This window comes from Mchenga conophoros, linkage group LG4, assembly GCF_057382185.1.
Source record: "Mchenga conophoros isolate Kocher_MC1m ecotype Shallow Benthic linkage group LG4, M_conophoros_male_GT1.1, whole genome shotgun sequence".
Classification (NCBI taxonomy): Eukaryota; Metazoa; Chordata; class Actinopteri; order Cichliformes; family Cichlidae; genus Mchenga; species Mchenga conophoros.
The window spans coordinates 16256631-16378526 of NC_140529.1; the positions used below are offsets into that span (position 1 = coordinate 16256631).

Below are 121896 nucleotides of genomic sequence, written 5' to 3' on the forward strand. Positions count from 1 at the left end.
GGGCAGCGTTAACCCCGCCCCCTGAGTTTGATGGGTGAGGCTGACAGATAAAATTATTTCATGACCAGAGCCAGGCGTCAGGACTGCCAAAATGAAATAAATAAATATATCATTAAATAATTAATTAAATGTGTCAATAATTAATTAAATGTGTCAATAATTAATTAAAATGTGAAATACATAAATAATTAATTAAATGTGTCAATAATTAATTAATTAAATGTGTCAATAATTAATTAAAATGTGAAATACATAAATAATTAATTAAATGTGTCAATAATTAATTAATTACATGTGTCATAACTATTTATTTAATTAATTAATTCCAATTTTAATTAATTATTGACACATTTAATTAATTATTTAATGGTGTATTTAATTAATTCATTATGGCAGTCCTGGCGTTCCATAGTTGTGATGTAGATTACATGAAATCATATGAAGGTTAAATGAATCTATTGTAAAGATTCATAAGGAAGAAAAACAAAATTTGCTAATTGGATTTCTGCGGGGAGTCTTTGGAGAGCCTACAATCAACTTCCTAAGTGGCTGACGTGTTTGTCTTCATTTATGTTCATGTGTGGTGCATTACTTGTTAATTATTGTGCGGTTGTCAGGTTTTTCTACTTTGTACCTTCCTTCATGCGCATTCTGGATCTTTCAGCAATCTCCCTCCAGGAATCTGATATTTGTGAGTCCTTTTATCAATGCTATGATTGTTCTTCATACTGCAGCAAATTACAAGCTGGAAATGCTCAGGAGAAGTCAACAATGCTGAACAGGCCAATCACAGTAGTTCTGGGCTGCATTAACTGGAACTGTAGTTACATTTTTCAGGAGGTGCACGTTAGGTTAGATTTTACATTACAATATATATTTCCCGCTGAAGCATAAGCATAAGTTTTGTCCATAGGATGAGGAACTCAAGAGCTTGTGCACTGAAAGGTGCCAGCTTTCCCTGGGACATTTCCTGGGCATGTAAAGATTTATGAAGACCAGCAGGTAGAGACACAAATAGCAGGTTTCACCTGTCCTGGAAGGATCTTCGGATCACACAAGATAAAACTGGGAGAGGTGCATCTGCAATACCCTGCTTATCATGCATCAGACAAGCAGATATTTTGCACATGTCTCAACTCTGTATATTTTTATATATTTTATTTATTGTTGACTCTATTTAATTTGTAAAATATGTGTACACACACACACGTAGAAAAATATTTAGTATACACATCCAGAAATGCATATACTATTATATATTGTACATATATTTATTAGTTTCAGATGTAGCCATTCTTGTATTTTGCTTGTTTACATTATTGTATTTTGCACAACTCTGTTGCTTGTGAAGCTCACACACAAGAATTTCACTCACATGTGCTGTACCAATGTACCTGCACATGTGATGTGACAATAAAAGTGATTTGATTTGAATGATGGGATGGTGCACAATAAAACGATCACTGATAGTAACGATGCTATCCAGGTGATATGAATATCAGTCAGACAAAGGTGGGTTTTTATTAAGGTAAATATAAAATTGTGACGTGACTGGTGATACATTTTGGGTTTGGACGTGACTCAAAAGGATTAAATCACTAGACGGCTGTGAACTACGCATCACGTCATCTCTGATGGGTGTCACTAGGCTGCCCGTTACGCTGCCTGAAGGTCCTAACGAGATAAACAAATTGGGGTCCTTCCTCGCGATAGGCTAGCAAGTCGAAACGGTTTTCAGACTCACGTTGTTTTACAAAACTGTGGGAAAAATTCCTTCAGTGTAATCTGAGTAAAGTGTTTTTAGTAATGTTGATAAAAGAAACTGTTCTTCCGGTTTGGTCATTAGTAGCCTAGCTAGCCCGGTTGTATTTGTTTTTTTCTTTTTTACCGTCGAAGGGTGTGTTTTTTTTTTTCGGTCGCCGTCGTAACGGGGGCAACGTTAGCATTAGCGAAGCAAACGAGCCACCTTTGAGACTTATATAACTTCACTTTTGGTATTTAGTCAAATAAAACACGAGGTGAGTTTACGAGAAGTGATGTTATTAGACAGTGGACCCACAGTAATGCGAGGTGATTCATGTGTAGCGTTTGTTAGCATTGTGGGAGCTCACCTGTACTTACCGTTGCGTTACAGCAGGACTCATAAACAAGTCATACTTGTGGTAATAACAAGCTAAACATGTGTCGCCGTTTTAGTAGAAACAAGGACATTACCCGCCTGTTAACGATTCGCATTTAATCAATTTGTTTTGGGGTTGTTTTTCCACAGGGGGGCGTTGATGAGCAGCAATGTCTGGCATCGCTCTTAGCAGACTGTCCCAGGAGCGCAAAGCCTGGAGAAAAGACCACCCTTTTGTAAGCATCTGTCATCTGCAGCAACTTCATGTCCAGTGTTTTTTGAAACTAACTGTTGTGAGTGTTTCTAACACAAACCAGACTCGGGTTGGCAGCTGATGTTTTGCGTGTCATGTAAACCACAGGGATTTGTTGCTGTTCCCACTAAGAATCCAGATGGGACCATGAACCTGATGAATTGGGAGTGTGCCATCCCAGGGAAGAAAGGAGTAAGTTACCTGGAGCTGGATGTAGAGTAGGAAATAACCAGCAGGAGGCCTTCTAAGATGCTGGATTTTAAGCACAAACTTTGTTCGCACACACATAAAATGCATACCCCATTTCCTTCAGCAACTTTATTACCCAACCTGTCTGCACATTAGTACCAAACCGGATCACACTGAGCCGTTTGCACGTGCCCATGCATGTAAGCACCAGGAATCCTACTTCAGTGAGAGCAATTACAGTCTCCTCTTTTATTTGTCTGAAATCTCTACATGTTCTTGTGTTTTTGATAAGTAGAAATCTGTGCTATGCTTTAGTATAACTACAGTTTTGTATGCAGGACAGAAACCTGCTAAATTACAGGATGTCTTCATTGCTGATCAGATACATTTGACACAAAAACTGAGTAATGTGCTTCTATTCGAGGTTCTCTTTGGAAGTACTACACATAGGCTAAATCATCAAAACAACTTCAAGCCACTCTTTTCTCAAATAAAAAGTAACATTGCTTTTCTTCACAAGCTTTAATAGCAAAACTTTACAGTCAAGAGTATTATAAGTAGTGGCGACAATTACTGTGATGGTAAAGTTAGTGTTAACATCTATGAAATTATGCTTTTAAAACATTGTATGTATTTTTCTTGTACTCCCAAAGAATGGGGATAAAAAGATGAGCTGAACGAAAACGGCAGTTTAGAAATTTGTTTATGCAGTTACTTTTGTAACGCTGCTTTGCTGTTGTTAAATAACCTTGGTATGTTGTTAGTTACTTTGCTTACACAGTTGTTTTCATTCTTCTTCGTTAGACGTTGTGGGAAGGAGGACTGTATAAACTCAGAATGCTGTTCAAGGATGACTACCCTTCATCTCCCCCCAAATGTGAGTACCTCTTATCTCTTCTCCACTCTCGGTATGTAATAATAATAACAATTTAACTCAAACAGCACCTTTAAAAACAGGGTTTACAGAAGCGAGTGAAAAAAGCAGAACATTAAATTCATACAGAAAGTCACACATTAGAGACAAAAAGAGAACAGGATTAAAGGAAAGTTTATAGCGATGGCACGAAACACTGCAAACAAATAAAATAACTTGTAGTTTTCCTTTATTTGAAAATATAAAAGCTTTTGTAGCAGAAATAATCCATTAGGACAATGAAAAAGATACATGGTTAGAAAAAGGACGGGCTCGGTGTAATGTTTGATGTTGGAAAGTTACAGACAGCAGAAACGTTAAAAACAGCGTCGGGCTACGAAGCCGGTGTGGTCAGTGAACTGCTTTGGTCAAAGCATGACTCTAAGATAAATAACTATCATCTCTACATATAGAAGACAGCGTCATGTTTTTAGTCACAACATAAGATTTGAAAGTGTATAACCAAAGCTCAATCCCAGAATTCCCTGGTGTCATTGTACTGTTAACTTCTGAATCACATGTTGTATATTATATGCCTGAATTTCCCTCTCTGATGTTAGGAAACAGTGCTACGATAGCGCTACAATCCCATGATTTACTCAAAGGCCTGTTTTTGATCTCTGAGACAAAATTAAAGGAAAATAACACTATTGTGTAAATTCACTTTCACACAGCCTCTTGTGATTTTAGTTCCAACTAATGATGGTTTCTTATAGTGATTCTAATGTATTTTGTGGTCAGTGTTCCCGTGCTTGATTGTACGACTTTGTCTTCAATAATTTGTCCTCAGGCAAGTTTGAGCCACCGATATTCCACCCAAATGTCTACCCATCAGGCACTGTGTGTCTGTCCATCCTGGAGGAGGACAAAGACTGGAGACCTGCTATCACCATCAAACAGGTTTGAAGGCTCCTGTGTTCATAGTCCCGTCCTCCATACTTCACCGCGAATGCAGCTTTGTTTTTGTGACTACTCCAATTACTTTCACAGTGTTGGAGCATAAAAGGAGGGCATCTGTAATTTCTCTATACAGCCCTCTGTTCCTTAGTAATGATTCAATTCAATGGCATTGGAGTTGGCTGCTTTGTTTTTAAGTTATATGTATTTATGGTTGTATTGCTGTGTTTTTTAGATTCTTCTGGGAATCCAGGAGCTGCTGAATGAGCCCAACATTCAAGATCCAGCACAAGCGGAAGCTTACACAATTTACTGGTAAGTGTGGTTGTTTGATTTACTCAGTGGATCCTACAAAAAAAGAATCAAGAAAGAAATTATTTATTTTTATTAAGCAATGTTGTGATATTATTAAGTAATGTCATGTGATTTGATAGCAACATGATAACTACTAACAACCGCATCTGCTTTTTACGTGATTGCGGTTTGCAAATTAGCCTAACAAGTGACTGATCCCCAGAGATATACATTCTTTTGGGGTTGCATCAGGAGGGGCATCCGGCGTAAAAATATCTGCTAAATCAAGCACAGAGAGCTACCCGCTGTGGCGACCCTTTGTAAAGCCAAAAGTCACCTGAAGTTGAAATGCTAGCTCTCTACATTATCAGGTGTGCATGTTGAACTGCACCATCCTCTTTACAGGAAGAACAGGCCTCTATTTGCCAAAGGTCACTTATGTATTCAAGTTAAAATTAATATATTAACACTGTTATAAGCTTTAAGGGGAAATCACACCTGTTTTTTAAACAGTGATGTGTTATTAGTGTGGTTGCAAGGCTGTTGTATCACTTTCTTTTCGTTTGATCATTCAGTCAGAACAGGATGGACTACGAGAAGAGGGTAAGGGCGCAGGCCAAGAAGTTTGCCCCCACATAGAGCGGAGAGGTGGCCTCGACCTGGCCTGAGCAGCCTGAACCGAGAGCTCACAAACAGGTGGCAGGCAGCACCTGAAGGACCACTCCAATAAGAATCCACTTTTAAGTATTCTAAATATATTCTAAATATATTTTTTGATACAGGCTACAAGTGAGCCTGTTTTTCTTTTCCCTTCTTTTGACAATTCAGTAATATCATACATTTTACCTGTCCTCAAAAAAAATCCAGTTTTTATGCATTTTCAGTGCATAACTGATAATCCTGCTGTCAGTATGACATTTGTAATATGTGTACTATCCATATCCAGTTTTGGTCATGCCTCGAATAAAACTGCGTGTGACTAATGTGCTGACAGAGCTGTAAAAGTAAGACATCATGCCCAACCCACTCAGTGTGATGTTCAGCAGAGATTTGCCCTTTTGGTAACCTTACACGCTTTATCAAACCATCAGAGGCCAGGAGTACTGTAGATAGTGTTTCATGAATGTGGGCTCTCACTGTGACAAAGCAGAAGCACAACAGGAGTCTGTCTGTTCTTCCTTTGTTCTCTCTGCCCGCTGTTTCATTATCATGACAAATACACAGGCATACCATCTGGCACAAAGCACTTAAAGAAAACTGGCAGTGACCCATCAAAAACCATCTAAAGGTAAATGCACCTAAAAGACAATCCTGGCATTTCTTATGTGCTCAGCTAAGCCGTGCACTTAGGAGAGTAACAAGAAGCAACAGGAAGGGAGAGAGTGCAGACTTCCACCAAGGCCACTAAAAGTATTTGGAGAGTTTTCCCAAAACAAGTTTGATAGGGATCAAATACCCCCTGTTGAACACTGAAAACATAACCTCCATGGCTTGACTTTGGAGTAATAAGGCACTTGAGTCAGGCCTTTGGTTCTTCCCTTGAGCCTTGATAATCTTTTATTGCAGTGAAACCACATGGTGTTAAAAAAAACAAACACCTGAAATAGAAACTGTCACCATACCAAACTTTACGCCCATCTGACGTCAGTGTGTCATCACCTTCCAAACATGCTGTGTAGAAAAGTTGCATCGTAAAGGTTATAAACTACTGCTGTGTGTTTGTTTTTGGCCCCGTCCACCCAGTTATTTTATGCCACAGTGCTCACAAAAAAAGTCCAAACTCAAGTCCACGTGGAAAAACTGAAGCATCCTCATTGGAATGGCCTCTCAGCCAGCAAAGAAGATAAATGAAAGTGCACTTGAGAGTGAGAGATGGCCTGAGATATTTTTCTTTCTTTGCCTCTAAATATATGAGTGCATGTACATAATATAAATAACGGAAAATTGTGGAAGTTATGTTTTATATTGTTTTAGCCAGTTGACATTTGTGTGTGGTATTATAACAAAGGACACATTAAATGCATCAAATTGTGAAATAAAATCAAAGAAAAACATTTCTTTTGCAGATCTCTTGTTTTTCTTTTTCGGGGAACGGGGGGTGTCTGGCCATTTATTGTCTCCGTATTTATGAAATTTGTTATTTACTAGTATTTTAATTTGTATTCATCTGGCTTTATATAAAGGGAAAATCCAGCATGAGGTTGATCTTTGAGCCCTTGCACACCTTTGCAGCCATTTCCCAGACATGGATTAGCTTGTAACCATCACAGGCTGAAAGAAAAATGCAGTCTACTGAAAAATGATCAGGAAAAACTGAGCTGTGGTGCTTTAGTTGCCAGTCAAAGTTGTTCTTTGGAGATTTGAAAATAAGTGCCTAAAGGGATTATACAGATTCCAGCCCGTCTCATTGGTTCTCCGGGCTCATTGCTGCTTGCAAGGATCGGTACCACTACAGTTCAAAGTGAATCTGGAGCACAATTCCTTTGCAGACCAATATGTTTTTCTTATTATCATCAGAAGATGAAAGGGTGTAATGTCCTCGGATGTCTTGCATGATATTCTTAAGAAATCTAACACCTTTTGTTTTGCTTCCCCTCTGCTGTGGGTTTTTTTTTTTTTTTTTTTAATTTATCTCTGAATGATCTCATCTGACCAAAAAAGGAATCAAAATGTTGCGAAGCGGTTTTTTTTGTTTTCTTGTTTGTTTCTTCTGACCACACTGCTACAGGTTTAGGGCAGTTAAAAGTTGAAAGCTCTTATCACATCGCCAAGTTTGTCCTGGATCAACCTTGTGTCACCTCACCTGTGGCAGCTTGGACCACTTTGCGCCTTTCTTTCCTGCTTTGAAATGCATTCTCAACTACCAGAGGTCTTTTCACATCTGAGCTAAATTTATGTTAAGCACATTGCTGCCAGTTACGTGGTTAACTTCTAAGCATTGCACAACCTGACCTTGGACTGAATTTGCTGTGATGTCCATTGCTGGGAAATTGGTAACTGTCAAGTGTTTTCCACTTGTGAATAATCTTTCTCACTACAGTATGACCGACTTCACATTGTTTGGAAACGTCCGTATAACCTTTCCCGCGATGATGGGCAGTAACAGTTGCTTCTCTATAATCATGGCCGATGTCTTTCCTCCTAGCCATTGTGTCAACACAGTTGGATATCCCCGTGATGGTGATGGTGTTGTTTCCACATCATAACAATGTTGGTCCAGGAGAAACTGACCAAGGACATTGTGTAATCTGTTAACATTAGCCAAGACATTAGCTAATTAGCAGACTCCACCACACACACATTGCAAAGCCAACATGATTGGTCAGTTGCAATGTTGATCCTGGATCAGCATTATTATGATGACCAACACGGGGGCATGACATTCACCCTGTTAACACACCTGAATGCTCCAGAACAGCAAACTGTCGAAACCTCTGCTTTTATAGAGGCGCTCCGCTTGCTGATGATTGCTGCTAATCAAGTATGTTTGATTAGCAGCATCTGGCTGCTACTCACCCTCTTAATTCCCGTGTAAGCAGTAAGGTGGTACTTTTTCACACCACTGTATGAGTATCAGAATAGACATGTCCACTGCAATGTGCAACAAACCGAACTGCCTGACACACTTGCTTATGACTCATTTGTTTTCCTGTATCCATGTTAATGTTTGACCAGCATTTAGAAAAAAACCCCAACACATTAGCAAAAGAGTGCGGTCTTTCTCAACTGAGGTTTAACTCCAAGGTTTGTTTAGTGTTAGCAGTTTGTGCTGACCATAGTGGTGGTGGTGGGGGGGAGTCCTTTGAATTTCAGTGACTTTGATCCGTTCACCACTCCTAGACGATCAGAAGATGGTGAAATAACATTATTTCTCTTTTTCTTGCTAATGTTTGCTAGCAGAAATTAATTTAAGGATTTAATTCACATAAGAAAATTATCCAAACACTTCTTCCATCTTCTTCAGTTCGGCTTTCTGTATTTTTGTCAGAGCCACACCATACATCACAGAAGGGCTCCATCTTTTAAACCTTTGCTTTCACTCTTGCTGCTATCCTCATGTTAACACTCATCTCCACCCACACCCACTGTTGCTTTGCATAGTTGACCCCAGGCTTTTAAACTGATCTACCTTCACTAACTCTACTCCTTGGCTCTCCACTTTTCACACAAATGTATTGCTTCTGCTTCTCTCCAGGTTCTCTTCCAAATACCGTTACCTTAATATGCCAAAATCCAACATTTCAATGGAATGAACTAAATCTCTTTAGGTGTAGGATATATATACGTCCATCAATCCATCCATTCACTTCTGCTTATCCTTTTCAGGGTCGCGGGGGGCGCTGGAGCCTATCCCAGCTGGGCGAGAGACAGGGTACACCCTGGACAGGTCGCCAGTCTGTCGCAGGGCCAACACACAGGGACAGACAACCATTCGCACTCACATTCATTCGCACATTCACACCTAGTGACAATTTGGGTTATCCAATTAACCTATCCCCACAAGCTGCATGTTTTTGGACGGTGGGAGGAAGCCGGAGTACCCGGAGGGAACCCACACAAACACGGGGAGAACATGCAAACTCCTCACAGAAAGACCCCGGCCTGGTGTTAGAATTGAACTCAGGACCTTCTTGCTGTGCGGCAACAGTGCTAACCACCATGCCAGGATATATATACATGAATTTCCAAATTCAACAACCTACCAGTTGATATTTTTTCAGTCCTCAAGCTTTAGATACACGTTGATGGAACACAAATATTTTTTAAGTTAGTTAATATCCTTAATGGCTTTCTGCTTGTAAGGCTGCTAAACTACGATTTTACCTTCAATCATTTCAGAGTTTCGACCACAAATTATATCCATGTCATAAGATTCCACATGACTAGTTTTTAGTGGTGTTACACAGGGCTCTGCCTTGGTCCCCCTTATATTTATCATTTCTTTTACCTTTAGTTCACAGTTGTAGGTAATTTGTCATACTTTTTCATTCTTATGCTGATGACACACAGCTCTGTCTCTCCACTAAGTCTAGTTCCACTTTCCTGCCTTATTCTCTTACTGAATGTTTACGGAAGATAAAATTGAATAAACACACACACACACACACACACACACACACACACACGTAGAAAAATATTTAGTATACACATCCAGAAATGCATATACTATTATATATTGTACATATATTTATTAGTTTCAGATGTAGCCATTCTTGTATTTTGCTTGTTTACATTATTGTATTTTGCACAACTCTGTTGCTTGTGAAGCTCGCACACAAGAATTTCACTCACATATGCTGTACCAATGTACCTGCACATGTGATGTGACAATAAAAGTGATTTGATTTGATTTGAATTGTGGTTGTCAAATTAAACAGTGACGAAATAGAGGTTCTTCTGGTAGGAACTGTTTGGGATATATGTGATAAATTCTGTCTGTGCATGACTTTTCAGTTTGCTTACTGTGCACGCAGAGGTGTCCATGATGCAAAAATCTTCATCTTGGACTCCATCCACAAACATCTGGAGTTCCCTGACTCCTCCACCAGACTTCTATTTGCTGATCAGCGTTCAACACTCTGCAGCCTCATATCCTGGCCACTAAACTTTCCTCCCGATTTCACCTGGATGATCAGCTAATCCTGTGGATATTGGACTTTTTGACCAACAGGACTCAGAAAGTTTGGGTCAACAACTCTCTTTCCGGTCTCCGTTCCACCTCCACTGGCTCCCCCCAGGGCTGTGTGCTCTCCCCCTTGCTCTTCATCCTCTACACCGATGACTGCAGATCCACACAGCCCAACTGTCACCTGGTGAAAATGCTGACAAGACAGTTCTCCTGTCACTGCTGACAGGCCCCTCACAACACCACGGGCCCGCTCTGCAGGAGTTTGTAGAGTGGTGTAACAGCTCTAAACTTGAACTGAACGTGAGCAAAACCAAAGTGGTGGTGACCTTCTTCAGTAGGCAGAGGGATCTGGCTGCTTCAGTCACCACCACCATCCATGGGAAGCCAGTGAAGGTAGTTGAGGAGTACAAATACCTGGGAACCATCTTTGACAACCTCCTGAAATTCTCCAACAACACTGAGGAGATTCTCAGGAGGTGCCACCAACGGCTATACCTCCTTAGAAAACTCAACTCCTTTGGAGTCAGCACACCCATCATGATGACTTTTTACTATGCCTTCCTGGAAAGCATCATGACCTTCTCCATCGCCTTCTGGTTCCACTCCCTCAGCCTTCAGAAGAGGAACAGACTGAAGAAACATAAACTACTCTACACTCTTTTTATACTGTCGACACTTTACTCACTTTTACTCACTTTTACTCACTTATTCACCTTTCAGTCACTTTAATTTTAATACTGTGTAATTTTAAAACTGTGTATGTACTCTATATTGTGTGTATTTATTATCTCACCCCTACTGCCTGTTTATGCCCTGTCCTTATCTTCAACGTCATGCTGCTCTGTTGTATGTTAATTGCCCCTTAGGGATAAATAAAGTCTTCCTGATTCTGATTCTGATTTTCTAATCTCTCCTTCTTCTTTCCTCCTTTAATGAAGCACGCATCAATATCTCCACTTACATAATATTAATTCACCCATTCATGACAGTGCCTCTATTCTCACTCATGCTCTGCATTACTTGATTAATATAATTCTGTCCTCTCTGGGTTACCGCACAAAAAACTGGTTCAAAGTATGTGGCTGCTTGTGTTACCAGCCCCTCTTCCATAAACCATATGTGTGATAAATGTCACATTAATTTTAAGTGTCTGCTTCTTATTTAGTCTCTCTGTAACCTCACACCTTCATATCTCTCTGATCTTCTGCACAGTGGCACTCGTACGTCCCGTATGCTGAGATTATACTGCCCTCTTACCAGACCACTGTGGGCTTCACAGCTGAGTGGCATGTCCTGCACCACATTTACAATATTGGCTTTAAAGGCAAGCCTTTAACCTCCTAGGACCTGGCGTCCACATATGTGGACATCACATTTTAGGTTATTTAGACCAAAATACTCAATTTTGCTCTACAGGGGCCTGATATCCACTTACGAGGACATTATACTGCTACTGTTCTATCAAAATTTTAAACAAATATTTTCATATGTGGTGCTTATTTTTCTTAAAAACAAAAATAAGGTAAAAAAAAATCTGGTAATTCTTTGTTTTTACATTCATCGGGCCCCAATATGCCCAAATATCAAAGAGAGTTTAAAGCCCGCTTATTCTGTTTGATTCTGCATTGTTGTTAATTTATGAATACTGTGAGTTTGGTATTTAATTAATGTAAGATGTCCTTGAGTGTGTTCAAAGGTGCCTATAACTATCATTTATATGATAATAATACATTATTATTGAAAATATTTTTATACTATCACCTGCATCCTTAGATTTAAGTCACCATTTACTCATACACTTAAAATTCTAAATGGTAAATGGCCTGCATTTGTATAGCGCTTTTCTAGTCCATAGGACCCCAAAGCGCTTTACACTACATTCAGTCATCCACCCATTCACACACACATTCACACACTGGCGATAGCAAGCTACATTGTAGCCACAGCTGCCCTGGGGCGCACTGACAGAGGCGAGGCTGCCGGACACAGGCGCCACCGGGCCCTCTGACCACCACCAGTAGGCAAACACGGGGTTAGTATCTTGCCCAAGGTCCAAATGACTGTCTTAGTCAGATTTTCTCTTAATTATGTTACACAAAATATTCTGTCCTTAGACTCCCCTGTATCATAGTAACTCCTCGCTGCTGCCCTGTGATTGGCAGACCACATCTGTGGTAGCGTCACAAGACAGATGAAGTCGGTAGAGACATTCTCTTCCTGTTCTACTTTGTCGCTTAACATATATTTATTTGACCTTAATTTTCAAATTTTTTTGGTCTACTATTACACTATTTTCTATTTTTAATATATCGTTTGTTTTGTCTGTATAACAGAAAGAAACAGCAGCTCACCAAGCATGTGATGAAAATGGTGAAAAGAAAAAAAAGGGCACTGCAAAACGAGGTCCTGTTTCCTACTCTGATACCACAACACACACACCAGTCTTATGACTCACTGTAGGTTATTTTGGAGATGGTGCTGCTTGCACTTTTAGCATGCACAAAACAGAGATAAATATTGCGCTCGAAATAAAAGCTTAGTCAGGGGAAGTTCTGTAATATCCCGCTCAATTAACACAAGTTTTTTTAGTTTGCAGAACAAAAGCAATATGATTCATGTGCATATAAAGTAAACAAAAATGAATGAATAAAATAACCGCTTTTATAAAATGCAATCCCAATTCATATTATAACTTGGAGAACTGGGTCTGTAAATGGCAGTAGTAGCTAAAGCGGTTATTTGGCTCTTTGTGTGATGTGTAAAGGCAGTAGAATGGAGGTGGTTTCAACACAAACCACTGAAACTTGTGTTTTTGTCACAACCTCCTGCCTCTCCTGTCAACCCAGACCTATATAATAAGTATCTGTAGTAGCAATCTGATCCTTTACTACACAAAGATAGGAGGTGGAGGGGTCTCTTTGAAGTTGCATATGCTGACTAGACAATGCATAAACTGTCAAATTCAGCTCTAGCTGAATGTGTTAAGTGTGAACTGATCAGCAGATAGTACAGCTTTCATGTCTGAGCTCATCTGTTATGAAGCCTGTGTGAAGCTAATTTGACATTTTTGCAGAAGTTTAATGTAGATACAAAATGTCATCGTTCACTATGATGAATTAAAAGTCCAGTGGTTCATGCTTTCAGTGTGTAGTTCCGCGTTGTGGTGCCATGTTCCCTTTTACAGAGAATCCAGCATTGCTAGCTGCTAGCTCTGGTTTATCACAGCAAGCTAACATGTTTTACGTTTTTTTTTTCTCTGTTTATTTTAAGTTGCATATAAATTTTGTGTATACACACACACACATATATATACTTATATATGTGGAAACTACACATATATACACCATATACATATGTAGTGCATGAATTCTGACAGGATTGTGCTATCTTTGGCCCAACACATTGGGTTGTTCACTTGATGGAACTACAGATAAGAGGGCACTTATGCTATCTACCACATTTGTTTTGAACATTTGCAACTTATCTAGTCTTTGGCCCCACACGCTGTTGTTCATCAGTGAAGTCGATAGTCCAAAGCTTGAATAACACTGCAGCACATTTACCATCAATGTCTGGAAACATCTGATAGTTGGGGATGTTTTGCACGGACCCTGCATTTTTTCCCTGTCCCAACAATATCAAATATTTCTCCCGCAGCCCACCAGTTAGGTTAACTGGTGAGTTTAGCTCTGTTAAAGCATGTACAATAATGCTGTATATGAATGTATGCATCTGCATAACTTTGTGCTGAACATTGGGGGGGGGGGGGGGGGGGGGGGGTGTCACAATCGCTGTCTAAATAAATAAATACATCTGGGTAAATTCCAAGATGATCAAACATGCAACTATTTTGCTGGTAATACCTGAAATGAGTAAAGAAAATCAACAGCCTATTTATGCAAGATAATTCATAATTTTATTGGGGGGGTTATATTAGTTGAGTCTGATTGTTGGGGGGGATGAGTCAATAAATGATGTATTTCTGTCAGTTAGGAGAACTAATCTTGAAACAGTGTTAACCCAGTAGTTTTCAAGAGCAGCACTGTGCTTTGTTTTATAGAGCTGTAGGGTTCGTATTATGAGTATACCCTCCCTTGTTATTCTTCTCACCTTCTCGCCACTGAACATTTCCCCACTATGGTTGTGGTATGATGATTTTGTTGCCTTCCGAGCACAAACATCTCTATGGTCTTTTCGACGACTTCCTGCCACAGGCACAGCGGACTTTGACCTTTCAGTGAGTGTCATATACGCTCACCAACCCCCCCGCTCCTTTGCACATTTAAACCCTCCCCTGCTCTCGTCTCGCTGGTTCTCACTGATGCTGACACCTAAGTAACTGCAGGAACCCGTGGCGGCTGCATCACGCCATCACCCTCTGGCCTACTACTGCAGGCCTAAGCCCACTCAGGCAGACAAAGTATAGCTGAGTTCAAAAACACTGTGTCGCAACAGTTGTAATGTTCTGCATGAAAGTTTTTTTTGTGCGTGTGGTTTGTAGGCCTATATGATTAGTATAAAGGCAAGTTACACAATGGCCTCCGATGACCTTTAAGACAAAGATGAACAAAAACGTTCTGAAAACTTAAATTGATCTCACTGATTTGGTTTGCACAATCACTGTGCTCGCAACCTACAAACCTACAAAAGTTTGTGTGTCTTGTTAAACAGGAGATTCTCTGTTTCTTTTCTTTTTTTCAACTTTACCTATCACGTTTAGCTTGTTTGGTATTGTTTTTATATATTTCGGATTTTACTGGCAATATGCACAAAGACAAATTCTGGTTTCTTACGGTCACTTTTCTTGTGACAACCTTTTGAGGTGCAAATTAACCAGATTGTGCTGTATAACAAGTGATGCCCTTCCAGCTCGTCATTTTGTATTTCTAGAAACTCGCTTGCTTACCGTTTTGCCCCATATCACCATTAACAACTGCCACATAGCCCTCGTCGCTGTAAGGGTTAACGTTTGACACAGTGAGACGGAATAACAGGTGGCCTTTGACTACAGAAATGCCTGGTGGCCACTGACTGAAGAGCTGTCTGCTGCTTTAACTTTCAACCTCCTTTACTCTCTGTCTCTTTGGAAGTACTTCAGTATGTGTCTGCAGCGGTTGCGGCTGTAACAGCAGCGGTTTTCATGCACAGCTTCTCGCGTTTGCATTTTTAAATAACCCCACGATTCTAAATCGGGTAGCTTTAGCCTATATAATCCTTTGAATGTCCTTTTTAAGATGAGTTTCATTGACATAAACCACTTCATAGAGCAATTCGCGAGTTTCTCTTTATACAACCCACTTTACAATTGTGATTGAAACAGGATGTGGTTGGATTTCTTGTTTTCGGTACAATTATTATTACCTTAAACAAGGCAACGGGGCCTCAGGTAGCAGTTGCAGCTGGTGGTGAACAGAAGGAGGTGTTGTACAACAAGCCAAGCCCCCACCGCCCCCACCACCACCATCATCATCTCACTCTCCACCCCGGCCCATCGTCTCTCATTATCACTCACCGCTGCACGAAGCTTCCTGTAAGCCCCTGTAAGCTGTGGTTTCAAGTGGAAAATATCACTGGGCACTTAAGAGAAGAGGGAGGGGTGAGGAGGAGGAGGCAGGGGGATGACTGTGAGTGACAGAACGACAGCACCAGAAAAGACGGCGATGTTCAAATAGAAAGGAACAGAAGGAAATCTTCTCGTCAGTCCAAAAGAGGAAGCAACAATGTGTTTCCTGACCACCTGCTACCAAGACTCATGAGGTAATTTATTACTTCTTCAAACATTTTTTATTAGTCCTGTTTAAGGGGAGGGGGGGGGGGGGGGGGGGGGGGGGAATTACTATGTTAATTAATAAAAACAATCATTTGCTGATGTAATAATTTTAAAGTACATACACACAAACACAAGTGTGTCTTTCAGCTTGGAGTTGATGATTTTTTACTGTACTGGATAGTTTTAGTGAGTTTTTGGAGTCAAAATAGCGTGATGGGAAGATTCATCTCTTTCAGGTCACATAATGTTCCCCGAGGTTTTTTTTAGACTGGTTTGTTCATCTTCTCTCATTTGTTTCATTAGCATAAAGCCACACACACTGCAAAGTATGAAGTCAGCTACTGTAAACTAAATAAGGTGTTGCTTGCATTAACAGTATGGCTTAGAGGAGGTCCTTACTGTAAAACACAGTTGATATATTGCCACAGCTTTTCAAGCTGTGAATATTGCCCTTCCTAGAAGCTTTGTGGTGATTGTATTTAGCTGACTTCCAGGTCTAAGCTGGTGTATTTACAACTTTTTATTCCTCTCGCCCTTCTAACGCTCAGTGTATGACCGCTCTTCTCTGCCTACAGTCATACCACATTCGCAGCGATGGAGGTGCTGCTGTGCTCACACCTCCTGATAATTATCATTTCAGTGCATGCGGCCCACTCCCACAGACTCTCACATGGTATGAGTGTATATATTTGAGTGCACACAGAGTTCAGTCTAATCTGAACGTAAAGTCTCGTGATACTGATAAAGCAACACTATCCCAACTCCTGTTTTCTGTTGTGTCTCTGTTACTCAAGGACTTTCCTGTGCAAATGACTTTTACAACAATGTCAGCTGCACGCTGAACAGCTCTGCCGTGGGTCCCGGTGCAGACTGTTGGCTTTCGGGTGTGATGACAATCTGGACACATGGCAGTCCTGCCCTGTATATGTAAGATATTTCTGACATACTGAAAACTGTGTGTATTAGTTGGGGGACAAAGGTTTTAATTTTACAAAAAGGAACATCATGGGTCACAGTTTGGCTACAAAACGTCAGTGCTAAGTGAAGATTTTGCCCTTTTTGTGTCCTTTTCTCATCTAGCCAAAAATGCAAGCTTGAACAACATGAGAACTCTCTGTTTGGCTGCAGTATTGTCTTTGAAAACAAAGTAAGTATCGGACACATGCAAACATGGCAAACTGGATTACTCACACAAGTTCTATCCTCATTGTTTAATGGTTTATTGCTTTCTTCCAGACTTTAAATCCTTTTAAAAGACTGAACTTTAGTGTGAATTGTAATGGAGTGTTAGTGGAGGCCCTAATAAACTATCGCCCAGTAGATTGCAGTGAGTAGCTCTGACTTCTATTCAAATTGTTGTTGATACACCGCACAGTTGGAATAAGTTACAACGATGGATTAATAACTGCAACAATTACCAACATTTAATAATCTGCCTTGTTTGTGCATCTGTGTATGCAGTTATAATGAATCCTCCAAGTGCTCCCAATGTCAGCATCAACGGCACAGACCTCTACATAACGTGGAGCCCAGGCGAAAAAATCTTACCGTACTTGTCAGCCCTTTACTTCCATATCCAGACCAAAACCAGTGACCAAAATTGGACGGTGAGCATCTACATACATGCAGTAACAGAGTTTTTAGACAAATTACTGAGTAAATCAATAAAGTCATTTGTATCATATTTGCCACATGTTCATCAATTTCTGAGACCTCATCTTATCAACATTAGCAATACTTGCCATGATTTCAAAACGTTATGGACAAAACTCTTTTTTTTGGTCTAAAATTAACATTGTTCTTAACGAAATGTTGCTGAAAATGCCCAATGTATGAAATGCGATAGAAAAAATATATAATAAATAAATTATAAAAATATATCATAAACAACATGATACAGCAAAACATGTTTTGTAGATTTTGTTATAAGGATTATTAAACATCTCAGTTCCAAAAGAATCAGAATTTTCTGGGTATTTTTTGATGGGTTGGGTCTTAAAGAGGACTTGAGCAAAGTTTCCCAGGCTTTCTCAAGATTTTTCAGGCTTTTGCTTTGGACATCTTCTGCTTCTTCATTCATTTTTAGTCCAGTCCTTGTATTTGATCATGTTCAGATGAATTTGGCACAAAAAAATGTTTTAAATGGTGTATTTTAGGCACGTTGTTGCCAGAACCCTGTTACAAAAACACATCAGATAATACGGTAGGACAAGAATAAAACCAAAGACTCCAAAAAGCCATAAGCTTAAAAAACTGATAAACGTGTAAAAGCAAAGGACAAAAGAGGAAGTTGGCAGGCCTAAATACTATCTGCAGTAGATGAAGACATTCTTAACAAAAGGAAAAAGGGAGAAAATTTGAAATTTTTAGATTCAAAAAGGATGTATGGAGGAGGTGATCTCTAAAACACAGCGGAGGCTCTGTCGTGGATTAGGGCTGCTTTTCAGCCCATGGTGTTGGAGATCTTGTCAAACTGAATTATCAACAAAGAAAACCACCATCAGGGTTTGATTCACCATCAAACACCACCTGGAAAGTGTCTGATTGATTTGTCAGCATGACAACGATCCCAAACACACTGCCAATGCAGTAAAAGCATACCTGATAGAAAAAACACACACAATGCAGGATCAGTCATGGATTGGCCTCCCCTGAGCTCGGACCTCATCCTGACAGAGAACAGAATAAAAGGCAGCAAACATCCAAAGAAGAGCTTTGATTGTCCTTTAAGAAGCCTGGAGAAGTATTTCTGTATTTTATTCCTTTATTTTGACCCTGTCTTGAATTTTCAATTTTTCAGGAGGCCAGAGATTTCAAAACACCAGACAAAGAGCTGAGATTAGCTCTGTCTGAACTAAAGGGGCATGGGGACGTCAGAGTGAGAGTTAAAACTGAAAAATCTGGATATAACGGCCACTGGAGCCACTGGAGTCCAGCGTCATCCTGGAAAGTGAATTCATCGGACAACCTTGGTAACAACACAAACAGTGTAAACGGTGAGCTTGGTGAACACTCTGCTTATCTCTTGTCAGTCTTAAAAGCATCACAGTTCAACCTTTTCATTGGGAATAAGTGCAGCTGGAAAAAAGGATGCATCCAGTCTGCTTCGTTGTCTAGGCAACAAAGTAAAGGTCAACTGAATATGTACATTTGTGCATGTTCAGTCTGTCTGCTCTCTGTTTCAGAGGGATTTAGTCTGTCTTCACTGGTGAAGATGGGACTGTTCGGCACCATGTGTTTCATTATTGTTGTTGTGCTGGTCGTTTACAAAAGATGCAACACCAGGGGGTGAGTAAACTGTGACTTTGGCTGTTATCAGAGTGCGCATATGTTTGCATGTATGTGTGTATATCTACACACTCTGTATATCTGATATACACGCTCGACCCCATGTTGTTTCAGGCTGCTCGAAGGGAAGGCAGTACCGAACCCTTCAAAGTATTTCCAGTCGCTGCACTCTGTCCACGAAGGAAATCTAAAGGTAAAAATAATAAATGTTCTCGACTAACAATCCATTTATCAAAATATCCAGCCGCAGGCAACACAGACCGCTTCACTGCAGAGGTGTCAACACACAGCAAGTAGTATATTATGTGGTATTCATGGGACCTTTAACTGTTTAAGTGTGAGTGTGTGCGCTGTTCGCTGGCTAAATTTGTTCACTTTAGACGTGGATCAAAATAACATATAAGTATATAATGCAAAGGCCACGGTGTTAGTTTATGACCTGCTTCTCCTTCTCAGTAATGTTTATTAAATGAAGACAATGAAGTTTGATTAAAATGATAAAATGTCATAAAGTTAGCTCTTCATCAAAGGCGCTGATTCCCACAGCCCACAACAAAGGGAGAAAGACCTGAACCGCACTCCCGTCAGTTGTCTGTGGCGATGGGTTTGGATTCCCGCCACACCTGAAATAGTTTGTAAAGTTCTAGTTTTCTGCTTTCTGGCACATTCGCCAAGATTCAACCAGTTAAACTGTCACTGCGCATGTTCACTCTACATCATACAAACTGTAAGGCTGGTATCCCAAAAGAGAACTGCTGACATCCTTTTATGGGAAAAAACGAGTAATACCATCACAGAAACATACGCACAACTTCAATTCTGCATTCAAAATCTCACACAAACTTCTACTGAGCAAAGTAACTTCATAAATACATATAGCATTTAAATAAATGTGAGTCTGAGCATCCAAAAAGCACCATATTTCATAAAATAATCATTGATGCATACGGATCATTAAGAATGAGACATTTTTAACAGTTGTCCTCAAACTGAACAAAACGAGAACAGCATTTTTATTATTAGAGCAGTTTTTCCCATGGTGCTGTAACTGTCTGTCTGTCCTACACATATGCTTAAACAGCGAGTGCAGGTACCAAGAATCTTGGATTGCAATTGGTTTGAAGCCTTTTTGTTAAGTGGACAGCCTAATTTCTGCAATGAAAATGTGAAATTCAAACAATTTGAGGGGGAAATTAGAACAGATGTTAATGGCTGCATCAGTGGGAGCAAAAGATAAGTTTTCCTAATCCCTCCTGCTCCGTGATTTTGACCCTTGTTCAAGCAAAATATTCTAAAAATGCACTTAAGCTCACTCGTGAAACCTGTCCTTACTATGCAAAGTGCTAATTCACCTTTCAGTTTGTTCAGTTTCAGAGTGTGACGCACATACACACATTCTGATACTGTTGTGTGATTCTTTGGGTGAATATTATAGTCTGAGTGTTTTCCCCCCCACAGAAATGGCTGAATCCGCTCTCAGTTTCAGAGTCGTTCTTCACAGCACAGCCCATCGACCAAATCTCCCCCGTGGAGGTGTGTGAGGACTTTGATGTAGTCCCATCCACCTCTCCCTCCTCCAGCTCCAGCAGCGCCCTGCTTCACTTCCAGAACTCAGACACCAGCGGCATCGTCAACAATTCCGCCTCTTCATCCATCTTCTCCAACCGGAGCTATTTCACCTCCAGCTCCTCCGGTGGCTTCGCGTGCATTGACCCCACCCCGGCCTACTTTACCTACCACGATGATTTTCACCCGTCCTTCTGCCCTTCGCTCTGCGGTTTTCCAACCTACGAGAGTTTGAAGAGGGAGCCGCAGAGCCCAGACTCGGGCTTCGGAATCGAACTTGAAGCTGACAATGAGGAAGAAAGGTACATGGAAGGAGGAGAGCAATTTCTCTTGGATGATCACAACATTCCTTTCCTCATCCTTCCTGTACGCTTTCCTCCACACACATGCCCCGCCTTCTCTCCTCCAACACCTCCCAGCCTCCTTGTTGAACCACAGATGTCCTCTGACAGCCATCAGGAGGATACACCCATGACAGCTGCTAGCGATGATAGCTCTTCAGCCTGGCTCGTGCCTGGCGCCATGTGCAGATCTTCCTCCATGCCCATGGAGCCCGGTAAAACCGGCTACCTGACACTGAAAGAGCTGCAGGCAACATTCAGCAACAAATCCATCTGAAAAGTTGCAATTAGAGTTTCTGTGCAGTCAATTAAAACTTCTTCTGTTTACACAACAAACAAAGTGTAACTTCTAGTCTGACAAAGAAACGAATTCCACGATCGCCTACATGATTTATTCGTGTACGAGTTATTTTGCAGACATTAGAGCACAAAAGAAAATGCAAAATTGACATATCAACAAAGATGTTGAGCACGAGCGGGATACACGGCAAATCGCCGTGCAGTTTTGATTACAAGTGCCTAAATAAGTGCCTGAATGTGTTTCAGCATGGCTGCTGAGTGCTTAGACTTGCTTCCAGAAGCAAAGCGTTACTTTATAAAGCTTTATGGCAAGTGTGCCGGCAATCACCCAGTGTAATCATGGTGAAAGCGAGCGTAATACTCTTTCTATCGTTTCCTTCCATCAGACATGTAGCTGTATAGCTGCTGAATGCTAGTGGTGAATGTATTTTTGTTGGAAAGCTCCCATTCAGCAAGCTGATCTGAGTTTTGGCATTAAGGAACATTAATAAAGAAACAAAAAGCTACATAGGTCTAAGGGGAACTCCAGTGATATTTCTTTGCCAATAAACTATGAAAAAGGCCAATTTTATATAACATATATAGTCATTTAATCAGCTGTTGCTATAAAAGTAGAGAAGCTTTCCTGTTTACATGCTAATCGGTTAATGTAGGTTTCACTTTCACACTTCTGGTCTTTTGTTTAGATGGTTTGGAACCTATAACTGGTATCATAGCAAGAAAAATATGCACATAAATCAGTGTTTCTGACAGAGCATGCTAACCAGCAACCTACTCCTGAAAGCAGTACAACGCTGCAGAGTTAACCAGCATGTAGGCTGCTGCGGGGGCATCATTTAGCCTCATACTTAGCATCTCATCATCATGTCGTACTTTTAGAAAAAAGCCTTAAACAAAAAAAAGTATAAATGCCACAACAACACATAAATGCCCTTTTAAAGTTTGCTTTTTATTACTTTAAATGAATTCCAAATAATCAAATAGTATGAGAGTGCTTTAAAGCTCCTATTTTTGTTTTGTTGTTAGACAGAAAATGATTTGTTGCTGCAGGTTGATTTTGAACTTTTGAAGTAGTGAAATGTTCTTTTTTTGGTGACGTATTGTGTGTGCTTATTATGGTAATCATGATGCCTTTTGGCTGCATAAAATTGAAAGGGAAGGGACCAAGTCTACACCAGCAGTAAGCATTATGTTGATTCGAGTTAACACTGACCTGTTGTTGAGAAAGAAAAAAAAGGCAGCTGGTTTGCCTCTGTGTTGTTTTTAGTGTGTATTTGCTATTGTGCTGATATAGTCTTTATTCTTCTGTCTGTAATGATGAACATTTATAATCACTCAGAGCTGACATCTGCCAATAAATCTAAATAAACTTTACAGAGTGAGTAATTGTGTTTGTGCTTACAGTACACGCTTAGCAGATCTGCTAAATTCATTGGACTGCTCATTGTAGATTTGTGTAGTGTAAGCCGTTGAGGTCAGTGTAAAATGTCGCCTTGTCTCTACGCATGCAGTATGTTTCCATTACGCTCAGTGGCATCTGTACAGACGCCAAACAAAGTAAAAGCTCTAGTAGAAATGGGTCACCCTTTGACTTCCTGTGTCTCTGTGGAATGAGGGCTGAGGGGTGGGCATGTACCGACTTGAGAAAGAGTGTGGGAGACAGCCTGTGTGTTTGCACGTTTCTATATATATGTGTGTGTGTGTGTGTGTGTGTGTGTGTGTGTGTGTGTGTGTGTGTGTGGGCCTGTGTGTACTTTTGAGTTTTTACATGTCCTGTCAGGTGGTCCTGGTAGCGTATGTGTGAGTGAGCGTGTGTATTAGAGTGTGGTTTGACATTTAACTTTGACACAACAAGCAACATCCGCTCACCTCACACAGAATTTACAATATTTAGCCATGTCAGTGCTGTCGTGCAAGACTCTGCTCCTCACCAGTTTGTCTGCATCAGAGTCACAGCAGCTTCAAACGTATTATATCAGGGATAAATTACATTGAGCCCCCTGATTAAAATACACAGAAAATAGTTGTTTTAAAAAGAGCAATTTGTGTCTGTATGTTTTTAGTGTTGCTCGCTATTAGGTAGCCTGTTACGCTGACCAACAGTAATTCATTATGCAACTAAAGCATCCAATCTATGGTGAAGATACAGACACACTAGAGGCAAATACTCATACATATTGTATTTGCATGAGTATTTATATTTCACACACTGTAGAAAAGGCAACCTGTCACAATATGTGATGATTTAGTAGCATTACATAAAGACATGCAGTTGCACATCCATTCTTTTGGAAAATGGTCAAAGAACAATACAAAACAGCACTAATGCTTGGGTAAAACAGGACAGCTCCTTGAATTGATACTGGTTACCCAGTAGTTTTATATCCAGTGACTTTGTGCATGCTGACGAGATTTATGCCCAGTTTATTTTTAGTGTGCATTTCAATTCTCATCTACAGTCAAATGTAAAAAAATAAGTTTTCACCAGCGTCTTTGAGCCCTTACTGCTTCCATGGAAATTAAGAGATTAAGTAGCAGCCGGGTGCTGCTACTAATCAAATGCATTTGATTAATTGATCATGAGCAAGTATGAACAAATCTGCTGGTTTGGAGCATTTAGAAATGCGTTAATGCAATCCCACAATCTTCCCAGGAGTGGACGTCTGAGCAAATTCACCACAAGGTCAGACTGTTCCCACGAGCCACATCACATACCTCAGTTACCGTGTTAAATGTCAAAATTCGTGACAGTAGACTGAACAAGCGTGGCTTGTTTGGAAGGGTTTGCATGGATAAAGCCTCCTTACACAAAAACATGGCAGAACAGCTTTGAATGTTTGCAAAGTTGCATCTGCACAAACCACAAGACTTCTGGAACATTGCCCTTTAGCCAAATGTGAAAAAAGTCAAGATGTTTGGCCACAACACACAGCACCATGTTAGGGGAAAACCAAACACAGCACATCAGCACAAACACCTCACACCAACTGTTAAGCACGGTGGCTGAGGGGTGATGATTTGGACACCTTTAGTCATTCTCACAGCAGACTCAAGGTGCTGCAATGGGCCTGTCAAGGTCCAGACTTCAACCTGAGTCTGAACGCTGTGGTTGGGCCCTAAGACAACTGTTCATAAACAAACCTCAATAAACTGAACAAATAGTAAAGAAAAGTGGGCAAAAATATCCTCAGCAATGATGTGGGAACCTGATAAAGTCATACAGAAAACCAGTGTTTTGTTGATATTAGAAAACTGACGGAAAAAGAAAAGTGATTCCTTCCTCTCCTTTGAAGTCTGTTGGGTTTTATCGTTTCCAAAGTGTCTTTGTCGTTATTCATTAATTTTTCCATCCATCCATCCATCCATTTTCATCCGCTTTGTCCGGGGCCGGGTCGCGGGGGCAGCAGCCTAAGCAAAGAGGCCCAGACCTCCCTCTCCCCAGCCACCTCCTCCAGCTTATCCGGGGGAATACCAAGGCGTTCCCAGGCCAGCCGAGAGATATAATCTCTCCAGCGTGTCCTGGGTCTGCCCAGGAGGCGCCCAGGGGGCATCCTTGTCAGATGCCCGAACCACCTCAGCTGGCTCCTTTCGATGTGGAGCAGCAGCTGCTCTACTCTGAGCCCCTCCCAGATGGCCGAACTTCTCACCCTATCTCTAAGGGAGAGGCCAGCCACCCTTCGGAGGAAGCTCATTTCTGCCGCTTGTATCCTTGATCTCGTTCTTTCGGTCACTACCCACAGCTCGTGGCCATAGGTGAGGGTAGGGACGTAGATCGACCGGTAAATTGAGAGCTTCGCTTTTACACTCAGCTCCCTCTTCACCACGACGGACCGGTGCAGCGTCCGCATTACTGCAGCTGCAGCCCCAATCCGTCTGTCGATCTCCGGCTCCCTTCTCCCATCACTCGCGAACAAGACCCCGAGATACTTGAACTCCTCCACTTGGGGCAGGAACTCATCCCCGACCCGGAGTGGGCACTCCACCCTTTTCCGGCTGAGAACCATGGCCTCAGATTTGGAGGTGCTGATCCTCATTCCCGCTGCTTCACACTCGGCTGCGAACCGTTCCAGTGCGAGCTGGAGGCCCTCACCCGATGAAGCCAACAGAACCACATCATCTGAGGCCACCAAAGCGAAAGCCCTCCGCCACTTGGCTGCGCCTAGAAATCCTGTCCATAAAAATTATGAACAGAACCGGAGACAAAGGGCAGCCCTGGCGGAGCCCATCACCCACCGGGAACGAGTCCGACTTATTGCCAGCAATGCGAACCAAGCTCTTGCAACGGTTGTATAGGGATCGAATGGCCCGTAGCAATGGGCCAGACACCCCATATTCCCGCAACACCTCCCACAGGACACCCCGAGGGACACGGTCGAATGCCTTCTCCAAGTCCACAAAACACATGTAGACTGGTTGGGCAAACTCCCATGCACCCTCAAGTATCCTGGAGAGGATAAAGAGCTGGTCCAGTGTTCCGCGACCAGGACGAAAACCGCATTGTTCCTCCTGTATCCGAGGTTCGACTAACGGACGAACTCTCCTTTCCAGCACCCTGGCATAGACTTTCCCAGGGAGGCTGAGGAGTGTGATCCCCCTGTAGTTGGAACACACCCTCCGTTCCCTTTCTTGAAGATGGGGACCACCACCCCGGTCTGCCAGTCCACAGGTACTGCCCCTGATCTCCACGCAACATTGCAGAGGCTTGTCAACCAGGACAGCCCTACAACGTCCAGAGCCTTCAGGAACTCGGGGCGGACCTCATCATTAATTTTTCCACTTTTATTAAAAAACTAAATTTATTTTTATGTGCAGAGTATGCCAGGAGTATCCATTTGGCATTCAGCTAGGAGTCTTTATGCGTTTAAATCCACCTCGCTTCATTAAGTTTCGATTTTCAGCTGGCCAAGATTTTTTTTTAAAAGCAAGAGAGAAGAGCGAGGTGTGTGCAAAAACATAAACCGAGAGATTGAAAAAGAACTGTAGATTCTGCTGAAAAAACACAGGCTGTTTTGTGTTTTGGATCTAAGCCACAGTGAAATGGGAGGGTGCGAGGCCGAGGTGACCATGTGGTTCACTCTCCTCACGAAGCAGCAACAGAAACCAGCAAATGCACAGGAGTCGTGATCACGTCCGAGGCCAAACACTTTCTTAACAAATACAACTCGTCCGTTAAACGAACACAGCAGCATTGCATTCCTGCTTTTTAAAAATTGCTTCCCCGTATCGTTAAAAAAATCTGAAAAAACACTTTGAATAGTGATTAAGCGTCTTCTTCTAAATCAATAGGGGGTTTGTTCAAAATAGCAATAGTGAGCTTTGTCACCAACTTTCTTTGTTTTTCCTGAGCTGAACCACAAGAATGCTTTGAGGTCTGAAATTTCAACTCTCTGTTGGTTTTCATATTTGAATGCAGTTCCCCATAATTATGTCAGAATGAAACAACAGGTTTTGCAGTCATCTTCCTGGTTGCCTACACAACTGCAGTCGCTGTAAAACAAATGCAGGTGCTTCCACATAGGTGAGCTGCACGCTTTTAATCCTGCTCTGTGTTGTGGATGAAAGCGTTGAGCAGTCAGATTTGGATTTTGTGCGGAGAGGAGACGAAGAGGAAAAGAGCAAAGGGGAGAGACATTGTGGAAAATGTAAATATTATCAGAATACAATGATGTGTAAATCTCACAACCCCATATTTTACTCACATATACAGACATGTAAAACATATCAAATGTTTAAAGTGAGAAAATGACTTTGCAAAGACCGAACATCTTATCATCTACACTGCGTAGTATCATCAAAAGATTCTGGGAATTTGGGGAAATCTCTGTGCGCAAAGTAAAGGCTGAAAATCATCATTAGATGTCTGTGATCGTCTGGCCTTAAAAAAGCAGGAATTATTCTGTTATGTAAATCACTGTTTGTGAGCTCGTTTACGGCGACACCCACACATTCAGCTTAAAGCTCTATCATGCAAAGAAGAAACCAACATGATCCAGAAACATCGCCATCTTATCTGAGTCCAATTTCGTTTACAATGGACTGAGTCAAAGTGGAAAACAGTTCTGATGAGTAAAAATAAATTAAACAAATCAAAATTATTTTTGCAAAATGTGGACTCCACGTCCTCCAGACTAAAAACATCCAGTTTGGTGTCAGTACTCGATTTAAAAAACCTGCATCTCTGATGGTATGGAGGTTATGGAATTAAATAAGAAATACAACAAAAACGTCTCGGGACCGTCTCATCAGACATGAACGAGACAACATGCCTCCCCAGTTCCCACATGTTTACAGAGTATTGAAAGAAGATGCCATGCTACACGGTGGTAAACACGGGACTGTCCCAACTTTTTTGAGACTTGTTGCTGCCATCGAACTCAACATGTACAGGTACTTTTCTTTAAACTGTTGCAGTTTAAACGTTTGACACATTTTCTATCTGCATCAATAAATGATGTGTTTACGAGATTTGCAAATAATTGCTAGTAACTAGTAAGCGTGGTCGGTGAACGGTGACACTGAGAGGAAAGTAGGGTTGCAATGCACAAAGTCCTCATTACAAAAACACCAACATTTAGGCAGCAAAATAGCAGTAAGGTCAAATAAAGTATCTTTCATATTTTAAAGTATATTTTAAAGCCGGGTGTGTGTGTGTCTGTGAAGGTTCTCAGTCATCCAGGTCATCGTATAGTCTAAGGAGCTTGGAAAGAAAAGCGTCTGGACTTCTTTGAGTTGCTTGAAGACGTTTCACCTCTCATCTGAGAAGCTTCTTCAGTTCTAAGGTCAAATGGTGGAGAGTCCCAGATATAAACCCAGTGGGAGTTTCCCCCCTCTTCTTAGAACTGAAGAAGCTTCTCAGATGAGAGGTGAAACATCTTCAAGCAACTCAAATAAGTCCAGACGCTTTTCTTTCCAAGCTCCTTAGACCCGGGTGTGTGTGGTTCACCTGCAAGGCCAAAGGTCAGTGGCATAAGATATTTATCACCCCAGCTCCTTAGAGGATAAGCTGTGTGCAGTAGCATGCTGCTTCTGAGATGCTCTTCCTGCTGCTTGAAAAATTAGAGTTTTTATTTAAGACCAGATGCTTCCAAATAAAATATTCTCTATAAGCAAAAGTCTACAGGAAAATACTTGATGCAGCTATCAGAGAGACACCAAAGTGAGGAAATGTGAGCTGTGCTGGGATGTCAGTGTCTGATTACTCAAAGACTGCAGACACTAAATGAGATGCATCGGCTGATTTCAGATGTCACTCTTTATCAGTCAACAGTGGCCGGAAAAAGCACAGGAATTTTCTGCGGGCGTAACCAACACAGAAGAACGGTCTACCTCAACCCTCGGGCCCCACAGGCAGTAATGCTCAACAGCTGTTCTCATGCCACATGTGCACAAACCATCCCTAACCTCCTCTGACTTTACTTCTAAATACGAACCAATGCAACAGCAGTAAGGTGCTGATGTTTCATCCTCCTCCACATCTGCTACAATAGATAATGAGGTATTGTTATTACTACCATCACTGTTTTTATGAAGGCATTGGTATTCAGGCTATACAGTGGCTAAATGCCTGGTTGAATGTGTAGCTGTTGCTGTTCTGAGAGTCTATTGTGCAAGTGGTGTGATATGCCCATGTAGAAAGGACGGCACTGCAACGCTGGACTTGCCCTTACTCTGGGCTCCCTCTTTATTCTGGCAACTGGTACAAAGAAAACAGCACACAGTCTTCATTAACAATCTGCAAAGCAACTGCAACATTCAGTTCACCAGCTTGGGAGTTGTTTTCCTTTGCTGAGGCATGCGCTGTGCAGCCATTTGGAACCTTAACAGTTGCAGTTGCTGTGTTTGTCCACCAGGTGGCTCCAACTATTCACAAAGCACATCAATTTTGAGGAAATTCATTAAGCTATTTTCTAACTCTGTTACATCCACCCCCGCAGAATTTCACTCAAAATTAAAGATGCACAACCCATAGCATCCACCAAAATCAACAAAACAAAAGAGAAACCCAAAAGAAAACAGACCCGACATGGTTATATAGACACACCAACTCAAGAAGTATCCCCAAAAGGATGAAGCAGAGTGAGCGGCGCCAACTCACTACCAGCTCCTGGATGCAGGATGCCGTCTACACCCCACACAAACCATGCCCCACAGAAAAAGAAATGTCCCCGCATCGGGACCGAAGTTCAAACATGGTGGTGCAATGGAAAACCAGAATGGAACAAAGAATACACCAAACTGGAAACCACAATGTAGAAAATAAAAAAAACTTACTGAAAAGCCTGACGTAATGACTTAGAGACTTTGCCAATCATCTGACTTGCATCATTAACAACTTCTTGAGTGGACATTACATGGAGCAACCGATTGACTGGTTTGACAATGCGTCCAAAACGAGATCTGACTGGTTGTACATCGCCAGGACCAGAGTGGGTGGAAGGCGTGAGTTGTCTGTTCCCTCCCTGAGTGATAGTCGAGGGGGCCGATAAGCAGTCTCGTTCAGAGGTCACTGAACCGGCTTGATGGTGCAAATCACTCACACTCTCAGGCTCATCAGCCATGCTCAAAACATGACCAGAGGGCTCAGCGCCCTCACAGCTGTCCGAACGTGCAGCCGACAATTTGTCAACCCATTGCCGAGTTCTGTTCACAGAATCCCCACTCTCTGAGAAAGACAGCAATCCCGTCGCATCCATGGCATCGCCAGATCCAGCTTCAGAAGAAGACTGAAAGGTGCGATCTGCGTGACTGTCCACGTCCACAGGCAAGAAGTTAACAAGCATCAACAGGTTACGGTGCACAACCCTCTCCTGTCCAGTGATAGGATTCTTGATCACATATGTGTGAGTAGCAGGTTTCACACCAACGACAGTGTATATAGTGGACTCCCACCTGTCTGCTGTTTTTCGCTTCCCTCTCTCACGTCTGTTGGAAACCAGGACTCTATCACCCGTAGCGATCAAGTTCCCCTTCACACGGCGGTTATAGAGCTCAGCCTGACGTCTCTGTTCTTTGTCAACATGTCCTTGAGCAATAGCCATTGCCTCTTGAATATCCTTTGTCAGGGACACCACGTAGCTATCATAACAACCGATTTCAGGATCTTTCAGTATGTTTTTGAACAGCACATCAACTGGAAGACGGGGGACCCTACCAAACATGAGATAGAAAGGAGCGTAACCTGTTGTCTCATGCACAGTACAGTTATACATGAATGTCAGGGTCTGGAGGCGCCGGGGCCAGTCGTGTTTCGCATCAGGAGGGAGGGCACGAATCATGTTGCCCAGTGTCCTGTTAAAACGTTCCACACTACCGTTGCCCATTGGATGGTACGGCGTCGTCCGAGACTTCTTCACACCAGCAACCCTGAGCAATTCGGCAACCAGCTGACTTTCGAATGATGCGCCCTGGTCAGAATGGACCCTCTCTGGGAATCCATAAATGCAGAAATACTTGTCCCAGAGTTGCTTCGCAACCTGTTTAGCAGACTGATCTCGGCAAGGGAAGGCCTGGGCCATCCTAGTAAAATGGTCTGTCACTACCAGCACATCAACAGGTTTCTTGTTAGAATCCTCCGCAGTCCAAAAATCAATGCACACAATTTCCAAAGGTGCAGATGTCTTGATACTCTCCAGGGGTGCCCTCCCCTCAGGATCAGCTGCCTTACCAATGACACACCGCTGGCATTGTCGCACATAATCCTTCACATCTCTGTCAATGTGCGGCCAAAAGAACCTCTGGCGGGCCAGACACAAGCTCCTAAACTGCCCCTGGTGGCCAGCATTGTCATGTGTGCCCTGGAGGACCTCGGGTTTAAGGGCATCAGGAACAACAAATTGGTATCTCTTCTTCTTGGAGACCTGATCCCTAGATACTCTGTAAAGGACACCATTACACATCGTCAGTTTGTCCCAGTGTTTAAGGTACCTAATGACCATGGCACACTCACTGGATCTTTCCCTCCGGGAAGGTCGACGGCCACGTTCCACAAAGTACAGCACTCTGGAGAGGACAGGATCCCTCAACTGCCCCTCACGAAGCTCACCCTCAGAGAACACAGGTTGAGCATCTGTTGCAGGGAGAAGTAGCTGTGGAAGCTGTTGGAGGATGTCAACAGCACGCGTTCTGGCACCCGACTCCCAAAGGGTATGTGTCTCAAAGATGGCAGAGACCTCTTCTTTAGTCAAGGACTGGTTCTTAGCATGCACCGACACATTAGGCTCCTCCTCGACCTGGCCATCGAAGAGATGTCGACTGGAGTTCGACTGTCGAAATGCCTCCTGTACTGAGCCAACAGAGATGGGAAGAGCTTCTCCAACTAGGTTGCTATAGGGACAGCAGAGCAACCTCTCTCCGACAGCCAACTTCACAAACGGTCGACGGCTTAGTGCATCTGCGACAATGTTCTTAGAACCAGGGACATATTTGATATCAAACTCGTAAGATGCCAGCTTCGCCACCCACCGCTGCTCACAGGCGTCCAGATGAGGTTTAGTCATAATGTGTGTAAGTGGATTATTATCAGTCCACACCGTGAAGGCATGTCCCTTGAGCCAGTGGCTGAACTTGTCACACACAGACCATTTCAACGCAAGGAATTCAAGGCGATGAGCAGGGTACTTACGCTGGGCACGGGAAAGGGATTTACTGGCAAATGCAACTGGTCTAGCCACAAAATCTCCTTCCTGAACTTGTGAAAGAACTGCTCCCAGCCCATCCAAGGAGGCGTCGGTGGACAAGACAAAAGGGCGAGCAAAGTCAGGATGGGCCAAAACTACTGAGGACACCAAAGCAGCCTTCAGATCCTCAAATGACTGTTGATGATCATGTGTCCAGTCAGTAGGTGTCAGCTTCCGAGATTGCATAGCACGGCTCACACGTGCCCGCCCCTTGCGCTTCTGCTTCTGGCCAGACAGAAGGTCAAAGAGGGGCCTTGCCAAGGCAGAGCAATTGGGCACAAAATGCTGGTAATAGTTCACCATCCCCAGAAATGATCTGACACGGGACTGTGATGGGGTGATCCCATCAGGCTCCATTAGGTCCGCAATGGTCATATTGCTGACAGCCTCGACCTTAGCAGGATCTGTGGACACACCAGACTCATTAATGATGTGCCCGAGGAATTTCACCGTCCTCCTGAGAAGCCAGCACTTCTTTGGGGCCAATTTCAGGTTGTGTTGGCGAAGTCGGCTGAAAACCATTTCCAATCTCTCCAAAGCCAACTGCTCAGATGGTGCAAAGACCAACAGGTCATCAAGGTAGCACAGCAGGCTGAGGAAATTTTGATCGCCAAAAATGCAGGTCATCATTCTCATGAAGCTGGCTGGGCTGTTGCACAAACCCTGAGGGAGGCGGCTATACTCGTACAAACCCATGGGTGTTGTGAATGCAGAGTATTTGCGATCCTCCTCATGTAGCGGCATGTTATAGAAGCCAGAAGTCAAGTCCATCGTGCTAAAAAACGCATTGCCACCAAGGGCTGCCAAGCAATCAGCTTGATGTGGCAGGGGATGAGCGTCCTTTAGCGTCCGCCTGTTGAGCCATCGAAAATCGGTGCACACTCGCAAGTCGCCATTTCTCTTCCACACAAGGACAAGAGGTGAGGCAAACTCGCTAGTAGACTTCCTGATTATGTCTCTCTCCTCCATCTCGTTAAGAACCTGGCGGAGCTTGTGGTATTCGGCAGGAGGCACACGCCTGTAGGGGAGACGAAATGGCCTGTCATCTGTCAGTCGAATCCTGTGTACAAAGCCCTTAGCCTCACCACAGTCCAGATGATGGCGAGAAAAGACATCTTGATAATTGACCACAAGGTCAGCCAACTTTTCTTGCCAGTCCGATGACACATCACAGGATTTCAGGTCCAGGTCACCCAGGCCAACACGGTCCAGCCTCTCCTGTACAGTACCAACATCCACTGTGGGTACAGATGTCCCAGTGGGCTCTGTACGAGTAGACTGTTGACTGAGCTCTGGAACCTCCATATCCTCCAATGCAAGGCAGGTGTAGACATCAGCAAGCTTGGCATTCCTCCGCAGAATAACAGGGTTGTCTGTGACATTAAGGAGCTTGAGTGGGACCCACCTGTCTCCCCAGAGAGGAGTCACCACTCTAGCGACCATGATGCCCCTGGGTGCAGAGCGAGAGGTGGTTGGCTCAGTAACTACAGTAGAGCCAGGAGATATCTTAACATCTTTCGGAAGTTTCCCCCATACAAGAAACTCACTGTTACCTGGCAGGGTGACAGCCCTGTTGCACCTGACTGTGCCCACTTTGTCTGGTATCTCAGTACCAGACCAGCGTTCCAGGCCAGCAAGCAGAGAGAGGAAATGTTCAAGTTCCCGATGCCCTGAACGCGACATCGAAACTGCCTCCCAGTAGCTTGCATCTTTCTTGAACTGACGGATTAAATGTCTGATGACATTCGAGCCAACTATTAAGTCATCTTGTTGATTCTCAACAACAAAGGTTGGAACCAAGATACGACACCCATACACTTCCATGTCAAGCTCCACCACTGATTTAGGCTTCACTCGTACACCACCACAGCCAACAAAAACAACAGTGGGTGCCCCCTGATTTCTCAAATCAATAGCACCATCAGCAGCAAGCCTCTGCAGTGCTACTTCACTCAAAGAACAGGCCATTGAACCACTATCCAACATAGCACCAAGGGATGACTTGCCTCCGATTGTAACAGGAGTGTAGAACAGGCTGTCACTGCTGCTGATTCTCTGTGTGTCCTGAAAAATAACTCTCTCAGACTTGTCTAAGTCCTTTACATTGTCATACAGTTCTGCTGCATCATGTGTGTGGGAGTGTTCTTCATGACCTGTACAGCCTCCCTCAAAGCACAGGTCGTCTAGTTTCCCTGGGCATTGTCACCCGTAGAGGCCCCATTGGCACACGAGCGACGTGTGTGACCGGGCTGAAAGCATGTGAAACAGAGTCGGGCAAAGCGGCAATGGGACTGTGTAGTGTGGTCCTCCTTATTACAGACCTGACAGCTCCTGCCATTGAACAAAGGGGCCCGATTCTGTACTCGTCTGCCACCCTGCCATGAGGGGGAATGTCCATCCCCAGCCTTCGCTTTATTCAACAGCTCCCTGAGCATCGACATCATCTCACCAAGCACAGCATTGTCGCTGGGCTGCTGACTGTGGGGGAACTGCTGCTCAGGAGCAGGGAGGGCAGACTGCTTCTGGTAATGCAGGGGAATAGTCTGGCATCTATTCTGTGTTGAGGTCGTCGGATTCCGTTCCCCATCCTGTGACAATAGAGGAGGAACAGTGGGACAGCTTGGAGCAAGAAACATCTGCTGCGTCTGGGACAAGAGAGGAGAGGGTGAGACAGAGGGTCCTACCCCAGGTGACGGGGGTGACGTAGGAAGCGCGTCAACACCAGAAGACTTCCTGTCATCGTTATTCAAGAGCTCAACACGCGTGTCATCACGAATTAGCGCTGCTGCATGGGCCTCAACCACGCGCACTCTCACAGAAGACACCCTCTCGCGCCGATACTCATCTATCCTCTCCTGAATCTCCTTGCACGTCCACTCATGTATCTGTTTGTACTTAAACACAGATGCGAGCTCAGGATCTGGGCAGTGTTTCACAAACATTTTAGCGATCTCACCACCAATGTCCTCCATTCGCCTGCCTTGACGCTTCAAACCTTCCTCAGCCATATCAGCAGCCTTGTTGAGGCGTATCCAGTAATCAACAGGATTCTCCCTGTGAGAAGGCAGAGTTGAGTAGAAGTCCTGCAGGGGTAGGCAAGAGGAAGTGCTGCTGAAGTACCTTATCAGCATGTTGAATATGACATCAGGGGCGCAGGAAGTAATAAGCGCAGGATCACTTCTCAAGCCTATCTTAACTACATCCCTGGCCTTCCCCATTAGCCTCCCCATCACCTCCTCTGTCTGCAACGACACATCAAGACTCTGCTTCCTGATGTATGATTTCATCAACTCAACCCATTCAGTCACTGTGTACTTGTCTGTACCATCACCCCTGAAAATGACAGGTTCCCTGTCGGATTTTACAATAACACTGAATTGAGTGTTTTCACTAGGTGTATTCGTATCGCCACCCGAATGTGAAGTCTGGTTATGTGAGTGAGCATTATTTCGGTCGACATCACCAACAGCTCCACTAGACATAAGTCTGGCCGCAATAGATTCACCTATCTGTGAACCAAGTTGAAAGATCATGTCACTAAACTGGTTTAATGTGTCATTCCCATCACCGGGAGTGGAGTGACGTGCTTCACCCCGCAAAAATTGCCCCACGGGAGACTGATCCGGATCTAAATCCGACCCAAAGGCTCCAACCCTCCCAGGCAACACAGGTGAAGCTCCCTCATCCCTCCCAACTGACCCATGTGACAGTAAATGAGCACGTGCTGCACCTCTACCCCGCCCAACAGAGGAGAGAACATTTTCACATATATCACTCAGCTGGAATTTGCTTGCCATATTAGCATATAAACAGAAAAAAAAGGAAAAGCAAGAAAAACAAACCAAAACAAAACGTAGACAATAACAAATATTCAGAGTTGCAGGTGTCAGCACAAGCAGTCCGGAGAGAGTCCCATCAAATCAAAGAACAAACAGTCCAGTACCTCAACGTAATTCACAGTCCAAGACGAGCAAAGGATGAATCTTTAAGCACAATACACTGCAACCTGGGTTGGAGATCTGCATCAAGTTGATCTCAAATCACAGAGTCACGGCACCAATGTAGCTGTTGCTGTTCTGAGAGTCTATTGTGCAAGTGGTGTGATATGCCCATGTAGAAAGGACGGCACTGCAACGCTGGACTTGCCCTTACTCTGGGCTCCCTCTTTATTCTGGCAACTGGTACAAAGAAAACAGCACACAGTCTTCATTAACAATCTGCAAAGCAACTGCAACATTCAGTTCACCAGCTTGGGAGTTGTTTTCCTTTGCTGAGGCATGCGCTGTGCAGCCATTTGGAACCTTAACAGTTGCAGTTGCTGTGTTTGTCCACCAGGTGGCTCCAACTATTCACAAAGCACATCAATTTTGAGGAAATTCATTAAGCTATTTTCTAACTCTGTTACAAATGCACATAGCAGGGAAGTTAATGGGAGACAAAGACATTCTTCTTTGAAATTCTGGATTGCATCCTTGTCTTTGGCTAATGTGTGCTCAACATAAAACAGATCACCTTGAGGTACTTCAGGGACTCCACGGGAGTAACTGTAAAAACAAAATAAACACAAATAATTCAGTGATAAACAGTGTTGGGCAAGTTACTTTGAAAAAAGTAATTAATTATAGTTACTAGTTACTTCTTCAAAAAAGTAACTGAGTTAGTAACTGAGTTACAATATTCTAAAAGTAATTAATTACTTGAAAAGTAACTATTGCATTACTTTTAAAAAAAACGTTTAACCCTCTGGGGTCCAGGGTATAATTGGCCATTTTTAACTACTTTTAATTTTCCCTCCACATTTCACCTTTGAAAACTATTTACTTTGCCTTGTTTGGTATCATCCTTTTCAGCACAACCTCACGTGTCTGAATTTACAGTTATGTTTTCATTTTTACATACTGTATTAACACAATTGATCTAAAATCAGACAAAAAACATAAAATCCGAGTAGAAAGTTATATTTTTTACTGTAACAACCACAAACATGTTTATTGAATCATATTTCATAACCTTAAATGCAAATATAAATTGTCAATTTTAAAATCCTCTGCACAAGTTTTGCAAACAACAAAGTTATTTGCATCCATTTACCTTTTACCTCGATTTTTTTAAACAACCATTTCAAACTATTTACAGAACCATCAGCTGTTCTGCATTCAATAAGATGCCTCACAAATTATTTGTGCCACTCCAAAAAAACTATTTCTGTCCACTATGAAGGAGAACATCACAGCCTGATACCTGCAGGTCTGACAGCAGCAGGTGTATCACTCCTGTCTCTACCTGGAGACAGCAGTCGCCTCATTGTTCTGACACACAACACAATACTATCCACAACACTACACACTAACTACACAAGACAACACATTAACTACACACTCCAAACACGCTAAACGTCACAAATCTCTCACATCTCAAAACTCGCTCTCTCTCTTTCTGCTCTCTCTCTCGCCGTCACTCCTAACTTCCCCTGTTTGTTTTTTTGTTTGTTTTTTTGTTTGTTTTGGCTCATAAGCAGAGAGTGCTTGCTGCGCTGTCCTTAGACAGTAAACGTGACGAAACTATTGAGGAAAAAACGCCGCATATATTTTGTTTATGATGACTCTGGCTTTACGTGGCCTATCAACACAATTTATAAACTGGTGTATGTCACCTTGTTGCTTTATCTTTAAGTGGTCATGTGATTGGCTTACCACGACTACTTTATTCTTCCTCAGTCAAACAGCAGCACTCATGTGATTGTTTTGCCCCCTTAGCTCCAGGTGTTGCGCCAAAAAGTGATCGTGATTACCGCCCGCGGGAGCGCGCAGCTGCTTAAAGCTGTAACGTCCAGATTACTTACAGCTACTTCCGTGCAACTGATATAAGATGCTGTAAGCTGAACACAGCTTCAACCGTCTGTTTGTTGAAAAATAGTAACGGATCGCATTTTCTTGTTAGTAACTGTAACGGCGTTGTAACGATAGGAATAGTAATTAGTTCGATTACTCGTTACTGAAAAAAGTAACGCTGTTAGCAACGCCGTTACCCATCACTGGTGATAAATCACCATGAGCTGCATTGACTGTAAAGGTATTTTAAAAAACAAAGACCTTTGACGTAACATAGCATGTCGCCTGAAACTGAAGAGACATGGACTTGTTTCCAAGCTGAAGAATGAGGCTCAAACATGTAATCATTTTCTAAATTTGGTGCCAGTTTTCATTGTGCGCATGAAATGATGAAAAAGACGAAAGAAGAAAGGGTTGTTTCATTTCACTTTGAATGTTAAATCAATCCTATATTTAAAAAAACAACTTCAATTAACAGCAAAGTGGTTATTTTAAGCTTTAGCTCCAGTCGCTCCTTCACTGAGGACTCTCTGGTCAGCGCCCTTCGGGCTTTGCAGCCATTCTGGGATTCGTCTTGACAGAAAGTGAACTGGCTCTGGCAGATAAATCCAATCTGCTTGTACCTGATAAATCTTATATTTTATGATGTTTTTATTATTCTTGGTCCTTATAAAGATAACAGAAACACGAACTGTGCCTGTTTTTATAACAACGTGGTGATGTCTGACCTTTTGACCTATGACCTTTAAGCATTACATACTAAAATGGTGTATTTTATTATCTTTACCCATATGATTAAAGCGAGACTGGCTGAAATCTTTAGCTTCTATAAGATGTAAAAACTTGAGACTTTAAGATCTATTCATGCCGTGTGTAATTTTGAAAAACTTTCTGGTGTCATTGTAAAGTTGAATATATAAAAAGTGTGTTGTACAGCTCTCTCCGTGCCCTTTCATGTGATATAATACACAATATGACGGTAGGTTACTTAAGCTTTAGGACATTCCTTCTTTTTTTATACTCCTGCTCTCTCTGCTCTCCCTCTCTTTCTTCTGGCAGCTGCGCCTGATGAGAGGTCTGGAAGTTTGCAGATATTCAGCAGCGGAAGCTCACACCCTAGAGGATATGAAGAGTTTTCCCTAAACATACCAGCTGCTGCTGGTGGTATTATCATCATTAAGTTGTGCTGCTAAACTTTAACAAGGCGTGTTGTTTGATCCTAATTAGCATCTGGCAGATTGGGGATACAACTCTGAGCAAATGAAAGGCTTTAGGTGCTTCACATGTTCATCAGTTTTATGTTTCAGGGGGGGAAAAAACTCAGATCCGGATCACTGAGCATCTTTTACTGTCAGATGAACGGACTGATACTTGCTCCACGAAGGAGGGGTCAGGGAGAAAAGAAGGACTTCCTTTCTATAGGAAACTTTTCACATCTAATTCACAAAGAGGTCCAGACAGAGAGAGAGAAGGAGGGAGGGAGCTGCTGACTCAGGACTTTCCCCCTCCTCCGTCCCCGTCTTCTGAGCGGTGTGAAGCGGCAGTGCAGACGTGAACGAGGTGAGTCATTCAGATAGAGATCAGTCGGCTGCATGGGAGCGCTGTGGCGGTGATGTGAGATTGTGATGCATGACAGTCTGCTAGAAAGCACGGAGGCTTCACTAACTACAGTTTGGCTTTAACTTGTATAATGCTGCAGTGTGGACTACACAGCCAGCATAATAACTGCATGTACTTATGGATGCTATGAAATAAGAAGCATCGGTATGTAAACATGCCTTTCATCGTGATATTAGGAGAAAATCCCGTTTGATTTACAAGTTTCCAGTTCAAGTAGAGATTTCCGCAAGAAAGAAAAAAAGAGAAAATCTTATGTAATACCCTTGGTCAGAGCGTGAGCCATGTCAAACATCTGGGTAAATCCCAGAAGGACCCAAATACAAGCAAGCAGCACATTTCCACTGTGAGAAAGGAAGAAAACACCATTCAGGCAGTCGGGGTGAGGGTGGGTGGGGGGAATCATCAATCTATAATCACAATCAATTATTATAAATTCAAGTTTAAGCACAAATGACCAATAATGTAACCTGTAACCTGGGAAAGGAGCGTTTGTTTTGTTTTTTTGTTGCTTTCTACTTTATTTAATTTGAAGCAGCAGATCAGCAGAATTTATGTGAGACTCCTAAAGATCTGCAAAACAGTGCACATTTACCCACATAGCGCTAAATCCAACCCCTGATTAGCGTTACGTAACTATGAATTGCTCCAAGCATATGGTGCTTTCTGCACCTCAGACAGACGAACTGTAGGATGGAGTCATAGTTTTATTGTTAGAACTCCTGAAGTCAGCTGACCTCACACCATGGGGATGGTTTTTATCGGTTTTATTAGACTGCTCACAGAGGTGGTCTGAGAGGATTTTCCTCATCGTGTTTGTTCTGGATTTTGAATTCTCCCTAAATATATTTGAGTTCAGGTTATCCTGTTATTGTTGTGCTTTGATTTTTGTGTTTGGACTTTTCATTCCTGCTTTTCATTCTCTATTCTTTATTTTTGCTTCTGCTCTTGATCTTTATTAGGGGTACTTTGAGTGTCCTTGGTGTTTCTCTGCCATCCCCACCCTCTGGCTCATCTTTCTGTGCTAACTTTTGTCCTCCAGTGTTTGCTTGTCTCATGTTTGGAGTGAGTCATCTTGTTTTGGCTGAAACTTCCAGTTTGTCCTGGTTGTCTTGATTACATTAACTTGCGTCTCATTCCCCTCCCCTCTTTACCTTCTCCCAATTAGTCCTCGGTGTATAAATAGCCCTGTCCTTCTTATTGCTCTTGTCGTGTCATCAGTTTTTGTTCCTGTTTTGTTCTCCGTGTTCTTTTGCTTCTTTTCTTCTTGTGTTTTCATCATTTTACCCTTGGACTCTGTTACTTTTTGGATTTGGTGAACAAAAAAAGATGACCTTTAGTTTAATCAACTGCAACTCAACCATTCAAACCCTCTCAGAGCTGTCTGTAGCACAAAGGTGGACACATAAGTGCTAAAATATGACTCAGACACAGAAAACCTCCTGCTTCTCTCATTTAGGAAAGTGTCCCTTTGAAATGGACTGTCAAAGAAAAGGAAAGAGAGTTAGACACAGCTGAATCCTGAAAACTAAGTCCTTATCAGGATTAATTCAAGGCAAAAACATAAATAAATAATTGGGGGGGGGGTTAAATAGCATTTTCAAATTATTAGTTCCGTTTACAAAAATCCTGTTTTTGTTGTGAAGTCTTAATCCAAGTCTTCACCTTAAAAACATGGATTTTATACACAATTTTGACTCTGCATCTGATAGTGTCCTGATGTTTTGATGGCATTTCTCAAGTACTCTGTGGTTGCGCCTCTATTTTGCCCCTATGATTATTAAGAGTAATGTCCCATAGAAATATGCAAATAAATGTGAATGTAACATTTCAGGAAAACCCGTACGATGTGATACAGCGTTACACGAGAACCCTTTCCTGAGGGTGCCAAGTAAACATTCGGAAAATATCGGCCGCTGTGAAGGTGGATACCGGCATTTCATATCTGCTAAGGCGCATTACAGACTTACTTTGTTTCATGGTGGCTCTTACTTTGTTTCTTCTCTTGATTATAGCAAAACAACAAGAGCAAGTTATTTTTAAGAGCGTGCAGAGGTTGCGTTCGTGGTCTTTAGCTGAGCAGCCACCTGTGTGTAAAGGATGCAACTGTGGTTATGGACCGAGCTGTCCTATAAACACAGCAGTACACCCTGTTCTGAACACAGAGAGTCTGGCAGACGGCCATCACCTATCCCCCAGTTCTCCAGAGTTTGCTATCTGAAAACAAAAAAAGCCCAGGGTCATTTTTCAAACGATTTATGGTTCTTGCAGTCCAGTTTCCTTTTGCAATGTTAAATCTCTGTGGATAACACACAATGACTAGGTTAAGCAGCTGGTTCTCATTCATTTGCTCATTTGCGAGTCTGTCATGGAGGAAAAATGTTGGTTCTGGTGACACACACTGTAGCAGCAACTACCGCAAACAGTGTCTGCGGTAGTTGCTGCTACATCTGTTTATATGTAGGCCAGTCTGTGAATAGAGTTTTTTTTCGAAAGAAATTCTGCAGCTGTGGATGGTACAGATGGTGAGATTAAAACAAAAACCAGCTACAAAGATTGGTTTGTAGAAGAAGTGATTAAAGTACGCAGGAAGTAAGAGGAGCAGGTGTTTATGAGGCAAAACTAGCATGCCCAGTCTCAAACTCCTGTTGGCCACTGTCTAGCTGGCTGTGCAGTCATGGTAAAATATGGCCAGAGAAACATCTGGTTTGGCATGACTATACCAGAAAGCCCAGTTTTGTTTTTATTAACAGCATTATTATTATTGAGGTATACTCTCAGAATCACATTTAACTGACCATTAAAAGGCCGCTGGGCTGCCTGGTCAACTCATATTCAAACTTACTGACTGTCTTGAAAAAAACAAAAAGCTTTACTTGATTTTTTTTTTCCACAGTTCCAGTCTCCTGATTTTTCTTCCCAGGTTGATGCATGTTTTTGCTGGCTCACTGCTTCAGATTCCTCTTTCTTTTTCCAGCTTCTGACATCATTATCTCACTTTCAAAGCAGCTGTCCAACAACTGACATCCCACATATAGGCCATCTCGCTATGTGATTACACCACTTGGGTTTCATTTTGATTTCAGCTACAAACTGGTAAAGTTTCATGACTTTATCTTACATGCTTTGTGCGACTTATCGCGTTCAGAAAGTAAAAAGACAGCTAGAAGTGCAGGCTCAAGTTCCCAGACGTGGAATAATCCAGGATTAGAAACCTTTCTCGCTGAAGGTCTTTGCTGAGTCTGAGCCAACAAGCAGACTTAACATACGTCTGGGAAACTGGATGATGAAACTCTGCTACAGTGAGTGTCACCAGGACACCACCAGGATGATGACACACAAATTCCAGATAATATAGAAAAGTCTCTCGAGTCCCTTTTCAGCAGATATTAACTCTCTGCTCTCACCTTAGTTACAGCCATGTCGGGCATCCTCCTCCTGCTCCTGTCCTTGTCCTGCCTGGTGGCCACGGTGCCTCCTCCAGTCCCCTGCAGACACTGCTGTGATCACCTGGAGCCAGCAGAGGGCAGCGGCGCCCAGCCAAGTAGTTATGCCCCTGAGGTCCGCACATATATCAACATGACCATTCTGAAAGGTAACACATCTATAGCAGCCATCTGAGGTCAAGTCAAGTCACCAAGCACCAAATCATTTTTCTGTGTGAACCTGTGTAATATATGTAGTAGAACATCTGCAGACTCACAGGTTTTCACAATAAAGCCAGAATTTTGGGGGGAAAAACACTTTTAAACACATGTGTATTTGAAATTTAAGGAGAGGTCTTGTTTTATAAAGAGTTATGTTGGGATGGAATTTATGGCAACAAAAAAAGAGTGAAGGCAACATGTTTATGAAGCCATGCAGATCATTGGACAACCGAGCCAAAGACAACACAACAGGCCCAGTGTTTCTACACTGTATAATGTGCAAAAACAGAAAGTATGGCTGTGCTGAAGTATTTGGTCGTGTTTGAGACTATAGATAAAGATGATGGACGGCGAGGGAAAACTATTTATTTCAATACTTTATTCAACAAAAAATATCAGCAAATATAGTTTTTAGATTAGAGGTGAAAAGTCTTCAAAAACTTAAATAAATCCAGTTACCTGTTTTTTGTTTGTTTTTATTTTTTCAAGCACAGACATCAGCTAACATGATGCTCTTTGTTATGATAAAGCAAGCTGGTCATTGGCATCAGAAGGAAGCATCACACCACTCACAGAACATATTGCAGGTTTTGGATGATTATCCGACAGCCTCAAAGACAATTTTAGACCAGCTTTCTTTGCAAAGCTCTTTCATTTGCAAGATGACAGTTTTCTTACATGTACTTTTAGTTCAATTCCCCCCCCCCCCCCCAACGGCATTCATGTTAAAAGCTCTGCTTCAACTTCACTGGCCACCAGGTTCATACTGGTTTGCCCTTTTCCCTTCAGAACTGCTTTAATTCTTCATGACACAGATTCAGCAAGGTGCTGGAAGCATTCCTTGGTGACATGACAGTATCACACATGTTATTTGCTAAATTCATCCTCACCATTTTTCTGAAGGGCATGATTCTACCATCTATGGGTAGAGTTTCAAACAGGATCAAACGACTGTTCTGGGTTTTGGACTTTTTAAAAATGATCTCATACTGTCGTGTAATTATTTTCACCTTAGGTGACAAAGGAGACCGTGGTGAGAGAGGCACACCAGGCAAAGCTGGACTTGAAGGACCTCCAGGTTCTATTGGGCCATCGGGATCAAAAGGCTCTAAGGGTCAGGCTGGTCTCCCAGGAGACCCCTGCAAAGTCCAGTACTCTGCTTTCTCCGTTGGCCGTCGAAAATCCCTTCACAGCCTGGACTCCTATCAGGCACTTGTGTTCGACACGGTCTTCGTTAACCTCGACGACCACTTCAACATGTTCAAGGGAACGTTCGTCTGCCACATCCCAGGCATCTACTTCTTCAACGTCAACATCCACACGTGGAACTTCAAGGAGACGTACCTCCACATAATGCAGAACGACACAGAGCGGGCGATTGTGTACGCTCAGCCCAGCGACCGCTCAATCATGCAGAGTCAGAGCCTGATGCTGGAGCTGGAGCTGAACGATGAGGTGTGGGTCCGCCTGTACAAGAGGGAGAGAGAGAACGCCATTTACAGTGACGATGTAGATATCTACATAACGTTCAGTGGATACCTCATCAAGCCCAGTGAAGAGAAGGAATGAATCGGCCGAGTATTACTGTACCCGGTCGAGCTCGAAAGCAATTTACCACAAAACTGTCCTTGTAGATAAACACATACTCAACAAGATCAAAATGTTTATATAAAAAGAAAGACTCCTAGCTTTACCAGATTTCACTGGTGGGCTGAAAAAAATCCACACAACACTGTAAAACCCAATGACACTTTGTTAATAGTATAAAGTTAAAACATTTGTTTTACTAGTATAAATTTATACAAATTTTAGGTTCAAGAAGAGCCATACACGCGCATTCAGATTCAAAATTTCAATATTAATATTAAGATAATATGAAGTCGTCACCGATTTAAGAAAACAAAACAATACATTTAACGAAATCAACAAATAATGAGTTAAATATTAAATAATTTAAATACTGCACAGCAGTGAGTGGCCTAACTAAATAAAATGGGCAGTGTGCTTTCTGCAGTAAGTATAAAAAAAACAATCACCACATGTTCACACGTCAACTGCACAGAAAAAACAGCGAGATCTGTCAAGAAGTCTCAAGTGGCCTCTACCGCTTAGATCTACTGCACTGCATGCAAGAAGCAGTGAGAAAAACCACACCAGCTCTCTGCAGCACTTCCACTGTCTAGTCAAACATAAGGCTCTGGGGCCAGAATCAGCCCAGCGAAGACTCGATTCCGGCCCACTGGACGGCTTTAGTAAATGTAAGGAGTGCATAAATATTTAACTTTTAACTGTATTTCCATAAGTTTTACAGCTTTTCTTATTGATAAAGACTGGCAATGGGGGTGGGCAGTCTTTATCAATAAGAAAAGTTTTTAACTAACAGATAAACAATTGACAAATGACAGGAAACGTTCCTGTTGTTCCACTAAGTCCACTCTAAATGAATAACAATAATTATAGGACAGTGTGTGCAATGAACTATCGTCAAATTTTGTGTCATTTTACACAATTATTATGTCGTTTGACCGCTTTGACCCAAAGATCAAAGCGGGCTGCATGTGGCTCAATAGAATGAGTTTGATATCGCCGGTCTAGAACCAAAAAAAGCAAAGAAAAAAACAGGGTTTGGCAACCCTAAAACCACACCAGATTGGTATCTACAAGGGCAATGCTCTGTATCACTATTAAAAAGAAAAAGAAAAACTTGAATTAAATATCTTTATCTCAGGGAGGAAAAAATAAAACCATTTAAAACAGGATACGTCAAACAATAGGTGTGCAATAGCCTAGGCCCTGAAATCTGTCTTTAGATTAGATTCACATTTCAACAGGTATCACAGGATACGGTTGCAGGGTCTGCTTTGAGCTTCTGACAGGAGTGTAACATAAGCCCTTCTTTTCTTCAGCCGGGGGCTCAAAGCCAAAGTCAGTCTGACTTTGGAAAACCAAGACGATCAGTCGCATCACCTCCTTGCACCAACGACTCTTATACTGATCCAGCGTCAATCAAACAGATTCATTGCTTTCAGCTGTGCTCATAAAGGGAAAAAAATGACTGCCCACACCTGCCTGTAAGAGATGGTGCTTAGTCTTAGCTCTCACAAATGTGAAACATGCACATTAGTTAGCTTTACAGGTGACTGTGGGCAGATTCTGTTACCCTTACCTAAAGGTGGGGGGACTGTTTCCACTGTGCTGAGCTAAGCTGGCAGCTGTAGTTTCATATTTGCCAAATGAGAGAGGTAAATATATTCTTATGAACCCCACAGTAAAAAGAAAAAAGAAAAATTTGCATTATATAACATTTTATAACCCACAAAGCAGTTTCATTGTGTTTCTCAATCACAGACATGTTTTTAAACCATCAAATATCAAATAAGTCTTGGTTTGGAATCCATCACTCCTGCCCCTGATGTGTAAAACTAGATGCATTAAACAAAGCATGAACTTTACAAAGATGCAGGCTCAATCTGTTTATTTAACATGAAAAATTATCTGTATTTGGTGTTCAGAAGCATTTTATATGACATTCACTGGGAAGATTTGCTGTTAGTGAGTTTTGCTAAAACACGGTGCTAACTGAACTCCTGCTGAATTTGGGTTTGGGAAATGTATATTTTACAAAGTATTCTCCTTTCCTTCTAAGATTTACATCTTCAGCTAACTTTAATCTTTTATGCATGCAAAACCAATAAATTAAAAACACAAATAGCTAAGCTCTGGCAGTCATAGTTTAAAATGACTCGACACTCTAACGAGTGAGAAAACTGATTCTCCAGACGACAGCAAATGAATAACTCTCACCTTCTACTCCTGAGTCGTGCATTAATAACAGATAAATAACAGCCAGAAAAGTCTTTTTGTTGCAAAACTGCGATGTTTAACCTTTATGATGTCATCATTTCATCTGAGTAAACCTTCACTTCTAACCACTAAAAACTTTTTAAATCGTCCTGGATTCCACATAAACATTTGTGTCAGTTTGAGGAAATTCCCTGATAGCATTCGTTAGATATTACAAGGGAAGTGCAGACACACAACCCGACAAAGTTATGTCACTAAAGCTGTGAAGGAAAATGAAACTACGCTGCCCTCTGGACTGCAGAGCTTAATGCAGCACAAAACACAAATATTAATCTGAATATTAAAAGCACTCCAAACATTGATACATAATGTAATATTTGAGAATGAAGCATTAATTAAACTGTATACACTAAAAAGTGAGCCATTGCCGTATTGCTTTAAACCTGCATTCTTTCTAATGGCCAGCAGGGGGAGACTTATCAGGCTGTTAAAAGAAAAATAAGTAATGTTACTTTCCTTTCCCTGTGACGAGAATAAACATTTTCATTATGACTTTATGTGCTCAGTTACTAATTTCAGGTCACAGTTGGGTTCACGTTGTAAATATGACCATTATTAGAGTCACAAAACAGGATAAATCAGCGTATACTCACGACCAGTGTTGGTCAAGTTACTTGAAAAAAGTAATCAGTAACTAATTACTGATTACTTCCCCCAAAAAGTAATCCAGTTACTTTACTGATTACTTCTGCCCTTTTCAGCCCAATTCTACTTTTTCTGCATAATCCATCATACAAAATGTAATCAAATGGAAAAGTCTCTTTTTTTTAAACTTGTTTTATCAGTGTTAATCTTTTAACTTTATGCATCAAGCAAAAATGAAATTATCTGCAATATTCTCTAACTTGAAGAAATTAGTTTAACATTTAAACCTATTTTCTGCACATTCCAGCACATAAAATAAAATATTTTTTGTGTTTACACTCAGTCTTTCAAATAGATGCAAGTAAAACACAGCAGAAAATAAATAAAGTCAAAGACTAGCGGTCCTGTTGCTCTATTTTCACCTGTAAAGCAGGAGTGGGGCAGGCGGAGGGTTACCCTGGTGCAGGTGTGCCGCAGCGGTCAGTTGAAGAATCCGTGAGTTTCTCTGTGAGTTTCCCATTATGCCGTAGCGCACTCGGTGCTTGTTTAGGGTGTTTTTTCGCTGTAAAAAGTTGTCTTCCCACGCACAACGGACGCTAATGTTTTTGTCACTTTTTATGGAATCAAACTCAAAGTAAGGTCAGTGCTTCCTCGCTTTAAACGCTGCACGCTCATACTCTCTCCCGCACTCAATACATGATCCACTGTTGATCTGCACACAGCTGTTGTCACGAACGTCGCACTCGCTTACGTCACTGTCATGAGACATTCTCGCAAAAAAATCACGGTTTTAGTAACGCAGTAACGCAGCGTTCCTACGGGAAAGTAACGGTAATCTAATTACCGTTTTGGCAATAGTAATCCCTTACTTTACTCCTTACTTGAAAAAAGTAATCAGATTACAGTAACGCGTTACTGCCCATCTCTGCTCACGACTCACAAGTCATAAGGCAGTGAGCGTGCCGTGGGCCTCAGTTTCATGGTTAAATCTAACAGTGCGCTCCATTTGAAGTTGTGTATACACTGTTGTGTATTTGTGACTCGCTAAATAAGCCATACATAGAGCACTGACCAGCCAATATCCATGAAAGCACTGCAGCGATGTTTTGAAGAGCAAAAGCAGGTGTTGTGCTGTTTTTCCACACTTGTGTCAAATCACTCCCAGTTCTCACTTCTGAGACAAATGGAACGCAGCATGACCCTCACTCACCATGGGTGACGTCATGGGGGTTACATCCATCTTTTATATACAGTCTGTTCCACCTTTAAGGTCGTGCCGTTGATGATCTAACAGCAGTGACTGCTTATCCAGCTTTGGTTATTCCGTGACTGGAATAAAAAGTGAATGTTGTTTATAGTAGTCAGCAACAATAATGATAAGAACGTCTTTTTGGACACATGTTCAATGTAATTCTCACTGTGAGACCGTCTTATTTCATGTCCACTCATGTCAGTCCCCACAGACTGACATGAGTTATATAAAATAAATGAAAGAAGCAGAAAACGGGTTATTGTTCATTTGTTTCTACTCATCTAAACTATTTATTTTCTGCCATTCACTTGTTCACATTACCATCATGTGTCCCTAGGGTCAGTCCTTCAGCTGGAACCTGCATCATTAAACTTAAATTTATTGATTTGTTGTCAGGGTATATCATCAAGGTGGGTTTCCAGCCAATCACACATACATCACAGCACCTTATCTGCCTGACATAATCTACTGGGCATAATCAGGAAGCATATTTAAGACATGCCATGTTTATGGTACACTTTTGTCTTTTCAGTTTGAACTAAAGCCACGAATATTTAGGTTTGCTCTAGTATATAGGTGCCCAGATCAGCACTGGCAGCCACGACAAAATGACTGGAAGATGGTGATAAACTTGTCCACACTGACACCTTGAGGAATAAAAGTAGAGGTGCTTGTCCCACCTGTGATATGAATCACAAACATATACAAGCACAAACAAACTAAAGCAAGTGGCGAGCTGAAGTGTTCACACTGGAGACACGGTCAGCATTTCCTGTTAACATTTTTGTGGGCTGCACTGGTTTCCTGTTATTCTCTTACAAGCCATGTGTTTTTCACCACGATTCTCAGCTCTCATTCAAAGTGATAGTTGTGTTTTACATTGTGTAACCTTTCGCAGTCTGGTAGATTAATGTTAGCATTGCACATAATCACACTAAAGAAGAGCAGATTAACCTTTCCTGCCCCGCAACATTATTTCTCTGAATTCCAGCTACATGAATACTTCTAAAATGTGCCATCAAGTTCAAATATGACATTTGTGTTTTTAACATCAGTTGAGATGAAGTACGCTATGGTTTTTGCACTGCCGTGTAAACAAAGTGTTCAAGGCTCCCGTTGAAAAAAGAAAGCAGCATTTATTCATGATTTTTATTTCTGCCAATAAATAAAAGTCAATTCTTTGCACTTTCACAGAAATGAAAAATATCATTTTTAACTGAATGAATGTGAACACTCACATAAAAAAAGACCAAAGAACAGAAGTTTGTTTTTGTTAAAGATGACTGACTTGCAAAAAAAAAAAAAAAAAAACACGAGTAAGGTTGAAATGCAGTTTTTTTCCATTATCTTCATACAAACAAGCTTTTTTTTGTATATTTAGAACAATGATGTTGAGATGACATTAGATTTTTAATTATTTTGTTGTTGTTTTTTACAGTAACAACACCCCACAGTTGCACAAAACAAACCAAAAAGCATTGAAACGACACTGACTCAGTGTGTGTGTTTGTGAGTGCACACACATAAGAACGTGCAGAATAATGTCGGACAGAGCATGACCTCACATACAGTCTGAACCAAACACAGGCACGCTGGAGAAACAAATTCATACAAATTCACACATAAAGACATTTACGGTTCTCCAAAAGGGCTCCTGTGTTTCCTTTTTCCCCCCCCAAATGATGATTGCACACGATAAACACAGGCCAGCACGTCAAACATACTTTGCTGTGGCTTCATACAGCTCTTACTGTATTTGGATTTAAGTAAAAATTAAGTCCTACAAAAATACTTTTTTTTTTTTGCTGTGTAAACTTTTGCAACCAAAGGCACTGTCTTCCCTTTGCACTTTTCTCCCTTAAAATTGACCCAGCCTCATGCTGCGAAGCTCCGACTCTAACCGTGTTCACGCCTTCGCCCTTCAGCTAGCGCCGAGTATAGCCTCATTATACGTTACAGTTGTACTTTGATGTTATCATCAAACCAACTCGATGCATCTCACAGCAGCGCAGTAGCGTTGCACAACTGAAAACTGTGTTTTGCTGGCTTCATATAATGTGCTCAGCTCATTTGCTACAAAAACAATGCATCCCATGAAAATTCTGCCCTTAGATTTTAAAAAATGTAAATAAATTACTGCCTATCAATGCTCCCCCTCAGCCTCCTATTAGATGCACCTATGGTATCCTCCTTCAGTTATCACATTCACAAGATTTTCAGAACTTGACCTCTGACCTTAGAAGAGGTCAGTTATCACCTATGGCATCAATTTGAAATTCCTAAGTTGCCTCGTGTTCACAAAGTTGGGTGTCCACACCACCCCGGTTACCCCCGTCAACCCCATCAGCCTTTTATTGCACTGTTGCAGTCTTCAGGGTTACCCAGCATAATTAAGTGTTAAAAACTGTACACTGTGCATGGAAACACCAAGCAAGTGTTGATGGCAACAACATGAAACAAAAGAAAATGTTCCCTTTACAAACTGTTTAAATACACAGAGGCACGTTTGAACAAGTACAACTATGAAGACCAAAAAAAAAATCCTCACACCAGGGATTTATATTTTAAAATCCCACTAATCTGCCTGCTGTGCTGCCTAATGGAGCTGCTGTGCTTCTGTACGATGAGGCTACATCATGCTTTGAAACTGCTAAAATAAAGAAAGCAGCTAAAATGTTGTCAGAATAAACTGTTGGTATCATTTAATGGGCCATGCAAATGTTCCAGGTGTGAAAAAGCAGCAGGGTTTTCTCTGTAAGAGTTAGCAACATGAACATATTCTTCATGTCCGTGTATGAGGTATAACTGAACTGTCATTAGTATGCATTTTCAACAGAAAAATCCCTTTCATGCTTAACATAAACGTTGCACTTTTACAATGTGAAATAAATAAGCTGACCTACAATTAAAGGAACTACAATTAAAACTAAGCAAGCAGACTTTTTTTTTTTTTTTAAAGCAGGCCAAAATTTCCAAAACTGCTGCAGCCGTGCTAGCATCACAACGAGCATGGTTTCCGTGCCCCCGCAGAGGTGGGATCTTTCAAACGTCGCACTACAGAAGTCTCTCTGATCATCACAGTTAGTCACAACACAACTGTGGCCACAAATGGCAGGCATGAAGGGGACATCAAAGATGAGACTGCAGCACACGCAGCATGGAGTTTTGAATTAAAGGGGACATGTTACTGCCACAACTACGCACGATTCAGAGTTTAAACAAAAAAAAACAAAAAACTGGGCCTCGGTGAAGAACCTCAGCTCATCTGCTGTTCACCTCCTTTCACCTCCCTTTAAGCCAGCTTTCTTCTTCTGATTGGTTTTGCCCTTTGTAGACAGGAGGTTCGAGCAGCAGAAGGGTGGAGCAGCTGGCTATGAGACAACCAACATTAGGAATAGCTGCTCCCACTGATGTCATTCAGATTCAAGAGTAGGAAAAAGAGACAAAAAACACAGTTTGAAATTAAACATTAGGGCTTGAAAAGGGTTTGAAACTTTGGCCACGTTTCGTATCAGCATCCACCACTGTAACAGCACATATATGAAAGAAAATAAGGAGAGAACACAATAGGTCCTCTTTAAGGACTACACTGAACACACTTTATCCGTTTGTTCATGTCTAACCTCTGTGCTTCTTGTTAGCTTTGTTGAGAAAAACCATAACTGATAATGGCTTTGACTCATTAGTGTGCTTCCTCAGAAGATTGAGTGTCTAGACGTTTAGTTTAGCATAAGCAACACTGGAGAAAACATCTGCACAACCCAGAAGAAGGAGGGATGTGTCACTGTGGTTGGGGTCAACATTTAATAAAAAAAACAAAAACACATCTTGTCTGCGTGGCTTCATCAGCTCAGTAGAATCACGAGTCACTCATTGAGGAGTGAGTCTGGTTTCTCGTATCCAAACAGCCTGAAGTCAGGTTCGTACAGCTTGTACAGTTCCCTGCGTGCCTCTACTGGAACTGTGCTGAACCAGTCCGACTCCCAGCTGCTGGCTGTAAGGTTCCTGCTGGAGGTGGGAAACTCCACCACGTTGTCTACCCGCAGCAGTCGCAGCAAGTGCTCAGCATCTTCCTCTGCCGTCTCTAAGTGTCCCACAAAGTCATACTGAATTTGACATGGGTGACAAAGCCGATACACTTGCCGCCAGTGCTCATTGAAGGGCATGTCCTTCTCTGTCTGAGGGTCCAGGAGATACTGGATGAAGTGGGAGAAAGAGGGATGGATACCCAAAGAAAAGGCTTCATCCACAGAAGCAGGAGGTGTCGGCTGGTTGCCGTAGCGGCGCAGCATGAGCTGCGCAAAGCGTCGGTAGAAGTCCTCATTGGGTAGCTCAAACTTATTCCGGTAGGCAGAAATGAGACGGACAAAAGGGTCGCGCACAAAGAGGAACTTGGTGTACTTCTTCAGCTTCACCTGGGAAAAATAAATTACAGTTTTCTTAACATTCAATTATTGAATACACACATGTGCATTTCAAAACTGTAAAGGTGAGAAAAAAAAAAAGAACAGAGCAGAGCAGAGAGCAGTATTCATCTTCCTGTGCTGCATCAATAATGTCTCTGTGAGAGATCAGTCATGCATCCCCATAACATTGAAGGGCCTTATATAAAACAGAATAAACATCTAACTGAGGTAGAAGGTTCAGAACACATTCCAGGTAGCTCGAAGCAAATTCATCAAAAGATAAAAAAAATAAATCAACAGCATATTTACCAAGTTAAATTATATTTTTTTACTACCATACAGAGAACAAGAAGGTGGGAAATTTGGACAGACCTTCATGAGGTGCCTTGCAAACTTGCCATAACGTTTCCAGAACTTATTGAAGGTGAAGTGCATGCTGCTGTTGTGGACCAGGTCCCTGGGGATGGCCAGGGGGTCTCTCTGAGGAACGCCCTCCTGCAGCAGGCTTTCACTGAGAATTATCATGATGCGCTTCCAGTTACTGCACGCTACCTGAGAAGGGAAAGTTTATTGTCCACTCAGATGTCACAGTGAAACAGGCAGATACACACTGTCTATGAGCGTGTGACCACTGACAGGAGGGAACCATGTATGCCGTTGTTACATGTGCCTTATTAAGTTTTACAGGAGCATGTGTCTGCATACCTTGGGAACATAGCAGTAGATAATGCCATGCCTGTCATCCACGATTAGATGATCCAGCTCCTTGTTGGGAATGTCGTCAAATGAACGGTTTTTGCCATGAAATAAGATGCTGTCATTGGCGCACATCTCCTGAAGCAACCTCCGCCTCTGCTCCTATCGTTCCATTCGTGAAGCACAGGAAAATTAACAATTACCAACTGAGGTTATAAATACTTCATATTCAGACATTGCTCACTGACTGGGGAGCTTTTGCTCCTTCATTTACATATTTAGGGATATTAACCAAAATTATATCTACAGCAAGAAGTATCAACAGTATCAACCTCTGTGGGTGCCTTTAAGGTTACTGCTGTCACACGTGATTATAGTTATAACAGGCTCTTTTTCTTTAATGCCAGTTTGAATTTCTTAAATCTGCGACTAGGTTAACACTGTCTCAATTAGAAGCTCTGCTCCTGTCAACTACTCACAGCCCAGAAATGTGAAGGTTCTGCTCATTAGTACAGATTTCCTCACTGGACTTTGTTACATGACAGACATTTGGATGTGCTGGAGCAGGGAGAAGGCACACAGGTGGAAATAAGAACAACTTAAGTGACTCTATTTAAGTCATCTCATTAAAGAAGCAAGAAACCGGCACGCAGAATGATTCATTTTTTGTGCAGCAACTGTGCTTTTCCTGCTAAGACATCTCAAAATGCCAGCAGTAAAACTTTTAATCAACTAGTAAACATTTACTACTACTAACAACAATAAAAACTGAGTTAACCTGTCTGTCACGGAGCTCTGGAGCCAGTGGGGTCAGGTGAATCTTCCACTCCCGCCGCGGTATATATCGTTCCTCTGCTTTCTCTGACTGGTTGCTTGTGTCAGCCGGGGCAGCGTCAGTGGGCTCACCAGTTCCCGGCTCTAAGAACTGGTTAACAAAGGCATCGATGTCCGACAGGAAGGACGGGGCTCGAGAGGTCTGTGGCCTCTTCTGGGGAACGGGGTGTGGGACTTTGGGGCCCGGGGAGACAGGAGTGTGCAAATAGAAATGGGAGGCACCGACATCGTCCCAGTAGATGATGATCAGAAGGATCATAAAGGCCGAGCCCAGGACTACAAAAATGCGGAACATCCTGGACGTTCCCATGGTGACTGTTGCTTGCTACAGGGTCACCATGGCAACAGAGTCAAGGTCCAGGAGCGCTCTCTCTCTCTCTCCCTCTCTGTCTCACCATGGCGATAGATGCACGGAGTCTGTGGTAGCATCAGACTTATTGTGGTGCTGGTGCATTGCAGGAGCGCGCTGCACAAGAGAAGAAGGGGTCAAACATCAATAAACTCACCTCTGTGTCATACCTACACACACACAAACACACAGAAAGCATAGTCGTGTCTTTAATGTCCAGCTGGAGTACAGGGTTCCACACCTGTTCTGACACTAACACAGAAACAATAATTTATTAAATTAATTATTTTGTTGCTTTGCAAATTCAAAAAAGAAGTCTGGTTAAAAAGCACAGAACTGCAGTCTGGATGACAGAAGCTTTCTAATGATTTTACTTTCATACAGTGAAAAGATTCAAAGTATCTGACAAAAAAAAAAATCTGACAATTTTTTTTTTTAAATGCAACAATAAATCTTTCATAGGATAATCCCCTTCCTTTCGTCTCTCTTTTCACTGTTTTTCCACTTTTCCCCACATTTAAGCGAACCTACTAAAGCATACACGTTGATGCTAAAGTAAAATGACAACCTACTAAGGTATTCTGGTTCTCCTATTAGTAAGAACTTGAAATCTAAAGCAAACTCAAGCGAGCATGACAGTTTATTGAGTTTGCTTTTTTGACGAGGCGCGCACTCAATCTCTCTGTCAGTGCTCGGAGCTGACCTCACTCCCACTCCCTGCAGTAAAATCACGAGTGGTTGTCAAATATTTCCATTTTAGGAGGCTCTGCACGCCATAAAAGTTTTGCACTGCACAAGTATCCAGCTGTATCCATAGCAGCTTTCCAGCTGATTAGGGCACAGCACGTTAATAGTGAGTAATGAAGTAAAAGCCCACAGTGAAAAAGGTCAACACCAAATATTTTACATACCCGACCACGATGTAGTCTGCATGTACAAAACACACTGAAGCCCTATGTCTTCAAGTGATGCACAAAATGGGTTTGTTTCTATAGCTACAGGAAAAAAAACAGCCTGGAAGTGATGGAATACATAAAGGATCTGTCCTCCCCGTGACTTAATTCTGCCGCAATTCATGTGTTTTAATCCACCGCCAGTCTATCTGCTCCTTCATGTTCAGTTTAAAAGTCGCAGGGCGTTACTTTCCATTCCTACGCACGTCTAAAATTGGAGCTCTCTGCAACAGTCCTCATATTATTTCCTCTTTCCTGAAGCTAAGAGGGGTCCATTGACATGGAAAGTCATCATCAGCCTACTCGGCGGCCTGCAGATGGCACTTCTCTGTGCACAAACAAATTAACTGCTGTTCTATAATATACATCATAAGCCCAAATGCATTAAGTTCATCAGTCACTAAATGAGCGTACATTAATTCCGCTAAATAAGTACAGTTCTGACATACTTCTTCTTTTTCCCCAATCAGTATTTCTGTCTCATAGCACTTTACTTCTGCTGCACCACATATCAGAGGCACACTTTCTGAAACCACAGCTACAGTACTTCTAGGTCTAGATCTGACACACAGAAATATATAAAGGTCTATCAAATAATTTAAAAAAAACTCACAACTGATCGAGCACATTAGAAAAAACCGTGCTGCCACAAAAAAGCACATAAATTAATAAGCCACACCGGGTTATCATCATTACTAAATAATAATAGAAGAAATAGCACTTAACTTTCTTTGTTTGATAATTTGTTAATTTTATATGTATTGTTATGTTATGTTTTCATATTCCTAGCTTGCCTACTTTCTAGTCATGTTACTCATATGCGTTGTTTTTGCTGTGAATTTTGTAAATGTTGTGATTTATTATTATTACTACTATTATTATTACTATTATTATTATTAGTTGAATAATTAATCCGCTGGATTTTCTTCATCTTCTTGCGCTGTATGTTTGTGTGGAATTTTTTTGGTGCATTTCAAACAGCACAACAAGAAATTCACATTCAAATTCACATTCATACGAGTACATTTACCAAATCTTTTCGATTGGATACTGAATGTCAAGGAGGCCACGATTTCCACATAAGAACTCACATATGAAGCTTATGCTATTTAAACTACCCAAATCTGTTCATTAATATTATATTTCCTTCATTTTTATGCCTAAACAAGTTGGTTAAGTCTAAGAAAACTTGTGAAAAATATGTGTGGTTATTTCTTTCATTCAAGTCAGCACTGTTATCCGTGGACAGGAGGCTGAAGCTTTGGATTTTAGACGGACTTATTGGAAACATTTCCTCTGAGCGATTTAAACAGTCGCTTCAAAACTCTTTCGCGTTTGTTTTATTTCTCGGCACGTCCCCGCCGGTGTAACCCCGCCGGTGTAAACCAAAGACAAAGCCGTGTGCCGGTAGACCGAGCGGCAGATAAATCACTCCGTCCTGTCCGCAGCCGCCTCCAGCGGATGCCAGACCGGACACAATGTAGCCTTTGACGCGAAAGCAGCTCCGCGGGAACGGGTTGTTCCTCGCGCCGGAAAGCTCTCCGCGAGGGGGTTTCGGTTAATTAAAGCGTCGCGTGCAGCTGTTTGTCCTTTATCGGGTTTTTTTCGTGGGAAATAATGAAGAGAAGCCAAAGGCGGGCTGATAGTGTGCCTAGCGGTGTGTCTTGGTGTTAAAGTAGTCCTCGGCGTTGGAGAAAAGGTCAGCGCAAAACTGTTTAGCTGCTTAATAAGAGCCGACACGTTGCGTTACTTTAAAGATTTCTATGTAACGACAGGAACGACGTGGGAAAAACACACATTTCTCACCTCGCTCTGTGTCCACTAGCTCCCAGCGCCGCGTCAGCTGAACCTGTCTGTGCTGCCAGCCGCTTTTTCTTGTTTTGTCCTCTTGGAGGAGCGCGAGCACCCAAAGCACCGCGAGAGTTCACAAGCTGAGCTTTCTGCAGATTGAGCGCACGAAGGGAAAAATTCACTTTTCTGGGTCAGCTCCAGCATACCGTGTCTCTGCTCGGGGATGATTTATGGAGACAGCCTCTCCACCCTCCCTCCCAACCTCCCACAGGAGCAGAGAACTGAAAATAACATATTGTACCTGCAATCCTAAATGTCACCCTCCTCTCAAACACACGAAATAAGACCCTAAGAATGATCCTAAGTAAATGTGTTCGTGGGTACGTGTGATTATTTCCGTTGCCTCGGGCTGATGCGGTTAAAATCCAGTTATTTGTGAACTCTTTTCATCCTGTGACTTCCAACGTAGCAAGGAGCCCCCACAGAGCAGCTGATTTACTTTGCATCCCCCTCACACACACACAAAATCATCTGTTTTCAATCAGCATCACATATTTCACCCCGCTCCTAGGCCCCTGTGTTCTCATAAATGTACTATAACCTTGTACTCTGTACTCTGGCAGTATTTATACGTTGGACACACGCACACACACAACTAAGATTAGATAAGATAAGATAACTCTTTATTGTCATTGCACAGTCATACATAGTACAGTAGTACAATGAAATTGGAAAAACTGTCCTACGTCGGCACTACATATAACACGACACGATATGACACATCACAACGTAACAAACAACACAACACAGTATATTAACTTAGTATAAAAAAGAAGAATAAGTGTATGTGTATTGCACACTGTTATTATTGCACATTAATTATTATTGCACCTTGTTATAAATATAAATATTATTGTTATCGTTTTAAACATTGTTACCTCCCCCTAAAAAGTCCAGGGAGGTATCCAGTCAGGTCAGCTATTTGCATTGATCAGGGCTATTGCCCTGTTGTAAAAGCTGTCCTTGAGTCTATTTGTTCGGGACCTCAGCAGCCTGAACCTCCTGCCAGACGGCAGCAGCTTAAACACCCGGTGTCCTGGGTGTGTGCAGTCCCGTAGGATGCTGCGTGCCCTCTTGAGACAGCGAGTGCTGTACAGGTCCTTCAGGGAGGGAAGAGGATGTCCAATGATTTTTTGGGCCATGTTGATGACCCTCTGGAGTGCCTTTCTGTGTGCTGTGGTGCAGCTGGAGAACCACACACCGATGCAATATGTCAGCACACTTTCAATGGAGCAGCGGTAGAAGACGGTCAGCAGCTCCTTCTTCAGGTCCATTTTTCTGAGGATTCTCAGAAAGTGGAGACGCTGTTGGGCCTTCTTTAAGACCGCAGAGGTGTTAGAGCTCCATTGGAGGTCTGTGTCTATGTGCACACCCAGAAACTTGAAACTGGAGACCCTTTCCACGCACTCCCCGTTGATGCTGACAGGCTGCAGCTCGGACTTCCTCCTTCTGAAGTCAACTACCAGTTCTTTTGTTTTGGTGGTATTGAGGTCCAGGTTGTTGTCTGCACACCAATCTGACAGCCTCTGAACTTCAGCTCTGTATGCAGTCTCATCTCCCCCTGAGATGAGCCCCACCACAGTGGTATCATCTGCAAACTTGATGACTGTGTTGTCTGGGTGGGAACTAACACAGTCATGTGTGTACAGAGTGTACAGTAGGGGACTCAGTACACAGCCTTGTGGAGAGCCGGTGTTGAGGCTGAGGGCTGAGGAAAGATGAGGCCCCACTCTAACTCTCTGTACACGGTCTGAGAGGAAGTCTCTGATCCAGCGGCAGGTGGTGGAAGGAAGTCCAATTTCCAGCAGTTTATCTATTAGTCTGTCCGGGAGTATCGTATTGAAAGCAGAGCTAAAGTCAACAAAGAGCAGCCTGGCGTAACGGCCCTGCACTTCCAGGTGAGAGATGGTGGTGTGGAGCGTTGTAGCAATGGCATCTTCAGTTGATCTGTTAGCTCTGTATGCAAACTGGAGCGGGTCGAGTGTGGGTGGCAGGCAGGACATGATGTGATGTCGGACCAGATTATATATAACATCACTCCTAAGAACAGATAGATGCGGATTATAAGAAAAAAAAAAGAAAGGGGTGGGGGCACATCCATCCTGATTATTTTCATGTCAAGCCATGTATTCCTTCTATACATTTTATAATGTGCATGTATGTTATACGTTTTTAATACACTGGAGTTAAAGTCTGGTGAGCTTGTTATGTTCAGTGTGTGCCCGTTATGATCACTACTGTGGACACAAGCATGTCTTTTCACGCAGATGAGGAGATTATCCTGCATCCATATGAAAGGGTTTACTCTAAATCCCCTTCTGGCAGCCTCATTCTCACTAGATTGAATCCAAATGTGGTCATTAAAAACCCCCCAAAACATCCAGACACTGATTTTAAGCCTTAGAAAACACCATGATAAACATTCAGTGAGTTAAAGAAGAGAAGTTCTTTTCATGTGGACCTGTGAGCAAGTCTAGAGCCACTCTTTATGTCTTTGTAGTTTGCAAGAAAGCTTTTATTTTTTGCATTACAATTTGTTACAATTACATGTTTCAGATCATCAAACAGATTTTCATATTCGATAAAAAATCTGTTCAAACCTATCTGGTCCTGTGTGAAAAAGCAATTGCCCCTTAATCCTAATAACTGGTTGTGCTACAATTGGCAGCTAAAACTGCAATCAAGCATTTGTGATATCTGCCAGTGAGTCTTTCACATCACTGTGGAGGAATTTTGGCTCATTCCTCTTTGCAGAATTGTTTTAATTCAGACACACTGGAGGGTTTTCAAGCATGAACGGCCTGTTTAAGGTCATGCCAAAGCATCTCAATCGGATTTAAGCCCAAACTCGGACCTTCTGGCATGTTTTTCCTGCTGCATAAGTGAAGCACGGTTGAGCTGCAGGACACAAAGTGATGGATGCACGTTCTCCTTCAGGATTTTCTGGTAGAGAGAAGAATTCATTCAGGGGCTGCTTGTCATCAATCACGACAAGCAGCCCCTGACCATCACACTACCACCACCATGTTCCACTGTTGCTGATGATCTTTTGCTGTGTTAGTTTTACGGCAGATGTAATTATTATTCAACACAGCCTGATCTGTCTTAGGCAGCTTACTTGTCATTTCTTTAAGTAGTCTTCAGGAATAGTTCTCCAGGCTTCATGAAGGACATTCAAAGCTTTTCTTTGGATGTTTCTGCCTTTTGTTCTGTTCTCCATCAACATGATCAAACACTGCTTCAATAATTTTGAGCTCTGCAAATGATTGGGAGGCCAATCCATGACTCATAGTGTTCCACTCTGTGTTTTTCTATCCAAGTTTGATTTTACTCCACTGGCAGTGCGTTTGGGATCATTTTCATGCTAAATGAATGAAGCTGCTTATCGGGCCGTTCCAATTTTAGTCACTAGAGGGCAGCACAATCTCATGTAGGTCCGGTCTCACTCTTATTGAAAGTACAGCTAAGTTTCATTTTTTAATCTTATTTTTAACATGCAATTCAAGGCAAAGAAAGGATTCTTTTTCATGTTTTCAAACTGTTTATTTTTCTAAATAAAAGACATATTTACAAAATATATAATGCATTTATTTATTTAACAATTTCCACACTTACATTTTTGAGTTTCACCATAAATATAAACGCAGAAAAGCATGATATAGAAGGCTTTTTGTGTTTTACTGTGTTTAACGGCACATGTACAGGCTATTGCGTGTATCTGTGTTTGCCTACAGCAGGTCCTGCTCCACCCAGATGGTTTTCTTCTGCTCGTCCAGTATTCGGTCTTTGATCACCCTGATGAGGTCCTCCGTCCCTGCCCAGGCCTCCGGCTCCAGGGTGGCATACAGACATGGGATGCCCTCCAGCTCCTTCTCTTTTGCGCGACACAGCTTCACAAAGTCTTCCTCTGACTCCACGCGCAGAGGCAACTTCCTGTGTGGAGAGGAAACAGGAAGGAAGCAGCGATGAGGTGGTGAGTGTGGTTTAGAACCCAGTGTTTCTGATGAGATCCTGTCGACAGTCTGCAACAGCGGTCTGCATGCTTTTTCTCAGAAAGATAAGGCTGACGGTAATGGGTTCATGAGCTGGACTGCTATTTAAAGACACAATCCACCATAACACACGTCAAACATCTGGCTTCATTTAAAATCACGTAACGGACAGTTGAGGGGATCACGCACACAGATATTTTGAGTAAGGATCTAGATCTTGGTACCTTTCTGGGCAGGACACACACAAAAAGAAAGGTAATTGCAGCCAGCTACGATTAAAAGTTCAAAAGCAACAACAACATTAAACTGACATCCTCGGCTCAACGCCAACTCTTATCTGGTGTCATATCAAAATATCAGGGACTGTTTTTTTTTTTTTCTTGTTCTTGGAAAAAAAGAATTGCGGTTTGCAGCTGTGTGGTTTGAGTCACAGGGTAAACATGCAAGATTAAACAAGCTTTGCTAGGTCTACCTTAATTTCTTGACATTTTTGTCACAGATCTTGACGTAGATGATGATTGGGTAGATTTCTCTCCGCAGAAGGTCCTTGACGCAGCTCAGCTCAGCCTCCAGCAGGCAGTGTTTGCCCTGGTGACGGGTGGAAAAAAACAGCCTTTACAGACAAATACAGATCTACTACGTACATACATGAACAAGGAAGTCTCATTAAAAGATTTTAAAGTTAACTGCTTTCGCATATATATCTATTCATTCTGTTGAGGAGTTAGGTGAGGACTTGGTCTTACAACCTGATTTCTCTGCACTACGAATAAATTAAATGAGGTCGGCCTTGAAGGCTTAACATCTTGACACCGCTGTGTTTCGGCCTTTAACTGCAAGACGCTGTCAGCTGAGGTAGGCCTACCACAGGCTCATCAGACCTAAATGTGTGTCTTGTGGTTAGCCTTTAGATAACGTCTATTTTTTAATTAGCCACAGCCGGTGACAGCTCATTCAGAGGGCACTAGCTTCCTACAGGCCTGCGTTCTGACTCACACTTCCCTCAGAAGCATTGTGATTGAGAAGCCTGCACCCCATTTCCACTGGACACACTTTTTCCATTTTAGCTCCCCTGCTTCGAGTATCACAGGTGTTTCCGTGCTTGGCATATGAAGCACAGGTGGAGACAAACTAGCACTACTTGGACCTCGGGACTACAGCTAGTCAGTCAGCATATTCACCTGGGAAATTGGGGGGGGGGGGGATTTTACTACAGCAGCATTTGTTTTATCAGGCAGAAAAACCAAAACATACTGTTGAACCTCCACCTCTTTTTCTCATACTAACATATGAGGGATTAAATGTGCAGTTCAATTTCTTTACATTGGTGGAAGGGGGGGGGGGGGGGGTATCACTTAACTGACCCACTTTATTTCAAAAGGTATGAATAGGACTGACAAACAACGATGTCATTTTTAGAGCAGTTGACTTTCTTTGACTTTTTTTTTTTTTAAGGAGAAGAAAAAAGACCGAGACTTGCACTGAACAACTACGCTTTACATCTTTAATGTTTCCTTATTTTGCATATTTATTTATTGTGTGTCTGTGTTTTAATATTGCGTGCACCGTGTCTGGATGTAGAAACTGGATTTACCAGCTTTTAACTGTTTTTTACAGCAGATGATACAGATTAAAGAACACGTGTTATTATCAAGCCATCAGACGCCTCTACAGCAACACCCAACTGCTGCTTACAGTTCTCAGTTTCCTCATGTGCAACATGCTGCATATTGCACCCCCCCCCCCCCCCCCATCCCATGTACATTTATTTATTCATTACTTTTTTAACCTTATTTATTACTACAGTAAAACTTTACTGTTTAAACAAGCTTTCTGTTGACCAATGCTTTTTACATTTTTATATTTTTAATTTACATTTAAACTCTATATTGTGTATATCGTGCATTTTGCTATTTATCGTACTGTTTATTTTAATCTCTGCTTTGTGACTACCTGTCTATGAAAAGCGCTTAATAAATAAACTTTACTTACTTACTAACTTACTTCTTTTATCTTAATTTCTTGTTTTTCATCTCATCAAACACATTTCAGTGTTTGTCGTAAATCACACATGACAAATAAAAGTAAAACTGAACTGTAATATTGGTTTGTTTTTTATATGTTTTTAAATAATCATGCTGTATAGAATAAAAGATATGTAATACCATATTGTAGGATCTTTGGTTACCATTATACTATTATTTTAGTTCCCCCTGTAATTTCTATGAACAGTTTATTACTGTAAAATGCTGCGACTCTCATGTTCTCAATTTATTTTCTTTTTTTTAAGTTTTCATATTATGACAGTATATCAGTGTTATCCTAAGAAAGCCATAGGTACACTTGGACTGGTTGCCAGTTTGTCACAGGGCTAACACAGAGAGCCAGACGACAGTCATTCATGCCTTTAGCCAGTTTAGAAACTCAAGTACCCAGCATGCAAAGTCCATACAGCTCCAACCAGCCGGGCCTTTCTTATTTTGCGTTAACAGTGCTAACCACTGCACCACTAAACACAAAATAACTGAAATAACAAGCAAAATATTCATAAATGGATTATTTAACCCTTTAAACAATAACCTGTCACCGGTGACGGTTAGCATTTTTAGCAAGGTTGGGCAACTCCAAGCCTTGAGGGTCAGAGTCCTGCAGGATTTAGACCTCACTCTGGGTCAAGACACCTGAATCAAATGATTAGTTCATTACCAGGCCTCTGGAGAACTTCAAGACATGTTCAGGAGGTAATTTAGCCATTTAAATCAGCTGTGTTGGATCATGGACACATCTAAAACCTACAGGACACTGGCCCTTGAGGTCTGGAGTTGCCCACCCCTGGTTTAAAGGATAAATTAGTTTAGGGTTTAAAGGGTTAAACTTAACTTTTGAATTCCTGTAAATATGTGCGCTTACTAAAAGAAACAATATTTCAAAAAAATCTATATCTTGCTGTTAATATATTCATCAGGATTTCCACTGTAATCACATAGCATTACTATAGCATGTTTACTACATTTTTACAGCTATTTCTTAAAGGGTGAGAAGTAGGGGTAAGTTATATGATTGGGGTTAGGATGATAGCACATTTAAGGCTTGTTTGTTTCAGTTTCATCACACACAGTGTACACTTTAGTGTAAAGTTAACAAATAAAGCCTTATAGTTTCTATGTGTGCGATAATTAGGCCTGTGAATATGACAGGTTTATCACTGGTTACATTTGTTGTATGTCTTTTAGTGTCAGGTTGTCTCGATCATTATTAACTTTACAAATCTGAATAATTACATTAGAATAACATTCCCACAACAACGGGGGTCATGTCAGTCTTCCACACTCCCCTTTGACTAAAGTGGTCCCTTAACGTTTATAAAGGAGTAAACACATTAGGAGACGTTGCATTTTCACACACACACAATATAAACTCACTTTTGCAGCGACAGCCTCTATGTTTTCTCTGGTGATGCATTCAAAAGTGGCTTGTTTCTCTTTGTAGTGAATGAAGGGCTCCACGTTCTGTTTTAGATGAAACTCCTCCTTGGTCAAGCTGTCTGCTCAGCAGGATGCAAAGGAAACAGGACAAAAAAAGAAAAGATGTCAAGTCTGTTTCTTGTCTTGTCAAATTGTGGCTCTAAGGGCAGAGAGATGAAACTGTTCATTTGTTAACAGTCACCACAGCACATTTAGCACAAGGAACAGAAACCTTTGTGGTTTTTGCCGTGGGGAATGTCGACGTAATTGAGACTTCAAGCAGTCTCTTGAGTTCGCCAGGTGTTCAACATTTTTTACACCGGCAACTTGTCGCGCCCCTGGTCCACTGGGACCGGTCGGTTTGTCATGTGACCGGAGTGTTAATTCTCTAAAAATCTGACGGGGCCGGCAACGTTTTCACATTACAGTGGGTCAGCTGAAGTGTCGCAACTAAACTATCTGTGTCATCTCTGTGCATCGTCATTCTAACTATCATCTGGGTCATCTTAAATCCTGCCTCTGCTGTCTCTTTGGCTATACTCCTTAACATTTACACACAGCACAATACCTGACCTACATCTGAGTAGTTGCTTCCTCTTCTCTCAACGACTCGTCTATAGTTTATATACTTCTTATCTCAATGAGGTATAAAGATTCCTCATTGTGAGCCTTCATACACTGACCTGGTTTGCAGATATTAAAGTCCATGGCTCCCCCCATGTTAAGTATTTTCTGGATAATGGTTTTGGCGAGAGCAGCGGGCGTGAATAGGACCGGTCTTCTTCTCTGGGTCCGCTGGAGGGTGACGGGACTGTAGGGAATCAGGCTCAAGCTCCTGCTCAGCTCACCATCTCCGTCAGCGGCATCTGTTTGCACCAACAGCCACAGCGTGCAACGAGAGGTATAGCACAATTATGACTCAGTTTGAGAACAGAAAGTGAAGAGCTGCCAAAAATAATTTTAGCAAACGAATATCTAGTCTGAATTTGAGCAACAGAGTGAAAAGAGAAAAAGCAGCCAGCAAAAGAAGGGCTCAGTGCAGATAAAAGAAACTAAGCACTGCATTGTACACCTTCAGTACTCTTTTTAAAAATTAACATGAATCTTGTGCAGCAACATTTCCAGTCACAGCCCCACCCCCATGTTCTATTAAAGCCTTTCATTCATGCTCTCACCTAAACAGTTAATTCCATGTTATCATATTTTTATAGTGTTACTGTTATAGCAGTTTTAGTTTCATGGCCTTTTCACACCTCGCTATGTAATTTAAATGTTTAAATCGCTGCTTTGGCTCACACATGTTATGCAGAGCACACAGTTCAAGCACTTTCCAGTCTTACACTTGAGCACAACTTCCAACCGTTTCCACCGCACACCCGTCTGTGTTTACATCAAGTGACATTTCACACACTTTCATCTTACTCTTCCAATGACTCCTTCAGCTCCTGTCAGGGCTTCTTATACAACTGACACTTCACACGCTCTGAGCTTTTTGACAACAAAAACCATCAAAACAACTTTCCACAACTTTTGCTTTTTTAGACGCGATTTACTTCAGTTGCTCTCTGTGCTCACGGTGTCTTCAATCCTCAACTCCTTTCAGCTTTTTTTCTTCCTTTTTTTCGCGCTTCAGCTTCACCAGAATTGCTTGCATGGAAAATGGCACCTATGCACCCTTTAGCAGCTCTTTACCACTGCTGCTTTCACTTTCTGCACTTTTGACAGCCACTTCAAATGCTTCAGCTGTGAATTTTCCGTAGTTAGCACATGTGCACCGTCTTTGTTTTGTCTCTCCCCCCCAACCGACCGACTGCAACGCTTTGTGCTCACCTTCGGGTCGAAGCACCTCAAAGCCTTGCCTGGGTAGTGTTGTGCTGCCTGAGTTGATGATCCTCACACGCTCATTGCTGTTCATTCGCTTGTACTTGATGTCCACCCTGCTCACAAACTGCAAATCAAAGCAGATATAGAAAAAAAGGCCTGAGTTACTGAGACGTGGAGGCAGTTGCGCATCGGTTTTATGGAAAACGAAGAGTTTATTAGGACCAATCTTGATTCATTGTCTTAAGTTTCCGCACCGCCGAACAACTCTCGACATCGCGACAACTGGAGGTTTTGTTTGAACTTTATTACCTGCAGTATTTGAGTGAGGAAGATGCTCGCTCTAGACAAGCGCGGGCTGGCTCTGGGATCAGGAGAGTGGCTGGTTTCTTCTGGTTGTAAATTATTCTAGGCAGAAATGAAAAGCATACATGAATGTTGTGATCCAAACTGTAACAAACACGCTTTTGTGAGCACAACATAGCAGAATAACGCCCTGAAATAACTACTTACTCAACCAACCTGACATCAATGTAAACTGATGCTGACCCAAGCTTAAGCAGAAAGCTTAGTTCTAGCGTGTTATCAAAGAGCACTCTAGAGTGTTTTCTTTTTGATTGCAGATGCATGGGCATGTATACGGCTTGTTTATCATGCAATGCAGGTACCTGAAAGGGTATCTCATGGATGAACTGCAAAATAAATCCAATCTGGAATGCAATCTGGAAACCCATCGCCTAGTCTCAGATTATTTGGAAATGCATAGAAATTTTTTTTCGAGGGGAGGGTTGCAACTATCATGCAGGCGTGGTTGCATGCAAACTGCTTGCAATCAATATTGGAAAGAAATATCCAAAATATACAGAGATGGCCAGGATAAGAACTATTAAATGGTAAATTTTTTATTGGGAAATAGTTGGATATTAATCATTTCTGGGAAAACTGCCTTTGTTGTTCCGGTTGTGCACATCAAACCACCTCCCCCGCCAATCCAATGACCTAGGAAGGATTTTCCCCCACATTACGCGTTAGTTTGCGAACCCTTAATTTGCAACCCAGACTATAAGACTTATTTACGCATCTTTGCTTTAGTCAAATACCCGTATTCAAATTTTCAATGCACTTTTTTAAACTAAGTGAGAGAGCGAGAGGAAAAAGAAAGAGGCTGAGGTTTCTCACCCTGTTGTTCCGTTGAATTTCATTCTCTTCTTTCCCCCCTCGATACACTAACTTCTGAATCTTTACCAGGAGCAGCTGCTGGGCTCTATTCACACACGTAAACACACAAAAACACACACACACATGCACACTGAATGCTTGTCAAGATTCTCCCTCCGTGTACGAACTCGTCCTCCCTCGGGCTTCTTTTTATTATGCTCTGAGGTTACAACAGGCTGTTTCTGCAGATGTTTCAGGTTAATGCTTCTTTGGTGTAATGTGTAATCTTTCAGGAGATCAGTGGTAATCAGCTGCTACTGCATTTTGAAAATCTGAGCTAAAACTCACTCACAAACTTCAGTTTAAAAAACAAAAGCATACAAAGTCTGTACCGTGAGTAACTGGGTATAGTGCCTCGCTCAGCCAGGTCAGAGCCGCTGTAGGGGTCCACACGGGCGCACTGCCACTCACAGCGGCCCTGGTGCCTGGTGTCCAGCACGTGCACCACCTCATCGCAGCGCACGGACAAAGAGCAGCTGTCCGACTGTCCGGAGATGTTGAGGTTGACACGTATGTAGAATGAGTCGCCGGATGCTAAAGTGCCATCTGCTAGATTGCTCTGGAGACGGCGATAAGCTGCAGGGCGAGCATATATTTGAGTTCATGTATGCTGTGGAGTCACATTAAACAAATGTTCCAATATAAACATCACTTACAGTCGTGGCTGGCTCGATAGTGCAGGGTGATGGGCCCAGAGCAGTGCTGCAGAGTCCAGTGGGCTTCTTCCTGAGTGCTCGTCTCCAATGAAATGCTCTGGTTTTCCCCACGTATGCACCCTTCAAGCTGGACAGCCAATCACAGCAGAAACAAAGATTACCGATTAGTCCCTTCTAAAAACTGTCACAGGAAAAGGAACAGAAATAGAACAAATAAAACAAGCAGGTGTCTAAAATTATGAATTCGGCGTGTTCCTCGTTCCTCTCTAAATGTCCATCCACGTTCCCAGTTCTCTAAAGAGCTTTTCTTTTTGCACATCCAGCTGTTTTAACTGAGGTCGTCTTACTGCCACCATGAATCTTTTCACAATTAAAACATTCAGGAAGTAGATGACATACAAACATGAGGTGGTGGCCCTCTCGTAGCCCCGCCTTCTCTGCGTTGGACCCAGACTGGACATACGAGATGAAGATCCCGCTGTCGTTGCCACCGATCAGCCTGATGTCCTTCAGCAGGTTGTCGCCTTGCAGTGACAGCTCCTGCACCGGCTTCAGGGACCCGCTGAGTCTGGAGAAGGAGGAAAGAGACGGGCGGAACGGCCTGCACGAGCACGCAAAGACACAAAGCAGAAGGTGTTTGTAAGTCAGCATCACTTTTCGCTTTTATTCCTGTGTGCGTTTCTGCACCAGCGGACATGCTGTACCTCTCCAAAGAGAGTTTCCTGAAGATGTTGTTGACCTGCTCCAGGTCATAAGTGTCCATTCCTTCAGACTGATGGGAAGAGGAAGATGAGTGCACAGAGGGAGGACCACGCTCATCCTCTGAGGAAAGAATAGAAATAGATGGATCATTTTTTTTCCTTCAAAAAGAAAAACCAGGTCAACTGAAGGTAAACATAGTATCTCAGATCACAAATAGCAGATGTTTAAAAAGTGCATTACCAAGCTCCATTTCCATGTTGTCACTGTCAAAGTCAGAGATGCTAAAACAGACAAAACAAATCAGACTGAAGGGAAGGCAAACCAGCAGAAATTCTTCAAACTTTACTGCCATGAAGTTCAATCGGTCGTCTCCGTGACGTTTATTCAGTACCTGCGGGGGTAGAAGTCGTGCTCCTTCTCCCTCTCTCGACGGTAAAGGGACGCTTTCTCAGGGGGTTCAGGAAGAGTGGACAGGATGCTGTCGTTACGGCAACGCAGCTGAAAGGGAGAAGTCGCCATTATACGCTGGACAAGCCATTTACGTCAACACTGCATTAGATTCTGGATAGACCAGGATTTCTACAAAGAGCAGCCAGGATGATTATTTTTTACCAAAATCAGAGCGGCGCAATTTCACTGGTATTAAAAGTAAGCAAAAACAACTGAGTCGCACCATTTGCCTGTTGCTGGGTGAATCCACCGGGCTGAACATGAGCTGGGAGGTGGACGAAGAGCAGGTGAGCGGGGGAGCCGACGAGGGCGGATATGTGGGGGAAATAGGGATGCTGGGTGAGGGAGGGAGAGAGCTGCTGTTGCCATAATTCGGCACGTTGATCTCCAGAAAGTTGCCTCCGTTGGTAGGAGCCGAAGCTGGAAGGTGGAGATAAACTTTGATAAAGCTGCACAAAAGGATTGGTCACATGTTGCTGTAGGAAATGCGGCGGTAGGTAGTGTTACCTGCAGGGTGACTGTTCTCTGAGTTGATTGGAAAGTCTTTCAGTAAAGAGACTGGAGACTTTACTCTATTCTAAAAGACAAAACACAGTCATTTTGATCAGTTTGTCATGTGTAGCAGAGCCATTTGATAAATCTCTGCTCTGTGCATTAGAAGGTATTGAGTTTGGTCTTTGCTTCACATGATCTATAAGGTTAAGGAGAGAATAACTGACCCCCGCTTTGAGGTTGAGTCTGCGTCTGAGTCGGGGCTCCTCGGAGAAGAACTTGTCGTCAGGCGACTCGTCGCTGGAGCATTCAGACTGTCCCTGTGCCAGTTTACTATCATCTCCCTGAGAAATGATGGACGGAGGTAAATCCCTTGGTAGACTCTGCAAAAACAGTGAAACTGTTAAAGGGGAGGAATGTTTGGCGAAAACTTGAGCATTTTTTAAATCGATATGTGAAGAAAAGAAACAATATCCCTTCGCACTACTGTGTCTGACCTGGTCTAGATTGATGTCTTTGGACATTCGTCGCAGGCGAGACTCCAGAGTGACCAGCTTAGCGTCTTTGCGTACAATCTCCAGGTGGAGTTCATCGCTCCTCTCCTCCAGCTCTCTGATCTGCTTGCGATACTTGTCCTTGTCGATGAGACACTGGGAGAACTGGTGCTGGGCCTCGTCTCTGGCTCGAAACGCCTGCAAGCAGCAGAGGAGTTAACACAGAAGTATGAATGATTTTGTATGTATGAAATCATGTGTGTTGTGTGTGTTTTCACCTGGTCTCTCTCCTTCTCCACCTCGTCTAGCTGTACAGCGATGGTGTCTATGCGGTTGCGATACATCTCGCAATCCTTCTGCAGTGTGGAGCACTTCAGCTCCAGGTCCTCCTTTTCTTCCAGGTACTGCATACATGGACACACACACACACGCACACAGACCAAAACTAACGGTTATTTATAGTTAGACAAAAACAGGTAGAGAAATACAGGAAGAGAAACAGCGGGAGAGAAATAAAGAGCCACCAGATTATGCAGAAAGAGGCCTGAGACGGGGCTTTCTTCAAAGGTCTCATGGGGCACTGAACAAACAGGCTTTGCAGTAACACACCCTAAAAACCTTTTTTAGGGTGTGTTACTGCAAAGCCTGTTTGTTCAGTGTGCCTCTCTGCACCACACTGCTACATATTCACACATTTAAACACAGATGGAAACAAGCTGCCAGACAGAAATATGACTGCTAAACTCCCATTTAGCCCACTTACAGCATACAGCCATACATTCTTATGTGTGTGTGTGTGTGTGTGTGGTTGTAACCTTATCTCGTAGTTCCTCTGCCTGTCTGATTTCTTCATGCAGGTTGTAGAGGCGGTTGACCAGATCCTGTCTGTCTTCTAGTGCTTCCTGTCTGTCATGCTCCAAAATGTCAAGGATGGCCTTGTCTGACTCAGGTAAAGGGCCGGGCTGGGTAAGAAACACACACACACATTAACACTGTTAGATATGAAATCATATGACTGGCTGCTACACTGCAGTTGTCAACCTTTCCTTTTTATGCTTATCAGCAAGGAAATAGTGAGTCAACCAATAAGTGTGAGTTTATTGATAGAACACCTCATCACATTTAGACCTTCTTCAGAGTAATTTATAGAGCAAAGTTAAGAAAAATAAAATGATGCATCTATTATCCGTTCCCTTATTTCATGGCACACTCACTGGACACTTCAATGGGTACAGCTTTTCAGCTGTTTATTAACACAAAACAAGTCAGTGCGTGTAGACACGGTCAAGACGATCTGCTGAAGCTCAAACTGAGCATCAGAATGAGGACGAAAGGTGATTTAAGGGAGTTTAAAAGGTGGCGTTGTTGTTGGTGCCAGTCGGGCAGATCAGTATTTCAGAAACTGCTGATCTACTGGGATTTACCCACATAATCATCTATATAGTTTAAAGAGAATGTCCTGAAAAAGACATAGCATCCAATGAGCTGCAGTTCTCTGGGTAGAAATGCCTGATTGGGAGTCTGTTCTTGGTTCTTTAGAGGTTTGTATTCTAACTTTAGTTCCTGTTTGGTTTTCCATGATGTTTTCAGCTCAGAATTTCTTTTCTTTTATATTTTGTAACTATAGTTATTGTTTACCATTAACCCCTTTCCCATCATTATATTACATCCATTGTCTTTTGATTCCTGTTTTATTTTGCTAGCCTCCTGTCCCGTGTATGTGTACTTAGTTTTGAGTCCAATGTCTTGTTTTCCCAGATTAGGAAGAGTGAGGAAGGCACCAGTAACTCAAAAACCACTCATTACAGCCAAGTTATGCAGAAGAGCATCTCTGAATGTAGAATTATGTAACCTTGGCGCAGATTGGCTACAGCAGCAGAAGACCACATTGGATCTGGTCTCTCATGTCAACTAACAACAGGAAACTGAAGCTGGAATTCATATTTGCTCACCAAAAGGGGAAACAGACAACTGAAGAAACATGCTTGGTCTCAATTTCTAGTGCGACATTCAGATTACAACATGAAAGCATGGATCCATCCTTCTTCGCCTCAGCAGGTTAGGCTGCTGTTGGTGGTGTAATGGTGCAGGGATGGTGCTTTCTTGGACATGACAATGACTTTGTTGTACTCAGATGGTCTCTAATAGAACGCTTTGAGGTGTTGTTGAAACGGGAGATTCACATCATGGATGTGCAGCTGGCAAAACTGCAGCAACTGTGTGATGCTATCATGTCAATATGGACCAAAATCTCAGAGGAATATTTCCAGCATTTTGTTGAATCTATGCCACGGAGAATTAAAGCAGTTCTAAAGACAAAAAGAGGCCCAATCTGGTACTAACAAGGTGTACCCAATGAAGTGGCCAGTGAGCGTGTCTACTGTTAAAGATGGTGGATGTTCATATTAAACATGACCAAATACTCTTAGCTCTCTATGATGTCAATGAGAGCAGATTTTCCCAATATGGTCATCTGAGGCAAACAGGTTTGTCGGTGAGCACAGAAGCCACACCCACTTGTTTTCAAAGCCTTCTGTTTATGAGAGGCAGGCAAGAAAAAAGTTGGCTTAAAGGTAGATAAGCTAAAAATGCAGAGCAGTTAAAAGTTCCCACAGCAAATAAACACACATAGACCGATGATATAAGATTATTTTTTATCTGTGAATCATGCAAATAGAAAACTATGCAATTGGAACTGAAAAATGAATGAATAATAGGTTCTATTATTAGTTAGTCCAACCCAGCTCAGTAGCTCAGTCCTTTGGTGTCGATGGTTTTTGTACCTTACACTTTTGTTTTGCACTTACAGCAGCAGACAAACAGCAGTTGGGCTGCAAACTCAGTGTTGCATTTAGCTGCTAAGATATTTTTACACACATGCGGAGATAAGCATTTGACAGCTCACGCTAACAGCTTGTTGTGCTGCTCTGAAGTGGTGAAAATGTATTTATTACAGTCGGTTTAAGTTATGATAGCAGAGCAGGCAATGTCAGTGCTTTATTACATAATGCTCAAGTACCTGTATGATGGACTGTAGCTCCTGCAGTTTGATCTTGAGCATCTCGTTCTCTCTTTCCAGCTCAAAGATCTGCTCTCTCTTTGGCCGATTCTCGATGTCGTTCTTCAGCTTCAGACTCTGTCTCCTCTCCATCTTACACTCTTCCTCCACCTTGTTCAGCTTGTGCTTCAGTTGGTCAATCTATAACGCAGACAAGACAGTGATCAGCACCGAGCTAGAGGAACACTCTTACTGTTTTTGTTTTTTGTTCATTGATTATCATTAATACACAGAGTGATGATGGCGTTTATCTGCATGTGCTTTAATACGTCAGGCAGTACCTCCAGCTGCAAGTCTCGGCTTCTCATCACAGCCATGTTCTTCTCCTCACTCAGCGTGGCGTACCTCATGGCCAGCTTGTAGTTTTCATCCTTTACTCTCAGGAGCTCATCACTGTAGGTGTTTCTCTCCTCTCTCAGCTTATTGTACCCTAAGCGGCAACCAAAAATGTGAAAATGTAGCTTTACTAGATCCTTCTTCTTTATTCGCTTTGCTGTTGGGCAGCAGTTGTTTCATTGGTGGAAATAAGGAATATGGCTTCCCTTTATGTGTAAAGATTAACATCATTTTATGTTTTGCAGCACATTACATGACATCCAAAAACAAGCTCAACGCTGATATATTAAAAAAATGATAAAAGTCGCAAAGCTAATTATATGAGCATGTGAAAGCCTAAAGAGTGTACTTGCACTATTTTTAGTATTTATTTGTTTGTGCTTGGTGTTCCAGCTGCAGTGTTTAACTGCATGGGGCATAAAGACCACAGCGTCCTAGTTTCACTGGTAGTCTTTGAGAGACAACAGAGTTTATCCATATCGAACCTGAATGTGGTGCACCAGGCGGGGCAAACCAAGCCTGTGTGGTGGGTTGCAGTTTCAGCAAATCGTGGTAAGCTTTTGGTTTAGATTTTAGGTTTAACCATTTGAGACAATAGTCATCTGTCTTTACTGTCTGCAGCGAGTAGGTGTGTGTGTGTGTGTGTGTGTGTGTGTGTGTGTGTGTGTGTGTGTGTGTGTGTGTGTGTGTGTGTGTGTGTGTGTGTGTGTGTGTGTGTGTGTTTTAAGCATCCAAGACATCAGCAGCAGTGGTTGGAAGCATTATCTTTTCGGTAAATGCATCCCAGTAAACATATTAATGATATACTGTAAGTTATTCGCTTTGTGAGAATGGCAAACAACACCTTAGTGCAGCCACGCAACTGCATTGTCAGTCTTATTAATACAAATTCAGCGTAGAGACACAGATGGTGGGAAGCTAGTAAACTGCGGTCAGGAAATATATCAAACAAAAACAAAAACTTTACTCTGCTGGAAGGCCTGAAGCTCCTGATTGGCCAGCTTTAACTTCCTTTTTTCATCTTCCAGAGTGACGAACTTCTTGTTGAGCTCAGCGTGCTGCAGGGTCTTGACTTTGGACTGCTGCTGCAGCTTCGTGACTTCATTCATCAGAAACTGCGTCAGACCCTCGTGACCCTCTTCCACTGCAGGAGAGCAGAGGAGGAAAAAAAAAACAAAGTATATTATACACCTCTGACTTTATAACAGGATTGCAAAGTAAGCTGATTTGGATCAATTCAGCTCTTACACTGCATAACTGAAGTGACTGCTTTTGCCTGAACAGAGCTATAAAGCAGCTACAGAACGACCAGTTCACAAAGTTTCCTCCCATAACTGGAGTTATGAACTGGAGCTATCTACTCCATTTGAGTCAAATACTCCTGGGCAACTTTGGATTCAGCATCTTGCAGAAGGAGCAGGCAATCGATCCACCAACCAACCTTCAACTCACACATGTCACGCTTCACTTCAGAAATTTTCTACACTTCACTGTCCATCAAAGCCTGTATGAGTCTTTGTAGTACACGGAAGATGTGTGTTCATGCATGTATGTGCTGGATGCAAAGATTTTTGCCTCACCGACAATGGTGGAGAAGCGTCGTGTGGGTTCCTTCCCCGTGACCAGCTTGTACAGGTCAGGGTAGTAAAATTCCAGACTCTCCAGGAAGGCCACGTACCCCCGCTCGCCTTTAGTGTGGAGGATGTCAAGTAGACGGCCTGAGAGAGGAAGGGTTAACATGTGAGAGGTCAAAGAAAAAGAAAGCAAAATAGGAGTTCTGCCTTTAATAATTAACAAATGTGGAAATACGCCTTTCTACCCACTTGTGCGGTTTGTTTTTGTGGCAAGCACTAGTGAGTTGAGAATCTCATCCTCATCCAGTTCATCCAGGACTTTGCACTGACGAAGGTAGGGCGTGAGCTTTGACGGGGTGATCGTAGTACACAGGTTGTAGCGTTGGCTCTCCACCTTCTCCCACAATGCCTCCACATCATCAGATGTCCCATTTTCCATTTCTTACACCCTTAAAAAGTAGCAGAACCCACAGGGGGGGGGTTAGCTGTGCAGCATGTTGTCTGTTTTTACATGTCTCGTACTGGAAATTAACTTATGCGAGTTAGCTGAGGACATCGCAGATCTGTGAATGCTCCCTGAACAGTTATCAGGCACAAAATGGTGAATGAAAAAGGAGAAGGAACTGAGAGGACATATTTGTTAGGTTATGAGAAACCACATTTGAAATATGATAGCTTAGTTTACTTTCAGACATCAGCAAGACTAAGAAAGATGCACCAAATTAAAAGACATACACATTTATATGATCCCGAAAGAAGTTTCTACTTTGGTAAAAACAGAATAACACAGTGTTTTTAAATATATAAAAGTTGATTTTGTTTGTGAGCCACAATAATTTCTGTTTATGAATTTCATGCTACTTATTTCTGTCATATGGATGGAATCTCTTTCCTTCTTTGGTCTGATGGGTTGCCATCAGATAAAATCTGGGGATGCATATTAATGGTTCTGGGAAGCTGATTGAACTTTTAGCCTCCTAGTTTTTCCGTTAGTACCCCCACCAACTATTACCAGAAAGTTGACATTTGTGGTTTTCAATAAAATTTCCGAACAGACCACCAAGTGACACATAATACACACATCTCATACAGAGAGAAGTGTATCAATTTTAGCCACCAGCTACGTGCAAAAACTAGCTGCATGTTTGGCATCAATTAGCAGATGTTAGCATGCTAACATGCTAAGCTAAATGCTAAATTAAAAGAAAGGGCATTAAAAGAAACCTTTAGTGCATATAGTGCATATAGTTACTGCTGTCTCATAGAGAAATGTCTAAATTATTACATTTCTGTATTTAAATATGAAAACACTCATTTACCAAGTTTTCATCTAAGTGGTCAAGGACAGAGCACCTGTGGCTGCCCAACAGAACCAGAAGCTATGCCAGGTAGGATGTATATACTGATACTGCTGTAATTACATGAAGCCACTACTTTTTTTAAAGCAGATTTTTTTTGTTGTTTTTATTGCTGAACCATTTCACTGCCACCATTGTTTCCATACAGAGAGAAACCACCATTTTAGGCCTTGATTATCTTATGGCCTTCATAAACAATGGTAAAAAAAAAAAGGAAGCACAATAAGAATTATATGCTTCTGTGTTGCTACATTGTAAGCAGCTTAAGTCATTCTCTAGCTCCTCCGTCGTTCTCCGAGAGCCATGAGGTGAAAGAACTTACGTCTGGTAAATCCCTTGTCCTACCCAAAACTGCATATACTGACATCACTCGAGAAAACACATCATTATTGACTCATTTTCCTATCTGAGACTTCCAACTGATCTCATATTTATTGTATTACCTCCAAGGTGTAAAATCTTTTTTTATATTTATCTTTATAGCTGATATGGTCCTGAAATATGATAACCGATGCATCTAAAAGAGCCGCTTCATGCCTTACTAAGTATAACAGAACTTTGGTCCCACACACTCTTGACATAGACTTTAATTGGCTGACATCTTTCCATTTGCCTCTCCACTCTTTTAATTTTTACTTTTCCAGAGACAAATTGGTGCTCTCTTGATCTTCCTCTTACTCCCACTTGGTTTCCTCTCTCCATCTTATACAGGCATGCACACTGTCCATGCACTGCTGGCATTTGCATGCTCTTTGGGTAGTGGGTGTTATCCTACAAGCCCGCTTTGTGACTTGAAGCCAACAGTTAGGCAAATCATGGTTATCTGATGCCGCAGCACATGTAAACACACACAATCACGCATACTTTTGCATACTCTAACTGCATGTGTAAAAACTGGAGCTTGTGCTTTTGTCCTGCTTAGAAATGACACATGCTGGTTATAATGCCAGAGCAGCATCTGATGTACCCAGTTTAATCTTTATTGTAAATGTGAAAGTAAATTAAAAGTGAGATTAAGCTCCTCTCAACAGCTTTACCTCTATTATTTTGTAACTGCCTTCAGATATTTGTGCAGACAGTGAACAAAATCAATGACAAGCTTCTCCGCAGTTCGATACAAGCACAAACATCACACCCTCTCAACTCTTAAGCTATTATTTGTATCTACAGCATGCATACCCTGCCACAGTCACTGCAGATGATAAAACCACAAACACTCAGACCAACACACACAGACACACACACCCCTGCAGTTGTGCACATGCACAAATACACAGTGCATGCAGGCACATTATAAACACACACAAACACACATGCACGCACAGACCCCTTCAGTAACCACACACATGTTTCCTCTTCTCTCTTTTCTTAATTTGGACTTGATTACCGAGAAAGCTCATCCTTGCTTCCTCCTTTTCAAACCAGATGTGAGTAGCTGCTCCCTTCCTCTCTTCTCTGTTCGTCTTCACAGACAGCCACTCTTGTTTATAGTACTGCGGTCAGAGGAGTTGATTGTCCATTTTAAAGCAGTGCGCAGACGTGTGCATCTGTGTGTGTGTGTGTGTGTGTGTGTGTGTGTGTGTGTGTGTGTGTGTGTGTGTGTGTGTGTGTGTGTGTGTGTGTGTGTGTGTGACCCTCCCTTCCTTTTTGTTAATGTCTCTATACTTAGAAAACTCAGTTTGACTTTTTGCAGGTGAAGAAAGAAATGCACTCACACACACACCCACCCAAAGAAAAAAAATTTGAATTTCCTTTTTGGAGAAGTCACACTACATGTTTTCGCTTCAGTATTTCCACTCAGTGGAACGCGATAAATAAAGAAACCTCCATTTCAAGTGCTTCTTTAACGTTGCTCTACATCAGGACCTGTGCACCCAAGTGAAAGACTTACTTTATATGGTTTTCAAACGGGATTTCAGTTGCTTTGAGCGTCAGTGTTTCACCTCAAATACAACGGCATCAAACTCATTCTGAAACCATTTTCATTTTTGTGCATCTGTAATGGAAAGCAGTAAAGTGTCCTTAAAATGGTGATCCTTTGTCTGCAGTGCACTGACTATTTAGAAAGCTTTTCTTTCAGGGCCGGGTGTGAACCGCTTTGGAAACACACCAAACTGCTGTGAAACCAGGTTGTATCATGGGAATCAGTTTGCTCGAGACCACTCTCTGACAATCAGCGAATATGCAGTCATTCTGAGACTTACATGACACTAGTTTCTGCGGGTCCATCTAAGATCAGAGCATATAATGGAAGCTGAGATTAATTTTCAAATCAACAAGAAAAAGTCAGTGGCAGGGGGGGTGTTCACTGTAAATCCCAGAGAACATAAATCTCTGTATAAATCCCTGCAAAATCAGAGTGCTGAAAGAATTTAATTAGGAAGATGCAAACGGTAAAGACGCACAGATATTCCTCTCTAAATAAAATAATACAAATAATTCAAATTTTGATCTAATATACAGCTTAACAGTGTTGCAACTCACAATGTGTGACATAGGATGACAGTGCCATTGATCCGCACATGCAATTTGTACTATTTTCTGCTTTATTCTGTTGCGGATAAATGTTTTGCATTGAGTTTTCAAATACAGTCCATCCAGGTGCACGAGATCAGGTCATATGATCCTACGTGGGGGGGGGGGGGGGGGGGGGTGTCAAGGCTTACTGTCAGAGTGTTGGCCTCATACAGGCGGGTCAGCTAGCTGATAGGCAGATTATGATTGGTTCAGGTGCACAAACCATCATAAAGACTCCATTGTCTGGCCGAATAGCTGAAGCTATAAGAATTTGATATCTGGGTTCCCTCTGTGGAGATCGGTGAAAGAACACAGCAGACAAAGGCGGACGTCGAGCATCTCTAAAAGATTAATATGCACTGCTTTCGTAGTTTAGCAGAACAAATAAATAAGCAAAAAAATACTTTGCATCTCACTTTTAATTTAACTGAAAAGAATGAACAGTTGAGCCCAGAGATGACAGGCAATAGGCATAGCTTCCCATGCCTGTTAGACCAGCTTTCACAACAAGTTAATATTACTCCTTTTTCTGCTTACAGCATTTGAAAAGGGAGTGCATGCTGTTGATGGGGTGGTGTCCCTTTTTGTGCACTTTTTAAAATTAGATCGTCCCATTTCCTGACAAATATTACTCAACACTTTCAGCAAACATGATAAGGTTTTTGGTTTTTTACAAGCCGACGCCAATAACATCTCGGTGCGCTGTCCGTGACATGTGTGTGTCCTTGCGTCTCCCTCACTCTCACTGGATGTCATTGTTTCTCCACCTGCTGCTGGAATCCCAAACATTTGGATATTGCCAGATAAAGAGCAGACCATGACAGGATTGCAGATATTATATTACACATCTAATAGCCTATAAATTTTCTAATGTAAGAGCCAGAAAAACAGGTGAACGGAGTCATAAATGCAGATGACAGATTTGCCATCGTCTTTTATCGAGTGTCGTTTCTTCTGAGAGAATACCTGCCTTGTTTTCAGAAGGGTGGTGCGGTCTATATTTTAATCATAGCTCTAATCTAGATGACACACAGCACGGTTTAGAAAGTCTGTCATCGCTGCGGTGATATGAGGTGTAAAGCCTGTGTGACTCCTCGCTTTTTCCACTCCAAAAAAGTGCGGCACGTTTACAAGGCTGTTGGTGAACCTTTTCCCTCAATAATAAATATGAAAAGTTTTGACATATTTATGAGGGAAAGGGAGGGGAGACGGGCAATTCTATACCGGCCATTTTTTTGCTTACCTGAGATGCGGCGGATGTGAATTTCAAAGAGTCGCAGAGACGGTAAAGTTGGCCTCTAGCTGCGGTGTGGAGCCTGATTCTGTTGTTTTTCTTGCCTTGTTAAAATCTAAACACCGGTTTATCCACCATGGATCCTAAAAGCTCAGGTTGTCTCCATTTATCCGAAAGAATGAGAAGTTTCTTTTTAAAAAAGAGAGCGGAGAGCGCATGGGAGCTGCGGCCCCGACTCACTGCCTCAGATAGAGATAGAGAAACAGAGAGAGAGAGAGAGAGAGAGAGAGAGAGAGAGAGGAGGCGGGCGATGTGAGCTCGGATGGAAATAACAAGCTCTGCGCACGGAGGTGAGGAAGAGCGCAACCCCGCAGCAGCCGCCGTGACCTGCAAGTGTTTGCGCTGTGGCTGTGATCAGATACGGCATCACTGCCCTGCCATAAACCCGTCCACTCTAACAGGGACCTGTGAGTTTACAGTGTATTATATGAGGATTGTTATGCTTCTTGTCTAACAATCTGACGTAAACTCAGCTGGGTGATATCAACTTAACGGCAGCTTCTTTTTCCCCCTTTTATTTCACTTCATTATCTTCGTCTGATGCTGTGCTTCAGAAAGAGAAACACTTAAATGCATTCCCGAGGATCAAGCTTCACCGATCATAACGTGAAAACACCCTTTGGCCATAGGCACCCGATAGGTATTTGTATTTTTATGGCTTTATATGGCCTACATATTGTTACATTGATGATGGCAACATTTCAGCACCCTGACACTGCATAAACTATTTATCTGTTGCTTTAGTCCATAAGAGCCAATGTGCCATTCGTCTAGATTTCACATACAAGTGAAGTTTCAGCCACAACTGGCTAAAAAAAAAAACCTGGTCTTTACACGCGAGCAAAATGCGTATTAATAGTGCGCAAATTTGTAATGTCTTTCACGTCTAAATAGGGGAAGAAGACGTTGTGGTGGGATTATGCAACTATCATTAACATAGAGAAGGAGCTGTATTCTCTTCACTGGAGAAAGAGCACACGACTAGGGGCTAATTTGCATTAAAGCAAATAGAAGTGTTACTTTGACCGATTCAGAAACAGTTAAAAAACAACAACAACTGTGTGTTGCAGACAGACTCATAGAAAGAATTCAACACAATGAGCGATCAAAACTAAAGAAAATAAACACAATTTATTTTACATAAGTTATAGTAGTAAATGAAGAGTAGTCAGGAGATTGGTCCAGGTGACATGGAGATAAGGAGAGGATGGAGTGTGAGGATGCGTGAAGAATGAAGCTGATGAGCCGTACTGTGAAGCTGTGGGAAAGAGTCGTTAAAGCTATAGGTTAAGAAGAGAGGTGACGAGCAGTAGGCAGCAGTGTGGCTTCATGATGACAAAGAGCACTGCAGATGGGATGTTTGTTTTGAGAGTGTTGATGGGAACGCACAGAGAAGATTAGAAGGAGTATTGTGTCTTTGTGGATTTAAAGAAAAATGAATATGATAAGGTGCCAAGAGAGGAACTGTGGTACTGCATGAGGGACGTATGAGGACAGCGAGACAGTAGTGATGGAAGAGGAAGTGCTGACAGATTAGCTCAGCCAGGAGTCTCCGTGGACTGTGATGTTTAGGGACGCCATTGTAGTGAGAGAAGGGAGTGGGTCGAAAAGAGGTTGGAGAGGTGGAGGTATACACTGAAGAGAAGAAGAATGAAAGTCATTAGAAGCAAGACAGAATACATGTGTGTGGATGAGAGGGAGACAGGTGTAACAGTGAAGCAGCAAGGAGTAGAGACAGTGAATGTGTGTGAGTTTAAATCCCCCGGGTCAACCATGCAAACCAATGGACAGTGCACAAGAGAGGTGAGGAAGAGAGTGCAGGCAGGGTGGAGTGAGTGGAGACAAGTGGTGTAGGTGTTTTGTGGGACAAATGCCTAGGAAGGGAAGGGTGAAAGCGAAGGTTACAGAATGTGAGGGTCCGCAGATCTATAGTATTGATACCAACACTGGTATTGGTATCAGATCGATACTAGCATGAAAGTTGAAAGTATCGGTCTCAGTATTGATATTGGCATTACTGGCTCTGTATTAGTTTAAACACTACAAGTATCAGCACTACAAGACGGTAGTGAGACCTGCTATCATGTATAGAGGCAGAGCTAAACAGGACAGAATTAGAAACCATCACATCAAAGGGACAGCTCAGGTTTAGTAGGACAAAGCTGGAGAGGTGAGAGAAGAAGAAAAAATGTATTTATAAAAGTATCAAACTAAGTAAATGTTTAAATATAAAGACATAACAAAATTAAAAGTTACAATGTAACCTATTAAGAATTAAATTTACCCTTCTATAATTGAGAAATTCGTTGTCGTCTGATTGTAACGTATTGTGTAGTCGAAGGACTGTCGCAAAAACCTGGAACCTTTTCAAATGCTTCGGAAGAAGGTTTGTAGGCACAGTCATTTTTATTCGGTTCGTCCGTATTATATGCCTGCCACCGTGCACTTTTTCTTTAAACTGTTTGAATACAAACGGAGTGGGAGAGTCCGGCAGTGGTTTTAGTTCATTAGCGGAACTAAAGTCACGTCATGTGATTCCAGTCAGGACTCGATTAGCAAACGGACTGTTTACCTTCCGCTTCAGACAGATGTGGCAGAATAATATTCTTTCAAAATGTATTCTCACGCTTCAGAGAGTTTAATTAAACAAGCAAGGTAAGGGCAGAATGAAAGGATAGCTTTCTTTTTTTCTCCCCGCATTTCGCTTTCCTTTAATCTGTTTAGCTACTGAAACTAAAGCTAGCTAGCATGTTGAATATATCTCCATGTTATTCAAACGCACTTTAAAGATACATTCTTCTCAGGGCTCTTTAAAGCGTTCGCGACTTTAACTTGAGTAGAAAGAAATGTGTTCGCTGTCACATAACTCTGTCAGAGTTTTATTTTTATTTTTTTCAACGAGTGTTTAGCTTCCGTGAGATCTGTCAGGGGTCTTTAAAGAGATCAAAACCAGCCGCACTCTGTCGTTTGCAGAGAGATTCAGGAGTCTGAGCTGCAGAAGTTTTACAGCAGATTAATGAAGATGCTTCAGGGCAAGGAGCTCGGTCACGACACAGTGGACTCCCTGCAGAGGCTGCACCTCATCCTTTCTGCCACCAAGTACACCCGAACGTAAGAACTCCCACCCACGCCTCTCATACTTCATGTCGTGGATGAGCTGATACCAGTTTTCATTCTCACTGCTCTACATTTTAAACTTAATGATTCATCTCCACCTTTGTGTATTCATTTCTTATAACTTAAGCTACTTATCTCTTTCTCTAAACCCACTTTTTTCACTCCCTCCTCCCACTCTTTCCTCATTAGTGTCAGAGATTCAGGGTACGCAAACACTACATTTTTTTTATTGTCAATTTCAGTAGCACTTCCTGTGCACGATGTCTGTTTCCTTTTGAAAACTTTGGGATTGTGGTTTAGTCAGGACGCCTAGAAACTGGGGGCGGAGTTGAAATCGGTGATCAGACACCCACATTTCCACACTGCCGTGGTCTCCTCTGCTCTCAGCGCCTATCATCTTATCAGCACCTATGTCATCTGTTTGCTTGCAACAACCTCTAAACTATGTTTCATCCACCGTGACCACCTAAGCGTTAAGAGTTCCACTAATCTGCAGTTCAAACGAATAAATGTCAGGTCTTACATTTTGCTGTTATGTCTGCAAGTTGCTGTTCCTTTGCTCTGTGTTCTCAAAGGCAGTGTTTTCAACAGTTCAGCCTCTCACTTTCCATGTGGTCTTTTTTTCACAGTAAACAGCAGCTTCCCTTTCTTCCCACACTTTTAATTAAAGTTGTAATAATGTTTAAATCTATCCCTCAGCTTAATATAATTATTAAAAAGCAAGTCAAGCCAAATGTCTTGGGTCTGCATCACTGTGGGATAAATAAGTGCGTTGTCTTATTTCTCTTCTGCTGTCGTCAACCCAAGGCTGCCTTTAGAGCTCCAGAAGAGGTTTGTAGCGCTTCTCTCATCACCTGCGGAGCAGCATCAGGTGCTGAGCACCGCTGTGCTCAGAGAAACGCTGCCCCTCACTGGTCAAGAGCTGAATTACAACCAGGACAATCTCGGTCAGCTGAACAGTCACGCTGCTGGTCTGCTGCTCTCACAGGTGGGCAGAACTGAAATTGTGTGGTTGAGCCTACTTCTTCATTACTGTGAGACATGTATTTAAAAGACTCACCACATCCTTTTTCAGCTCAGGATATTGGAAAAATAATTAGCCAGTATTGTTGTAATTTTAAATATAGAAGACATTTAGTAACACAGTCCCAGTTTGTGTTGTGTGTGTGTGTGTGTCTTACTTGTTGGGCTTTTTTAAAGGCATTATCTAATGCAATCCTCTTTCACACTTTTAATCCTGACAGGCTGTATCCAAGGGTGATCTTTCATCTCTCTGCACTCAACTCCTTCGCAATCTGGAGAGTCGACCGTCTGAAGGGCCGACTCACTCGCTCATGCACACCCTGCCAGTCCTCAACAACGTCCTCACACACAGCCCAGAGTGCCTCAGCGAAGGTAGCGGGACATACAGATACAGATCTGGACTTTTATCAAATGTTGTAAAAAATAATTCCACATCACTTCCTGCATCTGCTATGTGCACCAACTAATTGTTCATACAGTGTAGAACACACTGTGTTATGTTTGTTGGTAATTTCATAAAATTAAAATGTATATAAAGAAAATTTTTGTGTGTTTTCAAGCCTGTTTAGTCCTTCAAAGTACAGTTAATTTGGAGAAGAGTGATAATGAGGGGTAAAGGGAAACCTCTGGATTCACCTCCATGTGTCTTATCTTATTGCTTTAAGTTGTTTGCACTGGAGAGAGTTGCACTCAGATCTCTCTCCAATTCTGACTGTCTGCAGATCAAATGACCCTTGTAAGCAAAAAGCTTGTTGATTGGCTGCGTTATGCTAGCGTCATGCAGGGAGTCGGGACTTCCTCTGGAGGATTCTTCACGGGGCCCAGATCCCGTCAGGTGAGCAGTTAATTTTCATATTGAGCAAGTATTAGGTAAGTTAGGTAAGTATTATTAGTATTAGCAAGTATAGGATTACATTAAGCTTGTGACTCTTCCAGGAAGGTAATGAACTAGTGAATATATAAGTTAGTAAAGCTAAACTGGATTGCTTGTGGATTTTTTCCCTTCTCCCACTGTCAGCCGGTGCCTATAGCAGAGCTGGATGGGTCTGTGTCCGGAGATTTCTTCACTGTCCTATGTGTGGGTCAGGGCTTCACTGAAGACCAGTGGATGAACGTCTACTCCTTTTCCATGCTGCGTCATTGGCTTCTCACCTACCATTCCAGCTGCAGCACAGTAGATGCAGGTATGACCATTTGCTGTAATATGCTAGTGACACTTTTATGTGTTTCTATTTACAAACAGCTCCACAGTTCTGCCCATCTGAGCCATTTTTGCTTCTATTAGTTATAAACTAGCTTAAATGGCAAGTGTTTGAATGGCCGTATAATACTTCTCCAAGAATGACTATTCTATTTTTTGAGGAGCCTTTGCTTCAAGGTAGGATGTATTAGGGCTGTTATTGCTTCATATGACTAAGTCTCAGATGACCTGCTCTGTGTTTTCATCATCTTCAGCAAACAGGCTACAACTCAGCCTGTCAGTCTCCCACTCCTTTTCAAATGGTAAGACATGAGAGGTTGTGAACCTTCCCTGCATGTGCCTGATTCTAAGAATTAAATAAGCTGAACTCCCCCACTGTTCTTTAACTGGAGGCGGTACAGATCAATTCACAACTCTAAACTTTAACTAACAAACAAGTCTCTAATCAGAAATCATAATCTCTGACTTTTAACCTCCTCTTTCCACAGTCATTTGCCTTCCCCTAATTTTTCTTATGAGGTCCTAATCATGATCAAATATGCTCTGACAGCAGCCACTTTTAAGGGTGAGATGCTGAACTGCAAATGCCACACAGCCACACATTGCATGTGTTGTGTAAAGTGTGGGCGGCAAGTTCAATTTCATCTTGAAACTTCTGTGTTTGGATGTTTGTGGTCTTTGACCCTAATTTGACTGTGTTGCTTTCTTATAATAGCATTCCGACAATTATTAGTCATTGTGTCATCAGTGATAATCGTCACTTTCTCAAACGTGTATGGTTACTTACATCTAGCCCTCGGTAGTGAGCTCATGTTAAAGCTAAAGATCTTAATGAGTCCTGTGTGCACAGAGAGCCAGTTCATCGGTTTGCTGTTAACAAAGTGAATTTGTTCAGTTTTAACGTAGACGCTGTTTTGTTTACATTGTCAGTGTGACTCATCCAGTCCAGTTGGCCTCATACAGAATCCACTGATACAAACAGATGCCGATATGAGTGATTTGGGTAAATCAGTGTCGCCCACAGACTGGCTCGAAGATACAAACAAAATATGAAGCTAGTCTTAGTCATGCAGTGATGGTTGGCCTTTCTCCACACGGTCAAAACATGTTTTTGTAAGCATGAATTATAAAACTGTAATCTGATGGCGTTTTGAATCTTTTACCAAAACTGTAAAGGATTTATGTGAGCTTAATATTCTGATCACTCTGAACTGGCATACATTTTTCGCAATGATTTAATTGTATAATTTGGTACGGAAACAGTTACAGATTACCAAAGAAAGTTCAACAGATCCCTGAGATCTGTTTTACTACCTGGCTATACCATAGTTCTGCTGAGCAGCGTCAGCCTGACAAGTCAGCCAAGATTTTCCAAATCAAGCTAAAAGCTGGTTAATGTAAAAGAGGCGTGACCAAACGCAAACATGGATACGGCTAAACCCATAAATGTCCCACAAGAATACAAATTTGAGGAAAATGAAAAGAAAATCGAGTCATTTGTGGAAGACGGAATTGTCAGGACGCTTCAAGTTTACAAGACTTAGAAGTCAAATAACAACTCGTTGCAACCAAAATATGCAGATGAGATGGAGCAGCACAAGAATGTATCGAGTGCCACTCTTGTCACCTAAGAACAGGAAAGTGTGGTTACAATTCACACATGCTCACCAAAATCGGACAAAAGATGATCGGGAAAACATTGCCCGGTTACATCTCAGTTTCTGCAGCAACATTCAGATGGTCAGAATTTGGTGTAAACAGCACAGAAGCATGAATCCGTCCTGCATGTAACAGCGGTTCAGGGTGTTGCTATCAGGGAGCTGATCTGTTATGGCTAAAACAGTGAAAGTCCAGTGTCCCCTTTTCTTTCAAACCTGGACTGGAGTAATGCTCCCTGTGTTGAGAATTTGTGTCTCTTATTGATGCTTGTCGGGATTTAGACGGTCTCTAAAAGGGAGATCCTGTCACTGTCTGTGCAGCAGGGTCAATAGGTGGTGTTTTGGTAGTCATGTGGATCTGTCCTGGAGCAGGTTGTGCTGTGGGTGCTATGATGGTGAATCCCAGTAAGATGGGAACGCCCTTCATGATATTGAAATCCAAGGGTTAAACTTGATGTTAGCTTACAGAGCCTCAAATCCTGCTTCACAGTACTGGAGTCTGAAATATGAGCAAAGAAAACAAGGTTCCTAAAATGAAAGTGTATATCAAAGTTATTACTAGCTAATGTGGTCTAATAATGCTTCTTTTGATCCCTTGCATGGTACACTTTAAGAATACTGTAACTAAGCTTTGATTAACATCACAAAAATATGAGCACATTTGTGTTGATTTCTTTCATTTCTGTGTGTTCTAAGAGGTGAAATTAGAGACCGCAACAGTAGGTTTCAGTCGAGGCATGAGGCATTTTACTAACCTGTAGTGATTCTACTTAACATCATCAGAAACACAATTTAACTCCGACTCCTGATGTGTTCGGAGCAATCGGATATAGACCTTAATCACGAATCATTATACCGAGAAGGTCACGACCTCTAATTCCCAAGCCGTTACACGTTGTCACAGATGACCGATCGGAGGTGGACGGGTCCGTAGTTTCTATGGTTTCGGCGACGTCCTCCTCCAGCCGACTGCTGCCTCCAAAGGAGCGTCTCAGAGAGAAGGCTTTCCAGTACTGCCAGCGCCTCATCGAACAGAGCGACCGCAGTGAGTGTGTGCGCATTAAATTGCACCGGGTGAGAGAAAAGTGAGACGCGTAGCAGAATTCCTCATGCACGGATCTTTATTTGTTCTCTTTCCATCAGAGGCACACAAGAAGACCGATACAGAACTGCAAAAAGCGGTGAGTCTGCAGATCACTTATTATCACTATGGAAACACATTTCATGGTGCAGTTTGTAAAACTGAGGGGTTTAAATCACTTTTAGACACTTTTAGCCTGACTTCCTTTAATACTTAAACTAAGAGCCACAGTGTTGATGTAGATAACTGTAGCTTTTCCTGTTCACTGTGTTGTAGTAAAGAGCGCCTCCTGGTGTTCTGTTTAAGAAGTCAGGCTGAAAGAAGGAGACCTAGATAGGATGCTTGGCTTAGTCTGGCTCAGTTGCTGATCTACACTGTCCTTTTCTGCCCCTAACCCCCTAATTACATTTTACATTCTTTGCGTTACACTTCCACACAATGGTGTTGTAAGATGCACTGCTGTTTGCTGATACAAGCTCACAGTTTGACTTGTTTTTCTGAGTTCTGTGGATATGTAACACAGTTTGGGAATGACTTGCAGTATAATGTAAATAAATAGAAACATGTCAAAACAAAAAAGAGCCAAACTATGTGAATTAGTGACTCAAAGGGAAGGTGGAATGTATCCCTCTGGAGGTTGTTTACAGCTGTTGAGTGCATAAAGTGCTCAGTCATTCTTCATTTGGGGATAAATGTTGCTGAACCAGACATCAAGTCTGGGCGGTGACATCACCCCTTGACGTCACAGCCCACTCTGACCTGAAAGGGGCCAGACCAGAGAAAACTCCCCTTCCTGTGTTGTTTAACTGCACCGAGTCCCTCAGATAGCTTCATATAAGAGAAAAGAAGTGCAGTTTCAACAGTGCATCTCTGATTTTTGACACAATTGAGAAATGCAGCTGCAGTAAGTGGAGGAAACCTGTCAGCATGATTAAATTGTAAGGAATAGACGTGTACAGAGAATCTTTTTTTAAACTCCAGACCCACTATAAAAAAAAGACATTTCTGTTGTAGATAATAAAAAAGAGGAACTCTTCTGTCATTAAGACGTTTATCTATTACTTTGGTTTTTTAGTGCAGTATGATTGGCCATGACTGAGGTTTTTATCGGTTGGAAAAGCTGTAAAAGCTACGAAAATGTAGTTAGCGTGTAAAAACTAAGCCCTCCTTCACATTTTCTAGTGGGCTGGATTGGATTCCTCGGCAGGCCGATTCTAACCCTAGGGCCTTATGTTTGACACCCCTGCATTAGAGAAACCACTGGTGTTAACCAAAAGAAAGTTCTGCAGTGTTATCAAGATTTATTCTGCTGCCCTTGTGTCCTGTTTCCTGTTTCAGTGTCTGGTGGAGGCCGTGTGCATCCTGGACTGCGTGTGTGCTGAGGACGCCTCGCTGGTCTACAGGACCTTCCCCTGCATAAAGGCTCTCTTTGGTCGCCTCAGCTCAGAGCTGTCGAATGCCAGAGTCCTGCTGCCCATAGCACAGTTCTACCTCAACCACGGTGCGCATACACAGCAACATGTGCTCGCAGCTGCCACAAGTTTAGAACGGAAAACAGGGTCACGTGTGTTCACTGTAAATTGGTTGCTCACACGATGACATCATACATGACCCCTTTTTCTGTGCGTGCAAGGTTGAATATGTTTATTTGTATCCGATCAGGCGAGATGGCTGCAGTGGACTGTGAGAACGTGTGGAAGGTGGTGTTCGGTCGGTTTCCTACGGAGCTTTTCAATGACCCATTCCTGGCACACGAGCTTCTACGCTTCCTTCGACTTAACGTGGAAAGCATAGAGCTTCGGGTTCCACAGTACACGCTCTACTTTCCAAATCTGTTGAAGGTGAAAAGCTGAGAAAACATGTGCAACAATTGTTAGATTGTGGATGTGCTTTTTATTCCTTACATGTTTTCTTTTTCTGTGTAGTTTTTAGCATGGGACAGTCCAGCGATGGTGGACGACTTTGTGGATCTGCTGCCCTCTATGGTTACAACTGGAACTGCGGTGGAGCTGCTTCACACCCTGCTTGACCTGCCCTGTCTCTCTGCCACGCTGGTCCTGCAGCACAGGTTCAGGCACACGCAGGAGAAAAACTGCTTCCCACAGGGATTTGGTTACATGCACAGTTTTTATCCCTGTCTCACTGGGTCTCATGTGTCACAGGTCCACATGTTTGCCCATCTCTGAGCCAGTCGGTCGCAGCTTCGTGTCACTGGATGCATTTCGAAACCCTTCTTTCAGAGGGCTTTTCCTCTTCGTGCTCCGAACGGAGGCAGGCTCAGGTAGGACAAGTCACAGAACAGAAGGAAATCAAATAAGAATAAAAGGCCAAACTGTTCCAGGTCTGCTCTGACCCAAGGCTCCTCCCTGCTTTCCTGTCTTCTCTTCACTGCACACACAGTATATTTGCTTTTTGTTTCTTCTGTAATTCTGTTTAAATCTAAGCAGCAGGGGCAGGTAGCTTCTTAAATTATGCTCTAGCCAATGAAATCATTGTAATTTTGTGTCTCCCTGTTTAGGTGACACAATTGACCGACTGAGCACGCTCCACGAGTTGCTGGTTGAAGCTGCTGACTGGCCGAGAGTCACTCAGTGTGCTCGGACGGTCCCCGTGTTGTTGCACGTTTTCTTCAACACAATTGTTACGGTGAAAAGATTCGACATTCTTTACAAATTCGTTGCGTCTGTACTTGCTGTGTTGCAGTTTACAATATACACCTTATTAAAAAAATATGTCGCGCGTCTCTTTCAGATCGCTGACGAGAAGCTTTTGGCTCATTTGATTCTGGTGATGCTGGAGAGAAGCAGCCTGCTCCTTAACATCCCTGCGTACATCAAAGAGATACACCGGTACACCGAAACACTAAAGCGCTGCTGGCTGCCTCACTCTCATCTTCATCTCCTCACTCACTCGCTCCAACCACTTCTCACTGTTTCTGCAGGGTGTTCAGCTGCCACCTGTTGAGGCTATGTAAGCTCCACCCCTCTCTGGTCGTGAACCAGTCCCACGAGCTGCTGGAGTTTGCTGGAAGCACAGCCAACGTCTACAGCAAAGAGGAACTCTATACACATGTGGTAAAGAGAGTGCTGACTCTTCTGTGTATCTTGGGTTATGTGCAAAAACCCAGTGCTTCTCACATTTCAGCATTTGCTCAAAACCTGATGCGGAAACAGCACTGAGCTTGTTTGTCTCTCAGGTGTCGGTGCTGGGAGAGTACCTCTCTGTGTCATGTGACTCTCGCTGTTCCGTGAGCCTCATCACTTCCTGTTTTGAAGCACTGGAGGCGGTGCTGTTTGAGATCACTTCGTCTGCCCCTCCAACTGGAACGGTTTGCCCGGCCCCTAAAGTCATCAACACTTTAATGAGCGCTCTCGCTAAGCTGGCGTCACGGTCACATGACCTCATACCTCGGTAACAGACTCTTTTTAAAGATGCAATATTTTCTTTTCTTCATCCAGGACTTTGTAATGTTCTGATATCATTTGTGTGTGTTTTGTTTTTCTTTTTAGGGTGTCTCTGTTCCTCTCTAAACTAAGAACTGTAACCAGAAGCGGATCGGTTGCCTGGTGCTCTGATGAGGAGGACCTCGTTGCTATAGTAACACGAGGGGAGGAGTTGTGGTCGCTGCTGAAGGCCCCCGGCGTAGCTCAGAGTGTCCTGACACCACCTCCCCATGTCATCGCACCGCAGTGGCACAGAGACACTAATGTGGCATTGCCGCTTCAACTGCGAGCCCTCACAAGCCTCACACACTCACAGTGACACAAACACACACTCATGTACAAAACGCAACATCATCCTGCGCTGACAATGCATTTTTGTAATTGATTTGTTTGATGTTGACGCTGATTTTCATAAAACACACAGATCCCTTTCAGTGTAATATTTTTCTTCTTTATTACAGTGATTTGACAGAAATATCATTTTATAAAATAGATCATCTGATTAAAAAAAAAAGATTAAAAAATTGCTCATTTCCTGAGTAGGTGCTCTGTTTTCAAGAATTAAAACAGAAGTAATGAAAGTACTAGAAGTTAAGAAAATCTTGAAATGTGGAAATAGAAATTTGCATTTACGAGCTACGTTGATTCTGTCGTAGTCAGAGGACTGTAGCAAATTCTACGTTACACATCAGTGTTGATAGAAAAGTGCTCAGAAGTCAAGAGCGCACCATTTAGACAAAACAACTGGCATTAAAATTCCCCTGAACGGGACACGAAATGCATTAGACCTTGACATTTTCATAATGAGACGGACTTCTTTGTCTTTTAAATCAAATTACAGTTTTAGGAAAATTAAATTGGAACACAAGTCAAAAAAAATAAAACTCAAAGCTGAGTCACAGCCACACACGAGTAGCTGGTTCTACTCGCGTCTCTTATCATCAGGTTGATCATTTACAGTCTGGCTACAGTGTGTCACACAGACATGTGTGACCTTAAAGTCTGTCTGCAGATTGCTTAATTCGGTCTCAGTCGGCCAAAGATGAGTACGTTTAATTACGAAACCAGGGGTCGTGCATGTACTGTGAAAATGAACAGAAGTCAAAAGCAGATCCTCTCAAGGGGTCACATTACTTAGCACTTAGTTCCTCCTACGCCGAGCGGCGCATCGGGCAGCTAGTGATCTCCATCGATGTCGGTCAGCAGCGACTGCTTCAGCTTTGTCCCAGGCAATGTCGACAGTTCTCAGATCGTCCATAAATGTTCAAGGGGTCACATAAGGTGGTAAAAATCTGTAACAGCTTTTACAGCCAAATCAATATTGAAAGCCTGTCAATGGCAGCTTTGTTGGGCGACTTCCTGACTGTCATATTTTACCACCGACCAAGGATGTAGCACCAACAGCAGAAAGGGATTCCTGTGTAGTGAGTTTTGGCACATTAGTTGTGGTTGGATTACTGAAAGTAGGGAGTTTAACAGCTTAGGAATGCTCAGTAACAGATATGCCAGTAAGTAAAGCTTCATTATTTTGGGAAAGTGCATATATATTCTTGTAAAGACGAGAAGATCGATAAGACTCTTACAGTTTTACTAGTCTGGCATAAAAATAGTGATACTCTGGTTTCTTTATTGATTTTCCAGTAACCTCATGCTTGTAAAATAATGCCCAGAATAGTCGTGACCAACAGTTGAGCAGCTGGTGTGGACAAAAGGAACACTTTAAAATACACAAAATATCTCAGTGGGAAAGAAAACCATATGGAACGGGTAATGAGGAACAGAAAGATGACACATCGTTTGAAGGAAATTAAAATGATCAACCTACAGAGGGCTGAATTCAAAGATACCCTGAAATCTTTATCTGGACCACGACATCACTGAGCTCCTGGACAATCTGAGGTGCAGCCTGGTGGCGTCGGATGGACTGAAACACGATGTCCCAGAGGTGGATTTGGTGAGAATTGCGGGCAGTCAGTAGTATCAAGTCTTTCATCCTCCAAGAAACTGCCTGCATACTCTTACTACATGAGGCCAGGCATTGTCATGCAGCAGGAGGAACCCAGTACACACTGCACCATTGTAGGGTCTGTGAGGTCCAAAGGTTTCATCCCAACACCAAATGGCAGTCATGGTGCCGTTGCCTGTAGAGGATATGGCTCCCCAGACTATGTCTGATCTACCACCAAATCAGTCATGCTGGACAATGTTACTGGCAGTATAATGTTTTCCTCTGCTGCTTCAGGGCTTTTCATCTGTGTCACGTGGGTGAATCTGTGTGAAAGGCACAGGGTGTCAGTGGTGGACCTGATAATTCTGGTATTCTATAGCAAATATTAATCAGGCTCTATGTTTCCAGGCAGTGAGCACAGGGTCCACTAGAGGACATCGGCCCATCAAGCCACTCTCATGAAGTCTGTTTCAAATTGTTTGGTGGCCTCCAGGGGGTCATTTTGTGGCTCTGGCAGTGCTCATTATGTTCCTCCTTACACAAAGAAGCAGATGCCGATCCAGCTGATGAGTTAAAACATTACCCAGTTCATATCAGCACAGATATCCAGGATGACTGTCTGACACTGACCCTAGTCAAACGCAAAAGTAGTGGAAAAAAAGAATCAAAAAAGATGGGGAGGGAAAAATAGCCTCCACCTGTAAAACCATTCCTGTTTTGGTGGGGGTCTCATTGTTGCCTCTCTAGTGCACCTGTTGTTTTTCATCAACACTAAAGCAGCTGAAACTGACTGAAAACACCTTCTGCTAGAGACCAGATCAATGCCCCAGAGGTTTAATTGACTTGATGCTATAATCTGATTAAAATGTGTTTCTTTTTTTATAACAGTGTATTTTAGGAAGTAAATGTCTGTCAGTGCAACAGCATCAGCAACAATGAGTCAAGAAACCTGAGTGGTGTGCAGGGGTTTAAAGCTAAGTGTACTGTGAGTGCTTGTGTAGCAATGGAGTTGTATCTCCTGATTGCTTACATATTTGCCGGTAAGAGCCCATCAAAAGATCCATCCATCTATTCACTTCCGCTTTTTCCTTTTCAGGGGCGCTGGAGCCTATCCCAGCTGTCATAGGGCGAGAGGCGGGGTACAACCTGGACAGGTCGCCTGTCTGTCACAGGGCTAACACACAGAGACAGACAACCATTCACACTCACATTCACTCGCACATTCACACCTAGTGGCAATTTGGATTATCCAATTAACCTATCCCCACAAGCTGCATGTCTTTGGACAGTGGGAGGAAGCCGGAGTACCTCGAGGGAACCCACGCAAACACGGGGAGAACATGCAAACTCCACACAGAAAGACCCCGGCCTGATGGTGGAATTGAACTCAGGACCTTCTCGCTGTGCGGCAACTGCCGTGCCACTGTGCAAAATAGATGATGTCTATTTTTTATAATAGGAATGAAATGCTTTAAATAATTCGGCGGGGTTTACAAGTGATGGGGCAACACCTCCAACACCCCCCAGGCAAAAGCAAACCTCCGAGCAGGCTGTGACGCACCAGTGCACACCGCTGTCCAACCTCAACGCTCAACCGCAGGCCGTAACAAAACACTGAGCATTATTTTCAGGTCTGAATTTGCACCCGTTCTCCTTCATTGCACTTGAACCGTGTTTTTCAGGATGCCCGTCACTGAGGATGTTTGAAACATGGTGAAATATAACCTGAAGCTGTTGCTTCTGTTCATGTGATCCCAAACTGATTCCATGATGTCTGTCTGGGATCAGGGCTCTTTGAGGGGTCAGATCGTTGACGTGATCAAATGTCTCTCTGATGGCGCGATGTAGAATCTGTAGATCTGAACATGTCTGTGCACAGTATCGTGGTTACCACAAACATTATAGATTGTTATCAATCTTCTCATCTACCTCTGATAAAAAATAAACACATTTCCCAAAATTAGAAACTATTCCTCTAACTGGCGGAGATAAGCAGGAAGGAAGATTTCATAATGCAGGCCTGGCACTCGGATCTCGTCTGAAACACTACAGACAGTCAACATGGCATGCAAACCAGTGTCAGTGTCGCTAATTACGTCTAAAAGACCAGAATTAGACATTATAAATTAGCGTCAATTTGGTGTAGTGAGGCTAGATGTTATATAGTCAGCACACAGTACAAAAATTGGTCCCCGGTGGCCCAGCTTCGTAAGTGAAGCTTACCGTAGTCAAAACACTAACGTCCTAACTACATGAAATGCACTTTTGTCATTCAGCCTGTCGGCATGGAAACGCTTAACGTCAGTATGCAGCTGGTCACCTCGACGTCTGCAGCTGTGTCCCCGGTAAATACAGGTACCTCCAGATGGCGTAATAGTGAATGCCTGCTCCAACGGCCACAAATAGATGCCAGATCGCATGGGCGAATGGCACAAGGCCATCGCTCTTAAAGAAGACCACGCCTACTCCATAGAAGACACCTCCCACGGCCAGTTCACACACACCTGTGCGCTCCACCTGGAACATAGGAAAGTTTGCTGGTATTTAATTTAAAGATGCTTTATTTAACTGGATATTTGTTTGCTAAAGATGTATCCAGTTTTTGGTTGAATTCATCTGAAATAAGAAATACTCTTATTTAAAAGAGGTTTCCCAAATTTTTGAGAAATGCCGTTTTACATGCCCACTCCATAAAAGACGGAGTAGCACTTCATCGAACAGCCCAATACTTGGTGTAGTTTTCCAACATTTACCAAGGACTTTTTCACAGGTTAGAGTGTAACTTTATATACCTAAAATTCCTTACCTGTAGATACAGCATGATAACAAAGCTTTAAAAGAAAGAAGCAACAAATTACACTGAGTAATGAGTAGTTTTTGGTTATTTTAGAAGATCAGACCAACAATGTTTCTTACGGTGACTTATTAAGGGCCCAGGCTGTATCACGGACTATCCTAACCACTTATCCTTACATTGTAATAACACGTGATTTTGAGGTGCATGTTGGAATTTGTGCGACCTACCGCTTTGTGCCTGAGTTGGTGTCGTTTCCTGTCGCTTCCGTTTTGTTATAATACCACTAACAGCTGATTGTGGAATATTTAGTAGTGAGAAAATTTCATGACTGGGCTGGACTATCACAGTACCATGCTGGAATTCGCTGACTTCCTGACATCTTTAGAAGCAGTGTGCATGCCTAGATGCCAGGTTTTATACACCTGTGACCATGAAAGTGATTAGAAAACCTAAATTCAGTGATTTGCATGGGTGAGTGAATACCTTTGGGAGTATACTGTATATCAAGTCATGCCCTGCCTGGCCTAAATGATTTCTGTTTCTTCTGTCCTTCATGTGTTTTTATGCACTGAAATCTGGAGCATGAATTTTCAAATAGACATTAGAAAATTGCACCATAACTATGAAGTGCTACGAAAAATAAGGGCCTGGAGCTCCATGTGGGTAAAAGAAACCCAAAGGAATCAGATTCAGGTTCTGAGCACATTGTTTAAGGCCTTTTTATAAAATATGACTATAAGATTTATGCCAGCTTTTCCCTTTAATAAAAGAGATGTCAAGAAATACAATTTCTCAGACATGAAACTAAAACACAGCGTGATTTATGGAGCCAGAGAATGAGCTACGTTACTACCTTTATCTTCAGGGGGACATGAAAAAGAAATCACTCCATAACGGCTCGGGCTGTAAGTGAACGTGGCAGCTACTTCAGTAGGTGTTGACTGTCTTACCCTCAAAGTGACAATTTCAGGCTTCTATAAGTTGAAATCAAGAGCGTAATCAAATGGAAATCAGTGATTCAGTGCAACAGGGGAAGTCAATGTAAGACTTATGCATTGGAAAATAGTCAGCAGTTCTATTACCAGCAATTAGACGCATCTGTGGGTTATGGGGCACTCAAACAAAAGCCGCGGTTTGGTTCTTTAAATAGTAACGGTAGTGGAAGGAAGTCTGCAGGGGGGAAGGGGAGTGGCAGACGCTGAGAAAGACTCATCTATGTGATGTAGACTTACCATAGAGAGAATGACCAAAGCAGGAACAGCCCCCATGGCCACGTATCCCAGCAACTCGATCAGCTTGTACCTGCAGGTAGAAAACTGGACCGTGAAGTCATAATAAAAATAACAATACCTCCATTTTCCTGCCTAATTATTTGTGCTCCAAACAGCAGTCTTGTGTTTTCTGTCAACACTTGAATGGAGGCGTTTGGCTTCAGGTTAACTGTGTCAAATTAGTGCACACAGTACAAACGGAGGCTGTGTTACCTCTCATGGAAAAAGCAGACATACGCCGATCCTATACACGCCATGACCCAGATGAGCCAGCGCATGTGGCACGTCCAGGGTCCCAGCTCCCTCAGCATCAACCTGAGGAAACACGACATCGCACCTACACAGTTACAGTGTGTTCGCTCTGGTCTTTATTTTATTTATTTTTTTGCTGTAGTCACATGACCCACCATGGAGAGTAGGAGGCTGCGATGAAGAAGTAGATGGCCATTCTGTCACACATGTGGAAGCGCTGCTCCACCTTCCTACACGGAGAGAGGAGGAGGCATGAGCTCATTTGTGAAGATTCAGTTAGAGTAACATAATAAGTCTAAAATTTAAAGGATCCAGGCTGTATGAAGATTTTTATTGTCTTCCTCCCCGCACCCCCAACCAGCTGGGGTAGATGGCTGCCCCTTCCTGAGCCTGATTCTCCTGGAGGTTTCTTCCTGATAAAAGGAAGTTTTTCCTTTCCACTGTCGCCAACTGCTTATTCATAGGGGGTCATATGATTCTCCACCAAAGTGTGGAAAGTGTTGTTTGTTTTTTGGACAGCAATATGGCTGAAAGACCAGAGGAGGACTGTGAAAATGTTGTGTAAAGGGTAGAAACACATTTAAATTGTCAAAGTGAGTCCTACAAATCATGCACCTTTTCTTAATACGCATCCACGTTTCTGGGGCTGTATAACAAAATGAACTGAATCACCTACACATTACAATTACAGCACTACAATGTTAACCCAAACAGCTCTTGATGCTTTTTGCGTTAATGCTCATGTTTGGAGCACTGCAGTTACTGATGATTTTTACGTGCTGTGGGCATCAGGACTCGCCGACCACGCTCTGTAACTTTACCTGGTGTGACACTTTGTGGCTGCCTTGCAGTGGTTCCACTTTGCAATAATATAACTTGCAGTAGATTGTGGAGGGAATTTCACAAACTGACTTTTTGCAATGGTGGCATCCTGTTACAGTTAGTGTAAAGTTGGTGAGCTATTTACAATGCATGGTTAGATGCTTGATTTTATACACCTGCAGCAATGGGACAAAAAAAACATCTGCTGTTCTTCATACAAGAATAGTCACCCGGTGACGTGGCCTGCTAAGATCAACCCTCGTGCAGGCTTGATCTTACAGGGTTAAACCAAAACCATGAGCACATTTTATAAGCATAATCCATGTAATAATTTTAGATCTCCTGGAAATGTATTTTTATATAGCAGCATTAAAATACCTGTTCTTGTTGAAACATAACAAATTGACCTGTGAACTGTTCAAGGATCAAAAAGGTGACTAACTCAAGAAATGATGCCGTGTTGTGTCCACAAATAACAGACACCTTAGCAAGGAACCAATTTTAAATAGTATCTTTAGGCACTTTGTTGTGAGTAAAAACATGTCAACACATGTTCCCATTTCTTTTGAAAACTTGCCATATCAGCATGGTGTGCAGTGTGTCCTTAAAACACTTAAGTAAACTGGGCAAGTGGAGGACAAAAGAAGAAGTGGCAGGCCTAAAAACTATCTACAGCAGACGAACTCTATCTGAAAGTCATGACCTCAAGAAGTCGGAGATAATCCTGCAAAGACCTGACACGGGACCTGAGAGATGCATCCTATTTACTGTTCACTGAAGCCTCATCAGAAATGGTCTCAGTGGAAGTGTGGCTGTCAAGAAGCTATTATTAAGGAAGGGGAATGGGGAGAAAAGGTTGAAGTACGGCAAATTGCAAAAGAACTGAAAATCAGTGACAACAGGTCAGATGAAGTGATTAATCCCAATTTGAACGTTTTTCTGGTTCAGATTCATTTTAATATGTATGGAAAGGACAGGACAGAGGTACAACAGAGAGTGTCTACAGCCATCTGTAAAACACAGCAGAGGCTCTGTTATGGATTAGGATTGTGTTATTGTCCAATTCTTTGAATTACAAACACAGGAAAGAACCATCATGCAATACCATCTGAAAAGCATCTGACTGGCAACAACTTAATTTGTTTGAGATCATTCTGACAGAGAACAGAACAAGAGGCAGCTAACATCCAAAGAAGAGCTTTAAATGTCTTTCACAAAGCCTGGAGAACTATTCCAGGGCTTGCAAAATCGCTAGCCCGACGTCCCGGGGCTAGCGATTTTTCCAGTCGGGCTACCAAAATCTCTCTGCCCTGCCCGTCGGGCTATTGTAGGAAGGAAAGATATATTGTGGCGAGCTCAGACAAGGAGGAGACGGAGGTATCGTTTGGTCTTGCTTCCCGTGAGCTAGCCAGGGAGCACAGCCGTTTATTGACATCTGCAGAAGAACACTGCCGCTAGCTAACTGCTCAGTAGTGATGTGCGGATCGATACTGAAATATCGATTCCTCCGATACCAGTCATTTATGTTCTAGAATCGATACTCATATTAAAATATCGATATTTTAGTAATTTAGGGTAAATTTGTAGGTTATCATTAACAGGAACAGAGTGCAAATAAACTATATCATTTGGATTGTCTACATTGGAAGGAACTACTTAGTCTTCCGCCTGTCATAGTCGTGACATATGTTTGTATAAATGTGTCCAGCCCCTTGTTGTGCACACTCACAACAATGGCTGAGCATAAATGGAGTCATGTGCAGACGTATTTTACTTCCACAAACGGTTGAGACGTAGTTTGCAATACATGTGGCAAGAAAGGGAGGTGTTTTGGCAACACTACTAACCTCATCAAGCACAAGAATATGACGAGCTTATGTTGAGGTGAACTGAAGAGGAGGAGTGGACATGGACAGGTGCTGCAAGGGCGAGACGGACGTCTCTCACGGAGTCCTTTAGTGCTGCAGGCAGGCAACGTGTTCAAATAGCGCACAACTTCAGTTTTTTTGTTTTTTTTATTTCTATATGATAACTGTGCATTATTAAGCGATAAGAACAAGTAATCCGATGTCCTGTAATCATTATGATGCTATAATTTGAGATACAATAACTGAAATACGTTTTTGTACAAAGTATCGTATCGGATCAGTATCGTCGATACCACCCTGAATTTAACTTTGTATCGGATCGGAAAGGAAATCAGTGGTATCGCACATCACTACTGCTCAGCGCGGCAACCGCACAGCAATAACAACACCACACAGGGCGCCCTCTGACCCCGGAAGGACACACCGTCGCAGATAGAGGGCATCACCCGTCACCATGGCAACATACACAAAACGTAACTGTACAAACAGAACCCCGAACAGCCCTGACCCGCTACAATGTCAATGCTTTTGCATTCTTTCGGAAATGTAGCTGGGTAATTATGTCATTGGCATCGATGAGCCACTGTCAATATGTGACATATTGAAATCGCGTTTGAATTTGCTCTTGTTTTTTGCTTTCACTTTGCAATCGCTCGAACTGTGTATAGAGAGCGACAGTACTGATCTGTGAGTGATGATAATTTGCGCACCAATTCCTCTGACATCGTCTTATCAATCGTTAGCTTACTATGCAAACATGACAAGTGAAATCTCCCGCAGCTTAAACATATGAGAGGTTGATCGCGCAGAGAATCGCTGACCGTTATGTGTGTGTGTGTAAAAGCAGCAGGATATATATTTTAGTTCTGCTGAGGCAAATAAGACAGGTCAGGGTGAAGAAGTGACAGCCAAAGAAAAGCTTACCACAAAATGGAAAAGTTAGGACAAATCAGACTATAAGGCAAAAAGAAAGTGCAGCTTTTGTCATGAATCGCTGTGCGGCAGGCAGGAGTTGGACCCAAAATGCAGGACTCACAGACTCGGGGAGGTGAACTCAAAACACAGCTTTATTTGCTGGTAGAACAAACATACAAAACTAGACTAAACTGGGAAACCATAAACTAAGAACTCACAGGGAGACACAGGGAGATCCACACACAGCATGAGGGACGACGCGACACTGACTCAGAGAAACACAGGGTTTAAATACACTGGGAAGTAACGAGGGGAATGAGACACAGAAGGAGGGCACAGCTGGGAGAAATCAGGACTGACGAGACAAGCAAAGCAGGACGCATTCACATGAGACACGGACCATCAAAGTAAAACAGGAAGTATCACACAGAGACGCGAACTTGACACAGTGGAGACAGCAACTAAGAAATACAGAGACATAAACCATAAGGCAGAGGTCTAAGAACCAAAATACACAGGGAAATACTCAGCTGGGAACACAAGAGACTAGACTAGAGAGAGTAACAAAAAACCAACCATGAGAACATAATGCACAATGCAGAGTGACAGAAAACAAGAAACTCAAACATGCAAAGACACACAATTACACAGAACAGAGGGGACACAGAGAGACATGAAGGGCAAGGGATCAAAACTAGAAGCCATAGAATAAATCACACACACAAGTACAATAATACAAAAATCACAAAGAACTAAAAACGCTGGGTCAGGAGACCCAGGACCGTGACAGTACCCCCCCCTCAAGGGCTGGCTCCAGACAGCCCAAACACAGAAAAACAAAACCAAACAGAAAACAACCCAGGGCGGGCGGCGGGGGCCCAGGACGGAGGGCTCGGAACAGAAAACAAAAGAAGAGCACAGCAAACACCGGAGCCCAAGAAAACAACCCAAACACAGAGCAGTTCAGGGGGCCGGCCGTGCGCAAGGCAACGGCGGCGGCGAAGGAGACAACGGAGCAGTTCAGGAGGCCGACCGCGCGGAAGGCAGCGGCGGCTCTCCAGTGTTAGGCGTGCTGGCCATGGCCCGGTGGGCACAGGACCAGTCGAGGCAGGACCAGGCGACGACGGGGCCGGACCAGGCGACGACGGGGCCGGACCAGGCGACGACGGGGCTGCAGCAAGCGAAACAGAAGCCAAAGACGAAGCTGGCCCAGGCGTAGCAGAAGCACAGGCAGAGGCTGGCCCAGGCGTAGCAGAAGCACAGGCAGAGGCTGGCCCAGGCGTAGCAGAAGCACAGGCAGAGGCTGGCCCAGGCGTAGCAGAAGCACAGGCAGATGCAGCCGGACCAGGCGACGACGAGGCGGTCGCAGGTGGCGGCTGGACAGGCCCCTCGGGCCCTCCAGCTGATGCGGCGTGAGGCTGAACGGGCCCCTCGGACCCTCCAGCGGAGACAGGAGGCTGAACGGGCCCCTCGGACCCTCCAGCGGAGACAGGAGGCTGGACGGGCCCCTCGGACCCTCCAGCTGACGAGGCGTGAGGCTGGACGGGCCCCTCGGACCCTCCAGCGGAGACGTGAGGCTGAACGGGCCCCTCGGACCCTCCAGCGGAGACGTGAGGCTGAACGGGCCCCTCGGACCCTCCAGCGGAGACGGGAGGCTGAACGGGCCCCTTGGACCCTCCAGCGGAGACGGGAGGCTAAACGGGCCCCTCGGACCCTCCAGCGGAGACGGGAGGCTGAACGGGCCCCTCGGACCCTCCAGCGGAGGCTAAAACAAAGCCAACAGGCATGAAGTCCTCTGGCGGACATGAGGACAACTGGCGCTGCACTGAGCACTGACTCTGCCCAGGCAATGCGAACATGGTGCAGTTCTTAGGGGGCTGCTTAAACTTCAGGGGTCCAGAATCAGCTGGGGACTGAGACCTAGCCTCTGGGGAAGCCCTGGAGTGGCCAACTGTGCCAACGGCAGCTAAACCATGAAAAGTACCCCGAGTAGAAATCAAGTTACCTCTCTGCATGGAGTGAATGAGCAAAACTGGCGACACAGGAGACTGAGCAGAGAGAGGCTGCTGGGCAGCTAACTGAGCTACTGGAGACACGGGTGAGAGTGGGAGCTGAGCTACTGATGGTGGTGAAGTAGATAACTGCACGGGAGACTGAACTGAGGGCGTCTGCACTGGCACAGGGGACTGAACTGATGTCTGTTGTAACGGAGGTGGTGAGAGCGGAGTAGGCAGGGGAGTTGATGACTTCACAGGAGAATGAACCAGAGGTGAGTGCACAGGAGACTGAGCTAGAGGTGGTAGTGATAGTTGAGGGGAAAGTGGAGCTGGTGATTGAGTGGATGACTGTGCTAAGGGATGCTGCACTGGGGACACTGGAGACTGCACTGGGGACACTGGAGACTGCACTGGGGACACTGGAGACTGCACTGGGGAAAGCAGGGCTGCAGGAGGCTGCACTGGGGACACTGGAGACTGCACTGGGGATTGCAGTGATGGTTGTAGTGGAGGTGTGACGGGTGGAGGAGTGGCTGAAGTGGCTGCGGGTCGGGCGGCTAGTGGCTCAGCTATAGAGCATATTAACGGCAGGGCTATGGGTTGAATGTCTGACTGAGTAGCAGCCTGAATGGCTGGGTGTAGTGATGGTGGTGGTGGAAGGGAAACAGGTGGTAGTGTGGATGACGGAACTAAGGGCGACTGAGTGGCAGACCGAACTGATGACTGAAGCGATGGTAGAGGTGAAAATGGAGCGTGTGGTGGAGTTAATGGCTGTGCTAGCGGGGACACAGGAGATGGAGCTAGCGCTTCTGGCTGGGCAGCTAAGTGAAAAAACACAGCCCCGGAATAAACAGTCCCAAAGTCAGGAAACTCTTGATTGTCCCTTCCACTCACCACAGCTGGCAACTCAGATGTCTCGGGGTCTGGCTGTGGGTGTCGGCAGCGTGAATGCCGTTTTCTTCGGGAAGCCGGAGGTGCGGTGATGGAGGAAACTGGCAACGACGGAGAGATCACGGCCGGCTCCTCATCCTCCGACCACATTGCTGCGAGAAAAGCAGCGGGTGAGTGACAGTCAGAGTGGAGGGTGGATGGAGAGGAGTCCAGTGGCAGCGGCGTGGAAACGTTTCCCGATTGTGGCGGTCGCTGTTGCGGTATGACGAGCTCGCGAGCTTGTACTGTCTCCTTGGCTTTCTGCAGATTGGACAGTAGGCCCGAAAATCCTGAGAGCTCGCGAAGATGGGGATTCCCCTTGAGAATTGCCTCGATGGCGTTTATCCCAATGGACATTGCTTTAATGTCCGAGGCATGGGAAACTCGCTCCCACAGGCTGAAGATGCGGGCCAAATCGCTTTCCCGGGAGGAGCCTGCTGGGTCCATGTCTGGTCGCGTCGTACTGTCATGAATCGCTGTGCGGCAGGCAGGAGTTGGACCCAAAATGCAGGACTCACAGACTCGGGGAGGTGAACTCAAAACACAGCTTTATTTGCTGGTAGAACAAACATACAAAACTAGACTAAACTGGGAAACCATAAACTAAGAACTCACAGGGAGACACAGGGAGATCCACACACAGCATGAGGGACAACGCGACACTGACTCAGAGAAACACAGGGTTTAAATACACTGGGAAGTAACGAGGGGAATGAGACACAGAAGGAGGGCACAGCTGGGAGAAATCAGGACTGACGAGACAAGCAAAGCAGGACGCATTCACATGAGACACGGACCATCAAAGTAAAACAGGAAGTATCACACAGAGACGCGAACTTGACACAGTGGAGACAGCAACTAAGAAATACAGAGACATAAACCATAAGGCAGAGGTCTAAGAACCAAAATACACAGGGAAATACTCAGCTGGGAACACAAGAGACTAGACTAGAGAGAGTAACAAAAAACCAACCATGAGAACATAATGCACAATGCAGAGTGACAGAAAACAAGAAACTCAAACATGCAAAGACACACAATTACACAGAACAGAGGGGACACAGAGAGACATGAAGGGCAAGGGATCAAAACTAGAAGCCATAGAATAAATCACACACACAAGTACAATAATACAAAAATCACAAAGAACTAAAAACGCTGGGTCAGGAGACCCAGGACCGTGACAGTACCCCCCCCTCAAGGGCTGGCTCCAGACAGCCCAAACACAGAAAAACAAAACCAAACAGAAAACAACCCAGGGCGGGCGGCGGGGGCCCAGGACGGAGGGCTCGGAACAGAAAACAAAAGAAGAGCACAGCAAACACCGGAGCCCAAGAAAACAACCCAAACACAGAGCAGTTCAGGGGGCCGGCCGTGCGCAAGGCAACGGCGGCGACGTGGAAACAGTTCAGGAGGCCGGCCGTGCGCAAGGCAACGGCGGCGGCGAAGGAGACAACGGAGCAGTTCAGGAGGCCGACCGCGCGGAAGGCAGCGGCGGCTCTCCAGTGTTAGGCGTGCTGGCCATGGCCCGGTGGGCACAGGACCAGTCGAGGCAGGACCAGGCGACGACGGGGCCGGACCAGGCGACGACGGGGCTGCAGCAAGCGAAACAGAAGCCAAAGACGAAGCTGGCCCAGGCGTAGCAGAAGCACAGGCAGAGGCTGGCCCAGGCGTAGCAGAAGCACAGGCAGAGGCTGGCCCAGGCGTAGCAGAAGCACAGGCAGAGGCTGGCCCAGGCGTAGCAGAAGCACAGGCAGATGCAGCCGGACCAGGCGACGACGAGGCGGTCGCAGGTGGCGGCTGGACAGGCTCCTTGGGCCCTCCAGCGGAGACAGGAGGCTGAACGGGCCCCTCGGACCCTCCAGCGGAGACAGGAGGCTGAACGGGCCCCTCGGACCCTCCAGCGGAGACAGGAGGCTGAACGGGCCCCTCGGACCCTCCAGCGGAGACAGGAGGCTGGACGGGCCCCTCGGACCCTCCAGCTGACGAGGCGTGAGGCTGGACGGGCCCCTTGGACCCTCCAGCTGACGAGGCGGGAGGCTGAACGGGCCCCTCGGACCCTCCAGCGGAGACGGGAGGCTGAACGGGCCCCTCGGACCCTCCAGCGGAGACGGGAGGCTGAACGGGCCCCTCGGACCCTCCAGCGGAGGCTAAAACAAAGCCAACAGGCATGAAGTCCTCTGGCGGACATGAGGACAACTGGCGCTGCACTGAGCACTGACTCTGCCCAGGCAATGCGAACATGGTGCAGTTCTTAGGGGGCTGCTTAAACTTCAGGGGTCCAGAATCAGCTGGGGACTGAGACCTAGCCTCTGGGGAAGCCCTGGAGTGGCCAACTGTGCCAACGGCAGCTAAACCATGAAAAGTACCCCGAGTAGAAATCAAGTTACCTCTCTGCATGGAGTGAATGAGCAAAACTGGCGACACAGGAGACTGAGCAGAGAGAGGCTGCTGGGCAGCTAACTGAGCTACTGGAGACACGGGTGAGAGTGGGAGCTGAGCTACTGATGGTGGTGAAGTAGATAACTGCACGGGAGACTGAACTGAGGGCGTCTGCACTGGCACAGGGGACTGAACTGATGTCTGTTGTAACGGAGGTGGTGAGAGCGGAGTAGGCAGGGGAGTTGATGACTTCACAGGAGAATGAACCAGAGGTGAGTGCACAGGAGACTGAGCTAGAGGTGGTAGTGATAGTTGAGGGGAAAGTGGAGCTGGTGATTGAGTGGATGACTGTGCTAAGGGATGCTGCACTGGGGACACTGGAGACTGCACTGGGGACACTGGAGACTGCACTGGGGACACTGGAGACTGCACTGGGGAAAGCAGGGCTGCAGGAGGCTGCACTGGGGACACTGGAGACTGCACTGGGGATTGCAGTGATGGTTGTAGTGGAGGTGTGACGGGTGGAGGAGTGGCTGAAGTGGCTGCGGGTCGGGCGGCTAGTGGCTCAGCTATAGAGCATATTAACGGCAGGGCTATGGGTTGAATGTCTGACTGAGTAGCAGCCTGAATGGCTGGGTGTAGTGATGGTGGTGGTGGAAGGGAAACAGGTGGTAGTGTGGATGACGGAACTAAGGGCGACTGAGTGGCAGACCGAACTGATGACTGAAGCGATGGTAGAGGTGAAAATGGAGCGTGTGGTGGAGTTAATGGCTGTGCTAGCGGGGACACAGGAGATGGAGCTAGCGCTTCTGGCTGGGCAGCTAAGTGAAAAAACACAGCCCCGGAATAAACAGTCCCAAAGTCAGGAAACTCTTGATTGTCCCTTCCACTCACCACAGCTGGCAACTCAGATGTCTCGGGGTCTGGCTGTGGGTGTCGGCAGCGTGAATGCCGTTTTCTTCGGGAAGCCGGAGGTGCGGTGATGGAGGAAACTGGCAACGACGGAGAGATCACGGCCGGCTCCTCATCCTCCGACCACATTGCTGCGAGAAAAGCAGCGGGTGAGTGACAGTCAGAGTGGAGGGTGGATGGAGAGGAGTCCAGTGGCAGCGGCGTGGAAACGTTTCCCGATTGTGGCGGTCGCTGTTGCGGTATGACGAGCTCGCGAGCTTGTACTGTCTCCTTGGCTTTCTGCAGATTGGACAGTAGGCCCGAAAATCCTGAGAGCTCGCGAAGATGGGGATTCCCCTTGAGAATTGCCTCGATGGCGTTTATCCCAATGGACATTGCTTTAATGTCCGAGGCATGGGAAACTCGCTCCCACAGGCTGAAGATGCGGGCCAAATCGCTTTCCCGGGAGGAGCCTGCTGGGTCCATGTCTGGTCGCGTCGTACTGTCATGAATCGCTGTGCGGCAGGCAGGAGTTGGACCCAAAATGCAGGACTCACAGACTCGGGGAGGTGAACTCAAAACACAGCTTTATTTGCTGGTAGAACAAACATACAAAACTAGACTAAACTGGGAAACCATAAACTAAGAACTCACAGGGAGACACAGGGAGATCCACACACAGCATGAGGGACAACGCGACACTGACTCAGAGAAACACAGGGTTTAAATACACTGGGAAGTAACGAGGGGAATGAGACACAGAAGGAGGGCACAGCTGGGAGAAATCAGGACTGACGAGACAAGCAAAGCAGGACGCATTCACATGAGACACGGACCATCAAAGTAAAACAGGAAGTATCACACAGAGACGCGAACTTGACACAGTGGAGACAGCAACTAAGAAATACAGAGACATAAACCATAAGGCAGAGGTCTAAGAACCAAAATACACAGGGAAATACTCAGCTGGGAACACAAGAGACTAGACTAGAGAGAGTAACAAAAAACCAACCATGAGAACATAATGCACAATGCAGAGTGACAGAAAACAAGAAACTCAAACATGCAAAGACACACAATTACACAGAACAGAGGGGACACAGAGAGACATGAAGGGCAAGGGATCAAAACTAGAAGCCATAGAATAAATCACACACAAGTACAATAATACAAAAATCACAAAGAACTAAAAACGCTGGGTCAGGAGACCCAGGACCGTGACAGCTTTATGGTTTCATGGACAAAAGAATTTCTGTGGCTGCAATATGACGAGCTATATAACCGGGGCTGCAGATAAGTGGTCCGCAGGTGCGCATTCGCTGTCAAAATAAAAAAAAATGCGCACAAGATATGAAGTTGCAACGCGTGTTTGCATACATAAGATTTTCTGGAGGAGGACAGACATTTGTTTAGAACTCTTAAAGATGTCGAAGAAGCTCCTTTAAGCAATTACTTTGGTGTTCCTCCACCTCCAGACAAATGTCAGAAGGAGTCCGAACCACAAAAGAAGCGCGTATTCTCGGAAAAGTGGTTGCAGGAGGTGAGCTGGCTTCAAACAAATGATGAACGCACAGAGATGTGGTGCGGAATGTGCCGTGAAAATCCCACTCTAGCGGACAAAAACAGTGCTTTTTATATGGACGCAAACGCGCGTTGCAACTTCTTATCTGGTGCGCTTTATTTTGACAGCGAATGCGCACATGCGGACCACTTATGTGCACCCGTGTAAATAACATAATGTTCTGCCGGGTGTGTTGTTGGTTTTCTCTCGATTTCTGAGTCGATAAGCGCCTTTGTTACTGGGACCAGTTATTTTAAGAAAGGCCCCCATTAGAACCCATGAGAAATGCAAGAAACGTATTATTGCTCAGTCTGCAATATCTTTCCCAGAACAAACACCAATTGCAAATAACATACTAAAAATAAACCTGAAAAATCTGTTTAGAACAGCGTACTATGTTGCAAAGAGTGAACTACCACTGGCAAAATTTAGCAGTCTTTGCAAACTTTAAAAAGCAAATGGCCTAGATCTTGGTTCCACTTGTCTCTTACCCGTGACTTCAGTGGAAATTTCAAATTCAGGATCTGACACAGACTGATTCATGTTCTACACAGTTCTTACAAGTTCATAGAAATTTCTGTTCAATTAGAACCAAGTATTTGAGTTGATGATTGTAATTTTTATACAATGTTGTAATTTGTTTTTCAACAATTTTTTGATTAATGTTTTGTTTCCTTTACAATATTATACTTTAATGTATAATATTGTAAAGGAAACAAAACATCAATCAAAAAATTGCTCTCTTTTTTATTCGGGCTACTTAAATTTATTTTGGGCTACCAAAAACTGAAGAGTCCCTGCCCGAAGGGCTACCAGGGATTTTGAAATTTTGAGAGCTCTGTATTCCTAAAGACAATTTAAAGAAATGTTGAGAAAGCTGCCTAAAAGAGTTCAGGCTCTGTTAAAGAATAAAGGTGGTCATGCCAAATATTGACTTTCAAGCTTGTTAGAATTAAACAAAACCCAATTTTGGCTCATAAACTGCATTTCCAAGTATCTTTGTGCATGTTTCAATAAATCATGGCCCCTTGTTCCCATTTTCCTAGCAAAATATAAAGAAGCGAGACTACTGCCCCTGGAAGTAGATAAAAAGTGCATAAGCAACGCTTCAGTTGCCATCTTTTCCATCAATAACCTGTCTCTCCATTCCATAACAATCTTTTTTTTCTCCTTTGTGGGACTTTTTGGTTGTTGTTGTTTTGGAAAAGCTGTTAGCCAAAATAAAATTTGCTTGTCATACCTCAGTATCACAAATATCTTCTGTTTTGGACACTTTGACAACAAAAAACTCACCAAAAACACATTTTTGTGAGCCAAAGTGACATGAAATTTCTTGATTATTGTTCCTCGTCTGGTTTTTGTAAAACCTTTGGGTTGCAACAAACAAAGTGTTCATCTAACTGTGTCGTAAACCTACCGGAGCAGCTCATAAGTACACGATGGCACATCTGCCAAATCCCTATCAGCACTTCCTCCCCCCAACACACACACAAACACACACCTGAGGTGGCTGATTTTCCAGGCAGCAGTATGGAAAAGAGTTGAGGTGATGAATAAGCCGGTGAGGCCGCTCCCATAGAGCCAGGCAGCGACACGATGCCATCGGTCCACGGAGAGAAAGTAGAGGACGGACCCACCGACCATACTGGGAAGAATCCACAACTGGAAAAGATTCAAATATCCAATAATCATGTCAGACTTTAATATGTGCAGTTCATTCACACTCATGTTCATAATGCTAATCAAGTTCCAAACAGGTAAATAAATAAATAAATGTACCCAGAGCTCCATCCCCTTACACAATTAACTTTCTTTACCGCCGTCATGAAAAATTGCATTTTTTACTCTTCCTAAAAATGAAACTTTTCACATTTCTCTTCCTCTGAGCCCAGGAGAAATCACTTTTGATAGCACTCTTGAGCTCTAGTAAAGTTTTGCTTAGCAGAAAGTCTGGCTCTGTCCAAAACAACGCTGATTAACACCTTTGAAAAATAACACATTGTGCTTTCATGTGTGGGATTATTTATTTGCCAGACTTAATAACTCCGTGGTTATTATACCAGCGTATAACTCCCCCATAAATCCACGAGGAGTTTATTACCTTTGAGCAGAGCCAATAAAATTTCCGCTTTATTTCCACTCATTGTGGCGTCGTGTTTTCTCATCAAACTCCCAGCAAGAAATAATAATAATAATAATAATAATAATAATAATAATAATAAAGCACGTAAGTATATTTCCCAAAAAGGTCATGAACTATATTTACGGATTTTGTATTTGATGTTATTCTGTGAACAACCAGGGGACAAAAGTGGGATATAAAGAAAATATTAACCACGATTTCACTAAAAGTCCACTTGGATCCTTTATAAGTGTTAATGACTGATGAAAACGGAACTTTTTTTGGTAAAAGAAGTAGGACATTTTGTTTGTATGTTTACGAGATACACCGACTCACATGCTAATGGGCTTTGTGGCAGGAGAGGGGATGATCAAAACATACATCATGAACACAAATGGCTATAGAACATCCTGTTTAAAGCTTTACGGCCATTAGAGCTGTAGTGTCTCCTCTCGCTGCTTGTATCATTCACTCTCACTGAGAAGATGCATATGGAGGACACAAGCTGCCAAAATCATATCTAAATATATCAGGCTATGTCATATATAAATGACTATGACTCATTTTTGACTTTAACAGTCTCTCACATCATCCCAGATTAATTTCCACCCACTCTTCTTTACGACGATTCGGCTCATTGAGTTTTGTGGGTATTTGTTAATGCACAGCTCTGTTAAGGTAACGCCACAGCTTTTCAGTCGGGCTGGGGTCTGAACATTGACTGAATCGTCTTTTCTTTTTCAGACTGTGTAGACTGTGTTTGGCATCACTGTCCTGTCACATGACCCAGTTTTGGCCGTCAGAGAGTTTGCCATTGTCATGGTCGACTCAGTGACTGCAAGGTGCCCAGGTATGCGGCTGCATTATGGTCTCACATCTCCACTTTGTTTCAGAAGCAATCTGGTTCAATCAGATGCAACTTCCCAGGTAACCATTCAAAACAAGCCATACTTGCTGAGTCTTTTCTTCTAATTGTGCTGTCATAACATGCTAACTGAGGCCTGTGGAATCCCAGATGTGGGTTTTGGGGTATTTTACAGTTTCTCTGAGCAGTGCACGGTCTGACCTTGGCACGAGTTTGCTGGCACGTCCACACCTGGTAAGACTGTGGCATTGTGTTAACATGCCTGCGAACTCCTGACGAGCAAACTGCCAAAAGTTCTGCTTTTATACAGGTGGGAACCCCACTGAGCAGTTAATCCAGTGCATTTGATTTGAAGCAGTTGGCTGCTACTGACCTTCTTAATTCCTATGGAAGCAGTAACGATGTATATCATACTATAGTGATAGTAGCGTATGGATCTATATTTGTATGTTCCCTATCTCCTCCTAGACAAGTGGACCAATGTTGATGAAACTTTGCATAAACATTCCCTCTGGGACTGAGTGCGAACATCTATATGGTGTATACAAATATTTTGTACAAATACTACATATATTTGCACATTTGACATTTCAACTAAGCACCAAACGGCGACATTACATCTATATTCACTGTGTACACGTTTGAACGTATTTTAACTGCCATGAGAGATTTAGAGGCGTATTAGATCTTCTGTATCTATGATTCATCATTAATGCTACAAAATATTGTAGCATGAATTAGCATTGATTAAAAACTATTGTAGTTTTACATAATTATCAGTTTTAATTAGCTATTTTATTATTTATACATTGAGGAATATTTTGTAAATGAAACAGAAAAGTAAAGAATGGGAGGTGAAAGTCACTATTTTACACTTCATGTCTATTTAATTTTTGATTTTGGCAGTCGTAGTCTTCCATAGGGACACACTGGGATTACGGCAGATTACAGGAAACTACAGGCTGACTCAGAGATTACAGCCCAATGCTTCCATCACACATCACCGTGCCTCATTCTTCACAATCCTCCTCATCGTTTTTTTAGAGGATCCTCTGAGCTAACACAGCAGCGACACGTGTATTTCTTTGTGTACATGTATTGTGTGTTGTTTGTTTGCTCTACGTACGTATTTGTTTAGACTTACCGCATGTGTGGCACAGTTTGCAACGTGTTCATATTCAGTGGGCTGGTATCTCTTGCTGGCTGGCACCCTGCAGTTCATGAACCTGAGAGAGGGCCGAGAGGGGGAAGACGGAGAGGCGAAAGTATGTGTTTAGATAATGAAAGGAGATCTGGAGGCCTTACTTCTTGTTCTTGTGTGTGTGTGTGTGTGTGTGTGTGTGTGTGTGTGTGTGTGTGTGTGTGTGTGTGTGTGTGTGTGTGTGTGTGTGTGTGAGATGGTCATTGTGAAAGGATTTGCAGCTCTCTAATCCTCATCACACTGTCTGCATTTTAGAGTGCTTCATTGTTACCACCACAAAGGGACACCACTGGCCATTAACTATTAACCGCATTGCATTATTCGCCATGAGAAAGTTGCTACGTGTGTGTGCGGGTGTGTGTATATGCGTAGGTGTGTGTGTGTGTTGTATTTACGTAATCAGCAGTAAACCTCTCAATCCCAGCTTAAAGGGAAAAAACACATCTGGAGATGTTACGAAATCACATTTTTTTACATCAGGATGAACACACGCACACACGGACACGCACACACTGGTTTAAAAGAAGCCTCTCATGCAGGGCCACAGGTGCGTCGCTGTTGGTCAGCTGTGTTATTTGATTACACATTTAGGCCACGCACTCACCATCACGTGCCTCGTCTTTGCGTTCTTATAAAAGATGAATGGAAAGAGTAAGTCGGGAGGAAGTAAAGCAGAAGAAGGAGAGCAGATAAGGGAAGGTAACGTGGCTGCTTAAGCTTATGCACTACGACTTCACACACTAGTCACCTAAATGTCTACCAAATACGAGGCTACGTGAACTCTGACCAGACATCAGAGGGAGAAAAACACTTTCTGAATCCAAACCTCTGACGCTTCACAGATATCACAGATAAGGAACCCTTTGAAAGTCACGTGACTATGAAAAAGAAAGTATCTTTGGCAAAATGCAGCTCGTGGGAGAAAGGAAACCACTGTGACTTCCTTTCAAATTCAAAAAATATCAGATTTTAAAATGCACAAACTGTGTGCTCATTTTTATTGACCAATGCCAAGATGACAGCAGGGGGGGTTTTTTGTTTTGTATTTTTGGTGTCAGTGAACGCCGCAGCTTTGTGGAGAGGTAAGTAAAGCAGTAAAACTTCACTGTTTGGGGAATAGAGGGCAGAGGATACTTTTATCACAATATTTCTAACTCATGTTAGGATTTTATTGTCATTATGCTGAGTATTGTAACAGCATGCATTGGTATTTATCACCTTTAATTAACTTCAAATTTCATCCTCCAAATGTAACTTTGTCAGTGGCTGGAAGCCAGCTGAGTCAAGTCTGCTTGAGTTGTGCTCATTAACTGATGGCAACACGTTGGCAATCAGCCTCGCTATGACCTGCTCATCCTCTCATTTTTTGTTTCTTTGTAGATTTTGAGTTAATATTTGCTGTTTCCTTCACATTCTCCTTCAGGTGATATCTGTCCTCATGCCCTCAAAGCTGTGAAAGAACCTGATGCTTGTTCCAGGACTAACTTCTCCAGCTTCTCCCTCTATTTCATTATTCCTGCCTGATCGCTTTTTCCCAGACAAAAAGCATTTCCTCAATTTGTGCCCACATGCGGGGAACGAGCTCCCTCTGGTTTTGGAGCGTGGACTTCTTAACCCCTTTTCACCTCTTTGCACTTAAAAACGGCTTCCCCGTCATCTACGTTCACACCAAGGCAACGTGCTAAAACTACACTTTGCCAGTTCGCCCTGACATCAGGTCCGTGTGGGCCGACTTGTGTTCGCACGCAGGAAGACTTCGGGTTTCCCTCCCTGTCAAACTAATCTACAGAGCACGAGTCTGCTGACACAGAAGCTAAGCCAGCGGCTGATAGCAGAATTTAATAACAGATCAGCATCTGTGCCTTTATAGTTTTTACCAAAATACGAGAGCGAGGACCCAGCTAACCCTGAAGGATGAAAAAGCATGAACAGATACATTTCTAGGTTTCCATAACTGTTTGAGATTAGACTAACAGACTAATTAGACTAAAATTAAAACATAAATATGCATAAATATGAATGTATTCCCTCATAACAGGAAAGTTGGTGCTTTTTCGGGGGGTTGTTGTTGGTCTGGCTGGTGTCATCAGGGCTCTATCATTTACAAACAACCTCCATTTGTCTCCCACACACACCAGGACTCATCCCTTCCATCTTCTTGTGCTTTTATTAAATGTTTTCCTACTGCAAAATTAAAAAAAACAATTCTGGACACATTAAACTTGTAATAAATATGTAATAAAAAGCAAAAACAGCATTTAGCAAGATAACATTAGATCGCTCTGTGACTGCCTTTCCTCGTTTCTTTGTCCGGTGTCCCTTTAGGCTCTGCCAAGCAACAGAACAAGGGAGCAGTATTTTTCTGAGCACTGTTGCTGTACTGTGGCTCAGTGTGGTACTCTGATGTGTTCTAATCAGTTATGACAGGAGGGCTTTGTGTGTGTGTGTGAGTAATGAAGTGAAATAGAGGGATGGAAATTCAAAGGCTGATCAGACAGGGCATTATTGTATCAGCATCCCTTTTTTCTATTGAGAGTCTCCCTCTCCATGCGCTCACCTCTTCCTCTCCGGCAGATGTGTCACGGCACAGTTACGTGCATGCATGTGGCACCCCTGTTTTCATCTCACTGAGCATTACAGCACATTCCATACATTATCAAGCCCAGTGGGGACTTTGACCTGACTGTACCAACACAAGCTAGTTTAGTTAGATCACGCTGGGTTTTTTTCAAGGCCAAGACTTGGATTTAGGGTAAAGGCCAGAATTATGGGAATGCTGGCATTCAACTGTGATGGCTAGGGTAAGGAGCTAAGGAATGCAGTAAAACGAATAAACCCCCCACAGATTGTGTGTGCGTGTGTGTATCCAATATTTGTGACTTCAAGGCTATTCCTTTTACAGCAAAGATCAAGTTAATCTCCTCTGGGACTCTGGTTCTCATGATTACCGACGTCCCCAGATCACTTTCTCTCACTCTCTCTCTCTCTCTCTCACACACACACACACACACACACACACACACACACACACACACACACACACACACACACACAGACCGGTTCTGTCTAAAGTTAACTGACACTGAACTATTTTCAACTTCCCAAGGAAAGCCCGATGGATTGCACAGATACCACAAAGCGACTTATACATCAAAGGGATCGATCACCGCAGTAAGATTAAAAAAAATCTTCTTATATTTTTAATAAAGATAGCTGCTCTGCACCCCCCCTCCCTCTCTCTGGCTTTTTCACACAAACTAATCTATAACATATCCCTCTGATCGCGCACGTGCCGGCGCGTCAGTACGCATGGATGCACAGGATCTGTCACAAACGAAAACAAAAACATGCTGCTAGATAACAACGCTCAAACTTTTTTTCTTATTTTCCTGGGAATTCAACTTACTTTCCAAATTTTGTTTTCTTGAAGTCCATCTCGTGCGTAGGCTATGCGGGCCAGCGCGTCTGCGCGCCTGCGTTCTCTTGTTTTTTATCGCAAACAGTAAAACCAGCCAGCGCAGTCTTCTCCTACGGATTCCCCATTCCGGATGTCCCACCACCGCGCGTCCAGAGATAAAAACATAAGTCCAGGAGAGCCTGCGACTCGCAGAGCGGGTACCAGGACAACCGGCCCGCGCTTGCTCCGGGGTTTAAACGACTGGGCACGAAAGCGACGATCGGCGCGCAGCAAGAGAAGTTGGCGGTGAGGGGACCTTGCCGAGCTTCGTTCCGACTCTCTCAGATGTGGTCGCAGGATGTTCCGCGGGACTGGGCTCGTAACCCCTCCCCTGCCCTCTTCTCCCCTCCCCTTTCGCTCTCCTGGCTGCTGCTAACTTCACCAACGAAAGGCAAACCCCTCACCACAAAGCACCGACACCCTCTGCTGTGACTTGCAAGTGTGACATGTGAACAGGTCGCTTCTGAAACACAAACCCGGACTGAAACAAGACAGGAAGGGAGGCACAAAGGTGATAACAAAACCTGACCAAATGAGTCAACTGAACTCAAGAGACTGGAGCGAGCGCTGTTGCAACGAAAATGATGCCAAACACATCCTGGACAGACATTTACCTCTGTTACCTAGTTTGTTTGTTATTTATCTCCTTTACTGTTTCCATTGCTCTAATTTCTTTCCACTGTGCTTTAAAGTAGCTGTTTGGGGGTTTGAGTGACTTCTTAATAACTTCAAATACTTCAAGAGATTCATATAATAAAACTGTGACCAGCTGAGATAACACAACTTGTAGTTTTAAAGTATTCAATGGGATTCTCTCAACATTCTTCTCGGGAAAGTAGTTTTACATCACTCTGTTGTGCTATTGTGTTGTTCCAGGGAATCCCCTTCCTCTGACGTTTCATTTAGATAAAGTCCAGGAACAGGGAAGGACAGATATGCAGAAATTTCGCAAAAGATTGGAAAAACAAAATAGTAAGAAAGAAAGAAATTTCTCTATTGGCTATTCGCTTATGTTCCAAATAAGAAGTGACCTCAAGGTTTGGAGCCACTGGAATTATTTTATTTATTAGATTTTTGATATTTACACCACTGGCCACTTTATAAGCTAAAGTTATAGCCGTTTGAATTCTTTGTGCAATAGTTTCCAAACTAAAGAGGATTTGTTGTCGTGTTCAAGTTTGAAATGATTAAGGTGTCTTAACTACTGTGGTCATAAAGAGATGAACTTGGTCAGCAACAAAACTCATTCAGGCTAATGAGCCAACGCTGCTCAGTTGGTACCAAGGGCCTTAAAGTGTGACAAGAAAATATCCCCCACACTATTACACCTCTAACAGCTGCCTGAACTGCTGATACAAGCCAGAATGGATCCACACTTCCATGTTTTTTATGCGATTTTATGATCTCGAAGCAGAAATCGAGTCTCATCAGACCATTCTTCTGTTATTCTATTTTGGCTAGCTTGCGTAAATTATAGCCTCAGTTTCCTGTTCTTAGCTGACATGACTGGCACCCGATGTGGTTTTCTGCTGCTGCTGTAGCCCATCTGCTTCAATGCTTAGCATGTTGTGCATTCAGAGATGCTCTTCTGCATACTTTGATTGTAACAAGTGGTTATTTGAGTTACTGTTACCTTCCTAACAGTGAAAAGCCATTTGGTCATTATCTTCTGACTTCTAGCATCAACAAGGCATTTTTTTTACCAGCCCATCTGGCACCAACAACCATTTAAATCACCTTTCTTCCCCATGCTGATGCTCCGTTTCAGTAAATCATCTTGACCATGTTTACATGAATACGGGCAGTAAGTTGCAAACCATTTGATTGGCTGATAAAATTATTAGATTACTAGATTATTACAGATGTGCCCAATAAAGTGGCCAGCAAGTGTATTTAAAGTAAAGAAGAAGGCTGCTAGGACTTGGACTAACAGTGTTTTAATTTATGCAGTCCTTCCCTGTAGCAATGTTTTCTTCTGTGCCCATAAAATACACAAATGTTGTGTATAACAGGAAAGTATACACTGCTGACTGCTGGCTCTACAGTTCATTTATGTGCCTGGCATTTTACAGACACCCCCCCCCCCCCCCCCCACACACACACACACACACACACACACTCATAAACACACACATACACACAACCCCACCACCCCTATTCTTCCTTTCAAACACATATGCTCCACTGAATGGAAAATTAAATATTATCCAACAGTAAAAGTGGCCAGCAGAAGCCCTTTTTGGCACCGTGCTGCAGATGTGAGAGACAGCACAGACCCATTATGCAAATGCACAGATACCCAAACTGCGAGAGAAATGTGTTATACATTTACCTCCTCCTCCCACCCCCCCCCCCCCCCCCCCCCCCCACACACACACACACACACACACACAGGCGACCAACACTGCTGCCACCACCCCGGCTGTGTTTGCAGATAAGATTCCATATCAGGGACAGTGACCTGACAACCATATTTGTTCAGGTGAATAATACTTATAAACACCAGCTGCCTGTGGTTAGCCTCACTGCAAACATTCAGTTTTAAACACTGCGTATCTGAATGTATTTTAAACTAACATCCTGTAACACAGCTGGTAGATTGGGGTGTGGTGACAAACATCTGTGTAGGCCAGACATGCTGGTTTCTGTCTCCTACTGTAATCGCCTTTAAATTTCTCAAATGCCAGGACTGCAGCTTTGCTTTCTATTTGAAAAGCAAGATATGTCTGCACATCTCTGCCCATCATGTTTGTGCTGACAGACCTTTGGAGAAGAGGCGGCCACCCGGCCCCTGGAAACGGCAGGCTGGTCCAAAGGACACGGCTGACTCAGATCGATGAAGGCACTGGAGCAGACGAAGAAATGAAAAGCTCTCGGTGGAGTCACTGGTTATAATAAATGTGTGTGCGATGCTCTATAATCGATCTTGATTGTGTAAAAAAAACTAGAGTCGTCACCATGGTTATGAAAATGCAAAATATTGTTCATAATGAGAGTTTAGATAGTGTTGAAACAGTCCAAATAATGTTGAGAGGAGCCTTAGAGAGAAACTGGTTAAAGATTCCTGCTCTTAAAGCCAAGCTTCCATATGTTTTGTGTTTATCCTGGATACACCAGACTTTCAACGAGATCAAAGGTCATTGTTCTGGCTGTGGGCACACAAGCCCCACCCACCTGCTGTTCAAACCTTCTGTTTGCAAGGAGCAGCCAATGGGACGAAAGGTAAGTGGTGTTAAAGAGGAGAGAGTTTAAACAACATTTATCCTACACAGAATGAACTGAAAGGCTGCACTAATAATAATCCTTCTTTATACTGTGACTCATGCAAAGCTACTCTAGTGGAATCTTTGTAGGTAAACAGGGTAATTCATTACACTAAAAGTCTGTCACAGTGGACTGAGTTCTGGTTAAGGTATGTTTAGTTTACTCGTGTTCTTGTTTTCTATGCTTTTACCCCTCTGCCAACTAGGTGACAGTATTTCAACATTATACACTTCCTTTTTGTTTTCCCGGGAGATCCTCACTGATAAACTGTCTGGAAAGACTGT

General features: G+C 43.1%; 7 protein-coding genes across 11 annotated transcripts; 4 read left to right on the forward strand and 3 right to left on the reverse strand.

Annotated features, from left to right (window-relative positions):
• The first annotated feature begins 1676 nt into the window (after positions 1–1676).
• On the forward strand, positions 1677–6719 carry LOC146575796 (SUMO-conjugating enzyme UBC9-like). Its single transcript, XM_085270661.1, has 7 exons — positions 1677–2018; positions 2270–2355; positions 2481–2564; positions 3366–3438; positions 4265–4374; positions 4607–4686; positions 5241–6719. Exons 2-7 carry the CDS (start codon positions 2290–2292, stop codon positions 5302–5304), a joined length of 477 nt encoding a protein of 158 aa, XP_085126787.1. The 5' UTR covers positions 1677–2018; positions 2270–2289; the 3' UTR covers positions 5305–6719.
• Positions 6720–15830: 9111 nt separating this feature from the next.
• il2rb (interleukin 2 receptor, beta) lies at positions 15831–22933 on the forward strand. Of its 3 annotated transcripts, none has more exons than XM_085270671.1 (10): positions 15833–16051; positions 16640–16737; positions 16859–16991; positions 17145–17211; positions 17301–17391; positions 17526–17671; positions 18865–19060; positions 19229–19352; positions 19467–19545; positions 20811–22933. In XM_085270671.1, the coding sequence occupies exons 1-10, from the start codon at positions 16047–16049 to the stop codon at positions 21534–21536; spliced, it is 1665 nt and encodes a 554-aa protein (XP_085126797.1). In that variant the 5' UTR covers positions 15833–16046; the 3' UTR covers positions 21537–22933. The 3 variants fall into 3 exon arrangements, with proteins under 3 accessions (XP_085126796.1, XP_085126797.1, XP_085126798.1); XM_085270672.1 differs by having other exon boundaries at positions 15834–16051; positions 19250–19352; XM_085270670.1 differs by having other exon boundaries at positions 15831–16051; positions 18865–19352.
• A 16204-nt stretch (positions 22934–39137) lies between these two features.
• On the forward strand, positions 39138–47688 carry c1qtnf6a (C1q and TNF related 6a). The gene is made up of 3 exons (XM_085270681.1): positions 39138–39626; positions 43096–43278; positions 44346–47688. Exons 2-3 carry the CDS (start codon positions 43104–43106, stop codon positions 44897–44899), a joined length of 729 nt encoding a protein of 242 aa, XP_085126807.1. The 5' UTR covers positions 39138–39626; positions 43096–43103; the 3' UTR covers positions 44900–47688.
• Positions 47689–50166: 2478 nt separating this feature from the next.
• Positions 50167–58149, reverse strand: chst12a (carbohydrate (chondroitin 4) sulfotransferase 12a). The gene is made up of 5 exons (XM_085270678.1): positions 58076–58149; positions 54912–55433; positions 54143–54295; positions 53810–53989; positions 50167–53446 (listed from the first exon to the last, which is right to left on the reverse strand). Exons 2-5 carry the CDS (start codon positions 55275–55277, stop codon positions 52898–52900), a joined length of 1248 nt encoding a protein of 415 aa, XP_085126804.1. The 5' UTR covers positions 55278–55433; positions 58076–58149; the 3' UTR covers positions 50167–52897.
• A 3501-nt stretch (positions 58150–61650) lies between these two features.
• On the reverse strand, positions 61651–81741 carry card11 (caspase recruitment domain family, member 11). Its single transcript, XM_085270662.1, has 25 exons — positions 81496–81741; positions 76627–76826; positions 76384–76521; positions 75771–75947; positions 74749–74897; positions 74429–74608; positions 72225–72371; positions 71688–71813; positions 71413–71607; positions 71143–71298; positions 70931–71000; positions 70647–70843; positions 70365–70471; positions 70214–70254; positions 69976–70093; positions 69671–69872; positions 69272–69398; positions 68948–69191; positions 68577–68661; positions 67710–67805; positions 67407–67524; positions 66260–66442; positions 65535–65656; positions 62585–62700; positions 61651–62053 (listed from the first exon to the last, which is right to left on the reverse strand). Exons 2-25 carry the CDS (start codon positions 76814–76816, stop codon positions 61849–61851), a joined length of 3489 nt encoding a protein of 1162 aa, XP_085126788.1. The 5' UTR covers positions 76817–76826; positions 81496–81741; the 3' UTR covers positions 61651–61848.
• Positions 81742–84088: 2347 nt separating this feature from the next.
• Positions 84089–93563, forward strand: ap5z1 (adaptor related protein complex 5 subunit zeta 1). 2 transcript variants are annotated; one of them, XM_085270663.1, is made up of 18 exons: positions 84089–84201; positions 84520–84657; positions 85471–85651; positions 85908–86058; positions 86409–86521; positions 86705–86870; positions 87142–87189; positions 89450–89590; positions 89689–89726; positions 90965–91127; positions 91289–91467; positions 91552–91694; positions 91789–91907; positions 92145–92272; positions 92378–92475; positions 92568–92700; positions 92823–93037; positions 93136–93563. In XM_085270663.1, the coding sequence occupies exons 1-18, from the start codon at positions 84161–84163 to the stop codon at positions 93386–93388; spliced, it is 2448 nt and encodes an 815-aa protein (XP_085126789.1). In that variant the 5' UTR covers positions 84089–84160; the 3' UTR covers positions 93389–93563. The 2 variants fall into 2 exon arrangements, with proteins under 2 accessions (XP_085126789.1, XP_085126790.1); XM_085270664.1 differs by lacking the exon at positions 87142–87189.
• A 50-nt stretch (positions 93564–93613) lies between these two features.
• On the reverse strand, positions 93614–118659 carry mmd2a (monocyte to macrophage differentiation-associated 2a). 2 transcript variants are annotated; one of them, XM_085270666.1, is made up of 8 exons: positions 118298–118659; positions 114835–114916; positions 112205–112365; positions 99493–99567; positions 99299–99400; positions 99047–99116; positions 97338–97534; positions 93614–94486 (listed from the first exon to the last, which is right to left on the reverse strand). In XM_085270666.1, the coding sequence occupies exons 1-8, from the start codon at positions 118324–118326 to the stop codon at positions 94402–94404; spliced, it is 801 nt and encodes a 266-aa protein (XP_085126792.1). In that variant the 5' UTR covers positions 118327–118659; the 3' UTR covers positions 93614–94401. The 2 variants fall into 2 exon arrangements, with proteins under 2 accessions (XP_085126792.1, XP_085126791.1); XM_085270665.1 differs by having other exon boundaries at positions 93614–95340.
• Between the last annotated feature and the right edge of the window lie 3237 nt (positions 118660–121896).

Excerpts from the sequence above, each read along its gene's own strand:
- LOC146575796 (XM_085270661.1), top strand. The coding sequence starts at position 2,290 with ATGTCTGGCATCGCTCTTAGCAGACTGTCCCAGGAGCGCAAAGCCTGG. Across the intron at positions 3,439-4,264 it reads CCCTTCATCTCCCCCCAAAT|GCAAGTTTGAGCCACCGATA; the intron begins GTGAGTACCTCT and ends ATTTGTCCTCAG. Across the intron at positions 4,687-5,240 it reads GAAGCTTACACAATTTACTG|TCAGAACAGGATGGACTACG; the intron begins GTAAGTGTGGTT and ends TTGATCATTCAG.
- il2rb (XM_085270670.1), top strand. Across the intron at positions 16,738-16,858 it reads CTCCCACAGACTCTCACATG|GACTTTCCTGTGCAAATGAC; the intron begins GTATGAGTGTAT and ends CTGTTACTCAAG. Across the intron at positions 17,392-17,525 it reads CTATCGCCCAGTAGATTGCA|TTATAATGAATCCTCCAAGT; the intron begins GTGAGTAGCTCT and ends CTGTGTATGCAG.
- c1qtnf6a (XM_085270681.1), top strand. The coding sequence starts at position 43,104 with ATGTCGGGCATCCTCCTCCTGCTCCTGTCCTTGTCCTGCCTGGTGGCC. Across the intron at positions 43,279-44,345 it reads CAACATGACCATTCTGAAAG|GTGACAAAGGAGACCGTGGT; the intron begins GTAACACATCTA and ends TTTTCACCTTAG.
- chst12a (XM_085270678.1), bottom strand. The coding sequence starts at position 55,277 with ATGGGAACGTCCAGGATGTTCCGCATTTTTGTAGTCCTGGGCTCGGCC. Across the intron at positions 53,990-54,142 it reads TCTACTGCTATGTTCCCAAG|GTAGCGTGCAGTAACTGGAA; the intron begins GTATGCAGACAC and ends TTCCCTTCTCAG. Across the intron at positions 53,447-53,809 it reads TTGCAAGGCACCTCATGAAG|GTGAAGCTGAAGAAGTACAC; the intron begins GTCTGTCCAAAT and ends TATTTTTCCCAG.
- card11 (XM_085270662.1), bottom strand. The coding sequence starts at position 76,816 with ATGGAAAATGGGACATCTGATGATGTGGAGGCATTGTGGGAGAAGGTG. Across the intron at positions 69,192-69,271 it reads CTATCGAGCCAGCCACGACT|CTTATCGCCGTCTCCAGAGC; the intron begins GTAAGTGATGTT and ends CTCGCCCTGCAG. Across the intron at positions 62,054-62,584 it reads AAAAATGTCAAGAAATTAAG|GAAGTTGCCTCTGCGCGTGG; the intron begins GTAGACCTAGCA and ends CTCTCCACACAG.
- ap5z1 (XM_085270663.1), top strand. The coding sequence starts at position 84,161 with ATGTATTCTCACGCTTCAGAGAGTTTAATTAAACAAGCAAG. Across the intron at positions 84,658-85,470 it reads GCCACCAAGTACACCCGAAC|GCTGCCTTTAGAGCTCCAGA; the intron begins GTAAGAACTCCC and ends CGTCAACCCAAG. Across the intron at positions 87,190-89,449 it reads CTCCCACTCCTTTTCAAATG|ATGACCGATCGGAGGTGGAC; the intron begins GTAAGACATGAG and ends ACGTTGTCACAG.
- mmd2a (XM_085270665.1), bottom strand. The coding sequence starts at position 118,326 with ATGGACTTCAAGAAAACAAAATTTGGAAA. Across the intron at positions 97,535-99,046 it reads CTTTGGTCATTCTCTCTATG|GTGGAGCGCACAGGTGTGTG; the intron begins GTAAGTCTACAT and ends CCTATGTTCCAG. Across the intron at positions 95,341-97,337 it reads ACACAGCTGCAGACGTCGAG|ATTCACCCACGTGACACAGA; the intron begins GTGACCAGCTGC and ends CCTTTCACACAG.